The sequence below is a fragment of the Cydia fagiglandana genome, chromosome 21 (genome assembly GCF_963556715.1).
Source record: "Cydia fagiglandana chromosome 21, ilCydFagi1.1, whole genome shotgun sequence".
NCBI classification, from domain to species: Eukaryota; Metazoa; Arthropoda; class Insecta; order Lepidoptera; family Tortricidae; genus Cydia; species Cydia fagiglandana.
Genome location: NC_085952.1, coordinates 9,455,115 through 9,574,040, shown reverse-complemented (window position 1 = coordinate 9,574,040; position 118,926 = coordinate 9,455,115). Strand labels below are relative to the sequence as shown.

Below are 118,926 nucleotides of genomic sequence, written 5' to 3'. Positions count from 1 at the left end.
CTAATATTATTGCGGCGCTATGCGACGTAAGCGCCGGTCGCCATTTGGTACCTTTTTCCGTGGAACGTCACATATCTTCACTATTTCATATTTAGTGAATCTCTAATTCATTTCTCGAATCGCGGCACCATCCGCCATAAGGTACCTTTTACAGTGGAACGTCACATGTCTTTACTATATGTATTTCATATCTAGTGAGTGTCTAATTCATTTCCCGAATCGAGCCGGTACTTTTCAACAATAAGTTCTGTTTTTGTTATTATACAGGGTGTCCCAGAATTCGACGTCCAGCCGTAAACGGATGATAGACCAATAGTCCGATAGCAATAACTTTTGAAGTTATAAGATTATTAATGTTGCCTATTTTTTACATATAGTTTTCAGACCACACACTAAACCTAATAATAATAATTTGTGTCATCCTAGGTATTTGCTTAGGTAGAAATTTAGGTATTTCTTTTTTTAAACAGCATTCGGTAAAAAGAATATTCGAGATGAAATTCTTTGTTTCCCTGTAAAAGCAAAGTGGCTTCCGACGTACACACGCATTTTGTGTCATTTTCATCCACGGGTATAATGACACTTAATAAATACCTAATAGTGACCCTAAAATGCCTAAAATAAAATTATAGTCGGTAAGTGAAGTGTTGTACTTCACAGGATATTATAATATGTTATTCAAACAAATGTGTGTCAAATTCATCCACCGCTTTTATTTTTAATCTTTTTTTTTCTTATAAACATCATGTATCTGCCACAAAAAAAAATCATGTTATTAAGTTTACGTCTACATTATTATAATGCCACATCGAGACAACATTCATAATTTGGGTCATTTTCAACAACGGTTTTTAACTATTTGGCAAAATAAAACTTTGCATGAACGGCGTACGCGGGGAAGGCTACCTACGGGTAGGGTGCTTGTTAGATGAACATTATGGCTCCTCTACACGATGGGCCAACGCCGGCTACTTACTCCCTCTAACACATAAATGCGTCCCTTGGAGTGGCCGGCGTTGGCCCATCGTGTAGAGGAGCCATTACAGTGTATTTATTTCATTCGGAGGCATAATTATTATATTAAGTCTTTTCATAGTGTGGGAGTAGGTATGTTGTCTTCTTCTCCGTCGAATTACTCTTGACAGAGCAGTCGTGGTCACGTTGAACGACGAACGATTCTACGCCAGTTCTCCCTGGCAGATGCTTCTCTGGCACATATGTTAAGTGGGATGTTGGTAAGGGCTTTTATCTGATCCGTCCAACGCATTGGGGAACGTCCTCTTGACCTACAGCCATTGACCCGTCCCTGGACAACAAGTCTCTCCATGGCCTGCTCTCCACGTCGCGTCGCATGTCCGAAGTATCTGAGGATACGCGCTCTGACCGTAGCTGAGAGCCTCTCTTTCACCTTAAGTTCTTCAAGTATGGAGACGTTTGTACGGTGTTGTGTCCAAGATACTCGCAGCATTCGTCTCCAACACCACATTTCGAGTGCGTCGATTCTTTGTCTCTCTCGCTCCTTCACTGTCCATGTCTCAGCACCATACAGTAATATAGGGAATACGAGAGACCGCACTAATTGGACTTTGGTGGCTTTGGTGATATTTCTGTCCTGCCATATCCTCTTCAACTTCTCCATGGCAGATCTTGTAATAGCAATTCGTCTTTTAATTTCATCCGCAGGTATGTTGTAAGTATATTTAAAAATAAAATGTAGGCTCCTCATACTGACCAACATTCTTGACGTTCGCAATCAAAAGGTACCACTTTATCCTTGCCATAAGGACTCTCTGACAGGTTATTTGTATAAAGATACAATAAAATTTTGTCTTTATGGTAAAGGACAAAGTGGTCCTACCTTTTGAATGAGAATGTCACATCAACGACTGTTAAAAATAACTTTTATTTGATATTTAGTACACTTTGTAAGGTTATTTTAAGACGCAATATATTGCTAATTTTGTGATTTATAAAGCGTGTAATTTTTTTTATAAATTTGGTCGGACTGCAAAAACTGCCAGGTTAAGGTGAGGCCGACCAAGACATACGTCAACAGGCTTATTTTAGCTATTATAATCCGTTTGTTTCTTTCTATTTTTCGATGAGGTAAATTGTAGCTCTCACGTGACCCAATAAATCTGGTCAGACTGCAAAAACTGCCAGGCTAAGGTGAGGCCGACCACTTTTTTTTTACTGTCCTCAAGGTCAGGTATCCTACCATACAAGTTTCATTCTATTTTTCGATGAGGTTTTTTTTGATGAATTTTTGTCCAACGTTTTTGCCATTTGTACAAAATCTGCCAGGTTAAGCCTAGGCCAACCAAGTGCGTTGGAAGCTACTAAATGTCAGGTACCTCTACAGGGTAGGTATATTCTATTTTTTGATGAGGTTTGTTTCATGCAGCCGGCCACCGGACTATATTTATTTGTTATTATACACCGCTAAGTCCATGTTATTTGTTTTAAATGTAGAGTTTAGAAACTAATTCGTGGTAGTAAACGATACAAATATTAGAAAAGTCCTTTACAACCTTGTTCGCTTCATACTATACTTATGGTAAAAACATTTTAGGACGGGTCATAAAGGGCAAGTAAAATAATAATTGTCAATAGTAAAATATGTCCTTTATGACCATATTGACCATACGAGATACGATATGAAAAATCATCAAGACAAATGAAGGGCTTAAAGGACGACAAAAGACATGTAAGTCATTTACAATCATATTTATATTTAGCGGTTACCTTAACGATAATATCTATGAATTTATAATTGGTCATTTACGCCCCTTGAGATAAGCTGTTTTTGCAAGCTCATAGTGCAAAAATTGGGTCGTAAAGGCAACTTTTTAAGAGATATAAAAATTTTCACTATACAGAACGAAAGCGCTTGGAATTCTGAATAAAACTGTATATAACGACTACCGTAGGCTCAAAGGGCGTAAGGGTCAAAATTGCAAAAATGCTGTTATACTCAGTATTTTTTTCTACTTAGTATATTTAACGTATCGATAACTTGAAAAAAATGTCCGTTAAGCCCTATGAAAAATCAATGCTTGAACACATTTTTTCAACGCATTTGGCCGTATCTGCCAATTCAAAAAAATGTTGTGAGACATTTTGGCGTAACTCCCAACTTTGTGTACGATACGCCCCTTTGCATCGGAAATTTTTGAGTGCTAAATGTACGTTACGCCCACAACTAATGTACAACTATTGTGTATTTATGCGAGAGAGAGATTAAATGTAAGAGATACGCCCGCGCCCCCATACTATGTATAATTTCGGGTTTATAATTGTTGCTTTTTTGTGTTTAAGTGGGATGACCTAGTTATACCTACTTTCCTTGTAAATTTTTTTGTTAAGTAGGTACTTGCATTACCTGCTCATGTGCTCATTGCTTTATTTATAGGGTTACAAAATTTTGACAATTTAAACTGAACTGGTGGGTACTTTTTAGAGATGCACCGGATATCCGGTTACTATCCGGTATTGGCCTATCCGGCTATTATTTTACTATCCGGCCGGATACCGGATAGTAACATTGCTTGATTTCGGAGTAATAAAATTGGATTTAAGAAACAGACACGGTCATAATCGTACTTATTTATTATTTTAAAACAATTTAATCATTCCACTGACTTGTACGCGCACTCATTTCGAACCTAGAAATGAGTGTGCGCGAACGTTTACTAGGAAACAGGTCAAACCTGCAGAATGCGCACCTGAAAATAAAAAAAAAGTGCCTAGACGGCTAAACGATAGGTCATTAAGAGCTGACAGGCGTGCACAATATCTCGAACCACAATGTTGCAATTACTATGGGGAAAGAACATTACACTATATAACTCCTCGGATTTATAATAACATTAGATTTCTGTCTGTAAATGAAAATATTACAAAAGCAGCGTTTAAAAGAAAGTTAAAACTGGAGATGTTGGAAACATACTTACCTAAAAAGTAATAAGTTCAAATACATACTTACCTATAAAATTATAAAATCATTCCACAAACATGTGCATATTAAAATATCAATAACGATATAAATATTTAAAAAATGCATGCTTTCTTTTCTACTAACAAAAGTATATAAGTCACGATTGTAAACATTTACCTTAACATTAAGTAAGAGTTGAGTGCGGCGCGCCAACAAACTGGTTACTCCAGTTTGGCGCATTTATTGTATATATGTATCATTGTAATTGTTTATATGAATAAATGAATTAATAATAATAAAAACCGAAACGTAGGTATAGTTCCTCTGACCGGATATTCGGCGGCCGGATACCGGATATTCGGCTGATGGTCAGGCCGAATATCCGGTATCCGGTATCCGGCCAAACAACTATCCCTTGCATCTCTAGTACTATTTCATCTATTTTATAAAAATAATAAAACATGACTATATTCAAATGATAATTACGGCGTTTAATTAAGGTTAGACTGATAACTATTAGTTTTGTTTGTGACTGGGTCATTGGTAATATTAATTAAGACGTAATATTAATATTTTTTTGATTAAACCCTGATTTACATTAACCTTATGAAAGTTACTGTCTAGGTATAACGTTTGCATTTAAATCCATAGAAGTACGTAAGCCTGGCCGCATGCCTTTTTCTCTAATATAATGTCATAAATATGCGATCATATTCAATAAGTTTTACTGACATACGAAATTTTAAAACTACTACTGTACCTAATAGTACTTTAGTATGTAAAAGTAAAATTTATAATCCAATTAACATTACAAACAGAAATAACGCATAATACTTTCTATAGTAAAATTAATTTGTTACAAATTGTTGTTTATCAATATATATAGGGTGTCTAGTAATGAATGGACAACCTTCTAACCATCGGCAGGGCACCTCAGGCTGGTCCAGAAAATGCACTTATAGGTCTAGTAAAAGTTTCGTGGTTTTCGAGATAATCGCGCTTTTATGTCTTTTTACTAGTTAGCACCATACTTCACTTTAATCACCATCTAGGCCATATCTTTGTTTGTAGAAATGTAAATAGCATGTGTGATACCATTTTAGAATCAGTATTAGATAAACTATTTTTAAGAAAGTTGGCCACTCTGTTCTCCATACGTTTTTTTCTTCACCACAAGCGATCAGACTTCTTAAAAATGTTAGAGTACAATGTATTTTTTTGGATTAAGGTCTTCTAAAAATACACCTTGGCTATGGAAAAACTGTATTGCCTATCGGTTCGGTTAGCAGGCCATTTTGAGAATATTTTTCAAAAAACAGAAGGTAAAAATCTTTTCATTTATGTCCTAAGCGATCAAGGTCATCATTACAGTGAAACAAGGAACCAAAATTAGAAAAGTGCGATTATCTCGAAAACCACGAAACTTTTACTAAAACTATAAGTGCATTTTCTGGACCAGCCTAAGGTGGCTGTCGATGGTTAGAAGGTTGTCCATTAATTACTGGACACCCTGTATAAATGGTAGGAAAGCAGTGATTCTGTTGAAGTAATCATCATCATCATTGTTCTTAAGAGCCTAGCTCTTGTCGGTAGAGTATTCGCCATTCCGTTCTTTTCTCTGCCACTGTTCTGAGCTCCTGATACGTCACTACATTAATTTTCTCTTTGCACGTCAATATATGCACGTCTCGGTCTTCCTCTGCCTCTCTGTTCTTCTATTCTGCCTTCAATTATAGACTTTATGTAAATATCGTGACGTATCAGGTGCCGCAACATGTTTCCCCTTCGGTTTTCAATTGTTTTTAGCAGAGATCTCTTCTCACCTACCAAATTTAATTTAATTAATATACTTGAAGTAATATTAAAAAAAAAACATTATTTTTGTAGTGTGTAAAAAACATTGTTTTCTTAAAAACGACCTTTTCCACGTTTAAGTATCCAAAATAACAAAAATGGAGAAAACTTGACAGTAAATACATACATCTCTATAAATTTTCAGAAAAAAGAATGTAAATTATAGTACTTAGAAGTATTGTGTTCCCTAAATGCAAGTTGCGAATATTGCAACGAAATTGTTGGATTTACGCCAACTGGTACTAAAACAGTTTAATTTTTAGTACATTACGCCCTTTTTCTGATAAGATAAACATTAAAGAGGCGTAAGGGACGCCTTTTTAAAAATAGTCGTGTTTTTTGGCGTAACGGACATCCTATTTTTGTAAATAAGCATTGTATTCAAGAAATCAGTTTAAAAGACCTCAAAAAGTTAGGAATAAGCCACATACAGGCATCAGTAAATTCAAACAAACAAAAAAGGTCTGATTTTTTTCTCAAAATAAAACTGATTTTTGGCTCTCCTGGAAAGATATCCTGGCGTTTTGTCAGTTAAGCCCTTTGAGGATATAACTCATTTTCGCCAAAATGTCCTTTACGCCAATTGAACCCAAAGGTAATTATTATCCAAGAAGCTTGAACTATCAAAAGTTAAAAAAATAATGTGCATAATTTACATTAAGTATGGAAAGACTGGTTTGTGCTATTTATAATGAAAAAAAAAATGATTATATTAAAATTTATTAGTCCATATAATTAAGATAAATATATTGAAGTTAGACTTGATTAGATATTAGATGTAGAAATCAAAATATTGATAACATTAATATAAATTAAGTTCAAGAAGTAATATTTTTATCAAAGAATGAAATTTACCTCAAGTCACGGTATTAATAAGCAAATTTTACTCAAGTGGTACCTTTTCCCTGTCATTGTCACAAGTATATGATGCGTAACCGTAATGTGTATAGATATAAACAGACCTTAATTCTCGCAATAAGATGTACTTACTTACAGTTCTTTTGCTAAATGGTGACATTGTACAATATTTATAAGTTCTCTTTGTAGTAGTATAACTTTGCATAAGTTGCGTTAATTTGGCACGCAGGCGAAGTAAACATGCGTTGCGTACGCAACGTGTGGTTTTTAGAGAGAGGCCCTTACCCGCCGTCACGCCAAGGTCGCGCCGCGCCCGCCGCGCCCGCTCCCCGTGCATGGCCCGCGTTGCCCGTTAAGAGCCACCCGCTAGCGTCGTATGAACGCGAACATTATTTTTGTATTATTTGTTTATGCAGTGGATGAAACTGACACAACTTCATATTTCTTATTTATCCCGCCTTTTATATTAATAAGATGTGAACTCTAGTACCCTTAATATTCTTTTGTTATGGTAATAGCTTGTTAGAACAAAATTATCAAAAATCTTATGAAGCTGTGCCTCAATAAGACACAAAAACTTGTAATGTACATATTGACACGATTAAATGCGACGTCAGCAATTTTTTTTAACTTTAACTATTTTTTGAGTAATTTTGAATAGTATGACATAGTATCCGATTGCAATGGACGTAATTGACACAAACTATGTTTTCACATTAATAAAACTATCCTAAATGCGACACAGTTACATGTTTTCTCTCGAATATTCTTTTCTCCAAAATAATTCAAAATAAAAATAATTACCACAAATTATTAAATAACTTAAAAAGCAAATAATATCTGTGACACAAAACAAAATGTAAGATTAACATCTTAAAACAGCATTCGTAAACGAAAAAAAATTTGACTTTAATATTACTTTAAGTTAGGGCTCAAAATATAGCCAGCGCTACGGGACTACAAGTCATAACAGTTATCATAAAAATACAAAAAAAAATCCAACACATGTTCTTTAAAAATTATGGTCACTTTAAAAATTCACTAAAAAATCCACATCCTGTAATTATTCAAGATTACACAATAATAAAAAAATTAGAATAAATTATGGAATTTGTAGTAACAAGAGTTAAAGAACCATTACGGGGTGTGGATTTGTTAGTGAATTTTTAAAGTGACCATAATTTTTAAAAAACGTGAGTTGGATTTTTTTTTGTATTTTTATGATAACTGTTATCACTTGGTCTATCATCCGTTTACGGCTTGACGTCGAATTCTGGGACACCCTGTATGTACTTACTTACCGAAACAAAACTACATTTTGTTTATCGTTGCGTTCTTATCAAGCTCTCATTCGAATTCTTGGAAATATAGGATGACGCAATCTCACTGTAACGGCAGCTAGTATAGTTACGAAATAGCAGTCTTTGCGGCATTGTGTTAAAGTTCAATTTCGATATTGTTATTTACGGTATATATTATTGCTTTGCTAGACGATAGAAGCTCCAATTTCGTATAGCGCTGTGTAGAAACGAAGCGGCGAACTGCGCAGTGAGTGGATAGGTTCAGATTAGAGATGCAACGGATAGTTGTTTGGCCGGATACCGGATACCGGATATTCATTTCTAGGTTCTAAATGAGTACGCGTGCATGACTATGGAATGTTTAAATTGATTTAAAATAATAACGAGTAAGATTATGACCGTGACTGTCTCTTAAATCCAATTTTGTTTACTCCGAAATCAAGCAATGTTACTATCCGGTATCCGGCCGGATAGTAGATCACTATCCGGTATCCGGCTAGATATTAAAATAATGGCCGGATAGGCCGGATACCGGATAGTAACCGGATATCCGGTGCATCTCTAGTTCAGATATTGTATTGTATTGTAAGTATTGTATGTCTTTGGACAGCTGAGTAGCATGGCGGTCGGAGGCCAAGATCCACTTCGGGTTTTTGCGGCAATATATATGTAAGTAGGTACTTACAGTAGGTAGGTAAGTATGTACTTACAGCCGTGTGTAACCATGTGCTATATTTTATAGGTACCTAAAAGCAGGGCCGTCTAAAACTATGCTGGGGCCCTTGGGCACATATTTGGGGCCCTTTTGGAAAGTAGGTACGGAAAGCAAAATTGAACTAACATTTTTATGACCTTCTATTTATTATGGGTAGTTAATCAAATATACTTACTGTTACTGTCGATCTGATCCCGGGGCCCCCTGAGGATGGGGGCCCTGGGCTCGGGCCCCGTGTGCCCTTAAGGTAAACACGGTACTGCCTAAAAGTCGAGCAAAAATGTGACGTCCCACGGGTAAAGGTACCTTATGGCGGTTGGCGCTATCGCTATTATTAATGCCGCTCCAATATTATTGCGGCGCTATGTGACGTAAGCGCCAGCCGCCATAAGGTACCTTTTGCCGTGGAACGCCACAAATATCGTTATGCCCAGTATTTTGAAAATAAATAAAATAAAATAAATAATTAAACATTTTATTCATGAAATGAAACAGTATACAACTTCCGCCAAACTTTATTAACAGTTTTTTGACAGAAAAAAGCTCTGTTTTTGCTTTCAGGTAGGTAAAATCTGCATTCCAGTTTAAATAAAAAGAAACAAATTAAGTCTAAATAAATACCTATTTAATTAAATTAAAAATTAACTACGGGCTCTTAATTAAGTGTGACTTAAATAAACTTCTTAATTACCTAATGTTGATTAGACGGATAAATTATATATCTGGTTTAATTTACACACTACACTACCTTAGTATTTCCTACATACCTATATATTTATTAATTATTTTTTTAATATACTTATTTCATAATCGATACTATGGCTTTTATAAGGTAAGTAGGTAAGGTGTATTCGGGTAATACCGAATGTCGGATAAATCCGAAATTCAGATGAAAATCACCCTTAATTCAATCATAATAAAAGTCTCTTTTCGCAATTATCCGACAGTTTTCGACATTCGGAATTACCCGAGTAAACCTTATCTTATTGATAAAGCCTTTATACCATAAAACAAAAACATTGACAACAGTACCTACAAGCTATACCGGGATTACTATCGTTGTCGACGCTTCGGGCGATAATTTTTTACACTAGATTTGTGCCTTCATGAAAATTTCTGCAACAACTTTCTTTTTTAATCATTTAAGTACAGTTAAGTACTTACTGAAACAAGCCAAGACAATGTTACATACGCACTGTCACTGCTATCATATTGGATCAATAATCAATTGTACAACTTCGAACGGCTTTATACACTACAATTGTGGCGGTAAACAAAATGTCTTTCACAACTTTCTTTGAAGGTTTCACAGTTGAACTAAAACATTTACAATAGGCACAACAATGCTACATACGCACTGTCACTGCTATCGTATTGGATCAATTGAACAACGTTGAACGACTTACACTACATTTGTGTGATTTGTGGCGTTAAACAAAATGATCATTGTAAGATCAATATTGTATGCTCGAAATGGGCAACTGTTGATTCGATATCTCCTGTATATGACATCTTATGTACACAGTTTACAAATTAATAAATACTTTACTGTTTTTCACTTCCTTGAAGGCTTCACAGTCGAACTGAAACATTTACAATAGCCAAAACAATTGAAAGTAGCCAAGCGCTTGATGCGTACGCACTGCTACCACTGCTAGCGTAAGGATCGGGATCGTAGTCGTAGTCAATCGTACGGCTGCGTACGATCTCTTTGTATACTAGCGCCGATTTTCGGGGGGTTCTGGTCCGCTCTGGGTCTTCAAAGTCCACTTCGTAGAGGCCGAAGCGTTGTCTGCAAAAATATGATATTAATATAATATAAAACTCAAAATATGGTATTAATATAATAATACTCAAAATATGGTATTAATATAATATAATATAATACTCAATCAAATAAAGAGTTAAACCTCGGAATGGGAGATAGCAAAATAATCAGGAAACTCGTATGTATAGTGCGATATAAAATAGTAGAAATTTAATAAAATGGAACTAAAAAAATCCCATTCCTACTACATTGTTGCCATGTTTAAGCATTTTACGTCAAAAATGTGACCGTTACGTAGGAATAGGAAGTGGCGCCTCAACAATTTTCTTCAATATCTTGTCGGTCTATATTACCTTCACCTTCACTCTTCAGTACCATGGTATAATAATAATACTCCGCCTGGTACTCTCTTCCCGTCTTTTCTAGGTCACCTGACTGACACAAGCCTACGTCATCATGCGACAGCGCTATATGATAATATGCGATAGCGCTATATATAGCGGCCATGTTATTTTGACGTAGGTTCCAAAAGTTGTCTCAAAAATCTTTCATTCCGCAGTTGATTCCTTATTTCAGATTAAAGTGACTGCAATATCAGTAGAAGAAATGTGACGTCCCGCGGAGAAAGGTACCTTATGGCGGTTGGCGCTTACGCTATCATTAACGCCGCTCCAATATTATTGCGGCGCTATGCGACTTAAGCGCCGGCCGCCATAAGGTACCTTGTCTGTGGAACGTCGCAAATAGTTTATTGTTTATATTTGATTATGTCTAAATAGTCATATCAGTACAAACTTACGTGTAACCAAAAGCCCATTCGAAATTGTCCATCAAACTCCAAGCAAAGTAACCTTGAACGTCACATCCTGAAATGGTTAAAATATTTTTATCATAAATGTTAACACGATATGATCCAGTTTAGGTATGTAATTGTGGGAATATTACGGTGAGATAATGTTTAAAGGTATGAGGATGAATTCATAAAGGTCTTCTTCATCTTTTCCGTATCTAAGAATGAGGGACGTGCCGACTTTGGACACTCTCCAGCTAGTGCTCTCCCAAGCCACTCCATCTTGGGGTCCGGTATATGCTAGCGTGCTTGACTTTAGTCTCTGACGTTATTCTGTCCGCCCAACGCGTTGACATCCGTCTATCCCTAATAACTTCCTTGCAATGCTGCCAGTGATTATCAGCTTGTCCTGATGGCTCGTGGGTCGAGGTCGGAGGATCTTGAGAGAGTTGGAACATATCGATTATGGATAAGCTATCTAGGGTTCTATAAAATGTATAAAAGGTCAGATAGATGGCGCTGTTAACACAAGTTAACAGGTCCTGTTCTGCTCAGGATGGCCTAACTAAGTACCTACTCGGGTGCAAACAGTAGAGACTGGTTTTCGTGTTGAGTTCGTCGAGAATAGATAGATTTATGTAGGTACTCGTAGAGCATGTTTATTAAGTACCTTCAGCTATGGCGTCGAGTACTGCGTTTAGATAGCTCCTGTAGTAAGACACCCTGATGTGGTCGTTGAGACCAGTTGTGGTAGATACTCCGTTTTCAGTTATGTAGACGAGAGGGTTGTTGTATGTATCCTTGATGTGAACAAGGAGAGAGTATAATCCAGGGCCGTGTTCCTGAAAAGTAAGATAGACCTTGAACCCCTTACATATTTTTTTATGAAACAATCACACCTTGGTGCTTAAGGATCACCAGAATAGCAATCATTAATGTCAACCATAATCAACCGTTCGATTTTCTAACTAGCGAACTTATGTTAATCGTGTAAGTAATCATACCTACAGCAATGTCATTTAGCTTAACACATTTGCTCTTGACGACCCGCTAGACGGGTTCTCTGTTTGTAGGCGCATTTCGCTACAAAGCGCAAAAAAGGCTTGTTTTAATTTTGCGCATGGAAAACGCCAACTATAAAAAACGCACTATCAAAAGAGACAGACGCCTAAACCACCTAGGTTCTTAGAACATATTAAAGCTTATTGGATGCAAAGTAAATTTAACTTACCCTGATCCAAGCTGCCTCTGATGATGGCCAAGACTCATCCTGAAATGAATCCGCAAAAGCATCATCTTCATGTGACGGAATCTCAAACATTCCAATGAGAGAGCTGTTCCTGTAGACAATTCTTGTGGAATAATGGTTCAGTCCTAAGAAATCCGAAGTGCCTTTGATATATTCTATTTGTTCTTGAGAGAAATCACGAAGTCTTGAAGAAGTATAGCCTTGGGCAAGACTGGCTGCTGCCACACGGTCTATCATAACTTGAGGGTAGTTTCCAGTCTCCGAGAAAATTGGATGCATATATTGGCCTAACTGGAAGAAAAATATTAATATTATATCTTACATTACAAGTGATTTACATAAAATTACAAGTGGGTAAAATAAGATCAAAGAGCGAAGTACTGTCTGACATTGTCAATATTGTCATGTATAAGTATTAGATAAGTAGGTCCTGTATTTTTACACTTACATGGAATTCGAAGGAATCTCTAGTAGCCTCAATATCGTCTTCCGAATCTGATGCAGGATACAAATATTCAGAGCTGATAACAATACCCAGCTGGCCTCCTTGCACACTTCTGAACTCATCATCGTAAATATGGTACGCCCTCGCGTTTGCAAGTAAAATATGTCTTCCGCACTCATAGTAACCAATACCAGGGGAGTGAATTCTAGGAGCATGTATGCTATAACCGTATCCGAAATGGCAGTGAATATGCGGTTCGTTCATAGTCAACCAATTCTTAACACGATCCCCGAAATTCTGATATAAAACTCGAGCGTAGTCGCCGAACCAATCAACTATCTCCTCATTCAGCCAGCCACCAAGCTCTTGTAGATTTTGAGGTAAGTCCCAGTGATACATGGTTGCGAAAGGGGTGATACCATTGGCTATTAGCTCATCGATGAATTCGTTGTAATGGTCGATGCCGCGTTGGTTTATGTAGTTTGCGCGGCCGTAGGGAAGAATTCTCGGCCATGATATGGAAAATCTGTAATGATAAGATATATCAAAAATAGTGTCCACTGTCCAGAACCTCATATGATATATATTGGTGTGTATTAATTTTCATTTATGATACTGTCATACAAGTTGAATAACTGACTGTTTTTCTTTTAACAGTCATCTAAATAATAATAAGTATTCATAGAGAATCTAACAAACCCAATCTTGCATAATTTCTATTTCCACCTTTCGTCAACAGAACGTAGTTATAATGTAGCGTTCGTATCGTATCATCAGTCTTTCATAAGTATACCAATAAAAAGTGATTCTAATTTAGGTCCCAAGATATAGATATTACCTGTAGTGCGTAACTCCTAATTCTTTCAGCATTTCGATATCCCTTCTATAGATATAATACGAATTGGCAGCAATATCTCCATTGCTGCTATCAGCTATATGATCTGGATCAGTGCGTGCCAAATAATCCCATATTGACCAGCCTTTACCTGTAAAAATACCATTCCACATTTTCATGTTCTAGTAAAGGTTTTTAAAAGAACAGAATATATTCGTTATTTAATAGTAGATGTACGAGATATAGATATATGAGTACATAGCTTTCTTTAAGATGATTTCGTAACCGAAAATCTCCACAGCAACTATTAACTATTTAATTATTTTTGTTACTTAATAGCCATATAATATGCCTTCCGAAAAACTAATGGATCACAAAAAAACCTTTATTAACTCGCTAAGGCTAGCTAAGGTCACAGAGTAAATAATAGTACTAGGTACAGAAGATTCACTCTTTAACAAAACGCGTCTGTTACGATCAGGACAGGTATGGCCGCTAGGTGGCGACAGCGCCCCGCACGGCTTATAACTAGCCAGCAAAATTGGTGTGGAACGGATGTACTTTTAGCTACCTGTAGCAAAGCGACGAAATCTATTGGTTAAAGTTATTGTTAAAACTATGATACTTACCATCGACGTCCCATGCTCCTTCTATCTGATAGGACGCGGTGGCGGTACCGAAGAAGAACTCAGAAGAAAACGATCTTCCCGTTGTGTTTCTGGCCGCAGCACTAACTGCGGCGAGGCAACTGGATGCAAAAATAAAATTTTCTAATTAAACCTAAAAATTACACGTGCCTATTTTTTTATCGTAGCTAATGCTAATAACAAGTTGTACGCGAAGAAAAAGACACTGCAGTCGCCTACAAAATATAGTGTAATAACATTCCAGGACACGATGAGGATCAGGATGGCCGAGTGTTAATGATATTTTTAACACAACACTGCCATCCTGATAAAAAGAACGTTCCTTCAAATCGGGAATCATCTGTCACTGCGCAGTTATGAATTTCAAATTTGTAAACGGCATTGTCGTTGTATGTATGTACTAGCTGTTGCCCGCGACTTCGTCCGCGTGGATCAACATTTTACATCTTTAGTACTTATACCTATAATTTTCATATCCAAGCAATGTTGAAATTACTTTTTTTTTAGCAAGTTGTATGAAGTTTTAAGTTGAAATTACTTTTCTTGTATTCTAATGCCCTTATACAAAGATTCAAGTTCCGCACTCACAAAATATCTGATCTCCATACAAACTTTCAACCCCTTTCTCACCACCTAGGGGGATGAATTTTCAAAAATGTTTAAATTCGTTTTCATGTTTTTTTAATTTAATACCTTTTTTTGCAAAAAGTTCAAGTTCCTAGCTTAAAATTAAATTTACACCCCAAGACGAACTTTCAACCACCTTTTCACCACCTTAGAGGATGAATTTTCTAAAACGCTGAAATTAGTTTTGTTGTTTAATACGTTTTTACAAAGTTTCAAGTTCCTAGCTTAAAATAAAATTTGCGCCCGAAGACGAACTTTCATCCCCTTTTTAACCCCCTTGGGGTTATTATGGTTATGCCTTTCTAAGAAGTTTCAAAAACATTTGTAATGGATTCAAACTTTCAACCCCTTTTTAACCCTGTTAGAGGATGAATTTTTCAAAACGCTGAAATTATTTTTCCTGTTTTCTAATAATATCCCTAAATACAAAGATTCAAACCCGCACTCGAAAAAAATCTTGATATCCATACAACCTTTCAACCCCTTTTCCACCACTTTAGGGGATGAATTTTCAAAAACGCTGAAATAAGTTTTCTTGTATTTTAAAATTATATATTTTTACGAAGTTTCAAATTCCTAGCTTAAAAGAAAACTTTAACCCCATACAAACTTTCATCCCCTTTTTAACCCCCTTAGGGGATGAATTTTGAAAAATCCTTTCTTAGTGGACCCCTAGACCTTATAAGAAATCTAGTTGCCAAATTTGGACTTTCTAGTCCCAGCGGTTTGGGCTGTGCGTTGATTTAAGTCAGTCAGTCAGTCAGTCAGTCAGTCAGTCAGTCAGTCAGTCAGTCAGTCAGTCAGTCAGTCAGGTCTTTCACGTTTATATATATAGATGTATGTATGCCACGCATTGGGCGGACAGAATACGTCAGAAAGCCACACAGGCTAGCGGGCCCAAGATAGAGTGGCTTGGAGAGCACTGGAGAAGAGTAACCACAGTCGTCAGCGTCACAACCCTCATTCTTGGGTACGAAACGAAGAAGATGAAAAAGACCTATATGAATTCATGAGTGCGACCTATTTGCGTAGCGATGTACGGCAGTGTATAGTGAATGCTTGAGATTCTGTGAGGCGATGGATATATGCTAGGTGCTCAACTGGCTCAACTGCTCCAATATAATTTGTCTAAGTCTATGTTATTATTGTTGTTATAATTGTTGCTGTTTTTAGTATTGTTATTGCTTTTAGTCTAAGTTTCGTGTATGTATGTACCTATTTACTCGTATTGCACATAAACAGGCTTAGGTACATAAAACGGACAAAAATAAAACAAAACAAAAATAAAACTGTATGTACAAAGCCGAACTTATCCCTAAATGGGATCTCTTCCAGCTAACCTTTGCGAAAATGCTTGCCACTAGTTTACACGTTTTTAACAGCTACTTAAGAGAGTTTAAGTAAAGTTCGCGTTGAACTTAGAAATGTACCTATAGTTCTACGCGTACCTAACCTACACCTCTAGAGGTAGTACTCACAACATAATCAGCCTTAATGAGCTTAATGTGGAACTAGGTTGGTTTGTGTAAGTTTGTCACATAATATTTTTAACAAATATGCGCCTAATACAAGTCGTTAGTTTAAAATACAAACCATGCTAGAAATACGATTCTTGTCTTCATTTTTTTTTCTACGACTGTAAACTTATAATCTAAGCACAACGAAACAATAACACAATGGGCACGCTTCGTGACTGATTCCTTATTTATAAAATATGTAGATAAATATCAAATTGTGCAAAGGGGTCATCCATTAATTACGTCACACCAATATCTAGGTTTTTTGACCCCTCCCCCCCTCCTTGGCACACTTGGTCACATTTGGCAAACCCCTCCCCCCCTAGTGTGACGTCACATTTTTTCTACGAAGTCACCAAATCGAATTAAGTAAGTACCTAAGTATTATTAATATTTTATCAAAATATTTTTGACGATATAAATATTAGTAATTTTATAACCCAAAACTGCTTAGGAAAGAAAATTGAACGATTAAAAACTATTTTCGTTTTAAAAACTTGTTATTTAAATGTACAGCGAATAAAATAATTTTAATAATTTTTCGGTTACTGATGAAGTTAAAGTGACGTCACAAAGTTTGTGTCTCCCTCTCCCCCATGTCACAATATGTCACATTTTCATGACCCCCTCCCTCCCCCTAAACGTGTGACGTAATTAATGGATGACCCCAAAGGTGAAAAGTTATATAATTTATCTTAAGATAATATTTTATGGATTTTATTACATTTATTTATTTTCATTCCGTATCGATTTATTATCATAACATGATCATAACTGCTCTATCAGTCCAATTGTTACACGACTGCCCAAACAAAAAGAGTGTATTGTGTTCAGCGGTCATGTTTGTATGTATGTGAGTTTCTTTATTCCACCATAACTTCTGAATGCCTTAACCGATTTAGATGTATGATATATCATTAGAATCCTTACGTCATCCCGGTGACATAGGCTATGTGACGTCATTATAAAACCAATATGGCGGACGCAATACGCAATATTGCGTGACGTTTAGAAAAAAAATCTTGCAAACCTATCTAGTGTGGTCTCAAAATGAAGAGCTTTGAAAGGCGACTTAAAATTAATATGCAAAATAGGCGCTTAAATCTTATTTTGGTTAAATAAGGATTTACAAAATGTGCTAAGAAAAATAAATCTATCTATCTTATTTAGTGAGCTATCAAATAAAAGGGTATTTACGGCTGATCATAAAAATATATACAAATCATCCATATGACTTGTGTAGGTATATTTTTATAAAGTAAATTTAGGAACTAAAGCGCCCTATAGAAATCTAAACGTGTGAACTTCGATTTAAGCGATAGGGTTTGAATAATACTAAAAGAGTCGGGCATAGCACGACATACGTGGCGCGCTGCACGTGGTCCAAAACCAAGCGCCTTCGACTGTCTCATACTAAAAGAGTCGGGCGTAGCCCGACGTACGTGACACGTTGTACGCTTACCAAAGCCGGGCGCTTTCGGCGCCCTCATACTCAAAGCGTCGGGCGTAGCCCGACGTACGTGTCGCGCAGTACGCTTACCAAACTTGGGCGCCGTCGGCGTCCTCATACTCAAAGCAGCCCGACGTACGTGGCGCGCTGTATGCGTTCCAAAACCGGGCGCCTTCGCCGCCCTCCTACTGAAAGAGTCGGGCGTAGCTTGATGTTACGTCACACGCTGTACGCTTAGCAAAGCCGGGCCCTCATACTAAGAGAGTTGGGCGTAGCCCGACGTATTTGACACGCTGTACGCTTACCATATCCGGGCGCCTTTGGCGCCCTCATACTTAAAGCGTGGGGCTTAGCCCGACGTATGTGGCGTGATGCACGCGTTCCAAAGTCGGGCGCCTTCGGCGCCCTCATGCAAAAAGGATCGGGCATAGCCAGTGTCTAAATGCGAAGCCCGTAGATCGAACTCCGCGTAAAGCCGAAGACCCGGAGCGTCCGACAGGTACGCGCTTTCTACAATTTCCCCTAGTATCATAATTGAGAACTCGCAATTCCACGCAAGGCCGAAGACCGAGCTGCGGCAGGTTAGTACTCGCGGAACTCGTTCAGATATTTGTAGAAATTACAGGAATTGCTAGAATCCCTAGCACTTCAGCCTTACGCGGAGGTCGTCTTCAGCTTACGTATAGTGGTTTTGTGTTTCACCGCTAACGTCCCGCAGCTTAGCCTTCAGCCTCGCGTAGAAGCTCGCTTCTCTTGGACGCTTTGGGTGTTTGGCCCTACGCAGAGCTCGGCATTCAGCCATCTAGTCTCTCAGGGCTACCTACTTCTATTTGCAAGTTCATCACTTGTATGTAGGTAGGTATACTAAATAACACTTTTTAAAGTCATTAGCGTCGAATAGACCCTTTTACATGCAGTCTGTCGCGTATTATTGATGTTTGAATTGGTGCTATTTTGCCAAAGGCCATGTGTGCGTCGTGCTGAAGTTGCGTTGCGACGAAGATAATGGGGACAAAATCTTTTTTAGTGACAGTTAAAATTATGAGTCTTTATTGTGGATCTTCAAACCCTCGTGGCCATTATAATTCAAAATTCCACTTCTTTTTAAGAAGTTAAGAAGCTATATTTAATATCAAATGTCAAATGTCCCAAATTGTGAACACATTCACATATTATCCACAGAAAAGACGCCCGTATTCCGGAACAGTGAGCTTAATTATAAGGTCCCAGTCCCGGGAGCTAATACCTATCCACATAAAAAGAACTTTGTGGACAAACTAAATGGCCGGGGGAAATCTTTATAAATGGTAGTTTTACTTAGTTTTTTCACTAAAATGTTTAAAATAAAATAAATTAATTAAAAAATTAAAAACACGACTGCTGCATTTTAAAGCGAACTGAAAAGCTAAAAATAATGTTAATATGTTAGTCACATAATTGTATGAATCTTAATCGGAATGTAAATGTACACTCACGGTCATTCCCAGTAAATACAAAGGGCTATGTACATTAATGACCGTGACTGTAGGTACGTGTATATTTCATTTCAATTGCAGTCGGGGGACCTTTTGATTGAGATCACGGACGTAGAGAGTAAACGGGATAGTGTACACTGGCCAAAAAGTGTGTCCACATGAGACATCAAACCTGAGCCCTCCATCTCTTTCTAATTAGGGTGACCATAAGTCATATGTATGTGGGATATTAGCATAAGATTGAATGTATAGTTTGGCCAGGATCTTTTCTCATTCGTACATAATCAGAGAGAATCATACTGTATTTTCCCTATGCTAGTATAATTGTCCCAGAAAAGAGATGGATATAGTTCTTTTCTCTCCTGTAAAACGCTTCACAACAACCTTACTTAATTTAGTCGTTATAACAGCTTTTAGTCGTTATAAAAGCTGTTACAGATGGGATGGGCGTATTGAATCGCGATCATGGTCGATTGTGAGGAAGGTGTGGTCCGCCGTACCTACATCAAAAACACAGCTATAAGAGAGAGCGAGACAGATATCCAGGATGGGGTAAAACGTTGTACTACGTAACTAGGTAATTCGCAAATCGTGTCGATTAAAAACACTGCCTTCGGTCGTGTTTTAATTTATCACCACTCGTTACGAATTTGATTCTTACTTTCAACACTTGTATCGCAAATTACCTTATAAATTAATACTATACCGACTAGTTATCGATACCACTCATTTTGTCAAGCCCTAGCGTAGCGTGGCGTAACAATTTATGTTTATACACGAAATTATCTTGAGTATTGACTAAAATAATAAAATATTAGCACACAACGAAATAAAAACTTACATTTAACTGTGTAAACCGGCATCTTACACTATTTATGCTTAACAAAATACCTATCACTATCAATATCATACTCATGGTGTGTTCATATACGTGATGACTTCCCTTTTGCATACTTAAGCTATTCTTTAAGCGTAAGCGTCATCGTAGATTTGTGGTTTGCAACAAAATTTTCAAATTTGCCGCCTTTGTATACTGACGGAAATGTGTGTCCAACCTATATAGAATCGATTACATCTACATAAATAGTTAGAATTAACGTTTCAGTAATTAAATATTATGTAAGTAAGTATAAACATGAGTCTGTAATGTCTAAGGACTTTGGATTTAATTTTTTTGCAATTATATAGCTCTCATTACATGAATCGAATAATTAAACATGCCGAAATAAGTATATCTTTATTTATTTATTAGTATACTATTTAGGTAAACTTATTTTTACATTAAGTACGTAATAACAATTCTGTAAGACCGATCCAAATCGCACCGATATCATAGTCACCCTAATGAGTTTGACAGTGTTTTCTTGATTGTACACGTGTGTGTGTGTGTGTACACGAAAAATATGTCATCAAGTTGGGGATACCAATTAATATCCAAAGTTACTACAATTTCTACCATATTCAATTTAATGTTTTTTTGGTTATGCACATGCTTGGTTTAATCAGTTAATAATATTGACATCATAATGATTAACAAATTATTTAAAAGATATCGGAACTGTAATCGGAATATAGCACTAAAATAGTATATGAAGGTAATTACTTTCAGTAGTATATTGATATAAATACTGCCACAATGGTATCTTTTTTACATTGGCAACATGTGCGAGTGAGACACGGGGCTCTGGTTTTCTATCTCATGTGGACCGTTTTCTCTAGTCTGGTACGAACAACTTTCTGGCTCGGTGATAAGGTTCAATTTAGTATGACAAAAAAAGTGACAGTTCGCTCCCGATTAATATATAACTTCCTGATTGAGATGCACTTAGGTACATCAAGGTCCCCCGACTGTAATTGAAATTAAATGTAACGTACCTACAGTCACGGACATAAATGTGCATAGCTCTTTGTATTTACTGTGAATGACCGTGAGTGTACATTTACATTCCAATTAAGATCGTAAAATTATGTGACTAACATATTAACATTATTTTTAGCTTTTCAGTTCGCTTTAAAATGCAGCAGTCGTGTTTTTAATTTTTTAATTAATTTATTTTATTTTAATTTTATATATACATATTATGGATCTAATCAGATAAAGACCCCCTACTCACTTCAGTATACCTACGTACAGGTACAGCATGTATTTTTGATTGTTAGCCCACCCTGTGGGCCTGGTCCTGGGGATTCTTATGGTGCTCTCAAATATAAAGATGATGTTCTTCTTGACAGGTTTATAATTAATATTAGTTTTACAAGGTTGGTTTCTCATATTAGCGGTAATCTTTCAGCAATTGACAGGCAAAGTCTAGTGTCACAGATAACATATATCAGCCCTACGCACTGTCATTAGAACTAATATTACAATCATCTGACGTTGGTACACTGTACTAGCCATATTGTTTTATTAAGCCGTTACGTTGTTAAGCTTGGAATAATATAAAACTAGTACAGAATATAAAATGCTAATATTCGGCCAATCCTGAAGTACAACGCGTCTCTGCGTTTTAAAGAGTTAAACATAAATAATCCACATTATACACACTTAATGCACAACAAAACAATAGAATCAATATTACTCAACTTATGAACTACATCACTACAGGCATTCTTCCAATGCCTGCAACGACTCACTCTTACAAACTACATCAATGCATGCTTTTACATGTCATTGACTCACTGTTACATCAATACACGCATTCACATGTTATTGACTCACTGTTACCTACTTATAAACGACATCAATACATGGATTTAGATTCACATGTCATTGACTCACTGTTACTCATTTGATACATCGATACATGGGTTCACATGTGAATGACTCACTGATACTTAATACATAGATTCACATGTCATTGACTCACTTTAAATCACTTAATGCATCATTACATGGACTAACTGTTACTCACTGAATACATCAATACATGGGTTCACATGTCATTGACTCACTGATACTTAATAAATGGATACACATGTCATTGACTCACTTTAAATCACTTCATGCATCATTACATGGACTCACTGTTACTCATATAATACATCAATACATGGGTTCACTAGTCAATGACTTACTGATACTTAATACATCATTACATGGATTCACATATCATTGACTCACTGTTAATCACTTAATGCATCATTACATAGACTCACTATTACTCATTTAATACAAAATACATGGATTCACATTTATCATTGACTCAGGTACTTGTTACATCAATACATGGACTAACATGTCATTGTCTCACTGATACTCACTTAATAGATCAATGCATAAACTTACATGTCATTGACTCATTTACTCATTTACTATATCAATACATGGACTCATGTCAGTTACTCACAGTTACTCATTTAATACTAAAATACATGGATTCACATATACCAGACTGACTGTCACTCGATACATCAATACATGGATTAATTTGCCATTGACTCACTGTTGCTCACTTAATACATCAATAATTGGACTCGCATGTCATTGGTTTCACAGTTACTCATTTAATACAAAAATACATGGATTCACATATACCATTAACTGACTGTCACTCGATACATCAATACATGGACTAATTTGCCATTGACTCACTGTTGCTCACTTAATACATCAATAATTGGACTCGCATATCATTGGTTTCACTGTTACTCATTTACTATATCAATAGGTACATAATTAATGCCACTGCCTCACTGTTAATGTATGTACCATATATAGCTCACTCAAATTTAATAATTGCATGACTTTTATACTGAATCACTCTTTACCAAATTGCTATATTATTATTTATAAATTCGCTCTTATAACTCCTGTGTTACAAATTATTATAGAATACCTTTTTCTCTTTAAGGTCACAATATGTATTGTTCATTATAAATTCGCTCTTATAATTACTCTTGTCAACTCTTGTGTTACAAATTATTATACAATTGCTTTTTCTCTTTAAGGTCACAAAATGTATTATTCTTTATAAATTCGCTCTTATAATTACTCTTGTCAACTCTTGACGTTACAAATTATTATACAATTGCTTTTTCTCTTTAAGGTCACAAAATGTATTATTCTTTATAAATTCGCTCTTATAATTACTCTTGTCAACTCTTGTGTTACAAATTATTATACAATACGTTTTCTCTTTAAGGTCACAAAATGTATCATTCTTTAAAAATTCGCTCTTATAATTACTCCTGTGATACAAATTATTATACAATACTTCTCTTTAAGGTCACAAAATTCTCTGACTCACTTTAAAAAAAAATGATGAAGTACCTATATATAAAATAAATATTAGGGAACATCTTCACAGGTCAGATACTTAACTATCTCTTAATAATATAAGTTTTCTCTGTTTCACTTCATAACAAGTTGTAATTAATATATCTTTCACAATTTAATTATATTCATATTACTGTTACTCTTGTAGTGATCTCATCACCATTTTCAACACAAAGATAAATAGTTAATATTTTAAACAGTCACATGCATAATTTAAGTTTTTCAGCCTCTTGACTCTTTTGTATTTCAAATTCCAAGTTATTATCACAAATATTAGTTTGCTAAGCAATTAAATTTTGCAACAGCTATGAATACTACTTTATTTCAAATTATGATTAATAAACTTCAAATTGATCATGATCACACCTTTTCACTAGGCTTGTGCCTGCTCATACACCACAGAGAGCGCTCCGCTCTCGGTCAAAAGAACTATTTCGGTCTTTCAGTTCCTATAGTTAATGACTGACTCAAGCTTACTTTGCACATATATCATCATTATTTTTTTTTGTTTAATAACATCTTTAACATTATTAATATATATCAGTTGCTTTGATAGTAAACATATTTACCCTTTGCTTTCACTCTGAATCACTATACATGTATGTACTATACATATACTTATCTCCCACATAAATTTTCTTGTACACCTTAACACCTTGTTTATTAGTTTAGTACCCTTTCTATTAAATTCTACATCAGCTTGTACCGGACATAAAATTATATCATTGCACAACTCTATGTATGAAATCAGATTTACTAACAGTGCTGCAAATGGCAATTCAACCATTTATTACTTTAAGGGTCTAGCACAGTTTATATATTCCTAAATCATCCTAAAGGACACATACACATACAAGAACACAACGGTCAGTGTTTTAATAATTTGTAGAGTATAATTTACTTTTATAAGGAGCTAACTGACTGTGACTAAAGTACCTGCAATAGCTTGTGAGCCCAATGAATTGTACATGATCCATCAGGAGTAACCATGTACAACGCTGCAGTCTATAAGTACATAAACATTAGAGGACTTGAACAGGAAAACATTTTTACTAATTTCATACAAACATAAGTCATCAATCATTTTAACAACATTCTATAACATCATAATAACCTTTATTGCCGAAACTAAAACGGTATTACATTATATCTATAAACAAGTTTTACTTAAAAACTAGCACATTGGATTGTCCGGCTTAGTGGTCGGCGTGTCTTGTGACACATAGGCCTCTCTCAGCTGTTTCCATTATTTATTCTATAACATACTACAGTAATAATTAAAAAATTAATTATCATTCTGACATTGTCTACTTCTATGGTCACTTTCCTACCCACATGATTAACTAACAAATTGCAAAAAACCCCACAATAAAGTTATTAAGGTGACATGGACTGACCGGGTTCATGAGTAAATTTCAATCAGTTCTCTCTATCTCTCTCTCTCTCAGGATGCTTGAATGCTCGGGTTTTCAAAATCAACCTATTCCTAGTATTGTACCCTGCTGATATAAATTAACTTGAAATTATTACCTATTTTTTTTTCTACCTGTTACCTGAACCAGTCTTTTTTTTACTGAATATCTTTCTTTTTTTTCGCTAGGTGGCTCTGCTACCGCCATCATCCAAAATTACGTCTCGAATTTCTACTTTGATATTTAAAAAAAACTACAATGATTCGATCATGAAATATCAACGTCAGTGAATTATTATCAAACAAACTTTATGCACAAGTGTTATTATAGTGAATCTCGTGATATATGTATGTTTATCCTATAAATTTTCTATGTATTTATATCCTTTATCTTTCTGGTACCTTGTTGTACATTTTGCTGCATTTGTCACCCTCTTTTCACTCTCTCCTCTCATCTACTCAAAGGTTAACTGGAAGAGATCCCTCAAAGGGATAAGTTCGCCTTTGTACTTCTTGCTAATTGTATGTTATTTTTAATATGTCTTTTTGTACAATAAAGAGTTTACTACTACTACTACTACTATTTGTGGTATAAACTTGCCGAAACTTGTGATATCTGAACCAGTGTTTTTGACATTTAAGTGCTTACTTTCCACCCCAACTGCTCAGGATTCTGTAGATAGCTCAGGATATTTCAATACAACTACATATAACTCGCAAGACAACTATCAACCAAGATGCTTTGCGGCTGCTGCGATCTGCACTTGAAAGGGAAATCGAGCGCTGAGGGGGATGCGATCTCCTGTTCCAAATGCCCCATAAAAATACCACCTTGTCAAAACCATCCTTTCTTCCCACTATAAAATTCCATTCATGCACAGACTACCCTATTTCTAACTCCTGTAACTGTGATTCAATACAAAATACTGATGTAATAAAATATCTTGGCCTATTAGTAGATGAAAACTGAACTTCAAAAACCACATTCACAAACTCTCTGCTAGAATAAGAAAATCCATATTTATTTTCAAAAAGCTTCGTAACATCACTGCCGATGATTCTGTGCTTAAATTAGTTGACACCGCGCTCTGTCAATCTGTGATTAGCTACTGCATGACAGTTTGGAGAAGTGCGGCAAAGACCTCTATGCTGAAAATTGAAAGGGCTCAACGCTCTGTTTTAAAAGTTATGCTTTTGATTTCCAACCCTATGTCAACTATTTTTAATGAAAATCTCTTTACACACAATTCTCAAAATTGTTGCCTTGCTATAGTTCTTTCATCAATAAACGCATCTTTATCTTAACAATTCCAGAAGTTCGCTCCGCCTTTGGGAAACGTTTTGGGGAAAGAGACGGAGTGACTACTTACAACACTTTGCTTAAACACTGCAACCATTAAGATTTACCATTATAGAAGCTAAAATACTCTTATTTAAATTTTTACATTCACTTACTTATGCAGAGACAGAAGATATTGTAGTTAAAATACTTTAAGTTTAGTTTCCATACCTTGCAATAAGATTGTATTTTTTTTCTCATACTTGTATTTAAGTACTTTAAGTTTGTTATTTGTAATTGTAACTTTATGGTGTAACTAGTTCAATAATTTTAACTGTACCTGGTTCCCCGCGATACAGACATAGCCTAGTGCGGAGACCCGTGACATATTCTGTTGTGTGTTTTTATTGATAATAAAATTTATTCTTATTCTTATTTTTATCTCACTTATTACCTAATGCCATTTTATCATGATAATAATTTTCTATGCCATGTGAAAATAACTGATGGCAGGCCTCGCTACCATATATGTGAATAAGATGAATGACTATTACAACAATCCATATCAAGAGACACTCACTTGTCTATATTATGGTGCATACTGATATGTGATATAGTACTGCCTTGCACTTGACTTTTCCTTACTTCTTCTGTCACACTTTCTACTACAACCATGGAGTCTTCCCATTTTTCATTTTTACTGTTTAAACCGACTATATGAAAACAAATCCACATACACATAACATGATAGTTACAACCAGTAATTCAGAGTGAAATTCAAAAGTAACAATTATGTACCAGAATTTCCTTAAAATTGATTTCCATTCACAATCAATACGCTCGCGAGAAGCCAAACACATACTATTAATCGCTTGGTACTATTACAGCTATTGGAGTTACTGTAAGCATTTCAATAACAAAAAAAAAAAGAAATTACGCACACGTAGTGATATGAATAAATAGACTTTCAAATTGAATATAACGACTTTAATTAAGAGATCATTATAAGACCGAGACATGAGAGAATAGACAAAACATCGAGCATGTGTAATAGATAAACTAGAGTCTTAGTATAGTATGAACATCAGTGATACCATCACAACATCCCCCTTATTTTATACAAAATTGCCACTTAGCCTCTTATACAAGATATGCATTAATTTTAATTATTAAAACTATTACCAGTCAAATTATAAGTTTAACCTTCTAGGTGGTTTAATTAATCGACCAAATCTAGAACAGTTAGGTGCAGTAGTCTGCGATGCAGGAGTCGGTGTAGTTGTATACTCTGCCTGACCCGTTGCTGACTCTGCCTCCTGAGATTGGGTTTCCTGTTTAGCTGACTCTCGGTGTTGAGGTTCCTGCTTAGGTGTGTCGCGGAGCTTAGGCGATGGTGATACTGACCTTGATTTTGGTAGAAGTATGTGCTGTCTGTTGCGTCTACCAACAAATCCATCTGGACTGCTCACAATATAGGATCTTGGTTCCGGACCGACATCTACTATTTCTCCTGGCACCCATACACTATCTGGACTCTTTTTATAGTATACTTCATCTCCTTTTTTAAGCTCTGGCAAAGTGTTTGTTTTTTTATTATAATATTTTTCTGAAGTTGTTTGATTTTGTTGTTTGGTAATTAAATGTTCCTCAAACCTAACTGTTTTAGGCCTTAACTTTTCTGCTATGGTAGGTAACTGAGTTCTAAGACTACGTGACATCAGCAATTGCGCTGGAGAAGCTAAATTTCCTCGTGGAGTGTTCCTGTATTGGAGAAGAGCAAGGTAAGGGTCTGCGCCCGACTCATCACATTTAGTGAATATTTTTTTACATATTTTCACTCCAGACTCAGCTAAACCATTTGACCTGGCTAAGTATGGACTAGAGGTGGTATGTTTTATGTCCCATTCAGAGGTAAATTTTTTGAACTCAGTAGAGTTAAACGGAGGACCATTGTCACTCACTATTTCAAATGGGATACCATGACGGCTAAATATTGGTTTCAGTGTATTTATCAGAACACTCGCACTGGTTGTACTAACACTACTAACTTCAATATAATTTGAATAATAATCTTCAACTACCAAGTAGGTTTTATTTTTAAAATACATAAAATCAATTCCTAGTTTTTCCCATGGAAGTCTTGGTATGGTATGTGACAGTAGAGGTTCTGGAGGATTGGAATTTCTGTGTTTTAGGCATATAGGACAAGACTCTACTAAATTTTTAATGTCACTTGACATGAAAGGCCAAAACACATTTCCTCGGGCAAAAGCCTTTGAACGCTCTATCCCTAAATGACCACTGTGTATAATTTTAAGAATATCTGGCCTGATTTTCTTGGGAATAAGGATACTGGTACTCCTAAACATGAGATCATTTTCAGTATGCAAGTCATGTCTATATTGCCAATATTCTTGTACTTGTGGCAAAACTTGCGATTTTGTTATAGGCCACCCTTCAAAGTAATATTTCTTTAGAATTTGCATATCGTCATCTGCGTTAGTGGCATCCTTTAGCCACTGAAGACGCTCAGGCGAGACAGGTAACGACTTCGTTAACAAGTTGACGTGGACTACTATGTCCTCATCAAGCTCATCAACACTAGTCTCAGATAATGCAGCTCTAGATAGAGTGTCTGCAATGAACATGAGTGTACCTTTTTTGTATATGACATTGAGACTATATGCTTGAATTTTTAGCATCATTCTCTGCAAGCGTGTAGGTACCTCTGCAAGTGGTTTATTAAAAAGTGTTATTAACGGCCGGTGATCAGTTTCGACAGTAACTGTTTGGCCATAAATAAATTGATGAAATCGGACACATGCGAAGACTATAGCATAAAGTTCTTTCTCAATCTGAGCCATTCTTTGCTGAGTTGCTGTTAAGGTCTTAGACGAATAATATATCGGATGGTTATTTTGCAGTAAGACTGCACCGACAGCTTTACTGCTTGAATCTACCGAAAGAACTATCGGGACATTCACATCAAAATGCGCTAGGACTGGCGCATGACAAATTAGATTTTTAAGACGTTTGAATACTACCTCATAGTTTTCATTCCATGTGAAAACATTGTCTTTTTTTAAGAGATCCCTCAGAGGGGCTACTTCCTCGGCTAGATTTTTTATAAACGGACCTAAATAATTAATCATGCCTAAAAACCTTTGTAGGTCCTTAGTACATGTAGGTGACGGCATTTCTGTTATGGCTCTAATCTTTTCATTATCAGGTTTGACACCTTCGGCTGTAAAAATATGACCTAAGTATTTGACATTTGTGACCGAAAATGTGCACTTGGCTTTATTAAATTTTATATTTAATTGCTGTGCTCTCTCAAAGACCATGGTTAAATGTTCATTATGCTCATTTATTGACTTGCCAGACACTAATATATCATCACTATATACTGTGACACCCGGTATATCACTAAAAGCTTCAGTCATCACTCTGTGAAAATACTCTGGGGCACAGCTTACCCCAAACGGCAAACGTTTGAACCTGTACCTACCGAAAGGCGTATTGAAAGTTGTCAGATATGAGCTTTCTTCATTAAGACGACACATCCAAAAACCACTGCTAGCATCCAAAGTGGAGTAATATTTAGCTCCAACCACTTTGGAACGTACCATGTCAACAGTTGGTATAGGATAGTGACTACGACAAATGGCTTGATTTAAATGTCTAGGGTCAATACATACCCTAAGCTGACCATTCTTCTTTTCTACAAGAATTAAAGAACTTACCCATTTAGTTGGCTCTGTGACTTTGGCGATGACATCCATCTGCTCCATCTTATCCAATTCCTGTTGGAGTTTGGGATACAGTGCGAATGGCACCTTTCTAGGCGCATCTACTCTGGGCGGCACATTTGGATCGACTGTTATGGTGCACTCGCCCGGTAGACAGCCTAAACCGACAAAAACATCGCTATATTTAGTCAACAAGCTTTTTATACACTTATCCTTTGACTGTGTGTTTGACATTTCATTACTGTTGGTTTCACTAGACTGACCTGACTTATTTTGACATTCCTTATCTACATTTTGACTTACTTCAGACTCAATACAATATATCCTTTTTACTAGACCCAGTTGACGGCATGTTACTCTTCCTAATACTGTAGGTGAAGTTACATTTGCAATTACAAAAGTTATAGGTCTTGTTACACACGCATTATTTACCGATAGTTTACATAAAAATGTTTGTTCACCCAAAATTTCAATACTATGACTACCATACGCTGTAATCCTTGTCTGAGACTTGTCTAACTTTGTCTTGAGGTTGAGACTGTTGTAATCTTCTATATTCATTACATCTACACCGCTCCCGGTGTCTATAAGACAATTGACATCGACATCATTTATGGTTACCTTGATTGACCATTCTGTTTCAGATTCTGTGCTTGCCCTGATGTGTCCTATGAAGAAATCCGATAATGTAGCACCGACCTCTGGTTCTTCCATTGTTTCAACATAGTGTACTCGATTGCCTGATCTGCACATTCTTTTGTAATGACCTATTTTGTGGCAATTCAGGCATTCTACAGTAGCAGCTGGACACTTGTATCTATGAACTTGACCACATTTACCACACAACGGCTGACTTTGTTGACCTGACTGTACTTGCCTTTGCTGACTTGACTGTTGTGACCTGGGCTGACTTTGTTGTGAATGTGAGCGTTGTGGTCGTTGACTTGAAGACGTATATTTTGCTGGCGTTCGTGACCTACACTTGTTCATATACAAAACGCTTGGCTCTTGCATGGTTTGCACATGTTTCTTGGCTGCAACTAGGCCCTTTGCTACTTGCAGTGCTGCATCTAGAGTCAAATCGTCTTGAATAAGTAATTTTTCCTGCACATAGTTATACTTACTGTTCATATTACATATAAACATCGACTTGATCAGTGTATCTTGTAAGGTTGAGAATTTACAAGTTTGACTTTTTGCCCTCAGGTTAGTCACAAACTCGTCCAGGGTTTCTTCTTCGCCTTGCTTGTAGGTGAAAAAATTGTGACATTCATATGTCAAGTTAGTCTTTGGAATGAAATAATCATTGAACAGTTTTAATAGGTCGTCGTATTTGATTTTTTCTTCATCCTTTTCGAATGAATTAAAAATCTCAACGCCACGTTCGCCGATTAGATGTAGAAATAACGCGACTTTGCGCGTGTCCGACTCTTCGTCCAACGATGACGCACGGAGATATAATTTAAATGACTGGACCCATTTTTTATAGTTCTCCGCCATATTGCCTGTCATGCACATAGGAGCGCACCCAAGGATTCCATGTTTTCCTTTTATTTTCGCTGGGACGACTTCGTCCGACATTTTAAATGACTTTATTTAGTTCTTCATCACTTCTGACACCATGTAGTGATATGAATAAATAGACTTTCAAATTGAATATAACGACTTTAATTAAGAGATCTATGGAAGGTACACTTACTTCTACACTCCATAAAGAGATCATTATAAGACCGAGACATGAGAGAATAGACAAAACATCGAGCATGTGTAATAGATAAACTAGAGTCTTAGTATAGTATGAACATCAGTGATACCATCACAACACTAAACACATGAAACATGCTCTTGTTAGTACATTCACGACACAAAACACGCTATGTTATCTTATTCTTTTATTATGTGGACGTCAGTTTGTTTCAATAGGTTAGTTTTCCTTAAACGGATATCACTTTCTCCAACTCCCAGATTTGTTAGTGAGTAATCACTAATCACTTCTCTGACTGCCAAAACACGGTGAAAACAGATGAAAATAACTGGAATTATCAGACCTCTGGCTCCCAATTTATAGAAATAGCGTCTTTTCCACTGGCGGGCGTCGGTTTTAAAGCAAGCTGCTCCAACTTATCCCGGCTTCTGAAATGTTAGCCCACCCTGTGGGCCTGGTCCTGGGGATTCTTATGGTGCTCTCAAATATAAAGATGATGTTCTTCTTGACAGGTTTATAATTAATATTAGTTTTACAAGGTTGGTTTCTCATATTAGCGGTAATCTTTCAGCAATTGACAGGCAAAGTCTAGTGTCACAGATAACATATATCAGCCCTACGCACTGTCATTAGAACTAATATTACAATCATCTGACGTTGGTACACTGTACTAGCCATATTGTTTTATTAAGCCGTTACGTTGTTAAGCTTGGAATAATATAAAACTAGTACAGAATATAAAATGCTAATATGATACAACCACATACTTATATTTTTCAAAAGGAGCCCACTGATTACCAGTTCGCCGGACGATATCAGCCTGTCAGGCTGTCAGTTTTTCGGAACTGTCACGTTTTGCGTATAACTGACAGGCTGATTTCGTCCGACGAACTGGTGATCTGCACCCCTTTAGTGTAGTAAATATCATTGCGTCTCAGTCTCACTCTCTCATAAAGCTTAAATGTGAGACGTAAATACATAATTATCGTATGTGGACAGATGGAATACCACCCTATGATATTACCTTTACCGAAGAGCAACTGATAAAAGGTAGGTAAATATCAAATGATAAATAAATAATTAGAAAACCACAACCTCAGGATCGCAAGTTGGCCACCACTCGGCCATCGCTTATTAGGCTTTTGCTTTCATTCATGAAGTACATACTTAAGCAGGTTGTATTACCTAGGTACCTACACTCAACACAAAATTACATGGCCACAAAAAAAAAACATTCTTGATATGTCCATGCACTTTTGCAGCTCACTTTACCTACTTATTTTTTCCTTGCGTACATTTTACAAGCTAATTTGATGTAGGTTGTGTCATCATCATCTTCCTCGCGTTGTCCCGGGATCCACGTTGCCACGGCTCAAAGGAGCCTGGGGTCCGCTTGGCAACTAATCCCAAGAGTTAGCGTAGGCACTAGTTTTTACGAAAGCGACTGCTATCTGACCTTCTAACCCAGAGGGTAAACTTAGTCCTTACTGCACGGTTTATCAGATAATAAAAATAATAAAATGTTATCATCATATCAATTATAAATTTCTTTCATTATCAACGTTACAAACAAGACAATAATGATATCCCACTCGCAGTACTTAGAGGTAAAGGATAAGATTACATTAAGTATTTGTTTACTTTTTAGGTAGGTACCTACTTACCTACTCTTATGGTGAATAACCTGTTTATAATTGTAGTTGTAAGGACGCAACTGGGGACCCGAGAGCTGGCAGTTACCTCGCTCAACGCTTTAGTCTGGCAGTTCAGCGGGGTAACGCAGCCAGCATCTTGGGGACCTTATACACGGTGTAACATGAGGAAACCGAATAACTTTAACCACGCATTTCTGAGGTCAAAAGAAGGAAAAAATGTAATATGAGTTTAGGTCAATTTCGCCTAAACATATTTTTTTTTTGTTTTGTTTTTTAAATTTTTTGAATGTATTTGTACATAAAAAATAAATGTTATTGGTAAACTTGTCCCTTAAAATAGATTTTTTCATTTTTTTTCGTAAAACCTACTTTTTGCAAAGTTGTACTTGTCACTTTTTGACATCTATCAATAAGGATATTTAGACTACGTCCCATAGCAGCAACATCACCCTCAAAAAGGCCTTTTACTCTATGTAACAATAAAAACTTGATTTTTTTTTAATTAACATTATCTCTGAAACTAGACGAATTACAAAAAAGTTTATAGGACATTTTTGTCTCTAAATATGATCAGGAATACGCTGTTAAAATTATTCGGTTTACTCATGTTACACCGTGTATAATTGCCACAGGGGCCTTTTTTAGATTTAGTTTAGATTAGTTTTATTTTATTTTAGAATAGTTTGTATTTAGTTTAATTTTAAGTTATTTTTATTTATTGTTTTTTGACTTGTTTTTGTACCATATATATGAATAAAGTATTTATACATCATTCCTACTCTTATTATTTGTTACAAATGGCGATAACATAAAATTCAGTTTCTATTTTACCTACTCAAGTGTAAAATTATGTGTGCATACAACTTACTCAAAAATATGTCCAATATTTCGTAATTCGCCGACATAAGAGCTATGGGACATTATTTTTGAGTATGATGACTGCACTTATGTCACAGAATAATTAATAGTACTACCGTACAGAAAGGAAACTTCCTACAAAACCGAAGTTTGACAGCGGTTCAGGGTCGAATCATGCTGTCCCTTTCTAGTATATGGCACTATCCCTTTCGGCTATCTAGGGTTGTCAAAAATCAAGTGATTATCTTATCTGTGGTCGTGCACGCAAAAGGAAGTCATGTGGTGCCAACCCTAATAATTGCTCGGAGCAATGCTGAGCCGAGCGGAGCCGAGTTTGACCGAAGTCAGGAGCTTCGCACCCCTGCTTATGTTTTACACCTCATATAAGCTAAAGGTCGCTACAAACTTGTTTTACCAGAAACATTTAAGAAAATACCTACATAGGTACTTTAAATCGGTGCAAAACATTGAAGGTTTAAGTTCGCAACCTAAACTGGTTTAATCTCACCTTCGTATGTTCGAAGCGAAGGATTTAAGTACCTACCTACTCGTACTTACTTAAAAACATAGTCTAATAAAATAAAACATGGGGGCCGATTTTTGAATTTCGATCGTTCGATTTCGTCGCTCGAAAATTGGTGTTAAACGGCGAAATGCTAGTTTTTAGGGTTCCGTACCCAAAGGGTAAAACGGGACCCTATTACTGAGACTTCGCTGTCCGTCCGTCCGTCCGTCCGTCCGTCCGTCTGTCACCAGGCTGTATCTCACGAACCGTGATAGCTAGACAGTTGAAATTTTCACAGATGATGTATTTCTGTTGCCGCTATAACAACAAATACTAAAAACAGAATAAAATAAAGATTTAAATGGGGCTCCCATACAACAAACGTGATTTTTGACCAAAGTTAAGCAACGTCGGGAGGGGTCAGTACTTGGATGGGTGACCGTTTTTTTTTGCTTTTTTTTTTTTGTTTTTTTTTTTTTTTGCATTATGGTACGGAACCCTTCGTGCGCGAGTCCGACTCGCACTTGCCCGGTTTTTTTGAAATACGAGCGATAGAACTTGGGAATCTGGTGGTATTGACCACTCGTTTTCAATTCTATTAGTAGAATTTAAATGCCTAGTAGTGGAGATATACCGAAATACACGAAATCGAGCGGTCGAATTTCAAAAATCGGGCCCATGGTCTTCTCTTCCCAGAGTGACACAAGCCTACGTCACAATAACATGGCCGCTATATATAGCGCTATTGCATATTATCATATAGCTATCGCATGATGACGTAGGCTTGTGTCAGTCACGTGACCACGAAAAGACGGGAATAGAGTACCAGGTGGAGTATATTATTATACCATGCTTAAAAATAACTTCTTAGCGCAAGCACCTTCCACCATCTCACTAACCCGGGGTCAACCTGTTAAACGTTAACCCAGTGTCAAATTGTACTGGTAACCTTGGTAACTCCAGGTTTAACCCCAGGTTTAGAGAATGGTGCAAGTGGTGGACATTTAACCTCTAGCCGCCCAAAGACCTATAAAAAGGTCTCCTGTTCCATTCTAATTTGAACTTTGTGTTGACAAAATAAAATTTCATTTTGCTTGGTATAAGGTTTGACGTATGGGCGGCTAGAGGTTATATTGGATCTTTTAACCTACAAGGCCTTAGGCCTTTAGGCCTTCCAGGTAGGTTAGGTTAGGTAGCTTGATAGTGGTCTGAAGCGGCGTATCTTCGTGTGATTTCTAGATAGTTACCTAGGCAAGTTAAATTTAAAATAGGTATGATGTTTCATTTCGTCGATATCCTGTATATGTGCGTAAGTGTGACAGGGAGGCAACACGTCGAACATGGTTCGCGGGTGGGCCCTCTGGTGCTTGTAAGAAATATGTAGATGGTACATTTCTCTTATCGCGATATAATTTCATTATTTTTACCTTAAATCCAACGTTAAATATGGGTAAGTACAATGAAAAAGAGAGTTAAAAGTGTTATGTTGTTAACTGACTGTTAGAGGATATAGTTGCCGCTAGTGATGTGCTCATAATTCTAGTCCCGGAAACATTCCGACGGCATATTTTTGGTAATATTACCGGAAAAATTACATAACCCTTCGAGTGGCATTGTCCTCCTCGAGGTCTGTACGGTAAGTGGCGGTGGCCGCGAGACGGACAGATATAACAAGCCGGTTGAGTGGCGCAGCCATTTTGGAAAAATATACGTCAAGTGGCGGGGCCTCAACGGGTGATTATCGCGGATTTGGCGCGTGACTTTGTTTTACGCGGGAATTCGACCGTTAGGGAATACTATCCTTGTTTATTGACGAATGCATATTGCAAGAGTGAGCAAGCACAGATGCCGCGAGACGGTCTCTGCCAATTACGGGCTTGTTATGACCGAACCTTCTCGCGGCCTCTGCCACGCAAAGGAATATTTAAAAAAAATGGCCGCGCCATTTCTCCTGCCGTTCAACCGGAGGTGCTGCCACCCGAAGGGTTAAGTTACATAAACGTGCCTTTTGGATATTTTTTGCCATAAAACATTATATAGCAAATAAAATATAATACATAATACTAAAGCACCCTATTGTTTTATCTGGGCAAATACTAGTAATTAACTAGTATTAAGTTTTTTAACTTTCTCCAAAATAATGACGAAAAAGGGATACCTTTCCAAGATATTTGGGCAAGTATTCATCATCTGTTAAAAATTAGTTAACTTCGACTTTCCATTGAAATACGGAACTTAAATCAAGGTATTACCTTCATATTCATTTCCGATTCATATAAAAAGAACAACTTTCTTAAACTGCTTCCCAATTCGTTGTGAACATGTCACCCTTAACAGTACTCGTGATTCTTTTATTATGTTGTGTCTTAGCATTTTACCATGTGAGTTAAAATACAATTTCTAATCGTTCTACACCTATATTTTTTCTTAAATAACTACTAACTTTCAGAACTATTTACCTTTAGGTACAGAAAAAAAGACGAAGATACTTAGAGTTGGCCTCTTTAGTTCCAACATTTAAAGACCGCCTGCCGGTCGTTGGACATTTGTATAAACTTATGGGAGGGAGTGAACGTAAGTTCTAAATCTAATATTCTAATATATAATAATCTAATAATTTGCAGTACCTGTGCAATAATACTTTTAGTTCTGTGTTAACAACACCATCCTTTAATTCGCCGATTAACAGAATTACCGGAAACATTGAGAACAGTTTTTTAAATACCTGAAGTTTGGTTGAACTTTACTATTGATTTATTAGGCGTATGAAAATAAGTATTAATTTCTGTATGTACACAGTTATTAAATAGTAGTTATTTAATTTCAGGATTCTGGGAAAATGCCAAAGAAGTCAGCGATGCCACCGAAAAAGCTGGGGGCGTAATAACTATGTGGGCCGGACCTAGGGCCATATTTTGTAATTACTTTATAAGTAATTAGAGCCTGCGCGCACTGCGATTTAAACTTTTGCGACATGATTTTAGGATCGCGCTGTAATACATATTTTTTGTCGCATGTGCGCGCACCGACATATAAACACATACGTTGCATTTCTGCGACAAAATTATCGGACGACAAAAAATCGTAGTGCGCGCTTGGCCTAACACATTTAGTTAAAATTTGTTACAATAACAACGTGTAAGTGATATGTTTTATTTCATTATTTGTTATAGACATTATTTGTTCCAGTTATTAACGATCCAGATGATGCATTCGTAGTGTTAAACTCGTGTTTAGAGAAGAGTTACTTTTACAAAGTAGCTTTTGGCTGGTTCGGCGATGGATTACTCACTTCCGATGGTAACCGAAAACTGCTTATTATTAGGACACTTATTTAGGGCTTTTGAGCGTCAGCGTCTAATTAGCGCTATGGAAAATGGCGTCAAGCACTGTACAGTTGCGCCAACGTATATAGTTCGTTTTTTAGCATTAGAAAGAACTTGAAAGAAGGTAAGCGATCTTTGGCATGTCTTTTAATTGAAAAACGCTTTTTAAAAATCAATAACTATTACTTATGAAAGCAGAACAATATAAAAGATCGTATTAGATTCATAATTGTTACATATTTGCCGTAACTTATTTTTAAAATGCGTTTTATATTTAAAAGACACATCAAGATTGTTTACCTAATTTCTAATGGTAAAAAAAACGAACTATAGACTTGGCTAGACGCCGACTCTCGGGAGACGCTAGTGTGGGATGGCCCTTAACTACATTTTGTGGCGCTTACGACGTTTCATACCGGTGCATGTATAGTATTTAAATTCATCTCAAACTGTCCAATTAAATCTAATTACATTATGATTCGTCGTTAATTAATCCGAACTCACTAAGTAATCTTGTAGCGTGTAAATTGCTTTTATACCTACTTGATACAGCATCACAGGTCACTTAATTGAGTTGCTTTCTACGTTCATTTTTAGTGGCAACATGGAAGCGTAATCGGAAGCTGCTGAACCCTACATTCAGCCAGCACGTGCTGGATGGATTCCTGCCTGTCTTTAATCGGCAGGCGGCGCTGCTGGCGGTGCGCATTGAACCGAAAGCAGGAGCGACCGAGTTTGATCCCACGGAGTACTTTCTTGAAGCTACCCTTGAGATTGTTTGCCGTAAGCATTCAATTAACTACTACGAGTTAGAAACATGGACCACATAAATAAAACCGTATCCTTTTGTTTGACATAATTATTGAAAGTCATAATGTAATGATTGTCAGATTATCATAGTCATAATTCTGAAACTACGAAAAACCTGAACTTTTCAGGATTTTCGTAAGGTTATCCTGTAGATAGGTTAGGATTACGTTTGTTTTATGACAATCCTGAAATGTTAAGCGTTTCTGAGAAAAACATAATTATGACTAACGAAAATTCGGACAAACAATATATTATGACTTAAAACTTTATGGGAAACAATAGAGACCTAATAAAACAACTCGCGTTCACAACCAAAACCAATATTGAGAGCGTAACAGCATGTTGCGCCCCCTTATGACTTTGTACTAAGGTAAGGTGACCCGGGTATGTCCTTAAACTACGTTCAGGACCCGGGTATGTCCTTAAACCACGTCCAAGACCACCGGTGGACGGGCAGCAGCGTCCCTCAAATTCGGTGTACTCGACTGCGATCGCCAACCCGCCTGCCAAGCGTGGCGATTATGGCATTCACTCCCCCATCAGGAAGGGGGAGGCCTATGTTCAGCAGTGGACGTCTTATGGCTGAGATGATGAAACGTACTGATGTACGACGCGGTCCCAGTACATGTCATCTTGAAACTTAAGTCATTGTCAATAGAGGTGACAGCAAGGTGTCATCTATTAGGTCGAGCACTAGTACGTTTACCTTACGATTTTCTAGTCTATTATTTAAATTCACAACTCAAAAAGTTATCTATCAAATTACCTACCTTGGTGAATACAGAAACCGCTCTTGGCATCTCTCTGGACGATACAAGACAGCCCTTGCAGTGGCCCTAGACGGTTCCGCTCAGCGGTTGGGCAGATTCTGGCTCCATCCTGATTTATTCTACCAGTTCTCTGCACTTCGAAAAACCATGGATGAAGCGGTGGCTGTCATTCGCAACATGTCTAGAACTGTAAGTAACAGTTTGATTTATTCCTATTATATTAGTTTGATTTACCTGTAATTTTAACACAAAATGCATTGTAGAATCCGGAGTCTAACAAGAAAATTAATTAAAGGATTCAACTTCTTCTATGTCTTCCTTACGTGTAAGAGAAGCAAATGAACGTAAACCATAAAATCTAAATAAAGACCATCCAGTGGTAATAATTCTGTCTTAAAAAAACGCCCAGAAAAACAGCTTAGCTTGAAATTTTTGATGTCTTCGAAACAAGCATGCACGTTAAAGACCCGTTCTAGATAAAGAGCCAGTTCTTTTATTTTCTCAAACATGCAATGGAATATTGAGGTTATGTTCCTTATAATAGGCTGCGAAGTATGACGTTTCAGGTGCGGTTAGGACAAGAGGTAGATAATGGAATTTTATACAAATCTTGCAGGCCTAGGCCGGCAAAGTCCTCTTTTTTAATTTCCATTTCACAGATATTTGTGACACAGCATCGTGGCATTCAGCCATTAAAAAAAAACTAGAGGCAGTATTTGCTTTATGGTTCGTAATGACATTCTGCCACACCTATAAAAAAAAACAAAAAACAATGTTTGCTATAATTTGCAGTTTTATTTGTATAAAATCAACATGAACATAATAAAATATAATACATTATTAACCAAATTCTATAATTTTAAATTATAAATTTAACTCCACAAATAAAAACATTTAAAATATTTCATGTAAACCTTAGCGGTAAAACTAAAAAGGTCTACTCAAACACGCGTAGTTATTTTTTTTAAATTGTTATGGAGGCAAAGTTGAAAAAATTTCATTCTGTATTTCTGTTTTACTGGATTTATGGTGCGTTGTTGATTTAATTTCATTCTGTATTTCTGTTTTACTGGATTTATGGTGCGTTGTTGGACAAAATAATGAAATTAATATTAATTGTAATCGTAGGAGTTGGAATTGGCAGCGTAAGCAGAATTGATTTTAAATAACTTGCTGCCTCTGCCGCCAAGTCAAAGACCAAGTAGGTATGTAGGTACTGCGATGTATATGGGTGCTTAAGGCAAATTTATTATTTGAGAAACTAAGAAAAATGGCTTACAGTTTATTAGAAACAGTTTTGTGGCATATTTTAAAGAAATGAAAGTAACTACAAAATCATCAACACTGTGTAAATTATGCTTATTTACTCTATGCATAAAGCAACGATGTATGTGAAACATGATATCAACATGAAAGACTATGTAAACTTATGTGACAAAAACGAGTCAGACGGATACAAGGCGAAAAAATCAAAGATACATGAAAATATACGGGTAGTAAAAATCCACGACTCGTGTAAAACATACGCGTGATAAGTGTTAGTTATATTTTGGGTGTAGTTTACTTTTAGTTTTTTCTATAAATAAAACTTGGGTTTCGTGGATTTTTTATTTTATTTATTCCATTACATGTTTGAGAAAAGCACTATACATACCTCGGCGGGAAATGGGGTTGCCCGCGCTCAGACCTATCCGGCCTCGCTTCGCTCGGCCGTCTATATGTCTTCGGCCGGCAACCCCTTTTGTCCCGGCCTCTGTAGTAATGTACTATTATTTCAATGTCTATTTTTAGGTGTTTAACAAGAGACGAGCTGAAAGACAGCAAGCTAAGCTCGCCACAACGTCATGTAAGTACCTAATAGGAACCTACCATAATGACCTTTTCATAATACGCAGGTTGCCAAAAGCGTAGGTTGTACAGCGCCGAGACTTGAAGTATTTTTTCGATTTATATTCCTAATAACGAGCCTACATACGTTAGAAATATTCCTCGACAACAACAAAATACATTTAAGGATGTTTAAGGTGGCTTTCACAAAACTGGACAATTTGGGGTCATCCATTAATTACGCCACACGTTTAGGGGGTGGGAGGGGGTCAAGAAAATGTGACATGTTGTGACATGGGGGAGGGGAGAGTAACAAACATTGTGAAGTCATTTTTAACGTCATCACTAGGTATTCATCAGTAACCGAAAATTAATTTATATTTTTTTATTCGCTATACATTTAAATAATGAGCTTTTGGAAGTAGGTAACTTTCGTTCCTAATTGGTTTTGTGTTATAAAATGACTAATATTTCTTTTACCAAAAATATTTTTTTATTAAATAAATAATGTTATTTTGATCATTATTTTGATGTTTTGCTTAGTTATTAATGTTATTATTTCACCGATTGTATATCTGACGTGTAATGTATGTGTACATTATTAATAATAAATATGAATATGAATATGAATAATGCCGAGTTAGTATTGCCGATTTCGTTGAAAACAAAATTGCCTAAAATATGACGTCACACCAGGTGGGGAGGGATTTGCAAAATGTGACCAAGTGTGACAAGGAGGGGGGGAGGGGTCAAAAAACCTAGAAACTCGTGTGACGTAATTAATGGATGATCCCTTTACAGTATTTACACCTTACACTGCAAATTTCCTGTACATTTCTAGGTCGGTAAGTAGCGAAGGTACACAGCATCAAATTAACTCTTTTTACACCAGCAATGTATAGTGAATAGTCAATGTCAGGCTACAATTGTAAGTGTGATAAAAGAGGGGCCTAATAACTTTATGCCATTTATTAAATAGTCGGGTGACAAGCCGTTTTTTAGTAATTAGTGACAAGAGAAGTCACTAATTACTAAAAAAAATTTAAACAAAAATCGACCTTCTTTTAGTACTAATGTGGTTCACTATGGCTATGAACTTGTGGTGGTATTTAGTGACTTTTGTTTGTCACCCGACGAAATAGACCTACTCTTGGACCTGGAAGAAGACGGCTCTTTCTCGGATGACCAGGTCCGACAGGAGCTGGACATCTTCATAGCAGCCGGCCTGGATACTTCGGCACGAGCGCTCGTCTCCATCATGGTGCTGCTGGGGACACATCAGGATGTGCAGGAGAAATTATATCAGGAGTAAGCACTGTAAAATCATCTACCTAATATTATAAAGGCCTGTGCACACCGGCTGCGTGTGCGTGAAGTGCACGTGCGCGTGCGGCATTGCAGTATACAGATCCTTATGAGAGACGGCACACCGCTTGCGTGACGTGTGCGTGTGCGGCTCCAACATTTTAGCGCACGTAGATGCGCACGTCACGCACACGCAAGCCGGTGAGGCTCGGCCTTAACCTTTTAGATATACATAAGTTTATATTAGGTGTCTGATTCTACAATTATTCAACACGCTTTTATTCATTTTATACTTCAAAACCGTTTATACAAACGGTTTCCCTTTATAAACTGAAGTACCTACACTACTTGAAAAAATACAAATCAAAATATTTAACCATATATTGTATTAAACAATGAACGTGCGCACTGATCAGTGCTTAGACATACCTACGAAGGGTTAATAAAATAATTTTATTTATTCCCAAAGTTCTAGTTTCCGTTCATTTTTTGTTCAGGTACTTACTTTGTTTTTATTTTTTTTAAAGTAGAATCAAGATAATATCGAAGGAAATATTGCCACAATATTTCCGGGAACTGAAATATTGCCAACGGAACATCACTATTTTTTGTGCACGTATCATTTATCGTATTGACTGTGTGTACAAATAAATTAGTCCTCGTTATGGCTCCTCTACACGATGGGCCAACGCCGGCCACTACAAGGGACGCATTTATGCGTTAGAGGGAGCAAGTGATATTGCTATCTCATTCTACCACATGGTTGCATCCCTTGGAGTGGCCGGCGTTGGCCCATCGTGTAGAGGAGCCATTAGAATCCAATAGTCCTCGTTAATGGGATCCGATATGGTGATTAATTTAAATTGTGATATTTTTTACAGGATAATCTCCGTCCTGGGTCCAAGTTCGTACTTGGTCAAAGAAGATATGCCGAGACTAGTGTACACGGAGGCGGTCATAAAGGAGGCCCTTCGGCTCAGCCCAGTCGTTCCTCTTGTCGCACGAGAAGTAGATAGAGACATCACGCTTAGTAAGCAGATTTTTTAAAGTTACTTAATTTTAGGGTTCCGTAAAAACGGGACCCTATTACAAGACTCCACTGTCTGCCACCAGGCTGTATCTCATGAACCGTGATAGCTAGGCAGTTGAAATTTCCACAGATGATGTATTTCTGTTGCCGCTATAGCAAAAAATTGGTACATATAGGTACTAAAAACAGAATAAAATATATATTTTAGTGACAACAAACGTAATTTTTTGCGTAATGGTACAGAATCCTTCGTGCGCGAGTCCGACTCGCTCTTGGCCGGTTTTTTTGTATCCAGTTCCCGCGAAGTTTACGGGCGACTGGATCCGTAGTCTGTGGGATTATTTATAGTTCTCATGATGTTCTCACAGTGGCATGATGCTGTACCTACCTATGATCATGATGTACTTATGTGGAAATAAGCAGCGATAGTTACTGAAATATCAAATCATTCCAGAGAACTACACGCTTCCAGCAGGCAGCGGCTGCGTGGTATTGTTCTGGGGTATCCACCGGCTGCCGATCTGGGGCGCGGACCGCCTGCAGTTCAGGCCGGAGCGGTGGCTGGAGCCCTCGAGCCTGCCTCGGAGCCCTGGCGCCTTCTGCGGCTTCAGCCTTGGGAGAAGGAACTGCATAGGTATCTACTTTTTTTCCATCAGGCTTTGTTATGGACGTTTATCTCAGGACTGGCCTTACGGGCAATAAGAATGAGGCATAAATTGAGTCAGTGCCGCGGTGTGACACCGCAATAACGCGATTGGTTGATGAGTTCGCATCAAGCGCGCGATTGGTCGCATCTAGTTGCGTTCGACTGCACGATTGGCTCGAATTCGTGAGTGACACCCCTGAACTAGCACCATTTTTAGTGCCTCGGAGCCCTGGCGCTTTCTGTGGCTTCAGCCTCGGGAGAAACTGCATAGGTAACTTTTTGTGCTAGGCTTTAACTCTTTGACAGTCAAAGATGGTGCATGGTCGCAGCAAGACGAGCCAAGCGAAATATTTTTATGTGACGTTTTCAACTAAAAGGTTTCAGATTGCTGGTTGTCGATAAGGTTATTGATTTCATAATCGTAATCGTTTATTTGAAATTGAAACTTTATGGAAATAGCGCCTTATTGACAACCGACAATTTTGACTAAGGTAGTAGCAGGCGTGGCTCACTCCGCGATTTCGTCGCTTTGCTACAGGTAGCTAAAAGTACATCCGTTCGGCCCCAATTTTGGGGAAAGCCATAAGCCGCGCGTGGTGCTGTCGCCACCTAGCGGCCATATCTGTGCTGATCGTAACAGACGCGTTTTGTTAGAGAGTGAGTCTTCTGTACCTAGTACTATTATTTATTCTGTGGTAGTAGGTAGAAGAGTTTGTGAAGTTATGACTTGTAGTTACCTTGGGCATGTAGCAGAGTTAGAAGCTTGTCTTCATGAGATTTAATAACTTATTGACAGTGCGAGCAATACCATATAATCTTGTCTTGGCAGCATTTTATATTAAAATATTTTTGGTGGTACAGTCGCCATCAGATATATCGGAGCGGTCAACGCGTTCACAAATATCTGAACACGCCTCTATTGTCAGGGTGTTAGAGTGCGTGTTCAGATATTGTGAACACCTTGGCCGCTCCGATATATCTGATGGCGACTGTATCTTCTTCAAACTGTTTGTTTCCAGGTAAACCCTACGCATTAATGGTCGTAAAGACCTTGGTGGTGTACTTGGTACGAAAGTACAGGATATCGGGAGACTACAGCAAGGTGAAGCGAAAGTTCGACGTTCTTCTCAAATACGTGGAAGGACAGCACATATCGTTACAACTGAGGGAATAGGCAATAGCCTAAATGTATTTAAAATATTTAATACATAGGGCCACTTGCACTATTCACTAACCCAGGGTTAACCGGTTAGCCTTTTAGACGCCAATGACCGATATATCCGCACCCCGCACCGCAGGCTCAACGCCAAAGACAGACAACATAGACCTACGTGCATATTATGCATAAAGTTTAATTTCAGCGGGCCTACCGTGAACCACGTTCGACGAGTTGCCTCTCTGTCGCACTTGTAAATTTGTACGTAAGTGCGATAGGGAGGCAACACTTCGAACGTGGTTCGCGGTAGGCCCTCAGTTTTGATACTTCGGTGACGTGGCGTCCGCGTGACAGCTTTTGTGTTTCACACGGCGTCGAAAAGGTTAAACCTGGAGTTAGCATGGTTAACAGTACAATTTGACACTAGGTTAACGGTTTAACCGGTTTATCTCAGGTTAATGGGATGGTGCAAGGTTTAACCGGTTAATCCCAGGTTAGTGGGATGGTACAATTTGACACTATGTTAACAGTTGAACCGGTTAACCCTAACCGGTTCAACGGTTAACCTAGTGTCAAATTGTACTGGTAACCATCGTATCTCCAGGTTTAACCGGATAACCCCGGGTTAGTGAATGGTGCAAGTGGTACACAAGTTGTGTCTTTTCGCAATAACAGGTAGGGGTCAAAATAAAACTCAAATAACTTAACAAAATCATGTATTCTTAACTACTTTAAGTATAAATAAAGAATATTTCGAGTACTTTACAGAACCTATCCATTTATTGAGACTTTGATCACGTTTCTTTTACATTTAACCCTTTACAAATAGTTTGATTCAACCTTTAAAATAGCTGTTTTATCCTCTAGCCGCCCATACGTCAAACCTTGCCAAGCAAAATGAAATTTTATTTTTCACCTCAGCAGCTCGAACAAGGGTACTTTGCTTCTTAAAAACAGTGAGCAAAATGCGATTTTGCTCACTGAGTGAGACAAAATGACATTCAAGTGACCTTTATAGTCAAATGTCATTTCAACATGCGGGGTCTAATACAAGTTCGATATACTTGGGTTCTAATATCTCTGTCCCTCTAGGTATGTTCTCACTGCTTAGGGTGAAAAATTTTGTGTACTACACGAGATCAAAGTTATTTACATCTCGTTCGCTTTTGAATCCCTTACTACGCTCAAGATTCTAAATTAGATTCACTCGCTACGCTCGTGAATCTATTATAGCATCTTTCGCTTGCACGGGACTCAAAATAAGCACTCGAAGAAATATCAAACTTTGATCTCTTGTTGTACAAATAACTATTGTCAACACAAAGTTCAAATTAGAATGGAACAGGAGACCTTTTTATAGGTCTCTGGGCGGCTAGAGATCTTAGCCTCGATTTAGTTGATCATGTCATGCAAAAATGGACTTAATATAAATGCCCCCAAGATTGAATATAGCCTAGAAAATTCGGAATTATCTAGTTAGCCTTTTTGAAGTACTCCTTGCTTTCCTTAGGGCTCGGTTTGATTGTGTCAGAGTTTGTTTCCGGGTTCCAATTGGCTGGGCACACTGAAAAACGAATTTAAACTGCCGTGAGTAATACAGTAATACATATTCGCTAATTAAAGCGCTGGTGGCCTAGCGGTGAGAGCGTGCGACTTGCAATCTGGAGGTCGCGGGTTCAAACCCCGGCTCGTACCAATGAGTTTTTCGGAACTTATGTACGAAATATCATTTGATATTTACCAGTCGCTTTTCGGTGAAGGAAAACATCGTGAGGAAACCGGACTAATCCCAATAAGGCCTAGTTTACTGGGTTGGAAGGTCAGATGGCAGTCGCTTTCGTAAAAATTAGTGCCTACGTCAAATCATGGGATTCGTTGTCAAGCGGACCCCATGCAGGCTCTCATGAGCCGTGGCGAAATGCCGGGATAACGCGAGGAAGAAGAAGAAGACATATTCGCTAATTGCTTGCTTAAGGGGTCCACAGATTACCAGTTCGCCGGACCAAAGAGAATTTGAAATAGAGGCCGATTGTCACAGCCATCTTTCGACAGAAGATTAAAACTGTTAGAACGCCATTTGACTTTGATCCTTATTCTTTCACTGATATGTGTTAAGACACCCCCTCATGTCATGTCATGTCATGGATGTGTTAAGCTCCTGATGACACTCCTCGGTACGGAGTGAAACATGTCGAGCGTTTTTCGACTTAAAATACGTGAGTGACCCGTTCTTAATATATTTATGTAATATGTCTGTGTCTCACGGAAGTTTTGTTATTAAGATATGTGTTAATTTGTTAAATATTAATATTAACGCCATCTACTCGACACTAGGCCAAAGTTATGGTGCAATCTTTTCGAGCGATGGCGCCATAACCTTCAGCCTATTCTCGAATATATCCGTGTTTATTGGAGAACTGGAAAGCTTTCACTAGTCGCAGTTTCGTCGACGGAGCGTCCGACTAAGTTATTGATGGATATATGACGGATACCGTTCCTATCGACCAAGAACAGTACTCGATATAACGTACCTTCACCGTGTTTATCTGAGAACTGGAAGGCCTTCACTAGCCGCAGTGTTTCCTCTGAGCGACCGACTATTGATGTAATTGATGGACGTATGACGGATACCGTTCCTGTCGATCACGAACAGTACTCGTTATAACGTACCTTCTCCGTGTTTGTCAGAGAACTGGAAGGCTTTCACCAGCCGCAGTTTCCTTTGAGCGACCGACTATAAAGTAATTGATGGACATGTGACGGAGGATACCGTTCCTGTCGATCACGAACAGTACTCGTTATAACGTACCTTCGCCGTGTTTATCCGAGAACTGGAAGGCCTTCACTAGCCGTAGTGTTTCGTCGACGGAGCGACCGACTGGCAAGTCGTTGATGGACATGTGACGGAGGATACCGTTCCTGTCGATCACGAAGAGGCCTGGAAATGACAAAGGACTCTACTTAGTTTCCAGTATTCATTGAAAATAATAATAATTTGAGCCTATTATACTTCACACTGCTGGGCACAGGCCTCTCATGCGCGAGAGGGCTTGGCCTATAGCCCCCACGCTAGCCCACTGCGCATTGGGGGCTACACGATAGGTTTCAAAAACAATGACTCGGCACTCCCCTCTTAAGAGCGCTCTTACAAGAAAAGTCGAAATAATGCAAAATTGATGATACTAGTCGACGAAATTCAGGACTTTGTGCTCATTATTAGAAACAATGAGTACTTGTTCCAGTAAAAGCGTCTTCTTATCTTTTTAAATATCGTTGTAAATATTCGAAAAAGGACTTATTAAATTAGTAATGAATTTTTTTCTGATGGTCGTTTCCGAAAAACCCCGTGAAGCACTGAACGGCAAGCTCTTATTTGGAAATGTTGAGAAGTTTACTCTGCTAAACCTGGCTATTTTGTATTACTAATACCCTGTACTTTAGGCATATCAAACGATATTTTTCCTACATACCTTTGAGAAAGAGAAAATCAAAGTAAAACGAACTCAATTTTCTCTCCGAAACAAGTGTCAATTCCTACAAAAATCTACTTAATATCGAAGTCATTTTCATACTCAAACAATCTGCAACGTTTGCTTATACTGTTGGTATACATTAGTGTTTATGAAATTCTACTATAATTTTTTGGCAATTTTTTGAAAACTACTCTATATTACCGATGACGCGCGCTGCGCCAGCTCAGTGCCGCGGCAAAGCTTGTAGAGGTAGGACGTGTGTCGGTCCGCTCCGCACATTTTCAACGGCGACGACGAGATTTTTTATCATTGTGTGCGGCGGGCGCCGTGTAAAACGCTATACTGTGTGCGTGTAAACCGCAACGAGAGACTTTGATCCTAGCACTGTTTTTATAGTATTATAATTTATAATGGTACTGTTTAATAAACTACCGGACAGGATTAAAAATATATGAAACGACCTGACATTCTATATGTATTAATTTTGACTCAAGATAGTACTCAGGGTCTGATGATGGAGCCGGAAAGTGGTCACCAGTACCAATCAACCATGCAACTAAACCACTTCGTGTTTAGGCTCGTTTTATTCGTCTCAACAAGATCTTTGATACAAGATAGTACTCAGGGTCTGATGATGGAGCCGGAAGGTGGTCACCGGTACCAATCAACCATGCAACTAAACCACTTCGTGTTTGGGCTCGTTTGATTCGGCTCAACAAGATCTTTGACTTAAGATAGTACTCAGGGTCTGATGATGGAGCCGGAAGGTGGTCACCAGTACTAATCAACCATGCAACTAAACCACTTCGTGTTTAGGCTCGTTTTATCCGTCTCAACAAGATCTTTGACACAAGATAGTACTCAAGGTCTGATGATGGAGCCGGAAGGTGGTCACCGGTACCAATCAACCATGCAACTAAACCACTTCGTGTTTGGGCTCGTTTGATTCGGCTCAACAAGATCTTTGACTTAAGATAGTACTCAGGGTCTGATGATGGAGCCGGAAGGTGGTCACCAGTACCAATCAACCATGCAACTAAACCACTTCATGTTTAGGCTCGTTTTATTCGTCTCAACAAGATCTTTGACTTAAGATAGTATTCAGGGTCTGATGATGCAGCCGGAAGGTGGTCACCAGTACCAATCAACCACGCAACTAAACCACTTCGTGTTTAGGCTCGTTTTATTCGTCTCAACAAGATCTTTGACACAAGATAGTACTCAAGGTCTGATGATGGAGCCGGAAGGTGGTCACCAGTACCAATCAACCATGCAACTAAACCACTTCGTGTTTAGGCTCGTTTTATTTGTCTCAACAAGATCATTGACACAAGATAGTACACAGGGTCTGATGATGGAGCCGGAAGGTGGTCACCGGTACCAATCAACCATGCAACTAAACCACTTCGTGTTTGGGCTCGTTTGATTCGGCTCAACAAGATCTTTGACTTGAGATAGTACTCAGGGTCTGATGATGCAGCCGGAAGGTGGTCACCGGTACCAATCAACCATGCAACTAAACTACTTCGTGTTTGGGCTCGTTTGATTCGTCTCAACAAGATCTTTGACACAAGATAGTACTCAAGGTCTGATGATGAAGCCGGAAGGTGGTCACCGGTACCAATCAACCATGCAACTAAACCACTTCGTGTTTAGGCTCGTTTTATTTGTCTCAACAAGATCTTTGACACAAGATAGTACTCAGGGTCTGATGATGGAGCCGGAAGGTGGTCACCAGTACCAATCAACCATGCAACTAAACCACTTCATGTTTAGGCTCGTTTTATTCGTCTCAACAAGATCTTTGACACAAGATAGTACTCAAGGTCTGATGATGGAGCCGGAAGGTGGTCACCGGTACCTATCAACCATGCAATTAAATCACTTCGTGTTTAGGCTCGTTTTATTCGTCTCAACAAGATCTTTGACACAAGATAGTACTCAAGGTCTGATGATGGAGCCGGATGGTGGTCACCGGTACCAATCAACCATGCAACTAAACCACTTCGTGTTTGGGCTCGTTTTATTTGTCTCAACAAGATCTTTGACACAAGATAGTACTCAGGGTCTGATGATGGAGCCGGAAGGTGGTCACCGGTACCAATCAACCATGCAACTAAACTACTTCGTGTTTGGGCTCGTTTGATTCGTCTCAACAAGATCTTTGACACAAGATAGTACTCAAGGTCTCATGATGGAGCCGGAAGGTGGTCACCGGTACCAATCAACCATGCAACTAAACCACTTCATGTTTAGGCTCGTTTTATTCGTCTCAACAAGATCTTTGACACAAGATAGTACTCAAGGTCTGATGATGGAGCCGGAAGGTGGTCACCGGTACCTATCAACCATGCAATTAAATCACTTCGTGTTTAGGCACGGTTTATTCATCTCAATAAGATCTTTGATCACCTTTGACCACCTTCCAGCTCCATCATCAGACTCTGAGTATCACCTAGTGTCAAAGATCTTTTTGAGACGAATCAAACGAGCCTAAACACGATGTGGTTTAGTAGCATGGTTGATTGGTAATGGTGACCACCTTTCAGCTCCATCATCAGACCCTGAGTACTACCTTGTGTCAAAGATCTTGTTGCGACAAATCAAACGAGCCCAAACACGAAGTGGTTCAGTTACATGGTAGACTGGTACCCGTGGCCACCTTCGAGCTCCATCATCAGACCCTGAGTACTACCTTGTGTCAAAGATCTTGTTAAGATGAATAAACCGTGCCTAAACACGAAGTGATTTAATTGCATGGTTGATTGGTACCGGTGACCACATTCCGGCTCCATCATCAGACCTTGAGTACTATCTTGTGTCAAAGATCTTGTTGAGACGAATCAAACGAGCCCAAACACGAAGTGGTTTAGTTGCATGGTTGATTGGTACCGGTGACCACCTTCCGGCTCCATCATCAGACCCTGAGTACTATCTTGTGTCAAAGATCTTGTTGAGACGAATAAAACGAGCCTAAACACGAAGTGGTTTAGTTGCATGGTTGATTGGTACCGGTGATCACCTTCCAGCTCCATCATCAGAGTCTGAGTATCACCTAGAGTCAAAGATCTTGTTGAGACGAATCAAACGAGCCTAAACACGATGTGGTTTAGTTGCATGGTTGATTGCCCATACAACCATTTCCAGTCGCCGTTACGACGCGGTGTAGACACATCTTGTGTCGACACCGTCTGTTTCGGTCACAATTCCAGTCGCAGAGTCGTCGCCGTGTCGACACAGTTACCAGAAATGGGGAAGGGTCGACACATGACACAAAGTGACATAAAGTGTGGTCGCCGTGCCCACACATTGTTACTAGTTTGCGACTACTTTATGCCAAAATCATTCGTTCATTCGTTCATTTTGTTCCTGTCAAATGGAAACTGTCAGATGGAAAAATAGTTAAATAAAAATAAGTGACATTAATACGCCATCTCTAAAACGGATTACAAGACGTATAGGTGAACCAGGATCTATTGAGGGTGCGCCATGTTACGGAAATTTGTTGGTACTAATTTCTAGCAATGGCAACAATTTTAATAATAGACAACATCTACCCTGTATGATAGTTGTCAATATTGACAATGTAAACATTGATTTGTCTAGTTTCGTGTGAATTATTATTAGACTGCAATAATCATGCCGAAAGTTTTAGATTTTACAGAGAAAAAAGTTGTAAATAGTGTATATAGTCATTTATTGGAAAAAGAAACGTGCGGGAGAGAAATTTCTTCCATTAGAAAACATAACGAAATTAGCATCTGAATTGACGGGTAAGTTTCAAACTCATGGACAAATGTCACTATAGTCAGGTCGTCACGATTTGGTTGATGTCTTGTAATAATTTGATTTGTGTATTAGGTGTATCGCATGCATCGGTATCACGGATTGCTAGCAAAGGGCGTAAGGGCGGAATTAAACGACCAAACCTAAAAAAAAGAAAACAAAAAAAGTAAATAGATTTGGATGATTTTGATTTATGTGTCATACGTCGCGTCGTAAAATTCACATATAATGTTGAGAACGAGTCAAATTCCTTGATGACTGAAGAATATTTAAACCCCGATTTCAACTATGCTGAATAGAACATATTTGGTACGTTAAATAATTTTATTTGTAAAATTATCTATATAAATTCTTACTTATAACTCTTGCGTTACTTATTGACTTTACGCTATTCATTTTATCTAAATCGAGTCAGCCATTTAAGCGTAAAAACCGAAGAAATATCCAAACATCAAACTTCGCACTTATTAAAGTTGTCGGAATAAAACAAAAACCATCTGCCAATTTCCATTGTCCCCACTATACAAATTGTTGCTATATAAAATTCAAAACGAGCGCCCTCTTGACAACACTCCCAAAATTCTGGTTTACCTATAATTATATATTGTTTGCATTTATATTACAATAGGACTTAAATTATTATGGGGAATTAAACTGCTCGAGTGATTTGATAAACTAAGTGTAATATAATCAACGCGCCACCACATTGTTTTAGTTTAGCCGGAAATGAAATTGTTTACTTCTCAGTGCTTGTGTTCATAAATATATTATTTGATGCATTTTTAGTACTTCGATGCGTATACTATACTTAGATAACAGAAATAACGCTTTACATACTACGAAACTTGTTAATTATGATGTATAAATATGGTTTAAGGCTGAGAAATATTGCAGTCACAAAGTAGTCGCAAATGTTTCGACTTTGTGTCGACTCTGTGTAGACACATGACACGCGCTGTCAAAAGTAATAACAAAGTTACTCGATTTGCAAAATGGCTCCTTGTGTTCATTTGTTTTCAGATATTCTCAAAGTGTAAAAATGACGTGGTCAGAGATGGGACTTAATAGATTAACTGTTTATTCGACTAAGGCCCACTTGCACCGTCCCACTAACCCTGGGTTAAGCGGTTAAACCGTTAACCCAGTATCAAATTGTACTGGTAACCATGGTAACTCCAGGTTTAACCAGTTAACCCCGGGTTAGTGGAATGGTGCAAGTGGCGCTAATTAATGGAATAAAAAAAGTTAATCCTCAAATTTTAATCACGATTAGGTTAGTCGACCTAACATAGATTGAATTTGAATGAATCTGAACATTAATCGAATAAATTATCGATTAAATCTCGGTTGGAAGTTGACAGGGGGCCATTTTTGTACGTAAAAATAATAGAAATGTCTTGCATGCAGATGGTAGCCAAACACTTTGTCATAAAAGTCGAGATGGGTGTCGATTTATAGGTTTTAGGGAGTGCCGATTTCGAAAATGATGACCATTAATTTTGGAATCCAAAATGGCGGCCATGCACTGTGTCATAAAAGTCGTCATGGATGTCGTTTTATACGTTTTAGGGGGCCCCAATTTTGAAAATGATGACCATTTTGGAATCCAAAATGGCGGCCATGCACTATGCCATAAAAGTCGTCATGGGTGTCGTTTTATAGGTTTTAGGAGGCGCAGATTTCAAAAATGATGACCATTTTGGATTCCAAGATGGCGGCCATGCGCTATGTCATAAAAGTCGTCATGGATGTCGTTTTATAGGTTTTAGGGGGCCCCGATTTAGAAAATGATGACCATTTTGAAATCCAAAATGGCGGCCATGCACTATGTCATAAAAGTCGTCATGGGTGTCGTTTTATAGGTTTTAAGGGGCGCAGATTTCGAAAACGATGACCATTTTGGATTCTAAAGATGGCGGCCATGCACTATGTCATAAAAGTCGTCATGGATGTCGTTTTATAGGTTTTAGGGGGCCCCGCTTTCGAAAATGATGACCATTTTGGAATCCAGAATGGCGGCCATGCACTATGTCATAAAAGTCGTCATGGGTGTCGTTTTATAGGTTTTGGGGGGCGGAGATTTCGAAAATGATAACCATTTTCGATTCCAAAATGGCGGGCATGCACTATGTCATAAAAGTCGTCATGGATGTCGTTTTATGGGTTTTAGGGGGCCCCGATTTAGAAAATGATGACCATTTTGAAATCCAAAATCGCGGCCATGCACTATGTCATAAAAGTCGTCATGGGTGTCGTTTTATAGGTTTTGGGGGGCGCAGATTTCAAAAACGATAACCATTTTCGATTCCAAAATGGCGGCCATGCACTATGTCATAAAAGTCGTCATGGATGTCGTTTTATAGGTTTTGGGGGGCGCAGATTTACAAAATGATGACCATTTTGGATTCCAAAATGGTGGCCATGCACTATGTCATAAAAGTCGTCATGGGTGTCGTTTTATAGGTTTTAGGGGGCGCAGATTTCGAAAACAATGACCATTTTGGATTCCAAGATGGCGGCCATGCACTATGTCATAAAAGTCGTCATGGATGTCGTTTTATAGGTTTTAGGGGACGCAGATTTCGAAAATGATGGCCATTTTGGAATCCAAAATGGCGGCCATGCACTATGTCATAAAAGTTGTCATGGGTGTCGTTTTATAGGTTTTAGGGGGCCCTGATTTCGAAAATGATGACCATTTTGGAATCCAAAATGGCGGCCATGCACTATGTTAAAAGTAGTGCTCCTGGTCGTGACCGTGTTTCGTGTACCCGTAGCCGAATCTCCGTTGCCGTGTTACTCGGCAACGGAGATCCGCTCCGTTTGCTCCGTGTGATTCGGCTACGTGTAATTAAGATACGTAGCTACGTGTACACGGAGATACGCATCTTATTTATACGTAGATCGGATCCAGTCGTGACCGTGACGTTTCGTGTAGATTTTATGCGTGTCATTAAGACCCCCGAATGTAATACAAGGGGCGAGTTTTTAATTTCAGTTTCCATACTTTTGCATTTTAAATAAAGTTTTAAGAGTGATCAAAAATAATAAGATGCAAATATTATGTTGGAGGCAAAAATAATAGACCAGTACAAATTGTAAAATATGTATATTAAAAGAATTCGCGTATAAACATATATATAACACATAATCAACATATAATAACATATAAAAAATATGTTGACATAAAAAAAATCACTTAACTTCACAAACAATAGGAACACATGGTACTTAACAGGTAAAACCCAAAGCTACTTGAAGGTAATCATTATCAATGGCCCGCAAACTATTGTTTGTTATCTTTATCTACACGTGCAACTATTTCTTAGTGTTTTCACCGACGAAAGACGGTTGTCCAGCCAGTAATAATATTTATGAATAACAAAGTATATTATTATTTCACTTAAAATACTTTTAAATTGTTGCATTGGTCTACCTGTAGCATTTCTTACTAGGGAGTAAATATTAATTAGAGATATTAATATATTTATTTGGATGGATTTTCATATTCATCGACATCGACAAGTAGGTACCTACCTAGTACCTACCCGAGGTGCGATTTTTGATTCTCATCGGGTGGCTTATTTCGTACTAAATAGTCATCGGCTGCATACAAAAAAAGGCACCGGTGAGATTCAAAAATCACACCAATCCCACCTCTGGTTTTTTTTGTACAAACTCATAATGGCTGGTTATCACTATCAGAAAACAGAATAATACCAATATGTATATACTTAAAAAAAAACATCTGGAATCAAATCAATGCAAAGACCACGAGTATAACACATAATGCGAAGGGTCCGTTCGACACAAGCTCTCTTTCAACAACCGAGCGGAGCGGAGCCGAAGCCGAGCGGAGCCGAAGCCGAGATTCGCGGGAACGTAGCCGAATCCAGAAACGGATACGTATCTTTGACGTGACCGTGTAGTACGGGATCTTAGCACCGCCGGTGCTAAGGTTACGTAGCTAATACGGTTCCGCGTGTAACACGTATATCACAAGCCCTAGTTAAAAGTCGACATGGATGTCGTTTTGTTGGTCATGGTCATCATTTTCGAAATCTGCTCTTCCTAACACCTATAAATCAACATCTATGACGGCTTATATGACAAAGTGCACGGCAGACATCTTGGAATCCAAAATGGTCATCATTTTCGAATTCTGCACTCCCTAAAACCTATAAAACGATATCCATGACGACTTTTATGACAAAGTGCACGGCACACATCTTGGATTCCAAACTGGTCATCATTTTCGAAATCGGCACTTCCTAAAACCTATAAAACGATATTCATGACGACTTTTATGACAAAATACGTAGCCGCCATCTTGGATTATAAAATGATCATCGTTTTCGAATTCTGCACTCCCTAAAACCTATAAATCGACATCCGTGACGACGCAAGTTATCTTTATTTTCAGATCTAATTAATTGCTACAGAATACAAAGGACAAAAAAAGAAGCGAGGAGGTAATGAAACAAGCAAAAATACAGATGATTCCTCGACGCAATGGGATGCTTCTTAAATTGTGTCCACATATTACTCTCACAAGTTCCGTGACATTTCGACCTTGTAATTTTTTAAGTAAATGTTTTTGTTTATCTGTGAGGATCTCACTAGAATAATATAATCAAGGTATGTTTATATTTGATGATTGAAATAGTAACGCAAAAAAAAAATTATATCTGTGTCTTATATTCCTGCCGAAGACTTTTATTATTCCTTTTCCTTCTACACAAGTTTGGTCAAGTAATAAGAATTTAGGGCTCTCAATTTTATTTTGACTTCTACAACATTAAAGCTACGAGGCCATGTTTGGTATCGTTTTCGTATAAATTCGCAGTACCAAATTTAGTTATGGTATCACATTGACACCATTCCAAAGTAAAAACATATACTTTCTTTTAAACTCCTCTTCACGCTTAAACTGCTGAACAGTTTTAATTTAAATTTAGTACACATATATATTGAGTCCCGAGACAGGAAATAATAAGTTATCTCAAAAATCATCCTTTAAAGGTGTGAAATGAGGTGTAGGGGGGAATTCAGAATTGACTTCTTGAAGTTAATACTGTTTAAGTTTAGGTTTGAAGTCATGTTTTTTTTATCATTTTTAACTAAATCAAAGATGTAGACCATCCCAAATTTAATATAAATCAGTTCAGCGGTTATTGATTTCCCGTACAAATTTCCACGCCACTTTTCACACCTTCAAAAGATGATTTTGGTTATAAGATCTATCCTATGTCCTGTTCCGGGACGCAAACTATTTCTATACGAAATTTCAACGAAATCGATTCAGCGGTTAAGCGTCAAGAGGAGTTTAAAATAAACCGGCCAAGTGCGAGTCGGACTCGCGTATTAAGGGTTCCGTACATTAAGTCCGACTCGCGCTTGACTGCACATTTCTAATAGGTTTTCCTGTCATCTATAGGTAAAGAACTATTTTGTGTATTCAGACAGACAGACATACAGACACACGAGTGATCCTATAAGGATTCCGTTTTTTGCTTTTGAGGTACGGAACCCTAAAAAGATATTTTTTTATTTTGTGGAATGGTGTCAATGTGATACCTTAAATGGATTCAGCAACCCAGATTTATACGAAAACGATACCATACATGGCCTTGCACCTTCACTGATGTAGATATATCAAGATAAAATTGAGAGCCCTAAATAAACTTTCAAGAGCGGATATCTCAAAAACTATTCAACATATCGAAAAAATTGACTGAATAAACTTGTAACAAATTAAATTAACTTGCATTTTGTATAAGTGGCCATGTCGCTAAGATGCATAGTTTCCGAGATATAATCGAAAAACCGGAAAATGGGACCTTCAAAGCCCCCTCTCTTCCCCCGCTCAAGGGCTACGGCCGGGGACTTTTGATATGTTCACCTCCTAACTTGTCCAAACCAAGTTACAGAGTCAAAAATTGTGTTCCGAGCATTTCCCTCTACAACTTTTTGGAGCATTCGTTGGCTGACCTAAGTAGCTTATTGCATTTCTTTAAAAACTTTTCTGTAAAAGGTTGACGGGTGTTGGGTGTTTATATGGTTTTGGTCGATTATTATCATTTGCATCGCCCATGATGACTTACTAGAATTACTTACGAGCACACGAGACACTAATAGTAGTTTGACAAACCTTGGTTTTCAAGAGGTATTTTATATTGACATTTGCTGTCACAAATTTGCTGTCAGATTTAGTCGCAAACCGCACGCAAAGTGCACACAAATGTGTCAACACCTTGTTACGGAAAAGTGTACACACGGCGACGACACTTTGTTTCGAAACAATTCTAGACACATTGTGTGGACTCTGTTACGACACATCTGACATTTAGTTACCACTTTGATGATTCTGCGACTGGAATGGTTATATGGGTGGTAATGGTGACCACCTTCCAGCTCCATCATCAGACCCTGAGTACTGTCTTGTGTCAAAGATCTTGTTAAGACGAATCAAACGAGCCCAAACACGAAGTTGTTTAGTTACATGATAGACTGGTACCCGTGGCCACCTTCCAGCTCCATCATCAGACCCTGTGTATCTTCAGTGTCAAAGATCTTATTGAGACGAATCAAACGAGCCTAATCATGTTACTACATGGTTGATTGGTATCCGTGACCACCTTAATCATCACCATTATCATCAGATCTGAGGATCTGATGATAATGATGATGATTAAGGTGGTGTTCATACCAGTTCGTTTTTAAACCCTCGTTGATACAAACTTTACAACCTATAGGTACCAAATGCAATGACGAAACATGTAAATAAGCGAGTACCTATAATTTCTTTCGAGTAATATACCTTCATAAGTACGAGTATGGGGCTATTCATAAATTACGTCGTTTCAAATGGAAGGAGGGGGGGGGGGGTCTGGACATCGGATGATGGTAGCATGACGTAGGAGGAAACAGAGTCATCCGAAGCATGATTTTTGGATGATTTGAGGGGTGGGGCCCCGGTCAAAAATCGTCAAAAATAGATGACGTAATTTATGAACAGCCCCTATGTACATTTGCACTGCATTTAATATTTTCGTACTTACCAAATAACAGTTTTAGGACTTTAAAAGTTAAGTATAGTTAGTGTTGTTATGGTTGATTTCAATATGCTTCGCGAAGGATCAAGAATGTTTAATCCATCATTGTAGTGCGAGTGTGGTAGAAGGGATCGGAATACTGAGCTCGCACGGCCTGCCGCAGCGCGTAAAATACCTAAACTCGCTCAACCCCGAAATGTAATAGCGCTCTTAAGGGATTTTGTTTTTAGGAATTGCGGGTGAAAAATTTTGTATTGACATCTAATATACGTGTGCCAATGGCTAACCTGTACATGTATTTGCGGTTTTTCTATGAAATTGGGGTCGTACGGCTGCCGCTAATATTTTGAACCTCAAAAAAAATATTCAGATTTAATTCTATTGACCCATATGAGGTTGACAAATCGTACTTTGACTGGAAAATAATTAAATTCTATTTTAATATCTCAGATACGAACATTGTAGTTTGTTTGACGTTTGACTTCTCTTTGCTTTTGTACAATCACCACACGGGATTTTTTATTATTTTTTTATTTAATTATTTATTATACTAGAAGTTACAACTTTATTGTTACATACAATGCTCCACAAAACTACATTTAGTTTGACTGTGGAGTCTCAGTATACTATAATACTATACTTAATTAAATTTAAAAATTAGAATAGGTTTACATTCGTAGTTGAAATAGGTAGGTATATCATGAATACACTATAGGGTAAGACATCCCCTATAGAGTATTCAGGAGATACCTTTTTAGACTGATTTTAAATCTATTTATTTTGGGCTCTTTTACTATATCCGTGGGCAAAGTGTTCAGTAAATAGGGTAAACGTTTCTTTAGTGTCCTATCGCCATAATAATTATACACCCTAGGTACTTCATATTTGCCCGCTATGCCATTTAGGGTTCTTGCTAAATTGGAAATTCTATAGCGTAAGTAATGAACAACCAATTTAGCTAGGACTCTAAATTGCATGGTACTAAAATAGTTATTTAATCTGACGAAGAGTGGCTTACCACGCAGCGCGAAACCGTCGTCCAAGAGGACGTCATAGTCCTGAGAAATCTTCTTCTTGTAGTCGGCCAGAAGAGGAATGTCTAGCTTTCCCAAACCGCCATCCTGAAATATCAAAAGAAAAAAAAAATTGAGTCGAAACTCGCAAATTGAACGTATACATGTAATATATATAGGAAATTAATCGTTATAACTGCTAGATCATGATGATAAAAACAGAATCACGAAATATATAGGGAATTTTGAGAAATACTGCAATAAAAACTTGAACATGACAATCAAAACTTTTATATAAGTACAAAAGAAAATAGTCAGTCTGATTCCTATCCAAAATCATAAGCTTGTATGGGACTAAAAAAATATTTCCAGCTAGAAAAGCCACAAATCGAGGAAAACTTTTTCCATACAATTTGTATTAATAATAATAATAATAAAATCATTTATTTCAGGCAAAGCCCATAAAAGTGTTAGTATCTGTACAAAGCAAGACTTAAGACTATTGTTAATAAAATACAGAGTCACAAAACACACACACAACCGGATGAGCATAAATTCATTAAAACAGTCAACAAAATACATGTAAAAATAAAATTAAATAATTGAATTGCGAATTACAGAAATAAATTAAATTAAAAGCATTAAAATAATAACAATAGAAGTTAAAAAATCGATCGACAATAAAAAGAATTAAATAAAAATTAAATTAAAAAAGGTTAAATAGTCATTATAATAAAAAAATGTCATCAATTAAAATAAAAAAATTACCAATTATAATTTACGAATGTCAAATGAAGGCCGATCCATCTTTTAAGCATGGGTGAATCCCACCTGTCGGCAAACACCCTTAGAAGGCTGCTGGGGCTCCCCCGCATCCTTTCTAACAATGAGGCGCAGCGCTTCCTCATGATCGCATGAAAGCCGTCAATCCCCGCCTCCGTAAACATGCCCGAAGCACTGCACCTCGGATGAAGCCCCAGCAACGCCCTAAGTGCATTATTATATTGCACCCGGAGTGCGCTGTACGTTCTCTGCGTATAATTGACCCAGAGATTGCAAGTGTAAAAGCACTGGCAGTATGCCCTAAATAGTGTTAGTTTTACTTTTCTAGTACAGCTTGCAAATCTCCGAGCCAACATATTGCAGCGAACAGACAGCGCCCTCCGCTCCCTCTCTATGTCCATATTGTCAGAGAGGTCTTCAGTGACCCAGTGGCCCAGATACTTAAAATGCTTAACCCGGTTTAAATGGGTGCCACACAGAGCAATTGGTGGCACAACCTCGTACGTCTTAGCACCAGCCTTGAAGATTAGGAATTCACTCTTCTTAGCATTGTATCTGAGCCCATGGTCCACTGCATACCTCTCACAGACACCGAGCAAGTTTTGCAATGCGCCGAGAGATGGCGTGAGCAGCACCATGTCGTCTGCATAGCTGATGTTGTTAATACAAACTCCATCAACCGAACAACCGACGTTGGTGCCGCTCAACTCCTCTATCAAACCATTGATGTACAGGTTGAAAAGCCGGGGAGACGTAAGCCCCCCCTGTCTCACCCCGCACTCCAACCTGTACTCCTCCGAAAGAACACCCGCCCATCTCACACAGTTTCTCTGGTTATGGTACCAATATTTAAGAAGAGAGGTTACCTCTGTCGGCATCCCTGCTACTTCCTCAACCTTGTTCCATAGGACCTTATACGAGACGAGGTCGAAGGCCTTAGATAAGTCCAGGAAACATGCAAAGACTGGCGTTTTTCTAGAGGTATAATACTGGACGGTCCGCTTGAGACAGAGGATAGCACTCTCAGTTGAGAGGCCAGGCCTGAAGCCGAATTGGGCATCATGTAGACTTAGGTGCTTGTCCAACTGCTGATCAAGCAGAGCGTCCAGTATTTTAGCAATAATGTTAGCCAGGGAGATGGGTCTGTAATTATTAACGTCAGATGGATCTCCGGTTTTGTTTTTGACTATCGGGACAACTACTGTGTACATTAACTCATCCGGTAGGTAACTATGGCTAATACACAGACTATAGAACACAGCCAACACCCTCGGCAGATGACTTCCCGCATGCTTAAGGTGCTCTACACTTAAGCCGTCACAACCAGGGGATTTTCCTCTTACCATATTTCTAATCACAGAGGACACATCATTGGCAGAGAATTTAACGGAAATCCCCTCGTTTTGACTTCTCCTTAAGAACGCAGGGTTAGTAGGCCCAAGAGGCGACTCCATTTTAAAATTATGTTTGAAGGCGTTGGCTATGTCATACGGATCATGAAGGCCCCCGACACTCACAGGTTGGCTCGGTTTAGGATTTAAATTATTTGTTGCTTTCCAAAATTTACTAAAATCTTTTTTTGTATGATGTTCCGCAATTATGTCTAATTTAATTTGTTGTGCATTTTCTTGACAAAATTTTAATTTTGATTTAAAGTGTCGGCGAGATGAACACATACTGTTATATATAGGTCCCCCAGTAGGTTTCCCACACGCAATCCAGTACAGAAAACAATCCCTAGCCTTCCTGTGAGCCTCCGACACATGCCTGTTCCAACCCGTTACATAATTGCGTTTCCTACGTTTGGGTTCTATATAGCTAATCCTGGCACCCGTGCTCAATACGTTCACAATATCATTATACATATTTTTTAAAAGCAACTTATGGTCTTCACAATTACAAAAGGAATTGGCACAAGTATTTAATTCAGGCGGAAAATCAATTTTCTTAAGTTCTAAATTACAGTATTCATAGTATTTTTCGATTTGTAAATTATCTCTTTCCCCCCATTTAATCTTATTTAAACCCGTACCAATACTGGGCCTCGGTAACGATGGCTCAATGCGCCCAAGGTCACACTCCATTACCAGCGGAAAATGGTCTGACCAGTAACTATTACGTAACACGGACACCCTAGCGACCGATTGTCTAGCAGCCTCAGTGACCACGCAATGGTCCAGCCAGCGCCTACAACCGTGCGCGTCACTGATAAAAGTAAACGAGTCCTTAGGCAGGAAATCGAGATCCACACACGACCATTTCTGATCTACGCAAAACTCCAAAAGTTCACTTGCAAATAACTCACCCGGGTGTGCGTTAAAGTCACCAAGGATAAATACCGACTCAACGTTACTGTTCTCAACAATAGCAGCCACTTCACTTAAGCACTCCGTAAATTCGACCAAGTTGTCCACTGAGTTAGTTGGCATGTATATGGAGAACACTAATATTGTGCGCCCATTGTTTGTTATCCTTATCGCTGACAAACGCACACTATTACACGATATTACCGCTACGCACGGGAACACTGCTTTCCTCCACAGAATAGCCACCCCACCGTGCGGTCTACCCCTGACTACTCCATTCGAAGTCTCGATAGCTGACGTACCAGTAAACAAAAACTCACTGTTAATAGTTCCAAGGAATGCCAAATCGTGATTAAATAACCACGTCTCCTGTAGGGCTATAATATCAGCCTCTTTACACAAGCTCCTTACACACTCGATAGACCTTTTGACATTCTTGCAATTAAAACTAATTAAATTAATATTTCCGTTCGGCATTCTCTTTAGTGTGATTAAGTTTGCCAATACTCGTGAAACTCGTAGTAGGTCTCGGCCCTTGGTGAATTTTTATATATTGACGAAAAGCGACTCCACTCGGCCATAGATCTTCATTCATAAAAACAGCTAATTTTTCCTCGGGAATAAAGAACTTAAACGCCGCATAGCCTTTATTTTGTTTTGTTATGATTTTGTATGGCACGATATTTACTCCTGTTTTTTTAAGTACAAAATCGCATACATCGCTTTCCGTTGCTCCTTCGTCCACATTATATATATAAAACGGAACCTTAACCTTAGCTGCCTTAAACCTGTCGCTCGTACCTGGGTTCGCCTTTCCCCTATTACCAATAAATTGATTCCTTAAACGATACCTTTGCGACTTAACATACTCGTCATTAATCGGAGCTTGCTTCCAAATACCGCCTTTAACAACATCTGCCATTGTCCTTGACCGTGAGTTGCATTCATGCACTTCGCTTATCTCGCTATTTATTGCACCTGCTCCGTCGTTGTCGTCTAGCCGTCCCGGCACGTGTAAGCGCGCCTCAATATGCGCAGGAGTTGGTTCCGAACTGTTCGAAACCGCGGTGGAGGCCTCCACGCGACTTTGTTCCCGGCGCTTATCGTCCATCGTGTATGCAGCTGAGACGGCGCTATCGCTACCTTGCGCTTGAGCGTGAGAGACAGGTAAGTGCATCGTGTTGGTGTGCCGTTCCGATTCCGACCGATTAGCGTTCGTTGGCCCTAGTGCCGGTGCACGCTCAGGTGAGATAGTTTTATCTTGCGGCGGCGTGTACACGAGCGAGACGGGAGATCGAGTGTCCTTGTTTGCAGAACCGGTGCAGTCGTCCATTGACCTTTCCAACGGTGAAAGTTGGTGCGGTAGGCCCATAGGCCCACTGTTATTCATAAAACTATTCTGGAAAACGTATGCTCCTCTACGAATATTCACGTTTTTAAACTCAAAACCCGACTGTTCGGTAGGTAACGGTTGCTGTACAATGTCACTTCGTACCAATTTGATCTCGCTTTCTACCTTCTGCATTTGCTCCTCTGTAGCATAGTGTTCCTTAATGTAACGGACCTCTTGCTGCAATAAGAGTATATCTTTGAGCAGTTTAGTGCAGTCTACATGGTCGAAATAAACAGGAGGTAGTTTATGCAAGTCTTTTGCAACAAAAATCGGCAAACTGTCCAAACTCGCTTTCCTTAAAAGTTTCACTATATCTTCCATGTCTCTAGTTGCTTTCCCCTTGCTTTTTCTCACAACCAACCGGTCACTATTTGGCACAGCTTGAAACAACATAGTCTTCGCCTTGTCGATATCCTCGGTGCTAAAAGCCGACGTACAGATTTGAATTAAACTTTCGTCATTCATAACGTCAATTTTGTTCCTTACAAAAGTTAAGACCTCGTTAATTACAATGTTGCACTGATTACACTTTACAATACACGTATTCAGAGCCATGGCACGACTCGGGGGTTCAATGACCCTTCGCGCGTTGATGGTCAAACACGAGATAGCATGCACGACCTTACTCGGCTGCAGATCGGGCCGGACTGAATTATTAAAAGGTATTAAAATGCAAACTTTTATTTTTCCGATGCTTAATTAGGTACCTCAGAATGGCTGTATGGAAGGTGAATGGCTCAAGCAGCTGGTGCGATAGCAGAGAACGCTGGTTCGATTCCAGCCTTAAGCACTGGAGGCATTGGTGACTTTTACCTTTTACTTACAATATATTTCAGTTTTGGTCATATTCGTGTTTTCTAAAAAAAAACGCGAGTTAACCGTACCTTCCTAGGTGTATTGATCCAAGCAAGATGGCTGAACTCGGAGTCTGTCGACACTCCTAGAACCTGGCAGTCAATGTTGGCAAAGTCTTTCGAACGGTCGCTGAATGCGATCAGTTCCGTGGGGCAGACAAAGGTGCTGGAAATATATGAAAGAATATGAAATTGTGCCATTTTTAACCAAAAAGGTAGTTATTATTGGTTGTCAATAAGGTTCTATTTCCATAAATTTTCAATTTTAAATCAACATTATCAACAACCGATAATGTGGTACCTTTTAGTTGAAAGCATCACAATTAGTTTTAATTGCAGGAAGCATTTGGCACATCATTAAAACACTGTGGGATTAATTGTGACTGCAAATAATTAATGGTTTTAATATAATAATTATATTTGAATAATGAGTGTGATGATGAGTTAAGTTTAAAAAATCCTTTTAATATAAAGAAAAAGAAAGTTATTATTTTTTGTTATTATCAATTGTGTCGCTTAACATCAAACTCGGGTAAATCCATTCGACCCTCTCAGCAAATATCTACCCTATTACCTTTTCATAATACCAAAATCGCATAATCTGACATATGGATTTACCCGAGTTTGATGTTAAGCGACTCAATTATCATACATAAGTACAATTACATTTTTTACAGAGACAACTGAAAAGCAATCAATAATACACAGGAAAGGTATTGTTAATTGAGTTTATCAATATAGGAACTCACTATCTGTCATTTAATTGGGTCTCTATTGTTTCCCAAATAGTTTTAAGTCATAATGTATTGTTTGTCCGAATTTTCGTTAGTCATAATTGGTTTTTCTCAGAAACGCGTAACTTTTCAGGATTGCCATAAAACAAACCTAACCTAACCTAACATATCTATAGAATAACCTTACGAAAATCCTGAAAAGTTAACGGTTTCAGTTTTATGACTAACGATAATATGACAAACAATACATTATGACTTAAAACTTTATGGGAAACAAAGGGACCCCACTTACAAATCCAATGGGTAGAAGAGTAGTACAACATATTTCCCGCTAAAGTCGGCCAGCTTGAGGTTATTGAATTCTCCGTTGACTACAGCTGTTGCTGCAAAGTCTGGGGCGGGCTTCTGGACCTTCGGCGTAAAGGCAACACTGGCTGGAAAACAATTATATTGTAAATATAGTGACAAAGGGGATTATTCATAAAACTTAGTATGCCTCTGTTAAATTTGGTCATTCATTTGCCAGGTCCACACAGCCAACATACGCACAAATAAAATAAAAAGTAATAGTTAATACATACGAAATAAAATAAAAATAAAATAATATATATGAGGCAATCTCCTCGCACACAAAATGGCCAGTGTAGATGTCCCTTGGCCGAGGCGGTGCGCGCGAGGCAAGTCTACACCGGCCGTTTTGTGAGCGAGGAAATTGCCTCGTGCGTATGCTCGGTCATTCATTTGCCAGGTCCACACAGCCAACATACGCACAAATAAAATAAAAAGTAATAGTTAATACATACGAAATAAAATAAAAATAAAATAATATATATGAGGCAATCTCCTCGCACACAAAATGGCCAGTGTAGATGTCCCTTGGCCGAGGCGGTGCGCGCGAGGCAAGTCTACACCGGCCGTTTTGTGAGCGAGGAAATTGCCTCGTGCGTATGCTCGCTCTGTGTGGACCTGGCTATTAACAAACCACAATTTCATTGAAATGTCTAAGGATTTAAATTTATTTTTCTGTCAACAAAGTAGGTTACAACAATCCTAAGCTCATTGCAATGTTCTCACTCTTACACATTTAAAGGAGCAAATCTTGTATATTTATATATTTCGGGAATCCTGGAAACGGTTCTAAAGATTTCGATGATATTTGCTATATTGGGGTTTTCAAGAGTGGAAAATCTATCTAGGTCTTATCTCTGAGAAAACGCACGGTCTTGAGTTTTTATACGCTTTCCAAGCAAATCTAGGTCTCCCAGATATTACAAGCTTTTATTTAGTTTCACCTGTCCCGTTGTCATTCGGTAATCATATCTTGCAAGTTAAATTTGATCCACTTCCCGGTTTCCGATTGAGCTGAAATTTTGCATGCATGTATAATCGGATGACAATGCAATATTATAGTACCATCGAGCTGATCTGATGATGGAGACAGGAGGTGGCCATAGGAACTCTGTGATGAAACAACGCAACCTATTTGTGTTAGGGGTTTTGAGTACTGTCGTAAGAAAAGTACAGTAAGCGATAAAAGGTTGTACCAAAAATGAAATTTTTGGCAAAAACTTATTTACAATTTATAAGTATAGGTTATGCAACAAAATAACGACATATTTCCTAAAGTCACGTACTAGAATAATTTCAAGTACTTACTTGTGAAAAGGTTCACTTTCTTTACTGTAGAAAGTGCCGGTAAAAGCACCTAAAATCAGAGAAACAGGGATTATTATCATATTACGCCGCCCAGAAATGTATTCATATGATATTCAGCAATTTTATAAGTTTAAAGGTAATTTCGACATCTTACCCTTTTGCCGAACTGTTTGGCTAAGAAAGACATGATTTTATTGATCTCTTATGAATAAAATTACACTTTCCACACTGATTTCCGGCTTTTCTTTTGGAAAATTGCCAGTCAGTTTCACTTTTCACTTTAATGTGGTTTTGAATGACAGTGACAGTGACAGTAATGAGTAATGGCGTTTTAATGACATTGACTGTTTTTGGGTTGCAAGGTAGGCAAAATTAAAAACCGCTGATGGTTGCTTCTATACTCCGTTTTTTTTAGCATTAGAAAGAACTTCGCAGAAGTTCGCTTGTGGTTCTAAATCTGGCACTTTCAGCGGTAACAATTTGAAGGAAATTATATGTATTGACCAAGCTACATTAGATAATTCAATAATTATTAACAATTAACGAGCCTGATAAAAACTGCACGCTTGCTTCTGCGGAGTTCTTTCTAATGCTAAAAAAAACGAACTATAGGGCAAGCCTTTAACGCGATCGGACACGGAGGGAAAAAGTAGAATAAAGAATTTGGGAGAACGTTCATCCGTGTTTTAATAAACTAATGTGTACTTGTAATAGGGAATATTACGTGAAACTCTATGTAGGGGGCGCCACTACCACAATCCGTCACAATCTGGGCGGTTACCGCGAAACAAGAAAATTGAAACTTCATTATTTAACCTCTTTATCACTCTTGCATATTCGAGCGATAAGGAGGGAGACAACTAAATTACGATTTTTGCCATTTCCCGGTAGGCCCTTGTTAACAAACCGCCTTGATGCATCAATATCATATTTTATCGTCTGTGAAAACTTGTCGAAATAGTTTAAGGCACAGTTTGTATAAGGAATTCTATGGTTTACTAGAGGATTAGCGCCTCTGGCGGCAGAACGTTGCAGTAATACCCCCTATTGTATCATCATAATTTAATTACAATTTGATGATTTCATAATTGATACTTAATAACAAAATTTTCCTCCTAAGCAGGGGAATGTGTTTTAGTATGGCAATACCAAAACTTCAGACTGTTTGAGACGACTGAAGGACTTGTATCCATGGTCATGTAATAAATTAAAAAAAAAAAAAAGACTGTTTGAGACACTGTTTTTAACGAGTGAATAAGAAAGGGCACCATAACACGGATGAAAGGCTCGGATGAAAGGCGTGAACGCACAATAATAATGTCTGGCAAATTACAATCAATTATTGATCAATGTACACCCGATCATATCGTAAGCCCTGTTGTACAGGTGAATTTTCGGAATGTATGAAACAGTCAAACTAATGGTGGCCATATTTTTCCATTTAGATGATAAAGTTCAAAAGTAAGTAACATAAAGCTACCTATATCAAACAGATCAAAAATTGGTGAACAAATAGAAAAACAATATTAATACTGATTTACACAGAAATTAATTGGTTTATTAGACAACACATTCACCTAATGAGGGCGCCACTGGACGATCGACTCAGCCTTAAGAAATACTGCAACCGTATAATATTATTTTATATAAACATTAAAAGTAAAGCTCTTTATCTAAATTTATCTTCTTTAACTTCATCCTCTCTTCCTTCCTTGCCTTCCTCTCTCTCTTTCCTCGGTTGTAACGTTATGTGTTGTCCGTCTCCGTATTTGAGTAGCACGTCATAATCCAGCTTCACTTTGCTGTAGTCGGCCGTAATCCGATATTTACGTACCAAGTGCACCACCATGGTCTTTACGGCCATATATGCATACGGTTTTCCTTGAAATAAAACAAGCAATAATTATGTACAGAGTTATAAGAAGTAAATCTCTTTATTTTCGACTTGTATCTATGACATCCTGTGGCCTGTTGTTGTGAAACAGCAAATCTAAATCCCAACACAAAGCCCATAACATTGAAATACTTATATCTCAGGACGGGCCTTCCGGGCACTAAAAATGGTACTAGTTTAGGGGTGTCACTCACGAATTCGAGCCAATCGTGCAGTCGAACGCAACTAGATGCGACCAATCGTGCGCTTGATGCGAACTCATCAACCAATCGCTTTATTGCGGTGTCATACCGCTGCACTGACCCCATTCGTGCCTCATTCTTATTGCCCGTAAGGCCAGTCCTGAGATAAACGTCCATAACAAAGTCTGAAAAAAAGTAGATATATACCTATGCAGTTCCTTCTCCCAAGGCTGAAGCCGCAGAAGGCGCCAGGGCTCCGAGGCAGGCTCGAGGGCTCCAGCCACCGCTCCGGCCTGAACTGCAGGCGGTCCGCGCCCCAGATCGGCAGCCGGTGGATACCCCAGAACAATACCAAGCAGCCGCTGCCTGCTGGAAGCGTGTAGTTCTCTGGAATGATTTGATATTTCAGTAACTGTCGCTTATGATGCACCATCTTATGAGACGTTGTGATTTTAGAGAATAAGATTCAGTGTTTAAATCTTTTGAGATTGGTTTTATACGCTACAAGGTCGTAAACGTGGAACTACTGAAATATTTATGGTCGCACTTTAATAAAAAAGAATAATTCAGCCTTTATACGTCCCATTGCTGGCCACAGGCCTCCTCTCATGCGGGAGAAGGCTTAGGCTATAGTCCCCACGCTAGCCCAATGCGGATTAAGGACTTCACATACACCTAAAGGTGAATATAAAGTTATATTTCTTCGCATATGTATGCAGGTTTCCTCACGATGTTTTCCTTCACCGAAAAGCTAGTGGTAAATATCACATGATATTTCACTATAGTAAAAAATAAGTTCGGGAACGAAGCGGGAGCACCATGAGTTTCCTTTTATCTTTGTAGCGATGCTCCATCGTGTGGTTGAAGTGATCTGTTCTTCTAGACATCAATTTGAGCTGGTTTGAGTAGCAGGGCTAGAACTGCGTTTTTTCGTCTATTTGAATCTATAAAGGCTCCAAAATTGAAGAGCGATATCAGAGGGGAGATATGATGACTGATGTTCACGGCATGCCCTCATGGAATGAACTGCTTACTGAGTTTGATGTCCTTGTCGACCTCCCGTGCCACCATAGGAACCACTGGACTGACGCGAAGCACCTCCTTGATTACTGCCTCCGTGTACACGAGTCTCGCTATGTCTTCCTTGTCCAGGTACGAACTTGGGCCCAGGACGTATATCACCCTGTAAATATGGTGCAAGTTATGTCAATCTACACATCAATAATTTTTGTGACTTGTTTGAGGAGCATTCCACAGAAAGGTCTACTTTTTCGCGGATGTGACGCATATGGCAGCTTCCTTAACTGCTGAAATCTGTTATATTATCTGTTTGAATTGAAAGGTAAGTAAGCAAACGTTATGCCAAATTTCGGCTTCTTAGCTTTATCAGAACAGAAGTGTTATAAAAGAAATAACGTGTAACGAAATAATGTCCTGGAATGCCCCTTGAACATTCTTGAAATCAGAATGGTAGTCTAAGACACGGATGAGATGCTTCTAGTTTGATCTGTTATTTAATTTACTACCTATAATTTTCATCATCATCATTAACTTAAGAGTTATTCTCTTGTCGGTGGAGTATCTTCCAGCTTTCCCTATCCTGCGCCAGCTCTTTGACTTTTTGGTACGACACGACCCCCACTTTTGCTTTCTATGTTAAATGTATGGAAATGGGCTGACTAGCTAAAATATGTGCAGAATTGAAATATCTCTACAATGGTTAAAAGTAACTTTAGAGTTAGTTAATCTAACATTAGGTGACTTTCTAGAAACAACTGAGTCAATTTAAAAAGACATTATTTTACGTATCACGGATGTTTATCAATCTCTTTTTGGGCAAAAATAAACCTGAAGGCAAAGTTGGCTAGTTTTACGTTCTTCCTAGTTCCATAGGGTACCTACGTGTACCTAACCATTATTTTGTATGGAAAAATGAAAAAATGATAGAGCTTTAAATGACGCAAAATTACTTTAGTAACAATATACTACAAAGTTTTCCAAATCAGAGGCGTAAAAAAATTCAGCCTTCTTCTCCCTGCCCTTATTCCACGTTATGTGGGGTCGGCACAACATGTTTTTCTCTTCCATTCTCCTCTGTCTTTCGTCATCTCAGCATTCACTCCTTTCTTTCTCATATCCTCTCATATATTCAGCCTATAATGGGTTAACAAAATGCGCTTACTCCTGATATAACTTCTCTTGCACATCCTGATGCGTCCCCAGTAGAACCATGATAGACACGAGCGCGCGAGACGAGGTGTCATGGCCGGCCGCTATGAAGATGTTCAGCTCGTTCAGGATCTGGTCATCGGAGAACGACCCGTCGTCCGACATGTCTAACAACAGGTCCAGGAACGCGATGAAGCGGCGGGCTGGCAAAATGAGAAAGATATTATTATGAGGTAGTAAGATCGACTAGTACGACTAACCCTAGCCGCAGACGCACGGAATTTTCATTCGGTTTCCGTACGGATTTGACGAATAGTTACTTTCGTAATTATTTAAGATTCCTATGTATTGTTTCAGTCGTAACTACGGAAATAAATTCTATAGTTATATTTTTTACCAGACTTACATGACGTATTTGCTGTTTTCGCTTCCTGCCTTTCTGCTCTTCTCTTGTTTAATACCTTCAAGGAAAATCGAATTTTTTAATAACAAAGTGAGGTGCGAGTCGAGTTTACACATTCGTCTTTCTGTTCATGATAATAGGTCACGATCACGATACATCTAGACTACTTACAACGTCATAAACTGAAAGAAATGTTTGCATAACAGTAATAAACCCAGACAACACTTTCTATCTAACTGCGTAGTGAAAGTGTGAAACAGTTTACCCGAGTCAGTGATCAGTGCACCTTCGATAAACTCTTTTAAAACAGACTCCATGAACAGTTTCGTAGAATACAAAACACAAGTGTACATTGATGTGCACGTATCAGCTTTAAGCTGCCTGTGCATTAACATAATCATAATAAACTATTTTGTTACTATTTACACTAGAAATGGGACTTGCGAACTTTGTTTAACCAGTGGGGCTACCGCGAAAACCGAAATTCGCATATTGCGGGGATCTTTCTCTTTTACTCCAATGAAGGCGTAATTAGAGTGACAGAGAAAAATGCCCGCAATTTGCAAACTTCGATATTCGCGGTTATAGCCCTGTTACAGAATCGTTTTTAGTATATTGGGTAAAATGTATTTGTTTAGGTATTCTAATTCTTTGTAAAGTGTCACGTGAAAAGTATTATGATGGTGTTATGGCCTATTTGCTAAACAAATGAGTTGCGTTGAGTTTGAATTTCACTTACACTTTTAGACATTTTGTGGACGACCGCCTCCGCTTCGTCCATAGTTTTCCGAAGAGCAGAAAACTGGTAGAGGAAGTCAGAATGGAGCCAGAATCTCCCAAGCCGCTGAGCGGAACCGTCTAGGGCGACCGCAAGGGCCTCCTTGTATTCACTGTCGATGACTGACCGGTCGTCCAGAGAGATGCCAAAAGCAGTTTCTGTGGGTTTTTACAAAGATTAAAGATAACTGGAGATAAAGTGGTGATGAACACTTATTTTGCATCTGTTGCTGCGGAGCTATTTCCTTGAAAGTAGTTACAGCCGCTACCGCTACACTACCGCTACTTTTAAGACAATCAGCCTCCAGTTTAATATCAGCTGGAACAGTACGGCTACCGCCAATACCGAAAATCGACAATTGTGGGGATTTTTCTGTCACTCTAATTACGCCTTCATTGGAGTAAAAGAGAAAGATCCCCGCAATTTGCGAATTTCGGTTTTCGCGGTAGCCGCCCTGATTCCCAAGATCCTTACTGAATTTCATAGATTTTTCTTCCGTGGTGAGGCCTACCCCTTCGGGAAATAGTCGTGATTATATGTATTTATGTATGTATAGATTTTTGTTAGGAGAATAAGAAAATTATCGTCATTCAAAATTTTCATGCTCAACCACAAGTATGTCGTCGCTCCACAGTGCGTTCATCACGTGTTGTCTGAACATCCGAATCCACAGCTTATGATTACGTGGCCACTATAAGAGTTGCTGCAGCTACTTACGGCAAACAGTCTCAAGGGTGACTTCTCGGAAGTAATCAGTAGGATCGAACAGGCCTGTTCCAGCCTGTTCCATCTCCAGAGCCAGCAGCGTGGCCTGTCGGTTGAAGATGGGTAGAAACCCATCCAGCACATGCTGGCTGAATGTCGGGTTCAGCAGTTTGCGATTATGCTTTCATGTCGCTAGTATTATATTATGAAAGAGATGGAAATGAATCACCAACAATTGCTGCAGCTACTTACGGCAAACAGTCTCAAGGGTGACTTCTCGGAAGTAATCAGTAGGATCGAACAGGCCTGTTCCAGCCTGTTCCATCTCCAGAGCCAGCAGCGCCGCCTGTCGGTTGAAGATGGGAAGAAACCCGTCCAGCACATGCTGGCTGAAGGTAGGGTTCAGCAGCTTGCGATTATGCTTTCATGTCGCTAGTATTATATTATGAAAGAGATGGAAATGAATCACCAACAATTGCTGCAGCTACTTACGGCAAACAGTTTCAAGGGTGACTTCTCGGAAGTAATCAGTAGTATCGAACAGGCCTGTTCCAGCCTGTTCCATCTCCAAAGCCAGCAGCGTGGCCTGTCGGTTGAAGATGGGAAGAAACCCGTCCAGCACATGCTGGCTGAATGTCGGGTTCAGCAGCTTGCGATTATGCTTTCATGTCGAGTATTATATTATGAAAGAGATGGAAATGAATCACCAACAATTGCTGCAGCTACTTACGGCAAACAGTTTCAAGGGTGACTTCTCGGAAGTAATCAGTAGGATCGAACAGGCCTGTTCCAGCCTGTTCCATCTCCAGAGCCAGCAGCGCCGCCTGTCGGTTGAAGATGGGAAGAAACCCGTCCAGCACATGCTGGCTGAAGGTAGGGTTCAGCAGCTTGCGATTATGCTTCCATGTGGCCACTAAAAGTAAGTTGAATTAAAAACCGACGGCGGCAAAGTGAACAGAGATAGCCTGGTAAGGCGTAACGGCGCCACGACATTGCGCGACTGGCTTCGGCTAATGCGAAAACCATAGGTGGGAACTAAATAAAAGGTCTTATCGCTGTGTTTCGCTCCAACCCATGGTTGTCGCCTTAACCGAAGCCAGTCGCGCAATGTCGTGGCCAGGCCGTAAAAGTTCGCTGGCCTCAGGGCTATAACCGCGAAAATCGAAGTTCGCAAATTGCGGGCATTTTTCTCTGTCACTCTAATTACGCCTCCATTGGAGTAAAAGAGAAAGATCCCCGCATTTTGCGAAAAACGGTTTTCGCGGTAGCCCCTCTGGAGTACAGGCAGAGAGAATCATAGCGTAAGAGCGAGTACAGTCAACTGTAAAAATATGAGCTTCGCCAACTTATTCAAAAATATGTCCCATAGTTGTTAATTCGCAGACATATGGGACATATGTTTGAGATGAATTGTGTAGCCATATTTTTATAGTTGACTGTACTTAATATAAATCGAAAAAAGGCTGCCTATAATTTTTTATTCTACTGTTATTGGCAAAATTTGTTTGCCAGAAAGATCAGAAAGACACTAGAAAATCATAACCCTTCTTCGGCGGTTGGGTAAAAAATGGAAATTAATCCAATTGACAGTGTCAACCTGGGTAACAGGACCCCTATTTAATTCGACAAGCGACGTTTGACGTATCGTGTTGATCTCCCGTTGATGTGGGAAAAATCATAAGTTCTCGAATACGTACAATGTCAAACTTTGACATTAACAATCCACAGTTAGGGTGACAAGCAAACCAAACCGAACCACCCTTAGTTTAGAGTTGAGTTTTGGCTGTACCAAATGATATCATCCACCGTTGATGGAATCAACATTCAGGGCACTGGTCCCACCGCGAGCTAGTAAGCTATGAGCTATCGGCTATAAACACGAACAAAAGATAAGCACCCCTGTGTAAATAAAAGAGACACGGCGATATTTATAGCTCACCGCTGAGCGAGTAACTATAAATATCGCCGTGTCTCTTTTATTTACACGGGAGTGCTTATCTTTTGTTCGTGTTTATAGCCGATAGCTCATAGCTTACTAGCTCGCGGTGGGACCAGTGCCTATGCAATAAAATCAACTGTTGATTTGACGTGGATGCGAAATCTGACAGTTGTACATGTCGAATTTGGCCCCAGCTCTCTATGTATCTAATCCATAGCAATATTCAATATTGGAAGTTTAATCGACGGAATTTTTACTCTACGTAACGGCCTGTTTACACATAGATTAGTGTTTAGTGTGAATTCATACATTTTGCTACTTGCGTGAGTGGTAAAACACTAACCATTGTGTAAACACCGCCTACCGCGAACCACGTGCGACATGTTGCCTCCCTGTCACACTTACGTACGAATTTACAAGTGTGACAGAGAGCCAACACGACGAACGTTCGCGGTAGGCCCTCAGGCCACAAGTAGTGTGAACACACAAAGGATAAGTGGTATTTGTTTACCGTCGGAAGTAAGCAGGCCATCGCCAAACCAGCCAAAGGCTATTTTGTAAAAATAGCTTTTTTCTAAACACGAGTTGAGCACGGTGAATGCGTCATCAGGGTCGTTGATACCTAAAAATATATAATATCTTAGTTATGATAGGGGAGACTGGGTGCGGTTGTCTCAGGGGTTGGTTGTCACAGCTGCCATATTTAATGAACTAACCGAAATTTTCACACATAAGAAATTTGTTGTAACATAACACTTTATCTAATTATTAGATAAATAAACTGTTTGTTTATTTATATTAAATATTGAGCATTGGTACAGTACGTATGTCTACCATCTCAAAGGTTAAAGGTCTTGCTCAAAGGTTAACTGGAAGAGATCCCTTAAAGGGATAAGTTCGCATTAGTACTAATGACGAATGTTAGTTTTCCCGTTTTTGTTTTGATTTTTTTTTTACAATAAAGTGTTTTACTACTACATGCTATTACTAGATTCTAATATAAATAATAAAGGCCGTAATTTGCGAATTTTGAATGCATCATAGAGGGTTTATGATATGTGCGGATAAAAATAGTTACTTACAGTATATAGCCTTAGGTCCCGCCCATAGAGTAATGATTCCTCCAGCTTTTTCAGCTGCAACACTAACTTCTTTGGAATACTCCCACAATCCTGAAATTTAACAATTAGGGTAGACCGGGGTTAGTTGAACCACTTTCAAATTAACCCCCTATAAAATAGAGTCTAACATTACCAAGGCGTCAGTGGATATTTCAATCGTCATCACACTGATGTGAATTCGCCCGTCGCTCCAGTGTATGAGAGTGACAGCGCTATGTGCGTAGGTACAGAGATGTCCCGCTCGCACACCGGAGCGACGTGCGAATTCGTATCCAATGTGAAGACAACTTACGTGCACTTCCCCCACTTAGATTATATAAGTGCCCAATAACAGGCAGTCCACCTTTATATGTGGGCACTGTATATGTCAAATCTAAATATCTTCGTCTTCTTTTCTGCAACAAAAATAGTATTTTATACAATCGTGATATAATAGAGAGCTTTTCAGTCGAGTACCGTGCTTAGGCAACGAAGCTTGCTGAGTTGCCTAAGTCAGGTACGAGATTGAAAAGCTTGATTATATCACTATTGTGTACAATACTTTTTCTACGAGTCAACAAAAATAATACTTTAAACTGGTAGAATCATACAAACAAACCAAATCAAAAGTATGCAGCTAAGATGGTACGCGAGCATACTATGGCCCGGCGCGTTGGTCAACGTAGACACCTTCTCGTAACTCATGAGGCCCTTGTACTTTGTACTTGCTCCGCGCCGCGCTAAATTAAAATATTTAGACAGTTGTTTTCTCGATTTTGGCCACCGTAGCCTATGGAGACTAACAAGCAACACTAAGTGGTTTTCGTAGTCTATGGATGATGCTATATTAAGGGTGTCACCTGCGCGTTTCTGACTTATGAACCAATTATTTCTACTATACAACCTAAAATAAATATGTAATTAATTTAAGCTATGGTTTTGTTTCGTCCTCTTGATCGCGGCGAGCTGTGATTGGTCAATTTCATTATAGTTGACTAAAGTGTATCGATATGAATATTATAGTTGAGTTGGGAGCCCATACATTAAAAATACCCAATTGAAGTTTGGTATACGAAATCTTAATTCAAGAATTATAGTCGACGAGTAGAAAAAGTTACTTATTTATTACCTACCTACCACCTTACAACCTCGAGTTATCGGTATCTTAAATAATGGCATGTGTTTACATTTTATAAATAGCCTAAATCCATGTCATAATACACATTGACTGCATTTTATATTACGTAGTCCAGTATTATGTAGGTATAGGATAGGCTCTGTATTTATGCTGTAAAAATTGGCTATGTCAGCCACCTAACAGCGCACTAGCGACACTCTCAGCGGTAGAACGCAATCGCTGGGGCCGAAATCGGCTAGGAGGAGATGATGATGATAATGTCATTTTTTATAGTTACCATTTAAAGCAGCAGTCGGCAACCTTTTAGCAGCAGCAGCCAAGGGCTACATAGTGGTTAACGAAGTTGGCGCGGACCACACTTTGTTCATATAGATGGTCAAGCAAATCTTGTCAGTAGAAAAAGGCGCTGCATTTTATATTACGTAGTCCAGTATTATGTAGGTATAGGATAGGCTCTGTATTTATGCTGTAAAAATTGGCTATGTCAGCCACCTAACAGCGCACTAGCGACACTCTCAGCGGTAGAACGCAATCGCTGGGGCCGAAATCGGCTAGGAGGAGATGATGATGATAATGTCATTTTTTATAGTTACCATTTAAAGCAGCAGTCGGCAACCTTTTAGCAGCAGCAGCCAAGGGCTACATAGTGGTTAACGAAGTTGGCGCGGACCACACTTTGTTCATATAGATGGTCAAGCAAATCTTGTCAGTAGAAAAAGGCGCGAAATTCAAATTTTCTATGAGACGCTATTCCTTCGCGCCTACATTTTTCAAATTTGCCGCCTTTTTCTACTCACAAGATCTGCTTGACCAAGTATATTTATGACTTTATCAGATACTGTCGTTTGTCAATATTACATACAAAATAGCCAGGGAGGCTCGCGGGCCGCTTACGCTTGTTGCCGACCGCTGATTTAAAGCATTATAAAAATACAATTTATGTATTATTAATAGTTAAAAACTTTGCAATATCTACCTGCAATAGCTAATTCACCATCATATAAGTTTTTCGGAACGTATACTGGGCGGAATGTCATTTGATATTTACTCCACTAGCTTTTCGGTGAAGGAAAACATCGCGAGGAAAACTGCATACATCCCTGAAGAAATTCAAAGGTGTATGTGAAGTCCCCAACCCGATTTGGGCCAGCTTGGCGACTACATATAGCCCAAACACTCTCGTGCTAGAGAGGAGACCTGTGCCCAGCAACGCGACGTATATAGGCTAAATTATTATTTTTATTTATATATAGGTACTCCGTACTCCATCACTATTTTGCATATGTCGAAACTTGTTAATACCTAAATATAAATTATTAATGTATTTAAAACCACTTCAACTTCACACTATTAAAAAAAAATCAGACTCACATAGTATAATGCTAAAAAGCAACACATCAAAATAATCACAAGTACTGATATAGGGATCATTGTCATTACTGAATGTCGGCACTGAATTTGGGCACAGTTTGGACTAACGAGGAAAGGAACACGATGATATCATGTTTTAAGTCAAAAAATCTGCCAAGTGCGAGTCGGACGCGCATCCCGAGGGTTCCGTAGGTGTGGCAAGGTTTTATTATGCAGTTTTAATAATGAATAATAAGTTTATTTAAATAAGTTAGTTTATATTCCGTTAAGGAGGTCCCATCTTTCAGTTTTTGCCAAGTCAAAAATTGTGTTCCAAGCATTTCCCTCTATAACATTTTTGATTGAGCATTCGTTGCCTGACTTGCCTGATCTAAGACTAGACGATGATATATGTATATTAATACAACCTACTAGGTACATACCATAAGTACCCAGTTAGAGGAGTAAAAAATATATTATGCTTCTTATACGAACGGCGACTCCACAAAAATTTTAATTAAATTTTTAGTATTCGATGTTGTTGTGATTAATTGATTATAGAAATACTGGCTATGTTTACATTGTAGCTTGTAGCTGTTTAATTACCTATTACGAGCTACAGCCTTGTGACAGACAGACAGACAGCGGAGGCAAAGTAATAAGATTCCGTTTCGTCACCTTTTGGGTACGGGACTCTAAAAAGTATGCACGTACATGCTAATTTGCACTGTACTTAATTTTTCCATACAAATATTACGATTAGGTGCGACATATCGCTTTTGTAGTAGGTAATTACCTATGTCAGGTAAGAAACATTGACGTCATTCACAAACGCGCTACAAACCTCGATTAGCTATTAATCGTTTGTCTTAATCTGTCATTTTGACTTAGGTATTTGAAAGAACGGGATAAAACATTAAATAATTGAGGCTAGTAAAATTTTACGAATAAGGGGGTAAATGTCCACGTCAAGGGAAGTAGATAAACTAGATAGTAAATTCTTGTTCCATTAGGGTTTAAAGCGCCTATAGGCTGCGGTGACCGCATAACATCGACCGGTCTAATAAAAACTTTGTAGACCACCTGATTGGATTTTCAGCTTTTTATGTTGGATCCGTTCAAGAGGGTTTTATTCTATTGTTTTAAGTTCATATGTTATAATTATATTCCCCGAAATGTTAGTAGGAAATTGCTACTGAGAATGACGAGCTCTAGTGATTCTATTCTAAGACTGCCTTATGAAAGGATAGACGAACAGACAGACAGATGGACAGCGGAGGCAATTTTGTCACCTTTCGTACGACACCCTAAAAAAGATTCCGACGCATTGAGAACCTCCTTTTATGAAGTCGGTTAAAAAGTAAGTAAAGTGTGACAAAAGCTCAAATTGCTCAAAGGTTAACTGGAAGAGATCCCTTAAAGGGATAAGTTCGCCTTTCTACTAATGACGAATGTTATTTTTCCTGTTTTGTTTTGTTTTTTGTACAATAAAGTGTTTTACTACTACTACGACTACAAAAGCAATAATTAGCGTTCTAAAGTTTGCTAGTTATTAGGGTGCTAATTTGCTAGGTTGTGTTAAGACACCAATTTGCACAGTACTTACGATTTTATTTCAAACAAACATAAATAATTACGCTCGTTAACATTCACGTGTTATTGCGAATGTTACAATGTATGGTAAGCGTTTTTTCAAGCCGTAAAACATGCAATTTTTAAGTGAAGTTCGCGGGTTCAAACTCCGGCTGATACCAATCAGTTTCTTGAAATTGCTTCTTCTTCCTTGCGTTATCCCGGCATTTTGCCACGGGTCATGGGAGCCTGGTGTCCGCTTTGACAACGACAGTTTCTTGAAATTTATGATCGAAATATCATTTGAAAATTACCAGACGCTTTTCGGTGAAGGAAAAAATAGAAGACACCGGACTAGTAACAATTAGACCCAGTTTCCCCTTTGAGATAGAACGCAGTCATTTTCGTAGAATTTTGTGCCTAATATGTCAATTCTGTGGAAGTAAACCTTGCAAAATTGTAGGGAGAGACTTGATCATCAAATCATGTAATTTAGATTTTGATTTTTAGCTTTGTGTTGGGTCTATTATTGAGAGTTTTATATTGGTAATTTGTTAGTAAGAAGAGAATTTTTTGCGATCTCCGGTCAATGAACTCATTCGTTTGATCAGATGTTCTCCCCCACAGTACTTAGGTAAAGTCTAACTTTCCCTTTAGGCACAGAATAAATAATAGTATGTAATAGGTATACAGAAGACCCACTCTCTAACAAAACGCGTCTGTTACGATCAGCACAGATATGGCCGCTAGGTGGCGACAACGCCACGCGCGGCTTATGGCTAGCCACCAAAATCGGTGTGGAACGGATGTACTTTTAGATACCTGTAGCAAAGCGACGAAATCGCGGAGTGAGCCACGCCTGATAGTAGTTAGGTCTAGTCATAACCTCCATCGTTTAGTAGGATTATAGAGGATACCATCTTGAAATTTGCACTGTAACTGCACGCCAAGTTGGTGAACCTAATTGGATGCGGCGGAGTTTTGACGGTTATTTCATTAAACTTTTCGCTTAGACCCTTTCACCACTTTGCGAGCAGTGTTGCTAGGTACAGTTGGTTCAAGTCACAGACTTTTAATTTATACCTACTTCCTTTATTCATCATTCTTCTTAGGCTAGGGTTTTTATAATATGAATATAAAAGTAAAATATAAAAACACTTACAAAACAATAAAAAATAATAAACACATTATATAAAACCTAACCTAGGGTGTCGCCAGCAGTGGGGCAAGGCCCAAGCTACCGGTGGTCAGGGCCACTCAGGGCCGCAGAGAGAGGAACCGACGTACTATCCGCGCCGTGTCCAAGATAACCGCCTTCTGCATCTGTCCCTTGATCCAACCACCTAGCGAGAGTCTCTCAAGATGTTATACCTACTTTTATTATTACAAACATTACCTACTGAAGTAAGTAATTTTATTTTTTAACTAGCAGAAAGTCTGCAAACGATGCTATTAAGCAAAAAAAAAATGCTGAAGTTAATTGTCATCACCATCATACCGTCAGCAAAACTGTCACTGCCAATGAGAATTCCAAAGACCAATCGCGTGTGTTAGAATATTATTATCCTATGTACAAATTGTATTACGTATGAAACTGATCTGTTTCTCTTTGAAGTCCAATGTTGATAATATATTGCACTATTTAAACACTTAAACACAACTTCACGTGAAGTTTACACAATTGGTGATTTATGTGGGTACGATACGAAACCACGGTAGATAAGAGAAACAGGGGTAGTGGTAACTTTAATAATAATATAGTAGTTAAACTACTACTAAGATTTGTACATTACTTTTAAGTGATTTATTATGTATTTATATTACTGATTAGTAATTATGTATAACGGAATTTAATGAAAAGATGTTATAATCATTTTGTGTTGGATATTTTGATAAATAGACGAGGTACATGAGAAACCACGATTGTGACGTCATTTGTGGAATGACAAGTGGCATAATTAACCAGGTGCAAGTGGTTGGCTAGCGATGGGCATAAAAGGGCCCGACCAAATTCATTTGGGTCAGTCTGCTTTGAGCATCAGCACTGAGTTAATCGTCGCCAAAGGAATATTCAAAGTTAAGTAAATACTATGTTGATAATTAATAATATGTATTATAATAATTAAGTATTTACTTGATTAATTAGATGGATTAATTAATTCAATCATCTCTTAGTGAATAATTACTCTTAGTAATTGGGTAGGTAAAGTTTTTTGAAGATAGGCAAATTATTTTTTTTCCGATAGTATTTATTATAGCGATCACGGAAATGCAGCTCTTTTATTTTTATTTCATTTTATTGATTAAATATAATTTTTTAAATGATCGATATGACATTTGTGAGATGGAATGGCAGGTCCGAGTAATTCTTTTGCACGTAGTAAATGGGACGAGATAGAAAAAAAAACGATGTCAACTGTCAGTGTCACTTAGCTCTCATTCCCGAAAAATAACGGACAAGCCTCATGTTACCTTGCGAATTGCTATTAATGTTATCATTGAGATTTTTGACGACCTCAGCACGACCCACGGACTTCTGATTCCCCACGACATCTGCGCGTATTTGGACAAAGATTGAATTTACTTTCGATAACTTGGCACTGCATAATAAAATTATTGGACAACGTTTTCTTCCCCACCCCTACACGACGGCCCCTACGCTGACCCTTGGACAGAGTTTTGCAAGAAAAATAAGCGAGTTCATACGAGATTGCGAGCAGATTCTACAAATTTGAAATTATTATCATAACAGTGATAAGCACAATGCCGTTGAATTAGAGGAGCAATGGCCGTACAGGAGTACGTATCCGTGAAATACATAGGTACATAAAACTTTCTTCACTTGTGTTTTGATTTTTATTATTAAATTGCCATGAGCTGTTAAGTTCGTAAACAAGAAATCGGTCTAATTTTTTCTAACAATTTCAACCATCTGTTAGTTTTGTGTGGTTATCCTCATTTTATGAATGTTGTTCTTATTTTCAGGTGGATGTAAACATTCATTGGCGGTATTATACTGATGGCTAATTAGAACCATTGAGCCATGACATACTTCCTTGCAGTGTTATTCGGCTAAGCCTCGAGCATCCTGTGAATCTGAAGGATATAATTATTTCCATAAAAAAGAGCAATCGAATTAGGACCAAGATATCCCGAGAATCTAAAGACATTTTATAAAAAATGCAATAAAATGAAAATGGGAGACTCTTATTTTAACAATGTTACAAGATCATGACAATGTTATGGTCTATACTTATTAAAATTTTAAAACCAACATGTCTTTATCTTTGACTTGAAAATGTACAAATGATTTGGGTTAAGTTTTATGAAATGCAACTTATGCTAAAAATCTATTATTATTATATGTCAAATTATCGTGAACTCGATGTTGCTTAAGGCGTATCCAGATTAGTCAATTTTTCGCCAATCTGATTAAATTGCCCGATCGAATCGGGACGTACCGACGCAAACGCCAATTTGGCTCGCCGATAATGACAGATAAAATGAGGTGCGGATACAAGAACACCAATTTGTGAGGCTAGTATTTTCGTTATGGGGCATTTTTTCAATTTAAATGGCTCTAATATCACCATAAATCTAAAATTGGAGATTGACGCCAATTTCATTTCTGATCAAATCGACCGATTTGATCAGTCCCGTCTGGATACCGCTTTAGCACCGCGAAAGGGCGCTGCGCGGTGCGCGCGGATTGACGCATGCGCGTACCGTATGCTTAGTATCTATGGTAATATAATTTGAAAAAATATGCAGATAAAAGGCGGCAAAGTTTATTCGTTGTGCAATGGTACTCAATAAGTTACCGCTTGTTATTTTAATACTCGTAATAAACAAAATGAGTTCAAGTGACGAAAACGACCTGGAATAGACGGCACACCGCCTCATTTGAAAGCAGAAGCAAACTTAATAATGAATAACTAGCTTCCTGCTAAGTCCAGGGACAAATACAACAGGACTTACGACATGCTCATGCTGTGGAAGGACACAAGAAGGACAGCCAAAACGCAAGAAACACCTAGGTACTCTGAAAGTGGTTTTAGCGTATTTCTGTGACCAAGTGAAAACTAAAAAGCCATCTACATTTATAGCGGAGTCAGTTATGAAGTTGACCCAAAAAAAATTTATTAAGCTATGAGCTTCATCACATATGATCTTTGAGTAATTCTAAGCATTTCAAGCCTGGGAGGCAATAAGGGGAGGGGGGTACAAAGATGGCCGCCACCCGTCATCATTCAAAAAAATCTGTTCTGGTCCTGGTGGCTACTAGGGCAAGTTTGGTATCATTTTCGTATAAACCGGAGACGTAGAATTCATTGCTGATATTTGTTTTTTTCAGCTTCATAGTAATTTTACAAGAAAAACGTAAAAAGATGAAAATTTAGGATGGAGATATTTGCTTTGAGAGCTAATAACTTTTGTATAGTGGCCAAAAATATCATATAAAAAATACTATAATAAAGCCCAGTTCATGCAGATTCTAAACATATACACATTGAGTAATATCCTACTGCAAAAAGATGGTGAAAAAATTATTAAATGACCGCAGCGCGGGTAGTTGGACTTTCGTTTATCTTGCGGACCGTCGTTTATCTTACAAAATGATCGAGTACGAGTATCTACGTAGGTATGCTTACTTTGCTAGATTTTATGATGACGAATAAAATACTTTCATCCATACATAATTCATCATACAGACATAATTTTATGCACTTTAATTTTAATACACTTGCAACGATTTGAGTGGGGCCTAGTGTTATTTGACCGGTGTTTTCTGTAAGGTGCAGGTAAGTACGTAGTTCCCCAGTTGGGCTCTGCTCGGATAGATCTGGAATGACATCCGCTGTGCTGTGCCCTACCACACAAAGCGAGATGACATTTACAGTGCCCATACCCCTCTTTTGAACGTAGTTTAAGGATATACCCGGGTCCAAAATTGGGTCGGAGAAATAACTATTATAAATGAAATTATTCTAATAAAATAGCGCTCTTATTTTTGCTGATAATATTAAAACACTATTTATGAGAGAAATTGTACTACTTAGGAAGAGGCAAAATATTTATTTTCACGATAATTTTCATGCTATAACTCACTTTAAGTAATTTTATAGGTACTTACTTGTTGTTTTTAATAAATAACTTCAACCTGCACATAACATTCATTTGGATTTGATTTGGTTTGATTTTGTTTGATATTTTACATTTAATATTTGCTTCAGGTTGGTGTGGTGAAAAATTCTGTATTTCACTCGGTGGCAAATTTTGTTTAACCCTCGTTCTTGAAACCCTTACAACGCTCAAGATTCCATTTTTCGAACCACTCACTACGCTCGTGGTTCAATTATGAAATCTTTCGCTTGATCGGGTATCAATATTAGCACGAGCGGTTAAACAACAACTTTGCCCCCTTGTAAAACAAATAACTATTATGCGGAGAGATTACATTTAGAAATCATAACAGCTATGTATATTTGTCATACTAATATAGGTTATGCAAGTATGACTTGGTGACAAACCAACGAAGCCCCGCCTCGCGGGGCTTCTATTTTCTGCTCTGAGGGATAAAAGGTAACTAACGAACCTAACCTAACCCAACCTGAAATTGCGGTTGTACATGATCTTATTTGTTAAGCGAGCCGCCCTCCTCTTTAGACATGGGGATACCTGTGTGTATTTTTTTAACCTATACCAGAATTATGTCTGTGTACTGGAAACTGCGGACATTAAATATACAGAAAGCATTTTATTCGTCATCATAAAATCTAGCAAAGTAAGCATAGTTACCTACGTAGATACTCGTACTCGACCATTTTGTAAGATAAACGCCGCCTAGCGAGAGTCCAACTACCCGTGCTGCGGTCATTTAATTATTTTTTCACCATCTTTTTGCAGTAGGATATTACTAAACATGTATATGTTTAGAAGCTGCATAAATTGCGCTTTATTATAGTATTTTTTGTATGATACTTTTGGCCACTATACAAAAGTTATTAGCTCTCAAAGCAAAAACCTCCATCCCAAATTTTTATCTTTTTACGTTTTTCTTGCAAAATTACTATGAAACTGAAAAAAACAAATATCAGCAATGAATTCCTCGTCTTCGGTTTATACGAAAATGATACCAAACTTGCCCTAGTAGCCACCAAGACCAGAACAGATGTTTTTGTATGATGACGGGTGGCGGCCATCTTTGTACTCCGCCCTCCTCGACTAGACGCACGCTTCTTATCGCCTCCGAGACTAGAAATGCTTAGAATTACTCAGAGATCATATGTGATGAAGCTCATAGCTTAATAAAAAAAATTTGGGTCATATATGGCAGCGATCCGTAACTGACTCCAGTATTAATATAAACTAAGAATATGCGTTGTTTTTTTAATTGTATTCGCGTCACTTTACCCCTATTAAATACGCTTTACTAAATTGAATTTGTTTTATTTCCTCACATAATTTGAGAATAGTGCTTACTATGTATACCTCAATGGAAGCAAAAATATAGTATTTTTGCGAGTTGATACACTTGCTACTTGTGTATAGTGGCAAATGTATTAAACCCGCAATCAACACTAATCAATATGTAAACAGGCCCCAACGTGAAGCACATTTACCCTACAGACATACTTATCCATATTGACCATATTTGAACCTCTCAACTCTCTTCAAGGGCACGCCACACAGCGTGATTCTATATACTGTTGTAATGTTAATGCTTAAGGATAATAATTTGTGGATTTATAAAATAAAACGAAACGAAATTTACTGGATTTATATTATATTATTTTGGATTTATATTGAGAGTTTTCTAAAGTACAGTCGCCATCAGATACATTGGTGCAGCTAGGATGCTCATAAATATCTGAATACGCCTCTATTATCAGGGCGTGCGTGTTCAGATATTGTGAACACCTTGCCGAGCCCATATATAATAGCCAATAACGACCTAGTTATAAGACTATTACAATCTTAATCATTATGTATGTATAATACAACAATCACGTTTATATAGTCCTCACAAACGTATAAGTTACCATTTTGGCCAATATATCTTCAAAGCTTGGCACCGAATCGCTGTTAAAGACTTTGGTGTGCTCAAATACGCTGAATTTGGAAAGTAACGTCTGTACTGTCTTGTAGACGGTACGACGCACTTTGAGTTCATCTCTGTAATATTCTATTTCCATTCGAACGTTTCCGGGATCGTCTCCATCTATTGTGTTGCTACTGAGATCCAAAATGACTCGTGTAGCAGTCCAAGAGTCGTGGTGAAGGCGTTAATGAAAATGTTCTCCAAGAAGCAGTGCCAAGTAGTCGAAAGCAATCGTTATCATTATCAAAATATCCGTGTTGAGCGTGCTAGGGACGTTAAAAATACTTATTCTAGAAATCACACCGACATCCAATTACAAGAAAACACAAATGTTTCGTCCGACCATTATTTTCCAATTATTTGCAAGTTATTTTCCAAGAATGACACTGACAGTTGACATCGATTTTTTTTCTATCTCGTCATGTCCCATTTACTACGGCAAAGGAATTAATTACTCTAATCTGCCATTTCACCTCACAAACGTCATATCGATCATTTAAAAAATTATATTTAATCAATAAAATAATATAAAAATAAAAGAGCTGCATTTCCGTGATCGCTATAATGAATACTATCGGGAAAAAATATAATTTGCCTATCTTCAAAAAACTTTACCTACCCAATTATATTTATTAGTTGTTGATAATAAGGTGAATAAATAGGATGATTGACTTTAATAAACAGTTTTATTTTCAACACATGTAGTGTTTATTATTTTATTTATGATACTTATAACCCCAATAACAACCAGTGATTGTTTTAGCAGTTGTATATACTTTGAACCAAGGTAAATAAATAAATAACGACAAGTTATGCCTAAATTATACGCCAAACATAGTGTTATTAGGCAGTAATGGGAATAGAAGTAATATTGATTATCCATTTTGAGTTTTATATTTAAATTTGCTTATTTACATGGAAGTGGGGTTTCTCCTTATTTACTTAGACAGCTATTGTAATTCGCTTTTCTCACATCAGAAGTGGGATGTTACACACATTCTATGCCTACAAAACTAATGTTTCAGGAGCAGTACGAGTATAAGGACTGATTATGCTAGTCAAAAGCCGGACGCTACCCAACTCTAAGAACTGTATGCTGCGCTATACTGGACACAAGGACACTGCTGGTATCTCACTTTCAGTGAAAACCCCAGGTGAAACAAGATATTTGGTATACTAAGCATGACGCTTTTTTATGAAGAACAGCAGAAAACAGCTTAAAGGAAATCGCGAAACAGAAACTGCCGCACCTGTGAGACGCTGCGGAGTGGCGCCTTTCTGGAAGGATGACTGATGAATTACCTATGTTGTTTCTGGTATGTTAAAATTTGGTTTAACTTAAAAGTAGGACTGTTTATGTGAAATACCTTAAACATCGTCAACATCAGTATTATTACCTTCACCGCGAAACTACCTACGAATAATTACTGATTTGGATAAACGTAAACATCTGCTCTTTTTATAACCGGTCGTATGTAACCAGCCATAATGAGACTTAAATAAATATATTCTATTTAAAACGACGATTTGGTTAATGATTGAATAGAAGAATAATAATAAAAAGGGTTATTTGTGAAAACGTTGAAATAACGTTATTTATAGCCCGGATAATTATTTTTCGAAATCAGTTAGCTACAACTCTAATCTTTTTTTATTAGAAGAGTTTGAGGTCTCCATTAAAGACTACGTTTGAATTTAGCTAAGCGGTTAAATATAATGGGCATTTGAATTGTAACTTACCGCGTGTCATAAGTTAGGTATTTCAAGTCACGTTCAGCTGCCGGTTTAGTTACGAATTTGATACTTTATTTAAGTGTCACGGTTTTGATATTGATCGTCGGTTTTGTGACTTTTCTTAACCGACCGTTAACGGTATACGGGAAAGTGAAAATGCCCTTGTACGTTCTTCGTATTTGAATAGTCACATTATTTCTTATTTTTGTTACGATTGACACGATAATGAATATTTATATAATATCTGTTAGGTACTTAATATTTATATAATGCCAGTTACTTAGGTAAATTTTTTTTTAATAGTCTGATATCGAAGTCACATATCTTAAGGATAGCTTTAACTCACCGATTAGAATCTTAACAAGACACTGTTTAAATAGGTAAGAACAGTAAATAAAAAATAATAATAATATTCAATTGTCAGGTCGTTGTAAAGTACTGTATAGGATAAAGTCAGCATGCTTTTTAGTCTTCATTTACAAGCTCCTCGTAAGCTTATCGATATACAACAGTCTGTAGTCGTGATACTTGCATAAATAGTAATAACGGTTATTTACAATTTTGTACATACCGTCGTAAGATAGGAGACTTACTGCTAGTTCCGTGTACAGATAGTAATACGTGTTTTAAAATTTTGACATAAAAGCGTTTTTGATAGTATGCTTCCAGTTAGCTTAATAAATTTACTAATTGATTGAATATTAAATGACTACTAAAATAAGAGATACCTCAGTGACAACTTTAGACAATTACGTCGTACAAAAAGTAGACTAGTCAGTTGTTCTTGTGGTTATCAGAGGTAATAAAATTGAAGTCCCGTATTAGTAAATAATGTTTTGAAACCGTGAAAGTTGAAAGGTAGTGTTTTGCACATGAAAATTATTCAGTAAATAAAAAGGACATATTCTCTTGGTAATAAAATTACTTTATTAAAAAAAAAAGAAAAATACACAACTTAGAGTAGGTACGATCGATTAATGAGTATAAGATATTTTAAACCGTTATATGTATATGTACCACCATTCACATGGTCAGGTGGTAATTAATTGTACTAGGCAATTTTGTACCTATGACCTTCTGTAGGGCTAATACGGTCGGCTCTTTGTCATTTGCCACCATGCCTGTCACGTTCTAACAAAAATGTAAGTGCTAGAGTGACTCATGGAATGGCGGGTGATAAAATGCGACCATAATACCGCTGTCCTAGAGAATGACTTTTGTATGAAAAGTACGCCTTTGTACGATAAGTTCTTTTGCACAATTAAGATTCAACTAGGAGAATATCGCGTTATCTGCTAAATAGGTTTAATACAGTTACGATCGAAGCTCTAAAAAAAACATTTCAGGAAAAGAAGTAAGTTTCCTATTATATGTAACCGCATTTTTGCCATCGAAGCTTCAGAGATAGATCTATACATATTGAATACATTATAGAGAATTCTGACCAATGACTTTTAGAGTACCTAGTTGTTTTGTGGGATGGCCGAACGGAGTTAAAAATTATGTTAGGTTAGGTTTATATAAAATTCTTAGTAGTTGGTCCAACGTAGGAAGTTCTAATAGAATGAAAATGAAAAAAAAATGTTTATTTCTGTTAAACAATAAAGGATAAGATCTCCTTGTAGGATAAACATTACCAGTGGCAGGAGAATGGTTTTGAAACATAATTTATTGTAAATTAATTAGGGACATAGGGCTCGCAGAATGATTTTCCATTTGTCGCAATTTTGAGCGGCTACTTCCAGCTCTTTCCAGTAGAGTCCACTTGAGCCAGCCTCCTTCTCAACTGACCGCCTCCATGTTGTACAAGGCCTCCCCGACCGTCTAATGCCAGCCAGATGCCAAACTAATTTTGTATTTAACAGATACGTAAAGCTTAGTTTTATTTCCCCACTTTTAAGTTCATTATTCATTGTGGTTGTAAGCTTATAGAAGAAGAACTTAGTAACTTTTACGGAGATTGGAGGTCTTGGATTGGAAACTTTCATGTGTTGGCGTTCTCATTTGTCAAAAAAAAAGAAGAGATAACATTGCCTACCAAGTTGGAGGTCCCGGGTTCGATACCCAGTGGGTACATCTATTGGTGTGTTTATCGGAAGGATATGTTCCTTAGCCGTGAATGTTTTTTTTTTATGTATATAAGTATGAATATTTATGTACATATGCATAAATATATTTATACATCTCTATCGTCTTCTAGTGCCCGAAACATATGCTAGTTGAGCTTGCTATGGGACTAAGAAGTTTATATACTTATGGTGATAATTTATGTATTATAAAAAAAAAGACAAAGTAAAGAGATGTATGTAAGAGATGGATGTTGGTTGGTCATATGACTGACGATGATGATGGTGATGTTATGAGCAAGTCATATATCACTTTATGGCCAATAAAAAAAAGAGAATGATGTATGAAAGAATGCTTGATGAAGTTGAGAAATCCATGGTGAAAAAAAAAAAAAGAGAGAAATGCAAAAATAAATAACTGGTGCATTTGTACACGTGTTGGCCTGAAAAAAAAAAAGAAAAAAAAAAGAAAGAGAAATGCAAAAAAAAATAAATGGTGCATTTGAAGTGTTGGCCTGAAAAAAAAAAGAGAGATGCGCAATATATATGTATATGTTTATCTTATATTTTTTTATTGGGTGCTAGTACTAGCACAAGGCAAATATAATATGATTCTTTCTATCTATGTTTTACATGAGACAGTCTCTGGCCAAACTATAGAAATGGGTATCCAAATTGTATGATCATACAATACTTAATTAACAGACCATAATGAGGTGTACTTCGGGAACGAAGTACAAGTCAGTATGGCCGTGTTAGAATATTATTATCCTATGTACAAATTGTATTACGTATGAAACTGACCTGTTTCTCTTTGAAGTCCAATGTTGATAATATATTGCACTATTTAAACACTTAAACACAACTTCACGTGAAGTTTACACAATTGGTGATTTATGTGGGTACGATACGAAACCACGGTAGATAAGAGAAACAGGGGTAGTGGTAACTTTAATAATAATATAGTAGTTAAACTACTACTAAGATTTGTACATTACTTTTAAGTGATTTATTATGTATTTATATTACTGATTAGTAATTATGTATAACGGAATTTAATGAAAAGATGTTATAATCATTTTGTGTTGGATATTTTGATAAATAGACGAGGTACATGAGAAACCACGATTGTGACGTCATTTGTGGAATGACAAGTGGCATAATTAACCAGGTGCAAGTGGTTGGCTAGCGATGGGCATAAAAGGGCCCGACCAAATTCATTTGGGTCAGTCTGCTTTGAGCATCAGCACTGAGTTAATCGTCGCCAAAGGAATATTCAAAGTTAAGTAAATACTATGTTGATAATTAATAATATGTATTATAATAATTAAGTATTTACTTGATTAATTAGATGGATTAATTAATTCAATCATCTCTTAGTGAATAATTACTCTTAGTAATTATATTTATTAGTTGTTGATAATAAGGTGAATAAATAGGATGATTGACTTTAATAAACAGTTTTATTTTCAACACATGTAGTGTTTATTATTTTATTTATGATACTTATAACCCCAATAACAACCAGTGATTGTTTTAGCAGTTGTATATACTTTGAACCAAGGTAAATAAATAAATAACGACAAGTTATGCCTAAATTATACGCCAAACATAGTGTTATTAGGCAGTAATGGGAATAGAAGTAATATTGATTATCCATTTTGAGTTTTATATTTAAATTTGCTTATTTACATGGAAGTGGGGTTTCTCCTTATTTACTTAGACAGCTATTGTAATTCGCTTTTCTCACACGTGCATGGTAGGGTAATTCGCCAGTAACTGGCCACTGTTAGTAATGGCCACCCTAAACTAAAAATGAATTCTATTCACTTGTAAACACAAGTCATTTTAGTATAAGGTTTCAATAACTGGCCAGCCTTTAATAACTAGCCGCCTTATATTAAAATGAATTCTGTTTAGGTATAGGTGAATTGAATTCATTTTAGTATAGGGTGGCCAATTACTAATAGTGGCCAGTTACTGGCGAATTACCCTAAGGTACCTAATGGAATTAGACATAGTACGAAAACGAAGGAAAGGAATAGTTTAGTTGGTTTACGAAGAGAACGGAGCTCACATCCTCGCTCTGCCATTCGCGTTGCCAACCCTTTAAAATCCTACAAACGCTTTTGAAAAACCCCATTTACCTACTACTTAAATAATCTATTCTAGTCTCTTGAATTACGTAATGTCTTTTCGTCCGACATACCTCAGTGCCTCAAGTCAAGATGAAAGTCTTTAATCAATGTGTGTTACCAGTGATGACTTACGGCTCCGACACGTGGTCTTTCACTATCGGCCTCATCTCAAAACTCTAAGTCGCTCAACGAGCTATGGAGAGGGCTATGCTCGGAGTTTCTCTACATGATCGAATCAGAAATGAGGAGATCCGTAGACGAACTAAAGTCACCGACATAGCCCACCGGATTAGCAAGCTGAAGTGGCAATGGGCAGGCCACATTGCACGCAGAGAAGATGGCCGGTGGGGTCGAAAAGTGCTCGAGTGGAGACCACGGACTAGCAAGCGCAGCGTAGGACGTCCACCCACAAGATGGACAGACGACCTTGTTAAGGTCGCCGGAAGACGTTGGATGCGGGTCGCTTCCAATCGGCACGTATGGAGGCCCACGGGGGAGGCCTATGTTCAGCAGTGGACGACTTATGGCTGAGATGATATGTCTCTTGACGAAACTTGATTAATACATATATTTATCTGAGCCAAAAATAAAACATCTTCCTCACTTGTACCACGGCCTAAAAGCCTAACCCAAAACTATGCCCAGGAAAAGTAAACAGTATAATGAAGTGGGAACCGAACTGTAATAGGCCGCCAACTTATTGAAAAGCTTTTGTTACTCGCATCGAAAAAGTTACCGCGGTAAAAGAAAAGATGGTGTTAGAACAGAAAACAGGTAACTAAATAACTAAACTTTTTGTGGAGTACAGTCAATAACAGCCCCTATATAATGGCTCCTCTACACGATGGACCAACGCCGGCCATTCCAAGGGACGCATTTATGCGTTAGAGGGAGCAAGTGATATTGCTATCTCACTCTACCGCATGGCTGCGTCCCTTGGAGTGGCCGGCATTGGGCCATGGCGTATACCGTACGTAGTAATAATAGTCCAATGGGTTAGATCCTAGTAATCCCAATTTCGGCTTCGATATAAAAATAGCCGGCAAAAGTTGTACACGAGCTACATTTATTCGTAAGAGAACTTAAAGAAATTGCACCGCCCTAGAGGCCAATTCGAACGTACTCTTTGACATCAAAATGACAAGACAACACAACAACAAGACAACAACACACACAAAAACAACACAACAACAACAACAACAAGACAAGATGTTTACCTAGTTTGCGAGCGTGCCTTTCGCTCCTACTTGTCCGTGTCCGCGAGCGAAACGGGCAAATAAAAATAAAAACCGGGCAAGTGCGAGTCGGACTCGTGCACGAAGGATTCCGTACCATAATGCAAAAAAAGGAAAAAAAAAACGGTCCCACCCAAGTACTGACCCCGCCCGACGTTGCTTAACTTCGGGTCAAAAATCACGTTTGTTGTATGGGAGCCCCACTTAAATCTTTATTTTATTCTGTTTTTAGTATTTGTTGTTATAGGGGCAACATAAATACATCATCTGTGAAAATTTCAACTGTCTAGCTATCACGGTTCGTGAGATACAGCCTGGTGACAGACGGCCGGACGGACGGAGAGCAGAGTCTTAGTAATAGGGTCCCGTTTTACCCTTTGGGTACGGAACCCTAAAAACGGACAAGTGCCAATCGGACTCGCCCACCGAGGGTTCCTTACTTTTTAGTATTTGTTGTAAACGGTAACAGAAATACAGCGTCTGTGAATTTCAACTGTTCGTGAGATAAATCCTGGTGACAGACAGACGGACAGACGGACAGTGGAGTCTTAGTAATTTAATAGGGTCCCGTATTCACCCTTTGGGTACGGAACCCTAAAAAAATTCATCATTAGATTTATTTATTTATTTAATCTTTATTGCACAAAAGAAAACCTTATAGTACAAAAGGCGGACTTAATGCCATAAGGCATTCTCTACCAGTCAACCTTAAGGCTAAGCAGAGAGATTGTGATTGTGATATCATTTTGATGTCAAAATGTAAGTTTGAATTTGCCTCCTTGATGTACTTACGTGATTACTTACATCAGTACTCGCTCACGTCTATTTAGTGGTAAGATTGCGAGAGCCTAATGGTGCTATTCCATCTATCCAATTTCTTTCTCCAATGTGTATTGCGTCTCACATTTTTCTTAATGAGGGAGTGAGACGCCAAGACATTGGACAAAGAAATTGCACAGGTGGAATAGCACCCTAACCAACTTTGGCGTAATACCGCGAAACCTATTTCACCTTGGTGCGCGTTTCCATTTAAAAACGACACGTTTTCCGATTTAATACAGGAATTACTGGATTGGTTATTGGAGATTAAGGGTAACATTCCATTTCCAACGACAGCTGCACTACTGTCAATTTTACTATGGAAATTGACAATGACAGCGACGCGTTCAGTACCGGTAGTGCAGCTGCGGTTAGAAATGGAATGTTACCATAAGGTAAAACGCTGCACGCTGCTACGCTCATTTTGCTTTGCGGAATCCAAGATATCCAATATCCGAAGTTTGATTTACTGTCCCTGGGTTGACTTTTCACTTGTCAGAACGCACTTCACTAAATAGGTTGGCTCACGGGCTAGTATTTGGTACCTAGTATTTATAATGTGAAATTCCAAATATCATAGCAACTAACTGCGTTATTTATAAACGTACTTGGACTACACATAAGTCAAAATGGCGAAAAAGTTCGTTTGGCTTTATCCGTCACTCAGACAATTGCAGCTGTGAGAAAGGAACAAAACAAATGAGTTAACTGGGCATGTCAAGTACTATGAACACGGCTATGTTACAAATACTAGGTACATTATAATACTCGTAGGTTAAGATTTTTTTGTAAACCTTACCTTGCCCTCAAACTGCCCCCTATAGTCCGACGTATGGTGATGTCTAAAAGATTATCTAATAGCTGTCTATTTCAAAATCCGAATCGGGCCCTGTCCTATGGAAACGTATCGGTGTAAGTTTCAAGTTTACATTAGCAAATATGCCCGCTCAGCAAATACGTATCACGTTGAGCGAGCGGCAAATTTGCAAACATCCACTTTTCAAACTTTTTCACTCGTGACGTAGGTACAGTCAGCGGCTGCAGTTGCTAGGCGGGCGAGGTGTTCAAAATTACCTCGACACGCTCTTATTCTCTAAGCAATAAAGTCGCGTCAAGATCATTTTGAACACCTCGCCCGCTTAGCAACTTCTGCTGCTGACAGTACGTATGAGTTACTATCGGTTAATGCTTTACGCTTTCGGGGTTTGAATTTTGAAATATCGAGATATTTCTAGCAAATTGCTTTTTCAAGTTTTTCAATCTAAACAGTTCAAACTTTCTTTTATTTTGATTGCAGAAAAGTATTAAAGGTCTTGCAATTTAGGGTGATGAATGGATTCAGACGATGAATATCTCAGAGGGCCTCCCGCGAACCACGTTCGACGTGTTGCCTCTCTGTCGCACTTGTAAATTCGTAAGTAAGTGTGACAGGGAGGCAAAACGTCGAACGTGGTTCGAGGTAGGCCTCTGATTACATGCATAGCGTAGGCAAAAATGTGGGAAAAATATCTAAAGGTATCAATCAATACCTACGCGAATTTCTGTTTTTCACACCTTACATACCTTTTATATTACCCAAAATACCTTATATTCATACCTGGGATAACTCGAGGCAAGTTCTAGAGATTTGATATCGATAAAAAGATGTCGATATAATTAAATTAATACTTGTGCTCATTGAACATTCTCCATTAAGTACTATAAAAAGGATTAGCAGTTTAAAGTGGATATTTTCATCTAGACGGCAATCCTTAATACCGACGAATATGGAAATAATATTGATTGTATATTAAGAAAATTATTTAAAAATAAACATATACATAAGTACACGTTTTAATTTGTTTATTTTTTATTAAAAAATGAGAAGAAAATAAGTTTGTAATATTTATTTAATTAACTGTATGATGGCGAAGTCTGCGCTGTGGATTTGAAGATACCAAAAAAAAAATACTTAAAATATTTATTTATGTCGATTAACATTTAGATGTTGACAATAACCTCGATTTATTTTTTTATCGATAAAATATTTTGCTACATCACTTTCTTATATTGCCCCGAGTTATCCCAAGTATGCTTATATGTAATCTACATATCTATTTTCAATCAATCGATCAATCAATCATACAACTACACTACTTATAAACTAACATAATTATTATAAAATAATAAAAATCTTAAATACTGAAAAAAACATTTTCGTGACGCAGTTTTCTGTTGCGGCTTCACCTGCTCTGGCGGCGTAGCACGGTCGCGTTTTTATCCCTTATCACCATGCCTGTCACGTTCTAACAAGTATGTAAGTGCGAAAGGGACGCGCATAGTGATAGTCGATAAAAATGGAACCGTGCTGCGCCCGCTGGTGTAGGATTCGGCAGATTCCCACGGAACAGCCGAAATATAATCACACCCGCTTGGCCCATATCCCATGGCTTCCAGCAGCGGCCGCGGCAAGCGCACCACAAACGAGCAGTGTTGCCAACTTGGCATAAATGATGCCAGATCTGGTATATTTTCACTCGCTTGGGCACCAAAATTTTCCATTTAGCATCTGGCATATTTTTTAGCATAATTTAGTCTAAGCCAAGTTTGCACCAACTTGGCAGAAACAATATGCGCCATCGCCTAATGTGGTTCATATTTTCATATGAATTTTGACTTTTGTGGACGGATGGACGTCGACGGACTATATAAAGTTGGTCAAGCAGATCTTGTCAGTAGAAAAAGGCGGCAAATTTGAAAAATGTATGTGTTTTAAGTGTCTAATTTCAAGTGACTTTTTAGCATTTTTAGCATAGGTATTTCAAAAAACTTTGGCATCATTTTGGCATAATCTAGACATTAGTCTAGCATTTTTTCAAAATCCGAGTTGGCAACACTGCAAACGAGCTGACGCGAAAGACGCGATCACATCTGGAACACTTTCAACTCGTAATGGGTCTTCTTAAGAAGTTATTCCACCTCGTCTGCCGTGGCGGAAACATTCAGACGCAATATACAGCGTCGTATTCAGCGTGGCAGCCCTCAGACCAGATGCAATATCTGGCTCCGCTGTGCCACACTGACTGGCTCTTGCGAGACCTCCTGTCCTTCGGCGCCTGCGTGAATCCTTTTTCGGCGCGGGGTAGCTTCTCATCATGAGAAACAGATTCGCTACAGATATTCGGTATTTTGGCTACAGAGCTATTTGTATTCATGGCACAGGTTCATTAACTAGTCAAGAGAGTTATCCCGTGGTATTAGTGGCTATAACTTTATACTGACTTCTTTTTACCCTGGTTGACTTTAACATAACTCATGTTTGATTTACACACTAAAACAAATCTGGAAGTGGATTGCCAAGGGACTCTTGTAGCAGAAGGATATTCTATTTGGGGAGTCAATGTATGTAAATCGTACATCGTTGCCTTAGGGTTCGGCAGGGAGAGGACTATAGATCAGTCTTGTACAGATACATTTATTACATTTATTGTTTATTCGACTAATTAATGGAAATAGATACAGAAATTTACAAACTTATAACTAGGTAAATATAAAAATTAAGGGTATTATATGCTATTAGGCCATAGGTACCCGGCTAAATGTACCTAGCACGCTGCTGGCGTTTCCCCTCTGCACGGCTAGCGAAATACGCTGGATTAAAAATGCGCCGGACCTGGGGTCGCCGCTTTTCTCCCGTAGGCGTTGACCTAACTTTCTAATAAACTTTTTAGCATCAGAACACCAAGGCCCGCTGGTTTCTAAGGCTACTGGTACGAAATCAAAGGTTGGCTGCAGATTTGAGTATTTGACCCGTTTCAGTTTGGCGGCGTTTTCAGCAGCAGCTCCAGCTTTTTGCACATTTATTACAATAATCGACATGTTAAGACTCAATATTCGACACGTTGTCAACTTATAATATTATGATTGAAAATCGCGTGCACTGATTAAGGATGCATCGTATAACTATGTTACGTCATATAATTATATCCCTAGGGTTATAACTATATAACGGCTATATCTATCTCACTGCGACACATCCATATCGAGGTAATGCGCATGTTTGCTATAAATTGCGCGCTTCAAAAGCCAATCATGAACTCAAAACAAAAACGGCCGTTTTAACTTTGGACGCATAGATTGACGAATCCAGCAGCATAAAAACTAGTTTGACGTATTCAAATGGTACTGAAATACACAATACAGTACGTAGCGGTCCCCTTTTTTAAATACCTGGCGTAAAATTTTTAAGTTGTATCCAGACGGGACAATTTTTCGCCAATCTGATGAAATTCTCCGATCGAACAGGGCCGTGCGGACGCAAATACTGATTTCATTCCCTGATCACATCAGCAGGTGCGGACACAAAAATGGCAATTTTCATAGTAGAATGCAAATTGGTGATTTAATTTGTGTACGTGTGGACGCTAGATGAGACTGACCAATTATTTTCCTGAACAAATCGTCTGATTTCGTCAGCCCCGTCTGGATACCACTTTAATAATCACGATTATTTAGCAGTCGCGCTAGGTGCACGTTGATGTACTCTTAAGGATGCGAAATCATAATTCAAACTGATAGATTACATACATATAACATATTGACATTCCATCAGTCAATTAAGATAAAGCCTCAGACAAGAACCCTTTACCTCAAACCTCACTTTAATCCTAAAGTTTTTTCATGGAAATCAGATCCAAATATTGGTATTGTTTTGCGGGCGGATGCCTTGATTTATTTCTCATGTTCGCTCTTCGATTTACCTTATTGGTTCAAGATGGTACTGAATATTTTATTCAACAACTTTTTAAAATAGCTGCGTTTTTTTTGTACCTACTAAATTTTGGGTATAGGCACCTAAAGTGTAATTCTATGGAACTTGCTAACTATGTAAACACAATTCACTAGTAAATTCATGATTCAGAGACAATTTAAATATGGCGATTTGTTTACATAGTTCGCAAGTTCCATAGAATGACACTTTAGTGGTTATTGGAAAGTGTCCGTTCCATTTTAGTAGGTATACTTAATTAATTTAACTTTCAAAACCCTAATCTCTGCCCCACATCAAACAGGTCATCATCATAATAATATCGCGAACTAAGAAGCCCCAAATTTACTTACCGTTTATTTGCATCTCAACGGCAATTAACATAATAATAGGCTGACATTATTAAGCGGTGTTTTGCCAGACGTTTTACTGATGTACTGTGGTGGGTGTTCTACGGAGCCAGTGGCAATGCAGGGTATGTCAGCTTGATGTGTTGTTCTTGATGTATAGCCGAGCGTAGGCGAGAGTTTGTGTGATGCGAATCAGGGATTTTTGGCTGATCTCCAAAATTACTAAGTCACACCAAGAATATTTTTTTGCTCTTTAGGGCTACTTGCACCATTTACTAGTGCCCTCACGCGCCCGAAGGCGCCCGGCCCACAGGTCCCATCCGCGACCGAATGGGGGTGTAGGGGGCTCCAGCACACACTCGGGTGAACTTTCCGTCATTGAGAGGACACCCTGTGCCCCTGTGTGAGAGGACACCCCCTCAACCCCCTACGACAGGACATTGGCAGCACCGGTAAGAAATTACTTGAAAACCAAGAGATTACTTACCGTTGCCCGCGGGGCACACCGTCCAAGAACCCTTACTTTCCCCCGGATCAACTGACCAAGAGAAATGACATGACATCCTTCCACCGAATGGGTAATTGGGTATTTGCTGGCTATGATGAGGTCTTGGTGGGTCAAATGGCAGAGCGCTGGAGTACCTATTGATCCAGAGGCCGTGAGTTCAAGTCTCACCCAAGACAGTAATATTTCCACTTTTAAATTTATTCTAAGCCTAATAGCATCATACGCAGACGTTTCTGCTTGTTAAAAATAAAAAATAAAACATTGTTCTCATGTATTACTACGACAGACTGTCTGATCACTCTCTGGTCTGGTCACTGTCTGGTGACTTGTGAAGTACGTAATTTAAGCATGTCGATTTAAAATGAAAGCATGACTTCGATTGTACGGGAGCGGCTTTTCGGTGGCAGGTTCATGACTCTCAAGTGTGATAAGCTTTATGGATGACTCTCGTTAGACCGGACCCTGTCCGGGGCGGAGCTTCCGGCGTATCGTTTTCTATGGAAAGTATCACGTGATCGCCTGTCATGTCATAGAAAAGTAAGCGCCGGAAGCTCCGGCCCGGACGCGGCCCGGTCTAACGTGAGTCATCCTTTTTACTGGTTTTTTTGAGGCAGTCGGCCCTATGCGTGATAATAATAACTTCAACAATTTGAATATGCATGACCGTGCGGTACCAAAAGTCTCCTTCATATGAGTGATTGATGTTCTGCTAAGAATTCATACGTTCATTATAAAAAAGCGTCAAGTAAACCTTTAAAACACTCAATAATCAACCTAATTATCAATATTTTAAGGCTGAATTTAAAGTATCTTAAAATACTTAAAGCATTTTATGTTAAAGTGTGTCATAATACCATACATTAACATATAAGTACCTACCTGTACGAGAGATTATGTTTGGTGAATTAAAACCTACGGCTTTTGAGGTTTACGGCTTGAATTTCCTGAGATAGATTAACATAATTATGATTATCTGCGCCCAGTGATCGTTATTGGTACACTCAGCAACAAAAGTATGCGAAGATCTCTGTCAAAGTGTTCTTCAAAATGGAGTGCACAAGTTTTTATTGGGATTGCAATGTCAACATCCCTGGGAACTTACAAACATCGATTAGGCTATGATTACTCATCATCATCATTTCAGCCATAAGACGTCCACTGCTGAACATATTAGGCCTCCCCCTTGGACCTCCATTCGTACCGGTTGTGGAAGCGACCCGCATCCAGCGTTTTCCGGCGGCCTTAACAAGGTACTTACACTATCAGGCGTATATTTGTTACCAATATGATATAGTAAAAAAAAGCTCAGTAGGATACATGGCAAGTTTTTATTATTGGTATCAGCCGATCAGGTTGAATTTCAGGTTTAAATGCCTATATTATGAAACCCGTTGCATTAAAGCAAAACAAAAGTCAGAAATGACAGTTAAAGTTGATGGTTCTTGTCTACGTGACAGCGTGATAAAAAGGTATCCGTCACTTTCAATCGCGCTGTGTTAAAAAGTGACGGATATTTTGTCACGTGGATAAAGCCATCCATAATAGTTCTATTAATCTGAATTAAGTAATGAAAACTTTTCATCTACGTAGTTCAATTACTTCACGAAGCTTACTTTACTTACTTCACGAACTTCACGAAGTTCGAGTAATTGAACTACTCGGTACACGTACCGAGTACGAGTTACCTACTTGGGTTGCTAACTGTATTACATTGCCGCTGATAAAGGCCTAAGATGTTCTAGTAACTCTCACGCAATGTGATCTAATTTGGCAATTATGGCCTCCCGTTATCTTTAACTGAAGGTTTACCGCGAACCGCGTTCGAAGTGTTGCCTCCTTGTCACACTTACGGAGGAATTAACAAGTGCGACCAGTGTTGCCAACTCGGATTTTGAAAAAATGCTAGACTAGTGTCTAGATTATGCCAAAATTATGCCAAAGTTTTTTCAAATATGCTAAAAAAATGCTAAAATGTCAACTTGAAATTAGATACTTAAAACACATACATTTATCAAATTTGCCGCCTTTTTCTACTGACAAGATCTGCTTGATCAACTTTATATAGTCCGTCGACGTCCATCCGTCCACAAAAGTCAAAATTTATATGAAAATATGAACCACATAAGGCGATGGCGCATATTGTTGCTGTCAAGTTGGTGCAAACTTGGCTTAGACTAAATTATGCTAAAAAATATGCCAGATGCTAAATGGAAAATTTTGGTGCCAAAGCAAGTGAAAATATGCCAGATCTGGCATCAATTATGCCAAGTTGGCAACACTGAGTGCGACGAAAAGGCAACACGTCGAACGTGGTTCACGGTAGGCCCTCTGGATGAGATTGGCCGCGGTTTGTAATCATTTAATTTTGAAGTGCATATTGAAACTGTCTTTCTATTGAGGCGGAGATGAGCGAAGATGAGTTTCCTCTTATCTTCGCTTTTCTCCGCCTCAGTGGAAGTGCGGGAATTAATTGATCGTAATTCACATCTGGATTACAACAACCACAGAAGAAATAATAGTACCTACTACCGTACAGAAAGAAAACTTCCTACAAAACCGAATTTTGACAGCGGTCGAATCAGGCCTTTGTAATATATGGCACTATCCCCATGTACACGCCAACATTGAATTTACATACAAGCAAAAAATTATAATACAATTGTACTAAAAATGCTACAAAAACCTTTAAAACAATTATCCGCTTCACTCCTTTAAAACGATTCAGCAATAATTCGTACCATTAATCAATCCGTGTCCCAATAAAAAAGTAAATTGAGGTAAAAGTACCTGACACCGTACAGAAGGGCCCAAATGCCGTAAATTTTCGATCGAAGGCAGCCATTTTGTATAAGCGAGGCGCCATTGTCAAATCGAATCAAATGAGCGAGGTGCGGGAACGGAGATCGCTTAAAATGTAATTTGTAGTGATGCTACTGGTTTCGATGTTTCTTTGGGTTTCGGCAGAGTCTTGACAGTGAGGATATAGGAATTGTGTGTATACTCGTAGTTACTGTCTAGTAGTTGGTGTGTGTGTGTGTGTGTGTGTGTGTGTGTGTGTGTGTGTGTGTGTGTGTGTGTGTGTGTGTGTGTGTAAAAAACCAGCCAATTGCATGTCAGGGCACGCATAATGGAGTATTCCGTACCTTCATATGTACAATATAAAAGGCAAAAGGACGTATCTTCCCGGCACTTACGTTCTTCGTCATATTTTTTATTCGCTGGTATGCAACCATATGGGTTCAAAAGTTAGAAGGGGCCAGGGCATTATTAAAATGTACCATCAAAAAACTTGAAGCATTTGAAGGAGTACAAATCCAAAAAGAGCTCTTTTTATAAATCGGATATCTTAAATACCAAAAATTGGCAACAATTATCGGCATAGCAGATTGTTTACTGACAATCTTTCATTTAAAACGCCAATCGGAACTTAAATAATATATGGAAAATACGTATTCACGTGACTTTTCGTTGCATTTGTCATCCCGACACGTGACTTTTCGCTACATTTATTTTGTCATCCTGATATACCTATTATTTTCATTTCTAGGGTTCCGTACCCAAAGGGTAAAACGGGACCCTATTACTAAGACTCTGCTGTCCGTCCGTCCGTCCGTCTGTCACCAGGCTGTATCTCACGAACCGTGATAGCTAGACAGTTGAAATTTTCACAGATGATGTATTTCTGTTGCCGCTATAACAACAAATACTAAAAACAGAATAAAATAAAGATTTAAGTGGGGCTCCCATACAACAAACGTGATTTTTGACCGAAGTTAAGAGGGCGTAGAGGAGGGTAAATTTTCAGATTCTGTCAAATTACCCCATTTCACACACAAACGCAGCTCACGCACACTACTTCAATTTACTGGGACAGGTCAGTGACCCCTAATGTTTTTTTAAAGGTGCTGTTTCGAGTTTAGTGTTAACTACTGACCTTCTTTGAGGAATTTAAACTGTCAAAGCTTTCCTTTGTGAGAAGACAGAGAAATAACATTTTTTATATATAGCTTTCCTTGTTTGTTCATGCCATGTCATAGGTTAGTGACGTATTAGGTAATTATTTATTTTAGTTGTTGACTTTTGTATTAAGATTGGTACAAACGGCGGCGCTTTTAACTGTCCATCGGTGGACCTTATGCCTTTTTTAATAAGGTTTACGAACTGTCAGTTAACAGTGTGGTGGTGGGCGATGGTATGCGGTTTGTAAACATAGACTGAATTAAACCTAGGAGTTTTTTTATTAAAGATATAATAAATCGTCTATTTTACCTACTCGAAAAAAGTGGACTATATCTAAAATTATCCCTTCATTAGTTATAGGTCTTGTAACATGTTTTTTACAACTAAAGACGCTTATTATATTTTACTTATAAATTAATTTTTAAAGCTCTATTGATAATAAGACTTTAAAAACATCTAATAAAATTCAGGTACTACGCTTATACTTTTGTAAGTCAGTAAGTGATGCTTACTTAAAACTTATTGGGAAATCAAAGAACTCATAAACCCATACCTATATTAAAATATTTAAATTTACTATTCCATCTCATGCGTTCAATAAGGCCCGGGACCGGGCCTTGTCACCTGCACTGACAGAGGGCCTTTTTAGCCCTACATAATATTAAAGAACTGTGTCCCGGATAATATGGGTTCTGGGCCATGACCATGACGCGTCCCGTAGTAACTTATACAGGGTGTAATCGTTAAGTGTAGCCAGGCTATAATTCCGTAAATACAACTGATATCAGAAAACTTCAAATTGATATCGAAAGTGCGTTACCCAATGAGTAAAATTACATTAATAACTTTCCTGTATATCATTAGATAGTTCATAGCCTATATCGATAGAATATATCGTTCTTATGAGCGTATTTGGTGGGCATACCTTGTTAGCAAAAAAATATACCGCTTTATAATAGGCTGGCACTGCTGGCAGAAACCCATTTCATTTGTAAAATTATCGCCTGTAATTTATCTGTAAAATATTAAAACATTATATTCACACTTTTCAAATGCCAGATTCAGTTTTTTTTCAACATTTTTAATGTTTGACTTTGCCCATAATTCAATTTAAATAGAAATCATCACATTCATCAACGCCACGCGCTATTAATTATTATTCACAAAAAATATATGAGTGCCTATTTTTAACTGATACTTTTTAGAATGAGAAATAAATGAGCAACTTTTTACAATTTTTTATTTAGTACAAATCGCCACACTGTGATTGTAAAGACCAAAATTGTCCTAAAAAGATACATATAATTTTCATTTACTGTGCAAAAATCAGTTTGTTTGTATGAAAAGGTATAATGATTATTTAAAAACTGGATTCCCCGTCCCTAAATTATACAAAAATAATATACAACTTGCCCAAGTTGCTAAGAGCATGAAGAAATATAGCATAGATTGGACCTGGGGAGCCGACCATTTCCCCTCTTCCCTTCTTTTTGGTACACGGTACGATCACGTTGCTACCGGGCCAAATCAGCCCATTATTTGCTAATAAAGACACGCAAGGCATCTAACACAACTAATAAAACCTCCATGAACGGCCTCATTTAACGGCCTCCTAGCCTAGTCGGTAGTGACCCTGCCTACGAAGCAGGAGGTCCCGGGTTTGAATCCTGGTAAGGGCATTTATTTGTGTGTTTATCACAAATATTTGTTCCTGAGTTATGGATGTTTTCTATGTATATAAGTATTTATATATTATATATATCGTCGTCTAGTACCCACAACACAAGCTTGTTGAGCTTACCGTGGGACTAGATTGATTTGTGTAAAAATTGTCCTATAATATTTATTTATTTTTTTAATATTTATTTTATTTTATGAACAGAAATGGGAGACATATTTATATATTTTATAAGATTTGACAGTATCTATATGGTATCTATATGGAAGCAGTGGTGGCCGAGTGGATATGACGCCCGACTTTCAATCCGGAGGTCGCGGGTTCAAATCCTGGCTCGTACCAATGAGTTTTTCGGAACTTATGTACGAAATATCATTTAATATTTACCACTAGCTTTTCGGTGAAGGAAAACATCGTGAGGAAACCTGCATACATCTGCGAAGAAATTCGTAGGTGTGTGTGAAGTCCCCAATCCGCATTGGGCTAGCGTGGTGACTATAGCCCAAGCCCTCTCGCGCATGAGAGGAGGCCTGTGCTCAGCAGTGGGACGTACATAGGCTGAAATGATGATGATGATGATATGGTATCCATGAAGAATCTTCAGATTTATAAACGGCAATTAAGCCACCAGTATTGAGTTGCATATAAATCATATGCCCACTTCAATTAATAATGAAACTATTTTTCCGTGAATATACTCGTAAACCTCTATCCGTTAGTATGCAATTCATTAATGGACGCACCATGGCCCAAATCGGGACTCGGTTCTTTAACACGTAATGTTAATAATCAGTGAACATCATTAATTACGCTCAAATGCTTAAGTTTCAGTACAGGAAAAAGTACATATGAGCTGTACTTTTAATTGTTAGTACAATCGGCATCAAATAGATAGTGACGGCCAAAGTGACCAAATATAGCTATAGAATCTAAATGTGAACGAATGAGGTCAGGTGAGCATATAAGGCCCACCTTTATTTTAACTAAAATAAAATCAGGATATTATTACCAATTCAATTCAATATAGATTTCTCATTTGTTCATGTTTCTTCATATACCAAAATAGTTATAAAAATATTCCGTCGCTTTTGAAAAATACACGTTTTATAAATAAACCATACCATGTTGGTTCGGAACCGGGCATTGTTACTTGCACTGTCAGTGGGCCTTCTTAGTCATAGTACAAGTTCAAGAATAACAGAAAATATTACCGGGCCTTATTACCTTTTATCATGAATTAATTTCATCTTCAATTTAAAATGGTCTATAGTAAAATTAGGCCTACATGAGTCATGGAAAAACAAATTGTTCCTATACCTGTACCTATATGTTGTTCATAATCTTCAGTAAGCTGACCTCTAAGAGTCTATCTATTATAATTAATGTAGATTGACAGTTTACTTAGCAAATTGTATTTTTACCTTTAGGTTTTATGTCGGAAATATCTCACCCAATTTGTACTGAATAACGGCTCGATTCGGGAAATGAATTAGAAACTCACTAGATATGAAATAGTAAAGATATGTGACGTTCCACTGCAAAAGGTACCTTATGGTGGCTGGCGCCGCGATTCGAGAAATGAATTAGAGATTCACTAGATATGAAATAGTGAAGATATGTGACGTTCCACGGGAAAAGGTACCTTATGGCGGTTGGCGCTTACGCATAGCGCAGCAATAATATTGGAGCGGCGTTAATAATAGCGTAAGCGCCAACCACCATAAGGTACCTTTTTCCGTGGGACGTCACATATCTTTACTATATCGTATCTAGTTAGTCTCTAATTCATTTTCCGAATCGCGCCGTAAGACATAAGACCTCATAAATATAAACGTTCACTGAAAAAAACCAAAGGCATTTCTGATAATTTTAACTGAGTTATCGTTTTGCAACGAATATCAATGAAATAAAAGCACGTTGTTATTTGATAGATACATTTATATAAACATCGTCACATGAAACCAATATAGGTACTCGTAAACCAGACCATTGCGATGGAAATATCGTTCTTTCAACTGATAATATAGCCACAAAAACTCGCTGAGACTGCAGGTCGAGTCTTGATTTCAATTTCTTGATGATATATCATTAAATTAACTTTCAAAGCACGTGATAGCTCTCAGAATAGCAACAAAACTGGTTGAAACTAAGAATTTTATTGCTAATATTATGTGAACAACATTGCTTCGTCTTCATAAATAAAATTTTAATAATTTATATTGTTTACGTTAAAATGTGAAGAAATTTGTTGATAAATTGTCTATCTAGTATATTGACATTATGTCATATATGTTTTTAAAATGACGTAATATGAATGCCAGCACAATGAAAATTTATTCCAATAAGATAAAACAAATCTTCAAACTTTTTTCATTTTTAGTGAATTAGGAAGAAACTAATTACACTGATTTGGTTGTGTTCGGATATTTTTTAAATAATTTGTTATATTTTTAAAGTATTATGACTTATGAATAAAAACAAATCAAAATTTTAATGACTCTGGATCTCCGTGTGACATTATTCATTTACCCTATTTATTTTGAACACAGTTTTTCACTGGTATCATCATTCGTATACGGACATGAATTTCTGTCAATATATATGCCAAATTGAACTGTCAACTTGGGAAGAGCAAGTACGCGTCCGCTTCCAACGGCCCACAGCGGGCATCTGACAAGAAGGAGAATTTGACAGATATGGCGGATGTATGGAAATTTTACGAAAGTTTACGTTTACGATTGAATTTCTCTGTATCCTTTAAGAGGAAAAATAGGAAAAGCCTGATTCGTTGTAGTCCAGTTATCTGGCTTTCGAAATCACTCGATTTTATAACATGAGAATCGATTTTTTTATACAAATTTTACTAAACGCTGACACTCGTTCATCACGTTTTAGGTACAACTTTGCATGAGTGTATTTATTATATTGTAAAAGATTTCAAATTTTCAAGGGTGATTCGTTGTAAACACACTCTTTGGGATAATAATGATATTTATTATAAATTTTTTTATCAAGAGATGTGGACGCTAGCGACTAAACGGTGACTGCCTTTTTCGCTGATTTTGCTCGATGCAGTCTTAAGCAACGTCTGGCGGGGTCAGTACTTGGATGGGTGACCGTTTTTTTGCCTTTCTTTGCATTATAGTACGGAACCCTTCGTGCGTGAGTCCGACTCGCACTTGCCCGGTTTTTATTTTTGGTGTTTATCGATGTACGATTGTCATCTTGGCCGCCATTTCAGTTCAGCTCTCTGAACATAAATTCGGCTTGCATCCCGAGAGCCCAGAATTTTCGGCGAAATATTCCGTCTACATCCCTAGTAAATTGTCGATTCAGTTTAGGTCCATCACTTGAGTTCGTTGGGTCCCTGTTCGTACTTAGGTATATTGGAAGATAATGCACTTTTATGCTGTTCGTTTTTAGTAAGTCAGTATATGTAGGTACACGTACATGATTGTTTCGTATTTAAGCAATCAGAAAAAAAGTTTTTCGAGTGGTGTTTGTAACGACAGCATCAGATCTCAGGGCCGAATGGAATCTTTTTAGGCTTTACCTAACTTAAGGGATCATGTCAAATTCGTGTTAAGTATACGTGGTAGAAAAATATGTCAAATATGTAAGGTAAACGTACTGGTGCTCGACGCGGCAGAACATGTCATCTTGAAACTTAAGTCATTGTCAATAGAGGTGACAGCAGGGTGTTATCTATGGGGCATTAGCATGTCGAGCACTAATACGTTTAGGTACCTTATATAATTGGGTTGGGTTGGGTTGTTATTCTGACATGATAATCATCATGGCATTACTGCCTAACGTGCCGACGTTATGTGTTCTTATAAGCCGGCAACCTTCAAATCAAGAGTGAACAGGCACCTTCTGGGCGAGCTCGCTCCATCGTAGGCCACGTCTACGCCTCGGCTAGTCTGTGGCCATGAGTAAGCCCATTCATAATAATAAAAAAAAAATGCAACTATACTTATGCTTTAATACTCCTAAGATTCATCCATCGTACAAATGAAGTTATTGTAACATAGAAACATATTTTAAGTCGAATGATCTAGTCCTTATAAGGGTAAGTTGTCACGTTGCTGACCCACGTACAAAATGAAATCGTGAGGATGGTGAATGGGCGAGGTAAATCACTAGAATGGACTCTAACCTGTTTTATATTGGCGGCGGGGAGCCAATTTTACACGTATTGACACTTTTCAGAGTGAAAAGAAAATTTTCACGTTAATAAAGTTGTGTTTTTCCAAATCTATGGCTTGATACAGTAGCTTCTTGATACAGTAGCTCACATTGCTTGCAAGTTCAACCCCGGGTTTATGCCATGCTTATAAAAGCGTTAAGCGCCCCATTCAGGCGATTTCTAGCATTCACTCTTCTTTCAATATCTTTATCATGCTTTCCCACATAGATGATGATGCTTATTTTAAAGACTTCTTCTTCAACCCAGCGTTTTCCCGGCCTAGCGCCAGGATCCACTTTCCTGCTCAGTCTTCTCCGCTTTGCCCGGTCTTCCTCCTCAGGTGTGAGATTGTTCTCTTGCATGTCCGCTTGCTTGCTTGTTGCTTATTTTAAAGACTATGAACTAATAATAAAGTAGACTTTTACTAATGCTGTAATTATGTAATGCGAAATGCTGATATTAAGACCAAAATTTTTACGGCGATAGAATTAAAGTTTCACTTTAAAATAGGTAGTATAATAATCCGTTACAGATCGAAATCAAAATTATATTTCGTTTTTTTTTAGCATTAGAAAGAACTTGAAAGAAGGTAAGCGATTTTGACCTGTCTTTTAATTGACTTACGCTTTTTAAAAATCAGTAACTACTAAGTACTTATGAAAGCAGAAGAATATAAATGATCGTATTAGATTCATAATTGTTACATATTTGCCGTAACTTATTTTTAAAATGTCTTTTTCAATTATAAGACACATCAAGATTGTTTACCTTATTTCTAATGCTAAAAAAATGAACTATAGTCTCAAAAACATTTTATATAAAACTTATAATCCAATAAACATACCACGAATTAGTTAGGTATTGGAACTGGTTAGCTACATTTCATAACAACTTTTGAAGTTTTAAATGTGCAATTTCAGTCATTTGAATAATATTAAAGCAATTTCTAAGAATCTGCAGTCCCGCTCGGTATGCAGTGGATTTCAGTAAAATCTGTTAGTTTACCGTTTCCGCGTGTCTTGCGAAATAACAAGGCATAAGTTTCTAGCGATTATTAATTTTATTCATCATTTTTCTTAGGCTAGGGTTTTTATAATATGAATATAAAAGTAAAATATAAAAACGCTTACAAAACAATAAAAAATACATATAAACACATTATAAAAAACCTAACCTAGGGTGCCGCCAGCAGCGGGGTACAGCCCAAGCTACCTCTGGTCAGGGCTGCAGAGAGAGGAACCGACGTACTATCTGCGCCGTGTCCAAGATCACTGCCTTCTGCATCTGTCCCTTGATCCAACCACCTAGCGAGAGTCTCTGGAGATGTTGGTCGAGACTCTTCCTTCCTTGGACTCGAGACATGAACGAGAATGTCATGCGCGCCTATTATGGGGCTACAGAGGGGGGAACACAGCTGTCCGCCTATCGTTTGAGAATACTGCCTAGCGATTATTATTATTATTTAGTTATTAGTGTATTTTTTGTCCTAAAGTAAAGGCCTCTCTCTTATACTTTCCCTATCCCCGGAAGTCTCTGTCAAAGGCATCAAGCTTGGCCTACCAACATTGTTATTTTTCAATTTTATGTTCAATGACATTGTTTTATTATAATACTAGCTTTTGCCCGCGACTTCGTCTGCGTGAAATCTGTGACATCAGCTAAAGACGCAATCATTCAATTCGCGCATTGCTTACTTTAATTATTAGGCAATTCATTAACTCTTTCATTTCCACTCTCCTTTGCACTCTCTTCAAGGATGATTTCCGACATAAAAACTATCCTATGTCCTTCCCCAGGACTCAAACTATCCCTATATAAAATTTCTAACTAAATCGGTTCAGTGGCTTAAGCGTGAAGAGGTAACAGACGGACAGACACGCTTTCGCCTTTATAATATTAATAATATATTATATATATTATCGCCTTTATAATATTAATAATATATATATTAGTATGGATAGTATTTTAATAATTACATGTTAAAAAAAACCGGGCAAGTGCGAGTCGGACTCGCGCACGAAGGGTTCCGTATCATAATGCAAAAAAAAGAAGCAAAAAAACGGTCACCCATCCAAGTACTGACCACTCCCGACGTTGCTTAACTTTGGTCAAAAATCACGTTTGTTGTATGGGAGCCCCATTTAAATCTTTATTTTATTCTGTTTTTAGTATTTGTTGTTATAGCGGCAACAGAAATACATCATCTGTGAAAATTTCAACTGTCTAGCTATCACGGTTCGTGAGATACAGCCTGGTGACAGACGGACGGACGGACGGACGGACGGACAGCGAAGTCTTAGTAATAGGGTCCCGTTTTACCCTTTGGGTACGGAACCCTAAAAATAACTCAGCCTATATACGTCCCACTGTTGGGCACAGGCCTCCTCTCATGCGCTAGAGGGCTTATGTATACTGGGAATCACCTACACTCTGCATCTTTCGGTATTTAAATCAAATGGATATAGGTATCTTTTATATTTTATAAAATTAAACAGTGCATATGATTCATTTTTGTCTTTGATGTAACTAAATGAATAGGTACATAGCCAGACACCTAGGTACCTATATAAACTTCGTTCGATATAAAATCGAAAGAATACTACAATCATCCTGCTTCGACACGCCTTAGAAATTGAACGAATGTCTCGACTCGAAATGGCTAGACCTAGAAGGAGGGGTCAGCCGGCCTAGCCAAGGTTACAATCGGTATCGCTTCGACAACGAAAAGCATTATTTATGTCTCTCTATCACTCTTCCATATTAGTGCGACAGTGACAGTTGCGTTTCGATCGCTACGGAGCGTAAGCGATCGGCATCTTGGATACGCGGCCTGGCCGCGTAGCCAAGATGCTAATCGCTTACGCTTCGTAGCGATCGAAACGCAACTGTCACTGTCACGCTAATATGGAAGAGTGATAGAGAGACATAATGCTTTTCGTTGTCGAAGCGATAGCGATTGTAATCTTGGCTAGGCCGGCTGATTCGAACTTGAAGATACGTAAAAAAATTGCTAAAGATACGATATGGATCGGATAGGTATGTCAGTGTCAAAAGTGACGTTTCTTCAAACAAAAACGTCACTAGACTTTTATCGGCCGGGATATGGACCGTGATTACCTTTTTTATTGTTTTGGTGAAGTGGTTACTTCAAATCTGACATGAATTTGAATGAAGCACGGTTGTGCATCATTCAAATTCAAAACTGTCAAAAACGGCCCTTTGACACTGACATATCCGATGCATGTCGTATCTTTAGCTAATTTTTGACGTATCTTAAAGTTCGAATTGGGTCGTATCTTTTAAATAGAGGGTTTTCTCGTGTCTGCGATAACTCCGCGTATAAGTAGGTACATATTTATTACGCTCGAAGCGTCTGTGTTTTAAATTTATTGTTTAACTTTTTACGGTTCCGAGACTTCATAAATCTTATTTTTCTTTGTTTAGGTACGTAAGTTTAAAAAAACAAATTAAGTATAAGATAAACTTATTGGTGCTCGACGCGGTCCCAGTACGTCATCTTGAAACTTAAGTCATTGTTATTAGAGGTGACAGCAAGGTGTCATCTATTGGGCATTAGCATATACAGGGTGATTCATGAGACGTGAGCAGGACTTATCGTACACACTCAGTAACTGATAATTGATCGATCACCGTAGTATTTAGGTGAAACAACCACACTATTTCCTATTTTTTAACTTTTTTGTGAGGGCAAATTTAATTGTCTACAATCTTGGTCACACTACAAAACCTAATTAATAAACATAAAACCTCTTTTATCGTAATGACAGCATTTTGATTACGAAGAAAATGAACTTTCAAACTTGGTGAGATACGAGTTTTCAAAAGTAACCAGACCGTGATGACAGTGATGACATTCAATTTGACACAGAATATCGGTAGTTTGGTATTCTAATTTTAGGGTGACCATGCATGTCGTAAATAAATTAATAACTATTTTTTTTCAACATGACTACAAAATTAACGTTAAACTCACTAATACTGATACGAAACAGTTGGTTATTATTTACGAAATGCGCAGTGTTAGTCCTGCTCACGTCTCCTGAATCACCCTGTAGAGCACTAGTATGTTTACCTTAATACTTAATTAACTTCACTGTGCGCAATTATACATTTAACGGATGTTTTAGTAGGAAACTCAGCATTATTATGCTGTATTAAAGACTTCATATAAGATTCTCATAATATATTGAAGCATACAACTTTGGTACATAAAATATTATGTACAAAGCCTACCTATGGTAGTTGTTATTGTGTTTTGATCTCTACGAAAAGTTAGGGCTACCCCTAACTTCCCGTAGAGGTCAAAAAACAATTCTAATTTTGCGTCCTGAATTGTGGTTTAGTGGTCCGAGGTAAACGTAAGTGCCTAAGTGATAAGCCCTGTGATCTGCGACCCTCGAACATTGGGCAATACCACCGGCACGACAATTCATCCAAATGGGAACAAACCGCAGAACTATTCGACCTACATCCCTAAATAGGGGGAACTTGATTGATCGTTCATTCAGTGACAGAATAGTGTGTTTTATTTCAATGCCATAAGGTTTGTTTACCTTTGAATGAAAGCTGTAGCAAAAATTTGTACGGACACTACCCGGAGAATGCAATTAATGTAACATTGTTAATAATTATGCTGTTAAAACAGTTCATTATTATGTTATAATTCATCTCTAGTTGTTGGTTTCTTTTGAGGAAAATGTAACTAGACTGATAAGCTTGCACTACTAAAATTATTAAATATAGTAGAGCATGGAGAGTGGCATTGGGGAATTTTCCATGTTATTTTTCTTTTTCACTGATTTTTACTGGTCTCATCATCATCATCATCTCAGCCATAAGACGTCCACTGCTGAACATAGGTTTTCCCCTTGCATACTGTTGGTTTACTGGTCTGGTAGCACGTTATTCGAAGATATCGAGCACATTTTGGAACTAGTTTTGGCAATTGCCAGAAGGCAAAGGTATAGGTAGGTGCTTATCGTTCACGATTAAGTATATAGGTACCTCAAAATATTAGAGAGTAAAATTCAGAATAGCACCACAAATCGTATTGGCACTCCCAACATGTATTACAATTGAAAAGAAAACCGCGACAAAAGTTTGATACAACGAAGAAAAACAAAGCTTGTCATAAGACTCATGTAACGAACTAGGTAGAGATACTGTATAAGCAAACGTCACAGATGTTACATAATAAATGACAACCGCTACCTTCACCGAATTGCACCACAGCGAGACTTAAAACTAATGAAATTGCCGGGCACCAAATGTAGCGGGATTTAGTAAGACAAGTTGTATCACAAACCAGTGTTGAGTGATCTCGAGTTTCGTAAAAACACAAGAGAAAAGATATACTGGTTCATGTGATAAACAACGTAAGGAATGACAACCTAGAATTTAGCGAAATTTTGTCGCGCGCCAAACGAAGATATTATTCCTTCAGAGATTTAATTTAATTACAGAGACGAGATGCAGGAACTGTGAATAATTTGGTTTAGTGATATAAATATGCAAATGGGGAGAGAAATAGTCTCAGACCTGTTGCATAAAGGATGAATGCGACACTGCTCCTAACCCGACCCGTGCCGCAGCTGCTTCCACAAAATGTATTTGCAAAATTAAAATTCCTGTTACTTATGGGGTAATAGATTTTTTTTGGGGGTAAATGACTAGAGCCGCTAACGTCTTATTTCATCCAAGATATCATGTAACTCAAAAATTAGAATGAATAAAAACATCCTGGTCATGGCACCAATTGTAATCTTCTTTACATGCCTGCCAAGTCCAAACATTTTTAAATTTGGATCTTACCAGCATGAATTTTTTGGAATGATTTGATTTAAAATTTGGTGATTTCTGTCATAATTTGAACTCCAAAATTCACACTTAATTAAGTAAATATCTATTTTTGCAAGCTACAATTTATTTTGTGTATCTTAATGAGGCACTACGTGGCGCGATTCAACGTAAATCCTGTTGAGTTCCGTCGCTTAAAATGTTTATTTTACGACGTAAACACAATTCATCACAACTAACGATTTCATTAAAATACACAAACATGAATGAATCGTGAATATTCGACGTTAAAAATGAATACGGCAGAGGCACTTTTTACATTTTGTTTGCTTCTTGAATATAATTTAAATACCATTTGAACTTTTGCAAATTGTTAATACGGGCAACATGAAAGGATTTCTTCGTATATTTTAACTTGACGATAATCTAAACGCCATATATTACTGCACAAACAAAGGTAGTACCTAGGTAATTGATGAAATAATCATAATATAAAAACGTGTTAATTATTAAATTGTTACAGT

At 37.9% G+C, this 118,926-nt stretch overlaps 3 protein-coding genes and 1 pseudogene across 3 annotated transcripts; 1 reads left to right on the top strand and 3 right to left on the bottom strand.

Annotated features, from left to right (window-relative positions):
* Positions 1 to 9,614: 9,614 nt before the first annotated feature.
* Positions 9,615 to 30,897, bottom strand: LOC134674966 (myrosinase 1-like). The gene is made up of 9 exons (XM_063533110.1): positions 30,669 to 30,897; positions 30,178 to 30,341; positions 14,382 to 14,526; positions 13,756 to 13,903; positions 12,921 to 13,443; positions 12,455 to 12,763; positions 11,894 to 12,065; positions 11,233 to 11,299; positions 9,615 to 10,457 (listed from the first exon to the last, which is right to left on the bottom strand). The coding sequence occupies exons 1-9, from the start codon at positions 30,895 to 30,897 to the stop codon at positions 10,238 to 10,240; spliced, it is 1,977 nt and encodes a 658-aa protein (XP_063389180.1). The 3' UTR covers positions 9,615 to 10,237.
* Positions 30,898 to 36,352: 5,455 nt separating this feature from the next.
* LOC134674965 (cytochrome P450 4g15-like) lies at positions 36,353 to 45,794 on the top strand (annotated as a pseudogene).
* Positions 45,795 to 46,475: 681 nt separating this feature from the next.
* LOC134675233 (peroxiredoxin-2-like) lies at positions 46,476 to 69,126 on the bottom strand. Its single transcript, XM_063533450.1, has 7 exons — positions 68,984 to 69,126; positions 68,830 to 68,878; positions 67,466 to 67,607; positions 66,470 to 66,605; positions 61,109 to 61,211; positions 48,586 to 48,714; positions 46,476 to 47,340 (listed from the first exon to the last, which is right to left on the bottom strand). Exons 1-7 carry the CDS (start codon positions 69,014 to 69,016, stop codon positions 47,249 to 47,251), a joined length of 684 nt encoding a protein of 227 aa, XP_063389520.1. The 5' UTR covers positions 69,017 to 69,126; the 3' UTR covers positions 46,476 to 47,248.
* Positions 69,127 to 70,498: 1,372 nt separating this feature from the next.
* LOC134674964 (cytochrome P450 4g15-like) lies at positions 70,499 to 80,174 on the bottom strand. The gene is made up of 10 exons (XM_063533109.1): positions 80,114 to 80,174; positions 77,982 to 78,071; positions 77,411 to 77,521; positions 75,691 to 75,873; positions 74,217 to 74,413; positions 73,481 to 73,535; positions 73,088 to 73,277; positions 71,940 to 72,088; positions 71,113 to 71,292; positions 70,499 to 70,710 (listed from the first exon to the last, which is right to left on the bottom strand). Exons 1-10 carry the CDS (start codon positions 80,172 to 80,174, stop codon positions 70,499 to 70,501), a joined length of 1,428 nt encoding a protein of 475 aa, XP_063389179.1.
* Positions 80,175 to 118,926: the final 38,752 nt, after the last annotated feature.

Coding starts and splice junctions, on each gene's coding strand:
- LOC134674966 (XM_063533110.1), bottom strand. CDS start 30,897: ATGGAAGAACCAGAGGTCGGTGCTACATTATCGGATTTCTTCATAGGA. Junction 30,342..30,668: donor GACAAGGATTACAGCGTATG/GTAGTCATAGTA, acceptor TTGTCGGTTTAG/GCTGTCTACCGGGCGAGTGC. Junction 10,458..11,232: donor GAATGGGCTTTTGGTTACAC/GTAAGTTTGTAC, acceptor ATATTTTTGCAG/ACAACGCTTCGGCCTCTACG.
- LOC134675233 (XM_063533450.1), bottom strand. CDS start 69,016: ATGTCTTTCTTAGCCAAACAGTTCGGCAAAAGG. Junction 48,715..61,108: donor CGACGGTTTCGCGCTGCGTG/GTAAGCCACTCT, acceptor TGTCATTTCCAG/GCCTCTTCGTGATCGACAGG. Junction 47,341..48,585: donor CTCGGATAAACACGGCGAAG/GTACGTTATAAC, acceptor TTCGTTTTTCAG/TGTGCCCAGCCAATTGGAAC.
- LOC134674964 (XM_063533109.1), bottom strand. CDS start 80,174: ATGACATTCCGCCCAGTATACGTTCCGAAAAACTTATATGATGGTGAA. Junction 75,874..77,410: donor TGGCCTGCTTACTTCCGACG/GTAAACAAATAC, acceptor ACTTACTTTTAG/TGGCCACATGGAAGCATAAT. Junction 73,278..73,480: donor GAAAACAGCAAATACGTCAT/GTAAGTCTGGTA, acceptor TCATTTTGCCAG/CCCGCCGCTTCATCGCGTTC.